The 144,179-nt window shown below is 37.7% G+C and overlaps 10 protein-coding genes, 1 long non-coding RNA gene and 2 other non-coding genes across 14 annotated transcripts; 5 read left to right on the forward strand and 8 right to left on the reverse strand.

Moving 5' to 3' along the window:
* The first annotated feature begins 18,644 nt into the window (after window positions 1-18,644).
* rpl10 (ribosomal protein L10) lies at window positions 18,645-20,702 on the forward strand. Its single transcript, XM_052092104.1, has 6 exons — window positions 18,645-18,753; window positions 19,237-19,295; window positions 19,489-19,596; window positions 19,761-19,899; window positions 20,140-20,302; window positions 20,470-20,702. The coding sequence occupies exons 1-6, from the start codon at window positions 18,731-18,733 to the stop codon at window positions 20,623-20,625; spliced, it is 648 nt and encodes a 215-aa protein (XP_051948064.1). The 5' UTR covers window positions 18,645-18,730; the 3' UTR covers window positions 20,626-20,702.
* Window positions 19,930-20,064, forward strand: LOC127619383 (small nucleolar RNA SNORA70). Its single transcript, XR_007967553.1, has one exon. It is a non-coding gene; the product is annotated as a small nucleolar RNA SNORA70 (small nucleolar RNA).
* A 582-nt stretch (window positions 20,703-21,284) lies between the features above and the next one.
* On the forward strand, window positions 21,285-21,420 carry LOC127619384 (small nucleolar RNA SNORA70). Its single transcript, XR_007967554.1, has one exon. It is a non-coding gene; the product is annotated as a small nucleolar RNA SNORA70 (small nucleolar RNA).
* A 1,822-nt stretch (window positions 21,421-23,242) lies between these two features.
* Window positions 23,243-30,286, reverse strand: dnase1l1 (deoxyribonuclease I-like 1). Its single transcript, XM_052091811.1, has 9 exons — window positions 30,150-30,286; window positions 28,780-28,936; window positions 28,578-28,666; window positions 28,047-28,136; window positions 26,603-26,715; window positions 24,879-24,991; window positions 24,619-24,776; window positions 24,400-24,496; window positions 23,243-24,127 (listed from the first exon to the last, which is right to left on the reverse strand). Exons 1-9 carry the CDS (start codon window positions 30,152-30,154, stop codon window positions 23,984-23,986), a joined length of 966 nt encoding a protein of 321 aa, XP_051947771.1. The 5' UTR covers window positions 30,155-30,286; the 3' UTR covers window positions 23,243-23,983.
* A 2,388-nt stretch (window positions 30,287-32,674) lies between these two features.
* On the forward strand, window positions 32,675-33,486 carry LOC127618425 (protein BTG1-like). Its single transcript, XM_052090860.1, has 2 exons — window positions 32,675-32,792; window positions 33,104-33,486. Exons 1-2 carry the CDS (start codon window positions 32,675-32,677, stop codon window positions 33,484-33,486), a joined length of 501 nt encoding a protein of 166 aa, XP_051946820.1.
* A 12,284-nt stretch (window positions 33,487-45,770) lies between these two features.
* Window positions 45,771-48,395, forward strand: ognb (osteoglycin, paralog b). The gene is made up of 6 exons (XM_052091888.1): window positions 45,771-46,021; window positions 46,453-46,537; window positions 46,644-46,808; window positions 47,729-47,931; window positions 48,028-48,120; window positions 48,225-48,395. Exons 1-6 carry the CDS (start codon window positions 45,827-45,829, stop codon window positions 48,393-48,395), a joined length of 912 nt encoding a protein of 303 aa, XP_051947848.1. The 5' UTR covers window positions 45,771-45,826.
* A 1,333-nt stretch (window positions 48,396-49,728) lies between these two features.
* Window positions 49,729-51,070, reverse strand: LOC127619125 (small integral membrane protein 4). Its single transcript, XM_052091890.1, has 2 exons — window positions 50,209-51,070; window positions 49,729-49,870 (listed from the first exon to the last, which is right to left on the reverse strand). Exons 1-2 carry the CDS (start codon window positions 50,360-50,362, stop codon window positions 49,779-49,781), a joined length of 246 nt encoding a protein of 81 aa, XP_051947850.1. The 5' UTR covers window positions 50,363-51,070; the 3' UTR covers window positions 49,729-49,778.
* Window positions 51,071-51,219: 149 nt separating this feature from the next.
* Window positions 51,220-59,409, reverse strand: kctd6b (potassium channel tetramerization domain containing 6b). Its single transcript, XM_052091889.1, has 3 exons — window positions 59,289-59,409; window positions 58,703-58,789; window positions 51,220-51,991 (listed from the first exon to the last, which is right to left on the reverse strand). Exons 2-3 carry the CDS (start codon window positions 58,727-58,729, stop codon window positions 51,305-51,307), a joined length of 714 nt encoding a protein of 237 aa, XP_051947849.1. The 5' UTR covers window positions 58,730-58,789; window positions 59,289-59,409; the 3' UTR covers window positions 51,220-51,304.
* Window positions 59,410-59,897: 488 nt separating this feature from the next.
* Window positions 59,898-62,830, reverse strand: abhd6b (abhydrolase domain containing 6, acylglycerol lipase b). The gene is made up of 8 exons (XM_052092103.1): window positions 62,703-62,830; window positions 62,271-62,427; window positions 61,862-61,975; window positions 61,213-61,345; window positions 60,947-61,104; window positions 60,796-60,850; window positions 60,558-60,658; window positions 59,898-60,446 (listed from the first exon to the last, which is right to left on the reverse strand). The coding sequence occupies exons 1-8, from the start codon at window positions 62,819-62,821 to the stop codon at window positions 60,264-60,266; spliced, it is 1,020 nt and encodes a 339-aa protein (XP_051948063.1). The 5' UTR covers window positions 62,822-62,830; the 3' UTR covers window positions 59,898-60,263.
* Window positions 62,831-68,548: 5,718 nt separating this feature from the next.
* flnb (filamin B, beta (actin binding protein 278)) lies at window positions 68,549-92,839 on the reverse strand. Its single transcript, XM_052090861.1, is given in 28 exon segments — window positions 68,549-68,615; window positions 68,617-68,704; window positions 68,707-68,733; window positions 68,969-69,157; window positions 69,253-69,373; window positions 69,464-69,585; window positions 70,053-70,175; window positions 71,973-72,037; window positions 72,039-72,082; window positions 72,084-72,133; window positions 75,754-75,897; window positions 81,061-81,242; window positions 81,759-81,800; window positions 81,802-81,918; window positions 82,083-82,215; window positions 82,332-82,386; window positions 82,388-82,832; window positions 82,834-82,887; window positions 82,971-83,085; window positions 83,309-83,387; window positions 83,868-84,011; window positions 84,122-84,228; window positions 84,316-84,504; window positions 87,818-87,954; window positions 88,034-88,157; window positions 88,627-88,719; window positions 90,938-91,188; window positions 92,691-92,839. Coding segments are annotated over 28 exon segments (3,456 nt in total).
* Window positions 92,840-95,599: 2,760 nt separating this feature from the next.
* Window positions 95,600-107,702, reverse strand: slmapb (sarcolemma associated protein b). 2 transcript variants are annotated; one of them, XM_052091814.1, is made up of 10 exons: window positions 107,510-107,700; window positions 107,113-107,175; window positions 104,745-104,870; window positions 104,072-104,146; window positions 103,242-103,547; window positions 101,169-101,364; window positions 99,370-99,541; window positions 99,054-99,188; window positions 98,123-98,210; window positions 95,601-97,379 (listed from the first exon to the last, which is right to left on the reverse strand). In XM_052091814.1, the coding sequence occupies exons 2-9, from the start codon at window positions 107,162-107,164 to the stop codon at window positions 98,127-98,129; spliced, it is 1,146 nt and encodes a 381-aa protein (XP_051947774.1). In that variant the 5' UTR covers window positions 107,165-107,175; window positions 107,510-107,700; the 3' UTR covers window positions 95,601-97,379; window positions 98,123-98,126. The 2 variants fall into 2 exon arrangements, with proteins under 2 accessions (XP_051947773.1, XP_051947774.1); XM_052091813.1 differs by lacking the exon at window positions 98,123-98,210 and having other exon boundaries at window positions 95,600-97,379; window positions 107,510-107,702.
* A 5,818-nt stretch (window positions 107,703-113,520) lies between these two features.
* atp6ap1lb (ATPase H+ transporting accessory protein 1 like b) lies at window positions 113,521-132,532 on the reverse strand. Its single transcript, XM_052091967.1, has 7 exons — window positions 132,403-132,532; window positions 129,894-129,934; window positions 127,925-128,010; window positions 127,452-127,693; window positions 125,918-125,968; window positions 125,570-125,813; window positions 113,521-114,587 (listed from the first exon to the last, which is right to left on the reverse strand). The coding sequence occupies exons 1-7, from the start codon at window positions 132,498-132,500 to the stop codon at window positions 114,351-114,353; spliced, it is 999 nt and encodes a 332-aa protein (XP_051947927.1). The 5' UTR covers window positions 132,501-132,532; the 3' UTR covers window positions 113,521-114,350.
* Window positions 117,852-119,952, reverse strand: LOC127619176 (uncharacterized). The gene is made up of 4 exons (XR_007967540.1): window positions 119,832-119,952; window positions 118,934-119,423; window positions 118,541-118,607; window positions 117,852-118,123 (listed from the first exon to the last, which is right to left on the reverse strand). It is a non-coding gene; the product is annotated as an uncharacterized LOC127619176 (long non-coding RNA).
* Window positions 132,533-144,179: the final 11,647 nt, after the last annotated feature.

Here is a 144,179-nt window from a genome sequence, read left to right on the forward strand (position 1 = left end):
TAAAGATTGACTGGGTAAAAACGGTGTAACAGTTTAAAGGACACCTCCTCAACCTTGTTGGTAATTAAATATGTATGAGGTAAAGACCATACGACCTGCGTCAGACATGCTTGTGTCGCGTCTCGGGTGTGTTGCTTCATAAAAGTAAAATGTTTAGGTCACTGTGTCAAGTTAAATATAGTTTAATACTCAATCTTTAAACACATCTTGAGATCCCTTAGTTCGCATTTGTGCTCCTTCAAGTGTTTTGAACGCAAGAACGTAACGCACGTTTGTGTTGTGTGTCTGCTGAAAGGTTGTGAATATTTTGTTCACTGTGATAAACTGTGTGTTGCTCAGACAGCTGAAATTTCACTTACTGCCCTCTGGAGTAAACAGGTGGTACTACAAGCTTGAATCTCTCAAGAAAGCATTGCGATTAAATAAGTTAATTTTTTTAACACGTTATTTTATGTAAAATTAATCACACGTTATTAACGTGTTAAACCGACAGCCCTAAAACAAACATTTCAAAAGTGTTGGTCACATTCAAAGATTTCCACCTAAAATACAATCTGCCACTTCTCGATTTTTTGCCCAATGTTTCAGGCTGTCTCAGATGAAGGCCACTCCTTTTCATGAATAGTTCTGAGGAAGAATCAGTTGTACAGCTCTTCATATCTAAAGACATTCTCTAATTATTGATGTCAAAGATGGATAATTAAAATAGTCCAATGCCTACTCCTAATTTTCTAAAGAACAACAATTATTTTAAAATATAAATACACATTCTCATTGTATTTTATCGTGAGTAACATTTATTTTTTATGACACTTTAAGCAACATTTTTTTACTCAGCAAGTAACAAATAGCAAGTTTCAATTTGATTTTTACTAATCTTTAATTAAAAAAGTGTTAATTGGCACTTAATCCATTTAAAATTATTGATTAGATTTTAATCAAAACATAAAATGGGTAATCTAAATGTAATCCAAAAAGATCAGATCACCTAAAAGTGTAATCTAACAGATTACGTAACAGATTACAATTTGTAATCTGCAAAATTGTGTAAATTGTAATTAGTACCCAATTAAATTTCAGAAGTAATCTACTCCGCACTCAGTATTAATTGTGTTTTATCTGATTTGCTGAAAGTTTGACATTAGTAAACAGGCACTAGCCATAGTACTGCCACGTGCGCTTTGCAGATACAGCTTTTTTAAGATGACACACTTACAATATTATTATTTCCTAAAAAGTTGAGACTTTTTTCAAGTCTCAAAAAGTGGGGGATAGTTGCTATGCCCATATTGGTACCATCTGTTACGGTTTGTGAGGATTTTTCAGCGGATTGAGTCAGAATCTAAAGCTCTAGAAGTGTGTAATAGGTGTCAGCACTTTATACGGCCTCTTTTTGCTCTCAACTTCACTGTACATCACAGAAACCAGAACAGCCTTCTGGTTCACTGACTGATGTACACAGACTCTCTCATTTCTCCCAGGCATACTCATAAACACACACACACACACACACACACACACACACTGCCCATTTAATCTCTCCTTCCACAGAGAGAACCATTGCCCAGAAACATTTTCTCAGATCAAGTATGGATTATAAACCTGTTTTAGATATTGTCTAATCTATATCTATATATTGTAATCGTATCAGCCACAGGGAAATGTGCAGGAGGGATCGTTATGCCCGGGGGACACCCCCGCAGAAGGGCACGGTCACCCTGGACAGAGGCGTGAATCCTAACCACCCAGATTGACCTTAATTCTCCCTCCAGTTTGACCGATGGGTGGACTCATGTGGCGAATGGTGCAAGCCCTTTTGGAGAAGACTCGGCATCTGCTTAAGCAAGCAAGCCCGGCTGAGGACAAAAAAGTGAGCCTACAATAAAAATGAACATGAATGGCTCATGCTGTGTTCGGACATTTATATTTATGCATTTGGCAGACGCTTTTATCCAAAGCGACTTACAGTGCAATTATTACAGGGACAATCCCCCCGGAACAACCTGGAGTTAAGTGCCTTGCTCAAGGACACAATGGTGGTGGCCGTGGGGTTAGAACCAGCAACCTTCTGATTAACAGCCCTGTGCTTTAGCCACTACGCCACCAACACTCCGGACAGGGAATCACTTACCACAGATCAAACATGGAGAGCCCTTTTCATGATTTTTTTGCAGGGATCTGCATTGTTCCACAACGGGGGTCAACCCTGTGATCTGACAGGATTGCTCCGAACAAAGGAGACCTGGTCCCCCCTGCAGATGCAATGTGGGGGCCCTCACTGCATCCAAAACAGGGGAGTCCTCATTTCGCTTCTAAGGGGGAGCCCATGATACAAATAACATGAGTTAGCTCACACGCATTCGAACAGGAGAACTCCCTGCTGCATTCCAGAAGGGAGAGCCCTTGAGTTTTTAGGCAGGCCCATCCAGCAATATGAGACAGGGGGGCTCCCGGGCTGGCCAGACAGGCCCCTGCAGTGCCTCAACTGTGGGGCCGGCCTAGTGATCTGACAAGGATAAAGCATGCGTCCACCTGATCCTGATTGTGAATGAATTGTGGTTAGCTAATGAGGGCTTGTTGAGCGTTTTTGATGTGAAGTCGGTTGGTACAAATGTAGCTAAGGTAAGTGTTGGATGACCAACGGCCTAGTAAACAAAATTTGATGCTCGGGCAGGCCTTTTTGAGCTGTGGTGGTTGCTGTGCTGATGAGTAAGGAATGGCTTGAAGGAATAGATTTTCTGAGATGCAGATTTTATCAGAATGGATTTTCGATGTTTTTGGACGAGAATTGGAAAACTGCTTGGTCATCTACAAAGAGTGGGTAGAGAGGGTTTTTGTATTGTTAACCTCTGTAGTGGAGGTGAAGTGTTAGTAATTGAAAGGGCTAGATGGGAGTGAGCAGGTTGAAAATGAAAATCTGAATTTGTTTGATAAGGTGTTTGATAAGGTATTTGATTATCTTGTGGTATATGATGTGGAGGTCTGAAATGGTGGGATGGATTCTTGGGTCAAATTTTTCCATGGTAGTTCTAAACATCAGGCGGGGATGAACATTGCGTCTAGTTTTTTAGGTGTTTGGAGATATGTAGCCCTGGCAGAAGGGTATTTGGACATTAGATGAGCAGGTCGATGGTGAGGTGTAGCCTAGGATCGTTTCTGGTGGGTTGGGGTTGTGAATGCCCTTGCCCTTGGCAATTTTTTCAAAAAATGCATTTGTGGAACAAATGGATGCCGCTTAGTTATCCTTTAATAGTACCAGGGTGGAGGTTTTTGGTTTTGTAGAGTTGTGAGGTGAAGGAGGATACAGAGAGAAGAGAAAGATTTAGTAATGGCAGATTGTATTTTAGGTGGAAATCTTTGAAGCATTTCCAAGCTGTCTGATATTTTTCTAGGGTTCAGGGGGAAATGGCTTGAAGAATGGGGTCCTGGAGGGCGTGGAGAGGGAGTTTGATAGGGTGATATATAGGAATTTCAGTTATGAACGGGGAGAAACTGGGGTTAGTTTCTGGTTCACTTCAAGGGCTAAGCCTCTGGATCTCTGAAAGAAAAAACAAGAAGAGTCAGCAATGTGGTTTTTGAGCCTGGAATGTGTTCTGCTTTAATTATGGTTAGGTGAGGAAAGATTTGTGATGAAGTTCGTTTGCGGAGGTGGCCTCGTATAGGGAATGGTTCTGGAGTAGGAAAGATTAAAATAGTAGAAGGGAGGGGGATAAATTGGAGAGGGGATTCTCCAGCAGAGGCAGCCTCACGTGGGAATCTGCTATAGTGCCCCATGGATAGGAAGGGGTAGAGGGATGGATGTTGGAAGAGAGAATATGTTGCGTGGAAAAACTGAGGCATCTGGAACAAATATGAAACAATGCCAGGATATGTGTTTGCATGTGCATTTATGATATGAACGGGCTGAATCCTCGGGCACGGGACCGCACAGTGTTCAGTGGGATAGCATACGATTTGTGTGAGAATGCTTATGCTAAATTTTACTGAGCTCACTCGAAGCTGCGAGCGGCTGAATCCGCAGGCATCGGCCTGCACAGCATTAGATAGTAGGATGAATGGGATGAATCCTCGAGTGCAGACTCATGCTGCGTTTAATAGGAAGAGTCCATGATTTCTTGTGAAAACATGGGCAAGACCTCACTCTGCTGTACGAATGGGTTGAGCACGGCATTCAACGTGAGGGTGTATGGTAGGCTATGTTTGAATGAAATTGATTGATGTGGAGATGCAGGTTTATGATGAACTGTTTAGGGAAGACCTGAAACAGGCCAATTGTTGTCAGTTGCTAGGTAGGTAACGGTTCGTTTGTTTGGTATGACTAACATAATATTGGTTACGGAGCCATGGTGGCAGAGACACATGGTCTGAAAGACGTGCCGTGGTCGTGGAACATGAACAGTCACGGCGCCTGGACGGTATGTTTGCGCTGTTTGCCGTGTTGTGAGAGTTTGTTGTATTTCCCTAAAGATGCCACGGTTGCAGAGATTGAACAGCGTATTAGCACTGTTGCAGTGCGGTAGGAGGTTTGGTCACATGGCCTAAAAGACGCCGCTGTTGCGGTGCTTGGACAGCGTATTGCACTGTTTGTGGTGTAGTGGGAGGTTTATTCATGCTGCCCTAAAGAAGCCACAGTTGTGGCACCTGGACAGCACATTTGTGCTGCTTAGAGATGTGGTTGGTTTTTCATGAAATTAGAAAGCAACAGAAACTGAGTGCCTGGTTGAATACCGTAGTTTGATGTTTGTTAACTTAAGCATGGTTTGGAGCTTGTAGATTGTTTCCGACATAATGCGAGTCATTTTATAACTCTATATTTTTAACACGGGGTGACTCGTCTCGTTTTGACAAGGCTGTATGAAATCATAGGTGTTTGTGCCTGAGAAATGGATTTAATAAGTACCGTTTGCAGTAGTGTGGTGAATAAAACGACTTGGTTATATAGATTGCTTCCTGCTATTGGGGCTGCGGGGCAAGGTGAGCTTGAATGCTGAGGAGGTGAGGCGAGGCGAGTTTGCAGAATGATTATGAATGAGATGGGATGCGGCACGTGATACGTCTCTTGAGGAGCTGAATTTGGCTCGTGTCTGCTCGGACAGAGGATATGTCTAAATGCGGTGTGCTGTGGAATGGTCAGAGCAGGTGCTGCGCTGCAACGGGCTTGGTTTGAAAAGTTGTAATTAGAGTATTGGTTCATTGGAAGGAGTTTGCTGTTGTATGATTGCCCCTGTGTTCTGAATGGAATAAATTGCACCCCGAAGGGCACTTTGAAGGGAGAACAATTGTGAACAATCATGACAGGAATCACCTGTGCAGAAGAACCAGACTGGAATGCTGGGGAGCATTGGAATGATGATTGAATTACATAGTTAATCTTTACATAGTTTCCCTTGTGTTCAAATTAAGCTGTGATAGAGCTCGAGTGACATGACCCGGAGCAGCTCCAGGTTAAAATTTAGATAGGAGGACATATGAGCAGTCGTAAAGAGCTGTTTCACATGTATACAGAGCCGAAGCAGCCAATTTGCGGAAGCAAATTCATGTAGTCGGCCGCTCCGGGTTGGAAAATAATTTAAATTGACTTAACTGGAATGCTTTTAGATCACAATAAATGCTGCATGTGCTACCCCACAGTCACTCAACAGTAAACAGTTAGTGAACTTCCCCATATCTTAACCAAATCTATGTCAGCTGAAATGATAGGATTTAATTATGTTTAGGAATAATAGAATCTATCCTACTTTCTCCATATTAATTACTGGGACTTGGTGGGCAAAATTGCTGGACACCAAATATGTGTCATTGTTTTTTTTAAGCTAATTTAAAAAAATTGTCTTTTTAGATTGGGGAGGGAGTTGTAAGTTCTAAAAGTTTATAAAGAGTATGTTTATGTAGTACATCAAAAACTTTTATTTCAAAAGATCAAGGAATCTTTGATTTAAGCCAATTAAAACCAAAATAAAAAACAGAGGGTGCAATCAAGTTTTGGTAGCATGATCTTTGTATATTTTTGATGAGTCTCATATATAAAGTTCTTTTTTTTTTATCTCTTCTTTGACAGCCTGCTGGCATGCAGCTCTTGGTTTAGTCACTGCCTGATGAAGATTCTGGGAGTGGAACAGATGTGGTATTGGGTCACATCAGAAGTTTCTTGAAAACATCAGAGAATTGGTCAGTTAACTGCTTGAGTTCCTGTTTATGGCAGAAAAGTCTATGACTCTTGGCAGTATCTTTTTGAAGGATTGGTTAAACCTCAATGAGTCTTTTTTGTGAACAGCAAATAAAAGCAGTGAGCACTGAAAGAATATAGTGATAATGGTATCGTGGCATTTTGGCTGTTTATGCCCAAACAACTGAAAGCTCTTCCTGCTGACTTTTTCTATATTTGTTACGTTTTTAATATTTATAAATATAAATTTTTTATTGTTATTTTGTATCCAAGAAGAGTGGTCTGCAACTACAATAACCATATAAAAACAGCAACAGTAGTAAGGACAGAACAATGGGTCCATCGTAACAATGAAACTTTGGGTTGAGGAATTATATGGCAAATGTAATACCTGGAGGGAGGGAGCATGGAAATTTGTCACTATCACGCATTTTTTCATCTGGACAACAAAATCTTGCCCACTGAGAAGTCACTGTTGTACATAAAGCTTGAGCATGGAATAATAATAAAAAAAAAAAAACATGAAACTGTTGGACTACATAATCTAGAGACCAAACCATCCTCAACAAAATCTGCCTTTTCAAGACATCATAATTGTCGATTATAGGTGGTAGGCAAAGAGTAATAAGAAAAACTGTATTTACCCCTACCAGATTGTGCACTATGATACATGCCCAATCTTGCCTCTGCCTATCCTTGCAAACATCTTAAAGAAAGAGATTGGCTTCCATTTAATCTTGTTTAAGATTTTAGTCAGCTAATGATTACCTATACTGATTCAACCTCAAATTTCTTTTAAAACTTTTATTTCTGTTAACAAAAATGCTATCATTTTATTTTATTTTATACTTAACTTTATTTTCTACCAAAAACACAAAATAACAACCTCATTCAGTGTGCCTCTATCAATTCTCCAGTGGAAAATAAACAAATTCACAGTGAATAATCAATTACCCCTGAGGGGTATATAGTTTATACAGAGGCAAGGAAAGTGAACATGATAGAGTTTAATGCTGTGGTGAAATCAAACATGGCTGTGCCAGGGTGTGGGTGGGGACAGGTTTATTCACTCTACAGTGAAGAGCAGACAGACAGACAGTAATTTCTTCACATAGTGATGCACTTGTTTGAGACCTTGATGCACATTTAGTTCCCTCTGTTGATGGCAGTTAATGAGAATCATCTGCATGTGATTATTCATCCCCTTCTTACAGGCCATGTGCATGTGTTTGTTTTGTTGCCAAGGGAGATGTCGAGACATGCTTAGAGAGTTTGCTTGCACAAGGGTCAGTGTAACATAATAATCTACAGAGCAGTGCTGATGTCTGAGAATCTCAATTAAAAAGAACCACACTGTGGAGTTACAGTGAATGAGACTGAATAAATAAGGATGTGTATAAAGTGGTGTTTATGTTCATGACAATGTAAATGATAATTATGTTAATTTGGAATCCTCTCTCTCAAGGTTCAGGGTGTGCTTTCTTTTGAGAGATCACCTTACTGTTCTTCATCATGCTCTCTCTCTCTCTCTCTCTCTCTCTCTCTCTCGCTCTCTCTTTCTCTCTCATTTGTTCAAACTTGGAAGTCTGACCATATTAAGAATCTTCTCAGATACAGGCATAGGCAAGCAAGTTTGACAAATCACATATTACGTCACACCCTGCCTTCCAGGGCAATTTGTGGAGATGTGCGCATGTAAAACAATGTGCTGGCAGTAGTTGGTCAACTTTAAGTCTTATTTGGTTAACTTGAGATGTTTCTGAGCTATATGTTTGTGTGAGTGTGTTGAGTCACAGAGTGGGAGTAATGTTGATCAAGTGAGTTGGAATTAAGAGTAATGTCTGGTGTCTGAAATTGTCATATAATTTCCTGCTTATGAGATATAGTTTGAGATCCTGAGTGTGCCACATTCTTTATGTTGCTGGATTAGTTGATTTATCATGTCTTTAAAAGGCAAGCCTACTAAAGTAAACTCTGAATCTGAGCCAAATATTCTCTCACCAATTATTGATCATAACTTTCTTACATTTCCTTAATGTGCTTAATGCACCCGCAAATCCACTTAAACAAAGAAATAATCAGATATACAGGCACATGACTGGAAAAAGTCACACAATTGTGAGGTTACAATTGGACGCAGAGACACACACTTGCCATTTTCCTCTCCACAAACACAGCCATATATGGTAAGCTTCAGAGGTAAGAGAGACAGAGAGGAGTGAGAGAAGAAGAGAGAGCTCTCACTGTGAACTAAACAACTCTCCATCAAGTAAAACTCATTGTGCTTAGATTATTTGAGTCATGCCTCAAAATCATCTTACTGTGTAAAGACTGTGTAAACATTATGACCAGTAGCTGTAAGTCTCTCCACTGGTGGACTGGCAGACTCCGTGTTACATCACTAATTTACACAACAATAAAGAATGATGATCCCTATCAAGGTGAGGCCTAGTGGGCTTAGTAAATCTGCAGTAAGGAAGAAGGAATTATGTTTACCGAAACATAATCCTATAGAAAAGGAATTTGGTTTGCACACTCACTAGCTGCTTTTATGGCAGGTTTCATTGCTTACTTCATCTGGTTGTACTGGGGATGCTGACACTAAGCAGTGATGTGTTATGGCTAGCAGGTATTTCCTGACAATGACTCGTAGAGGTTTGAAATTTGATATTGACACCTGCAAAGCTATTGTGAGAAGAATCTGCAGATCCATAGCATCACAATATTTTCAGAGACCATACAAGGTCTTAACATGAAAATCAAGAGAAGAACATTGAGACACATGCATACAGGGCCAGACTTAGGGGGGTTTTGGGCTCCTGGGCTGGATTCACTGTTGGGGTCCTACCTAAACCATATTGTGCTACTATTATGGAAAGATAAATTAAAGGTATTTCTGAGAGGACCATATGTAGCACTGAGTTACAAACATGGAGAGAACAGAAGCTGTGCATGTTAGTGGAGTGGTTTTCCCCTCCTCGCTCAAAGCAATCTGTAATCCCTGCTTGAACTCTGCTCTGAGTTTTACATACGCCGCACCTCACTATATTATTAAATGTAGTCTACGTACATAAATGGGATGACATACCTCCATATAATTATCAGGAAAAATAAATAAAAATAGACAAAAAAACTGATAAAAACAAACCATAGCTAGGTGCACTGAGGAACTAGATAGAACATTGGTAGCAGGTAAATAGCAACTATCTCTACAGTGTGTTTCTCAAAAGCATCATTATATCAATAGCACATAAACATTAGGACCACTTGTTAGTCCATTATGTGCAACTTTCTTTCTCTCATCTTTCACAGATTATAAAAGACAAACTAACATTTAATAAATTGTTTTCATATATTTAGATTCTTGGAAAGCTATTGTAGGATTATCACTGGTCTATAATCGATCAGTGCATTGTACACATTTTCAGAGGATAAAAATCAAGTTAAAAAGGACCGCATTTAAAACAGTCTCTGCATATGCAATGTTATGCTTTTATCTGCCACATAGGCCTACATCTAAAACCCTATCTAATCTTACCAAAGCCATCATTATTTATTTTAAGAAATGCATTAATATTTAAAAACTTTTGGCACCTTGATGAGATAACATATAATGTCCATGTTTGGCAGTGTTTTCCCGCAATATTTTCAATCCTGGACATATTGCAGAAAGTTTTGGCATTAGGCGTAGTCACATTTACGTTACCTAAATTCCATGGGTGAAATACAGTGAAATCTCAATTGAAATCCACATGATCATACATTTTGTGCGATAGACTTATGGTGGCGAAGAATTTCCCTTTCCGGATTTCGCATGGAGTTCAACTTTGGTGAAATCTGACCAATAGGAAGTTGCTTGGTTTGGCAGTGACCTCTGTGTGGACGGTGCTTCATACTACACTGAATATTCACAATGGACAAGGATATCATTTCAGTGACTAGATCTTTTTAACTTCACTCTCCCAGAGTATAAAATATAGCATTAAAAAGAAGCTGCTTGGCAATTCGTTTTCTGTTGTTTTCACATGCGCACAACGTCCGCCCATGCCTTCTCCGCCCACAGAATTTCGTTGTGCAAAGATAAATGTGACTGTGCCTTTAGTTCAGCACCTTTGGACCATACAGCTCCCGTATTAAAGAACTTATATGAAGAACAATTAAGGACCGATATACGTGCTCGTTTGGGAAGCAGGCAAAACCCCATCCTAAAATAATGTACAATGACATGAGCTTAAAACCGTTAGTTGCAAAGTTATAAGGAAACCCAGGCCATAATGTAAAATGTACAACTCTTTCTGAGTGAGAGTTAATAATTATTTGTAGTGCAATACCATCCCCCATGTCATTCACCCCACCTCCTACTTAACTGGCACAATTGAACAAATGTTCTGTAAAATATTCATTCCTTTTCGGTTTTTATCCACTGCAATGTTTCTAATCCTTGATTCAACATGATAACTTAATAGTTGGCGTTTAGGTTGTGCATTAAATCATAACAACCTATGATTTAATGTACTGTGAGAAAACATTTTTGAGCCATATTTGGAGGACCTATTAGTATTATGATATAATTTTTTGATTATAATAATTTTTAAATAGGTATCTAAAAGAGGAGAAAGAGTGAAAGAGGTGTAATCCACCTTCACCTTTTTTCTTCTGTGAACAGAGCACTTTATCATGCTTTAGCTCATGTGTCTTTTTAAAATCCATTGAATCTTTGCTTGTAATAATTACTTCCCCACTCTCACATAAATATTCACCAGTCTCTTTCTTGTAATATTGACAATCAATTTTTCTTTCTGACCGTTCAGTTAGTTAACACTCGTTATGTTCGTGATGGAGCGATGTTGGAGCATTCTTTGAGTGAGAGAAAAATGTTGGATGCTTTGACTTAAAAAAAAACCCCTCCTCCATTCAGGCAAATATCACACTCCCACTCTGCTCCACTTCCACTTCGAACTTCTCGTACAGAGCGTTTGGCACCACCATACAACTTGGGGCCCAGGGCTGCAGCACAGGTTAGCCCATGCGTGTGTCCGGCCCTGCATGTATATGCCATAAGTTTAGACAAATATATGGCTTTCTGATTTTTATGTCATGTTATTTAGAGAAAATTACTGAAAATCAAATTGTGAGTTAGACAGGGCTGTATCAATCATCAACTTTTAATACATTTCTAAAATATACAAATGTCCTATAGATAATCATTATTTTTAAATTATCAGTGCCTTCAGTCCAGGGACCCAAATGAAAATGTTGATGAAAAAAAGAAAGATAAAAGTTAACATTGTTCTTAGAAAATATTTTAACCCTAGATGCATATGCAACCTTACCCCAATTAAATGCATATGTGGGGAGAAAAAGACCAAGCTGAAATCTAGCTTATTCTTTATCAATCTACTTCACTGTAATGATAATTTTATTTAAAATGTAAATTTTTAAAAGGATGACACATATTTTATTAAATTCGAAGGAGTTGCACACATATTGAAAGTTAATTAGGAGTTTTGGTTGGCATTGTAAAAAAAAAAAGAGAGAGAGAGAGAGAGAACAGATGTATATGGGCAATTTGCATGGTTGGTCCAAACAAACACATACATATCAGTAGAATGAACTATGATGTACTCTATATAGCTGAGTGACATATATTTCTATAACACACTCTGAAGTGGTCTAGGATCTATAACAATTTGCTGAAGATGCTATATATATTTCATGGATACGCCCTTGCTGTGAACTAGGAATCTACTGTAAACTCTGGTTGCAAAAAGGCAACTGTCCTGTAATGGGTATAATGTTATGCACTTTGTATAAAAGCATCAGCTGAATGACAACTTAGTGTACTTGCATAAGACACATAAATATGAATATGGTATTTAACATTTACTGAGCACCTTATTAAGAAAACTATGATCCTAATAAAGTTCCAGACGTGGTCTGTTGTAGCCCATCCGCCTCAAGGTTTGACGTGTTGTGCTTTCTGAGATGCTATTCTGCTCATTACAATTGTACAGAGTGGTTATCTGAGTTACTGTAGCCTTTCTGTCAGCTCAAACCAGTCTGACCATTCTCTGTTGACTTCTCTCAAGGTGTTTCTGTCTGCAGAAAGACGCTCACTGTTTTTGTTTTTGCCACCATTCTGAGTAAACTGTTGAGATTGTTGTACATGAAAATCCCAGGAGATCAGCAGTTACAGAAATACTCAAACCAGCCCATCTGGCACCAACAATAATGCCAGGATCGAAATCACTAAGATAATTTTTTTCCTCATTCTGATGGTTGATGTGAACATTAACTGAAGCTCCTTGTGGCAGGGCGGAGGGCGGGGCCGGGTCGTGATCATACACACCCGGTCCAGTATCAGGCTAATCAAGCCTATGAGGTTTAAAGGCCGACTGCAGTGTATCGTGCGGGAGAGAGAGATCGTTAGCGGACATGTCCGTCATGTGTGTGCTTGTGTCTTCCTTTAAGTTTATCATTAAATTATTATTTATATTATCAAGCCGGTTCTCGCCGCCTCCTTTCCATTGAATACCATTACACTCCTATATCTGCATGATTTTATGCATTGCACTGCTGCCTCACGATTGGTTGGTTAGATAATTGCATGAATAAGTAGGTGTATTTAAAACAGGTGTACCTAATAAAGTGGTCAGTGAGTGTATTTTATGGAGTTATCCCTTACAAGGGTATCATCATATTTAGGGACCCTTGTCATCAAAATGTATGAAAACCATGGTTTTATGAGTCTACTCCACTTTTTAAATTGCTTTCACACCCCTGAAGTAAGACATAAAATGTGTAGAGACTACATTGTAAAGAATATTCATTCTAGATTCAGACAGGGCCTTAGTAAACTGTTGAGGCTTGCAAAGAAAATATAAGAGCCTTGAGACCCCCTCTGTATTCACTGTCTGTTCACATCATGCCTAAATAAGAATGCAAGGCCTCAGAGGAATAACAAAAATATCCTCCTTGTGCTGCATTGCTTGCATACACGCTCTCCTAATCAGAAACAGCATCAACACAACATCAACTGCAGCAACTACACAAATATACAATATACCCTAAGAACAGAGAGCTCAAAAGAATGAACACCAGACACAACCATTTAAAACCAGCATCTTTGTTAATGATTGTGAGACTTTCAGCTACTACTTGAACTGATAGAAGGGGAGTGAGAGAAGAGGAGTAAAATAATAAGAAAGAGAAGTACAGAGAGAGAGAGAGAGGGAGAGAGAGATGGAGTCAGCAACATGGGAGGAACATAGCGGCTATGAATGTCAGATCTCTCCCTCTTTCTGTCTCTTTTACTCTCATTGTGAGTATACAGTATGAGCAATCTCTTTTGAAAAATAAAAAAATACATAAATAAATATGCATTTAAAATCAAGATTTTGCAAAGGGAGTATTGGAATGCAATGATTCTGACTGCAGGCAACAATAGCATAACAATAAAATAACCTTATAGAATACATATGTGCACACATTGTCACACACACACACACACACACACACACACACACACACACACACACACACACACACACACACACACACACACACGTTGTGTTTCCATGTTTTATGGGGACTTTCCATAGACATAATGGTTTTTATACTGTACAAACTTTATATTCTATCCTCTAAACCTAACCCTACCCCTAAACCTAACCCTCACAGAAAACTTTCTGCATTTTTACATTTTCAAAAAACATAATTTAGTGTGATTTATAAGCTGTTTTCCTCATGGGGACCGACAAAATGTCCCCACAAGGTCAAAAATTTCGGGTTTTACTATCCTTATGGGGACATTTGGTCCCCACAAAGTGATAAATACACGCTCACACACACACACACACACACATACACACACACACACACACACACATGCATTCATGCTGTACCGAGTTGCATGAAGCAGAGACACCTTCTTTATACCTGCATGTGGACTGAATCACCAAAGCTGATGTTTAAGGCATAAATAATGATGTCACTCTTGAGTCAAAGATGGCAGTGCTCGCAGTGTGTGTTTTTCTGGTTCACCACATGTGGACCTCAGAGCAGATGACTGTCTGCCCCCCCATCAGCAGGGTCGGTCTGTGTTTGTGGATCAGGGTTTGTTGTGGGGACGAAATGTCCCCTCTAGTATAGTTAAACCTGGAATCACCTAATTTGTGGCGACAAGCCAAAGGTTGGGAATAAATTATGTTTTAATGAAAATCTAAGAATGCAAAAAGGTTTGTTTGAGAGTTAAGTTAAGGAGTAGGTTAGGGGGATAGATTAATATCATTAGCTTCAGCCTAAAAACAATATTCAACAGAAAGACCCTAATAGAAAAATAAACATATGTGTATGTAAGCGTTTGTAATTGAGAGAAGGATAGAAAGAGAAAGAGAGATGTCAACAAATTATAATTAAACACGAATCCAGACATTTTGTCCTCCAGGGCTGTAACATGTTATCTGTTATCCAAAGCGAGGACGAGATGTTGAAAAATGATGACCAGATAAGATATATACATGCATCATGCAGCTTTGACCTATTTCCTCACTACATAGTAAAGTAAAGCCAAGTGAAGACTGACTACAAGAAAGACACATCCTGTTTCCTGTGTCAAGTTATTGTGCAATGAGCCATAACACTTGGAACAGTTTTCGAAATTTCACAATTTCCAGATTATTCCTGATATCAAGAACAAATAATGAAGAACCATATCCATTTTATCAATTTTTTTAATTGAAAGATTAAACTAAGTATTGGTACTTGAAATTCATTCATCCATTTAAAATGTAAAAACTAGTGAAGGCAAAAACAGTGATTAAAAATTGTAAAAATGAAATGGTGACAGCAGCTAAAATGTACACTTTCCCTTATACATTCATTCATAGAAATGTTAACCTAGCCCCATAAGCAGCTTGACACCCTTTCATATGATTTAAACTGACCCTGGATGACATTGTATGATCTCATGACTATGGCATTTGACACTGCAGCCCAAACTTGTGCTGAAAAGTTACCCTGAGCACCCCTTTGCATATCAGTAGACTCAGAGAAAGTGGGGCAAGGAGAGTGCAGGGAATTGTTCTGTGTATGGAGATTTCTACAGAAAATATGCAGAAAAGTTTTTACGTGTCATCCTGAAACTGTAGGGTTTTCTGGCTTTTGTTGTTTACAAACTAGTGGTCATCACCATAGCAATGGATATATTTTCACTTCCTGTTTAAGGTGATGCCATGGTGCTGTATGCCAGCTCATCAAATTTCCTAGTGCCATTGTAAAACCCTTTTGGTAATTCAAAAGAATAGTAATAAGATTTGTTTAGAAATGGTATGTTGTTATGTTATGTTGTTTTATGTTGTGTGTTGTTTTGTTATGTTGTGTTGTATGTTATGTTATATGTTAACATCAGCTCTTTGTTTGAGATAAATAATTAGCTATTCCCCAGAATCTGTTATCTGTTGACATTTGTATATATTATGTTGTGTTGTATGTTGTGTTGTGTGTTTTATGTTATATTATGTTGACTGTTATGTCATGTTGTGTTGTGTGTTGTTTTGTTATGTTGTTAAAATCAGTTGAGATAAATAACCAGCCAATCCCCAGAATCTGTCATTGACATTGTTATGTTACTGTATATTATGATGTTGTGATGAGGAGGAGGGCATGGCCAGGCCGTGATGGAGCACGGCCGGCGCTGAATCAGCTGATCAGTGGGAGAGCGAGATAAGGGGCAGATAGAATGATTCCAAAAAATGATTCGGACATCACTAATATGGACTACAAGTATCCCATTGTAGGGTAAGTGGCCAGAGATGGACAAAGTAGTATAATTTTTACAAATACTCAATATAAATTACTCTCCCGATTATTGATTATTTTGTGAATTATGATATGAAAAGCCTGGAAATAATTGCATAAATGTGCCAATGCATTATGAAATAGTGGAAACTCAGTTTTCTTCCTTTTTTCCATTATGTTGTGTTGCATTGCATTATGTTATGTTGTTTTAAACTTCATTGGAGACAGGTTCACCGATTGCTTTAGTCATTTCAGTTCCTGTGAGAATTAGATTATGACTTTTCCACAAGGCTAAATGGTAAACTATCCAAGAATGAATCAAATGATTAACTGTGTCTTCATATGGATACAAACATAATGATATTTTAAGACGCACTGACTAATATCCAACCCAACCCCATTTTCTTTCCCTTTAGCTCTCTCTTTCCTCTTAGGAACTCCAATTTAATTATGGTTGTTACACCTCTAGTCTTAATTTTCTTCTTCGTACATTTTATATGCATTAATATACAGTTACACCATGCAACCCACCTGACATCACACACACAAGCACAGTTGCATAACAGCCTACAGATGCAAACCCTGTAGGACCTGTGCAAAGCCAAATTAGAATGGCATGTGAAAACCCATTCTCCTCTTCTTCTGAGCAAAAGCAGATATGTTGCATTGTGTGAGTCCATGCAACTCCTCTGCACACTTATGTGTGAAGGCATTGGGTGTGGTAACTGAAGCCCCACACCCAGTTTGTGGTTCTCTTGAGGAAGCAAGACCCTTTAGAGCTGTAAGTTTGCCATCACCATAACACGCTCACGCTGACCGTAGAATCTAGCATTTATAGTCATATACCAATGAGGAGAGGAAACGGAATTGAAAGATTCAATTGCTTGGGTTGTGTGAGAAAAACACAAAGCGTGGAGAATATAAAGTTTTGTTACACACATGATGGGTTACAATATATCATTCAGAATATATACATTTAAATAATTCTATAATGCATCATTATAGATGCACTAAGATTTTAAATACATAAAATATACTTTAGGCACTTATAAAAGGATTTTGGAACATCTCCAGGATTTTACTGACTCTGGAACTGTTATGTCAAATTAATAATTACAAATGGTAGCAAATCTGATTAGGCCTGACCTGTGCACAGCCCCATCTAAGGTAAGAATGTCTGCTTGCCCCAGTTAGTTGAGGAATGAGAGAGAGAGAGAGAGAGAGAGAGAGAGAGAGAGAGAGAGAGAGAGAGAGAGAGAGAGAGAGAGAGAGAGAGAGAGAGAGAGAGAGAGAGAGAGAGAGAGAGAGAGAGAGAGAGAGAGGTTGGGGTTGTAGTTAGCACTGTTTACAGAGCTTTGGTGTCAGTCTTTTTAAATCATGTTACAGCATTATATTTAAGATACGTTGAGGCCTGAGGTGAAAATATGTAATAATATAGAAATTGAACAGTGTACAACTGATGTTCTACCTCTCCATCAAATGGCAGAAACAATATTTTTGTTATATGTCGTTTTTTTTAACAACAAACATTTAAGGACAAACATTACTCATTCTAAGGGATCCAATGACCACCCCCAGCATTTGGTCCTCGTTATCCACAGTTCAGAGATATGAGGTCATTCCTCTCCAAAAAAAAATTAAGAGTTTGAGGAGGGATTTAATGACCAGATCCGAGGATTACGATCACAAAGCAACAGCGCTGTCACTCAGCAGAACATGAACAACCTTCAAATCGATCTACAGATGGTCTTTGTCGCCCTCCTGTGCATTCAAATATGCTCGTCGTGATTTCTGTTGAATCGCATACCGATTTTCAGTATTGTTTTTGTTGCAATTAATCAAAAATAATTTTGACCGTTTTCACATGATATATTTCATACCACAATTAAAGGAATATTCAGGATTCAATACAAAGATTTTTCGATTCGACCTCCTTTTCTTAAAAAAAACAAAAAGAAGTTGTAAAATGTGCTATAACTTTATAGAAAATGTTAGTAAGTGATTTTATCACACAAAAATCGCGTTAACACATTGTTTATGTCTTGTGGCTATACTTTCGACATTTACGGATTGGCCCATTCACTGCATTGTGCACACTGGAACCCACATTTTTGCCTTTTCTTAAAGAAAAGGAGGACGAAGTCAAAATAAATTTTGTGGGAATCAATATTATTCCACAAATGCTGTCGATTGAGCTCAAGTATTGAACCTGGAATATTCCTTTAACAACATCCAAAAATCGAGCTCAATAAGTTAATTTTAGGGAATCGGTTCGTTCAGATTATATGTTTCATAGATTGTGTCAAATGCAAGTGTTGTTTAGCCAATACTGTGATTTGCCAACGCTGTGTGAATCGGTTCAAATGAATGAAAAATTAAAAAGAATTCAAAAGAACGATTCGGACGTCACACATATAAGTATCCCACTTTAGGGTAACTGGCCAGAGATGGACCAAGTAGTATACATTCAAATACTCAATATAAATTACTCTCCTAATTATAATATGGAAAGTCTGGAAATAATCGTATAAATGTGCCAATGCTATAAATGTGCGCCAAGATTTAACCGGATGTAGTTGCACTCGATGCATTATGACGCAGCGGAAACTCAGTTTTCTTCCTTTCTTCCATTAGGTGCGTGCGTGGTTAGAGCGCGATGTGTCGCTCTCTTTAGATTTGTCGAAAAAACAAACATTATTTACTCGTTTATATATGCACATTTTCCTTTGTTAAATATTGTCATTGTCTGTATTACAGATCGCAACCATGGGTCGCCGTCCAGCACGTTGGTAAGTTCTGAATTTTGTATTTTAAGAATACTGGCCATACTGGAAATGGCAGGGGCCGCTAACCATGTGCTGAATACCGGCCTTGTTCCGCAGGAGAGTGTGACAGTACATCGACACGCCCTGCATTTGAGCTTTTAACACGGGTGTCTAGTAAATCACAATTTACGTCCAGGGAAATACATTAGGTGCATTTCCGATTGTCACGTACAACGTGAAATGCATGCTAACACATTAGCTTTCTAGTCAGACACTTTGTAGCTCTTGACGTTGACATTTTAGCTGCCTGGTTAGTTTTAAGTACATTTCATGATGAATTTGACGTTTTGCTTTGTGTAGTTTGCTTTTAGTTATAGATTGAAAGACTTCTCTATTGGCTAATAGTGGATCATCCGATTATAAATATTTTAGTTCTCTTCAGAGTCACCATTCTCTTGCACTTAATTTAGTTTTGAGTCTTATTAATTTGTCAGTCATCTTTTCCAGCTACAGATACTGTAAGAACAAACCTTACCCCAAGTCCCGTTTCTGTCGTGGTGTGCCTGGTAAGTAAATGTGATTAAGAAACCAAACTAATTTCCTTATTTTCATTATATTAAAACCGATCACAAAGTTCAGTATTATGTATGCAATGTCTGTTGTGTTTATTAGGACCGATAGGTTTAGAATGTGTAGGACAACAGCAACACTGTGTATGTACATGATTGCTGTGATTAAGCATCTCTCTTCTAAACCCAGATCCCAAGATCAGGATCTTCGACTTGGGCAGGAAGAAGGCTAAGGTGGATGAGTTTCCCCTGTGTGGTCACATGGTATCTGATGAATATGAGCAGCTGTCCAGTGAAGGTGAGATGTTTTCATCCTGTCTTCAAGTTCAATTTCAGACTTCTGTGCATAGTCATTTGACTTCTGTGCAATTGTGAATTTTTACTGTGGATATACTATACTAGTTCTTTTCTGACTTATATACATATATTTTTTTAAATGTATTTTGTAATTCATTTGTCTAGCTCTTGAGGCTGCCCGTATCTGTGCTAACAAGTACATGGTGAAGACCTGTGGTAAAGATGGTTTCCACATCCGTGTCCGTCTGCACCCCTTCCATGTCATTCGCATCAACAAAATGTTATCCTGTGCTGGAGCTGACAGGTGAGCTCATGATTGGTGTTCAAAGCTTATCTGCAGCTTATTAAGCCGACCAGTCAGGTTGTCCATACTTCCCTGGTGTGCAAAGGCTGCAGACAGTAATTCTTTGGTTGTGTATGAGCCTGGCTGTGTAGTGCCGGGCCCTTTTAAGGGACCATTGAGACAGATCATAGCTTAATTTTAATGGGAATTGTTCAACTAGTTTTAACTTTTAAAAAATTCAAATTCTGGTCTTCTCTCCAGGCTCCAGACTGGGATGCGTGGTGCTTTTGGAAAGCCCCAGGGTACAGTGGCTCGTGTGCGTATTGGCCAGGTGATCATGTCGGTGCGCACAAAGGCCCAGAACAAGGAACATGTGATTGAGGCTCTGAGGAGAGCCAAGTTCAAGTTCCCAGGGCGTCAGAAGGTACGTAAAAGGAAGATGAAAATTTGGTGTGAATTGTATAAGAAATTGCCTTGGTAACTGGATTTGATTGCTGCCCTGCTGTAAAACAAAATCTTCATAAAGCCATTTGGAGATTCCAGCAAAGAGCAGGGTGTACAGTCTAAACATTTGATATGTTCCCCTCTTAGATCCACATCTCTAAGAAGTATGGCTTCACAAAGTTCAATGCCACTGACTTCGATGCCATGCTGGCAGAGAAGCGTGTGGTCCCTGATGGCTGTGGGGTGAAATACATCCCTAGCCGTGGACCCCTGAGCCGCTGGAAGGCCCTGCATGCCAACTAAGGACCTTGCACTTAAATGCAACCTTTTGAACTAAGGATCCAGTGACCCCAAATAAAGTCCTTTTATTAGATTTACAATCTTGGTGCTTTTATTCATTTTGTAACTTGTGATGTGGTTGCAGCAGATAGAATGAGAAAGATGTTGAACTTCCAAATGTTAGTGGCTGAAGGAAGATTGTGGAATGCAAAAGTCCCCTTAAATATGAATTCATCACTAGAATTTTGAAGCATAAAAGTAATCTAAATCTCCAGTGGGTTAATCAATGTCTTCTGAAGAAATCTACATAGTTTTGGGTGAGAACAGATAAAAATGTGACTCCTTGTTCACTGTACATAAGTGAAGGTAAGATTTATTTTTTTTCCTTCTGACTTCAATCAGGACATTTAGTTCAGTTTTAGACCTGTGCATATTTATTGGTATTTTGTATAATTGTTCATTTTTACAGCGGATATACCAGGACTTTTATGCATATCGTTTTGATAATTACCCCACCCTCCAAAAATTTTGCAAGTAATTGTTCTAGCTTTTGATGCTGCCTTGGTCTGTGCTAACAAGTACATGGTAAAGATGGTTTCCAGATCCACGTCCGTCTGCACCCCTTCAATGTCATTCACAGCTGGAGCTGATAGGTGAGCACATGATTGGTGTTAAAAGCTTATCTGCAGCTTATTAAGCCGACCAGTCAGGTTGTCCGTACTTCCCTGGTGTGCAAAGGCTGCAGACAGTAATTCTTTGGTTGTGTATTAGCCTGGCTGTGTAGTGCCGGGCCCTTTTAAGGGACCATTTGAGACAGATCTAAATAACGAACTTCTCGGATCATTAGGATCAAGTCAGTTTGAGATGCATAGGTTTCACTCAAATCAAGGTGAGATGGTTTAGCTATTATGCCACCTGCAGCTGGAACCGGCTTCCCAGAAGAGTTCAGATGTGCTCCAACAGAAGCAATATGTATCTGTCCAAACTGGAATGAAATCCATTTAGCATTTATTCACTGCAACACTAATTTTATTACTTTTTACTCTTATTTCTTGTTTTTAAAGTATTTTTTTTTCTTTTCTTAATCATTTGTATGTAAAGCACTTTTAATTGCTGTTGTGTATGAATATACATATGCTGTATAAATAAACTTGCCATGCCTACATCTTGCAGTTGTAGCTTTAAGGCATGGTAATATTTTTAAGCTCTATTACACTTCCTATGTGCGTGTGATAGGAAGTGTAATCAAGCCTGAAATAATCACTATACATCAAGTTTAGTGAATGAGTTACATTTTGGTTTGTTCTCACCTGAAATCGATTGAATCTCTTTAGAAGATACCTAGATTATTTTTATTTGCTTTTTGTAGCTTCAAAGGTTTGGTGACCATTCACTTGCATTAGATATTCTTCTAAAAATAGTGTTCTGCAGAAGAAAGTCATACACATCTGGAATGGCATGAGAGTGGATAAACAATGAGAATTTAAATTTTGGGTGAAGTATTCCTTTAACGCCAGTGTAATGAGACCACAATTTTCTTCCAGATGTTTTTGGGTTTTGTCACTTTACTCAACTCCTGTCTTGACTATTTTGACTTTTGTATTAGTTATTGTGCAACAAGTAATTTAACATAGAATACAGTATATGTATTTTTAAAAAGTTTGCTTTGCAAAGGGGAATACTTCTCAGTTAAGTAATTCAGTGAACATTATTTAATTTGAAATAAACGTTAGCACAGGAAGTATCGAATTACTTTATTTTTAACAGAATTACTTTTAAAATGTGCTTTAATTTAACTGGAAAAACAGCAGAAATAATGAGGTTTCTCTTAATAAGGACTACAGTTTAGCGATGCGATTAAATGTATCTTTCCAGTTTTGTCGGAAAAGGGCTTTCTATTTTTTAAATGGGTTCTATTTCTGCGATGACGCACCAGGTAGCGCAGTCAACAAATGGGTCTAAAATGTCCTTATTGCAGTATATTAAAGTCGGCATCTCACTAGCAGGTTCACAACTAATTGACTTTGGCCGAGTGTCACACGTCTACCGAATGCTGTGAGGTCTCTTCAGTCGGAGTTCCGTCGCACGCACCGGTTCTGATTCAAAATGGTTGTGCAGAGACATCCCGGCTCCTTCCAAATGTATCTCCACTTTCCTGTTACGTGGCGATAGGCGTGAACACAAACGGTCACAACATACTGAAGCTGCGTTCACACTGCCAGCTAACAAAGTAGTTGCCAGTGGTTGGCAGTTAGGTCGCAAGTGGTGTGTATTGAGAGTCTTTACAATTAATATTATTATTAAAATATTAGGATCACGTGAGCTCTGCCATCTTCTCTCGTATTGGCTGTCGCTCTTCGTTTGCATAAAGTTAAACATTTCTCAACTTTTTCGCGTCGCTCTTGTTGCCGGATGTCGCCAGCTCATCGTAAATGATTGAGATGAGGCCATTTTGTCGCTGCGTGTCGCTTGCAGTGTGAACGCAGCTTAGGATGCAATTCATAAAGTAACTTTGGTCTGTGTGTATGATTGTGTATTGATCCCATCTGGGTTTGTCGTAGAAAGCGAATTCCCATATGTAGTTTCAGTGAGAAAATTAGTTGCATACAATAAACACACTGTTCCTGTGATTGCTCTGATTTCTGCTAGTTATTTTCAGTCATCGTCATTTTAGTGAGTGAATATCGATGAGAAGTGTTGCGTCTGGTGTGGACCAGCAGATAGCTTGTCGCTTGAATCTTATTACATTGGGTCTGATTAGGACGAGGTGTAAGGGTTCATTTTACCCTATATAGGCCCATAGTGTACACAGTGGCAGGTAAAATATATTTTCAAAATGTTAAGAAAATTTTACTATTTAAAAAAATTACAAAGTTATCAAGGATGAGAGAACATAATTTACACACAGTCATACCTCAAACATGAATTTTAAAGCTGTATTATGTATTACACGTTTGTAATTAATGTTGTAGAACAAAACGGCCATGTTTTGTCAAGTGATTACAAAAGACCTTATTTTACACAGAAGTTCAAAAATCCCATAGGCAAATCCTGAGGGAACCCATGGCAATTCTCTTCCAGTTCACCAACAAATTGATGTCAAGGCTTAACAGCTTTATATCCATGAAAAACACAAAAGAGAATAGGAAAACGCAACCTGAGGTGGCTTCACTAAATTAAGTGAAATTCTGAAATGATTATCTGAAATTCCTAATGATTATAATTATTTTGATTGCCTATTAAAAAATGAAGAATTGTCAGTCACAACTATCCATCACATTGTGTAGAAGCAGCTGTGGCTTGGTTTAAGATCAAGTACATGGCAGCTGTTTAACAGCAATGTAAAGTCTTCATCTAGGTGAAAACCAACTTCTGCTTGTGTTTATATTATCAGAAAGAGCAATACTATATTGAGGACAATGGCTGTAGGCAGAAGACGAGATGCTTTGTTGCTTGTGAAAATCCTTGACTCTTTAGTCTTCTTTAGTTCCACCTCAATGGGGTAGTGATCACTTACTTCTAGAGCCTGTTAAAGACAATCCACACAAAAGGAAATGTTAGGCAGAATGTCAACTTTACTTTCATTATATGGAAAAAGATGCAATTAAAGTGAATGTGACAGAGGCTAACATTCTGCCTAATATCTCTTTTCATGTTCCATAAAGAAAGTATGAATGATAGTTTGGGTGAACTATCCCTTAAAGTGATTTGAAACATGTGATAAAGTTCTAAACATCTGTTCCATAAAGTTGAGAAACAAGAGACATTATAATGTTCAGACTGGCATATTATTTTTACCTGAGCCTCTGTTAGATGTAATTCCTTGGCAAAATTGAATGGCTGTGCTGAAAATGGCTCAATTGCTCTAAGAAATGGCTCTCCATGCACAACAATTCTGTGGATTTAGAAATCAGACATAAAATTATTAAAAACATAACATTAAATATGTTGCACTTATGCAACGTTTACATGCAAACTGTAAATTCTTTTTGACATGTTTACTGTTTATTGCTGTACCTGTCATACGCACAGTCAGTCGACTGTTTCACTGTAGTGTCCACATTATCTTTAATGAGCCAAATGAAAGAGGTGTCAGAGAAAAGTCTGATGTTCTTCCAGTTCTTCTTAGCCACATAACCACAAGCTGCATTGAAGTCGCCAAGGAACATCACATTCTTTTGATAGCACAGACAGAAAAAAATGCTAGGTTCAGGATTTGATCTTAAGGTTATCAAGATTGAATCTATGGCAGTGACAGTGGGGAATCTCCATTATACCTTTATTTTCCAACGCTCACTAATATCCACAAAGACATCATAGAGTTCGTCAATCTCTTTGGTGGCATTTGAAGGAGTTGTGTGCTGTGGGATCAAGACAAACTCCTTGGCCACTGTTAACAGAGGGACATTAGAAGATCCCATTTTATTTCAAAATAAATAAATACAACAAACATCAAACCACACTTAAATGAACACAATGCTTATCACTGACCTGCCTTGGAACAGATTCAGTGCACAATCACTGAGTTTTCCTATTTAATACAGTATATATATATATATATATATATATATATATATATATATATATATATATATATATATATATACACACACACACACACACACACACACACACACACACACGTACATAAGTGAAAAGTTCTGATTCTATATAGGGTTGGGGAGTAACAGGATAATGTATTCCACTACAGTTACAATTTAAATAGTTGGTAATCAGACTACAGTTACATTCAAAAAGTATTTTGATTACTGAAGAGATTACTTTGCATTTTATTGTCATTTGTTTTATTTATTATTTAGTCTATTCAGTTGGAAAACATTTATCCATATAAATGAAGCAAGAAACGTTTGGACAGCAATGTGTTTTTTTCAATGCTAAGAATGCATTGTCGTTCTTGTGAAAATCAGTCTTGCCTTACTACCTTGAAAGAGAAAACTCAGAAGACATGACTATGTAAAACACACATCTATGAGAGTTTCGAGATGTGCTGCGATATGTAGATTTAACAACCTCCACTACTTTTTTTTTTTTTTTTTTTGGAGGTGGGTGATGACGTCAAACAAGAACATAAGAACGCTAAAGAACCAACATTGAGAAAGCCTTTCTTATAATGTGATACATTCATACGAGCAGACAAAGCTTTTACACTGTTATAAGTGAAAAGTTGGACATGACGCCATTGAGGATAAAGATGTGGTTATGTTCAAAAATATAAATAGTTATCCTTGTGTAAATTGTCATGTGAACATTTAGTTTTATGCCTAGATAAATTGCTATTTGTAGCCCTTTTACATGCACATGTTACTAGCCACAAATATATGTATATTTTTAATCAAGAAAATTCATGTTCGATCATACATATATTATTATTATTTTCTCTCTCTCTTTCTCTAGTAAGCCTAGGGCAAAGATATACTATACTTTTGATGAATTTTTTTTTCATTGTTTTCCAGTAAAAATGTATGAAAAAATGGTTGAAACAAGATACTTTTACTTTACATAAGATATTTAGGCTTTTTTCAGGAAATTTATTTTTAATATGTGTATTTGGTCTGACTGTACTGGCAAACTTGTTTATAGTCAAAACAAATGAAAATAGCTGTCCAGTGCTGAAGAAGTAATCCATTACGTTACTGACCTTAATACGTTACAAATAAAATTTTACAGCATGTATTCTGTTGTGGAATACTTTTTAAAAGAAACCCTCCCAACCTTGTATACAGTATGTATGTATATATCTCAGACACAACATTAAAACCACCTGCCTAATAGTAAAACACATCCAGTGAGCGGCAGTTCTGTGGATGAAAACACCTTGTTGATGAGAGGTCAATAGAGAATGGCCAGACTGGTTCGAACTGATAAGGTCTATGGTAACTCAAATAACCGCTCTGTACAATTGTGCTGAGAAGAAAAGAATCTCAGAATGCAACTCTGATATGCGGGTTGGCGCTGTTTTGGCAGCTGTATATATATTTACCTGTTTTAGGAGCCTCAAAATGTACCACAAAGGGTTCTCTGGAGAAAGCATCCACGTCCCCTTTCTGTGTGTCTGGATACTGATACTGATTTTTCAGCTTGGCTGTACTTTTCCTTTGTGAGAAAAAGAGGTATGAGGAAAACAGTGTAGTAAGGCTAAAAAATATATATATTTTAAGGCAAATATTAATATATAAGTATTAACCCTGGAATACCAAGTGTAGCAGAATTGTAATGTTTGTTTACAGAAATTAATAATACCTATTTTTTATTCTAATGGTTAAAAAAAAAAACGAAATACACAACAGTAGCAGACACTCTGAACTGTATCACAACAAGCTTTTTGGTGTAAAAATTGCAAGTAATGTGTCACAGCTTGCTAAAGTCACACTATAGTCACCTCAATAAAAGTTGAGTTCAATCTACAGCAATTGTGGCATATAATTAATTAGGCCTACCACAATAATAATAATAATGACTCATCCCTCATTATTTAATAATAATAAAAAAAGCTATATTTACAGTTACATGAAGGAACTTAAAATAGATGTGAATGGGGCCAGTAAAAAACAGGAAAATACACACTGTTTCAAAAGTATAATCACAAGATGTAAGCATTATGTTTTTAGTAACATGATTTTAGTGTGATAAAATTGCTTATTAACTTTTCTGTGTTAAGTTAGTTCCAATATTACAGTTGCGTAACCAGTAAACCCTGTAATCTGGTAAACACTGTCATGCCAGTAAATCCCTGATTTTGTGACACTAAAAAAAAATCATGTTAACATGTATACATCTTGTGGCTATAGTATTAAAACAGTTTGTATTTTAATATTTATGGACTGGCCCCATTCACTTCCATTGTAAGCACCTTGTGGTAATCCCACTATTTTTAAATAAATGGGAGACAAGTCAAAATTTTCTTTGTGGTAATCAACATTGTTAAAAATTGTGTTGATTCCCCTGGAGTCACAAGATCAAATCCAGGGTGTGCTGAGTGACTCCAGCCAGGTATCCTAAGCAACCAAATTGGTCTGGTTGCTAGGAAGGGTAGATTCACATGGGGTAACCATCTCGTGGTTGTGATTAGTGGTTCTCGCTCTCAATGGGGCATGTAGTAAATTGAGCATGGATCGCAGAGAGTAGCATGAGCCTCCACATGCAATGAGTCTTTGCGGTGTCATACACAATGAGCCATGTGATAAGATGCATAGATTGACTGTCTCAGAAGTGGAGGCAACTGAGACTTGTCCTCCACCACCCAGATTGAGGCAAGTAACCGTGCCACCACGAGGGTCTACCAAGTAGTGGGAATTGGGCATTCCAAAAAAAATTAATTTAAAAAAATGCTGTCGATTGAATTTAACTTTTATTTAACCTGTAAAATTCCTAATATTAACATGTTTATATATTGTTTTTAGCCTATAGAAGTGCTGAACATGTACCTGTAAACAAAAACGTATTGCTCCTGATAGGTTTGTGTTCTCCCGAGACGCCCACTTGCCACATAGTCATACTCACCAACTCTGGAAAGTCTGGAAACATTAATATACTGTTAGTGTTTACTTAATGTATAGCATGTTGATTTATTTAACTTGTAAAGGGTAAATTCACCCAATAATTAAAATTCTGTCATCAATTACTCACCCTTATGTTGTTTCAAACCAGTTTGCCTTACTTTCTTACATACATGGAACAAAAAGAAGATGTTTGGCAGAATGTAAACATCAGTCACTACTGACTTAAATTGTATGGAAAAAATATGCAATAAAAGTGAATAGTGACAAGGGGTAATATTCTGCCTAGCATCTTGTTTTCTGTTTTACAGAAGAAAGTAATACATGTTTGAAACAACATGAGGGTGAGTAAATGATGAAAACATTTAGATTTTTTTTATGAAATATCCCTTTAAATGTTATTGGCTACACTGTGATTTAAGATTTGTTGTTTTGTTTTTATATTTGCATATTGTCTACCCATTGAGTGCAGCAATCAGGCGGGGTATGGCTCTATTTTTCTGGTCTCTGACCTCCTGGAGCAAGCATATGTCACAACGAGCTACAATCTTCAAGAAAGGAGGGGGAGGAGGGTAAAGAAATATTTAAGCTCTAAGTTTATAAAAACAACATTTAGAATATTTGCAGGAATTAGAGAGCATTGCACTTTAAATGCCCTTACCCGTGATACAGAATTCATGATTTTGGGATCGCCTGATTTAGAGTCACCAAAACTTTGGACATTAAAGGCACAAATTTTGAAGCCATAGCAGGTGAGTGGGCCATTGAGGATGGAGATGGTAAGGAGGAGAAGTTTGAGATCAGCAGTCATTCTGTAGCTAAAGTGTGAATGATAGAGAGCGAGAGAGAGCTCTTTAGTTATAGATAAATTATTATTTGAGAGAGAGCGCACAGTGAGATGAACAACCAGAATTCAAAACCCGATTACAGTTATTGCACAAAATTGATCCTTAAACCAATACTTAAATAATATAATGGTGGTTTGTGTTATGTATGAAAAAGTTCAATTCGTCACAGAGAGTAAAGATATTTTTTGGAGATGTTGTGGTCAATAACTAACAAATTTTCCAAATCCTGCCCCAAAACTGACAACTAAAGTGAAATAAAGAAAAACAAGAACAATGACAATTCATCAGGTTTGAACATTTTTGGAGTGAAAGACTGATGAACAGAACTTTTAATCATGTTTGATTCAAGTTTTGAGTGCTTTCACATTTTAGAAGACCTGTGATCCGTAAACCAGTTAACACCTAATAATACAAGGACTGCTTTGAGGTTAGTCAACTACTGTGAAGGAAATAGCATATGTTCTTGCTGGAAGGAATCCAAACTCCATACATCATGTTAAAACATAGTCTGTGTCTGTGAAGGTTAAGTCAAGACAAGTCATTTTTATTTGTATAGCGCTTTACAACAAACATCGTTTCAAAGCAGCTTTACAGGAAATCATTAACAAAAATGTTTTACTGATCGTGTAGTTTGATTAACAATGATTGTAAAATGTGTAATGAAGTTAAATAATTAAATAATAATTGTATTTAGAACCTCTTTGAGCAAGTTGAAGATGACTGTGGCCAGTAACACAAAACTCCATAAGATGTTGGTTTATGGAGAAATTGAGAGGTTAGAGGTTTTTAATTGATTGTTTTCCCACCCTGCTTTAGATGCTGGTTTGCAGCACTGGTTGTTAGTAAACTGGTGTACACACCAGTCTTCTTAACTAACTTAACCAACAAGACTTCTTTGGTCAACCACGGACTAGCTAGACCAGGGCTGTGTTTGAAAGGCATATACTACCCATACAACTCTTACTACATCCATATCTTTATATGGCTGATATAGTACGAGAAGTATAGTATTGTTCTGAATTCTGCCCAGCACTAACCAGCCGGGTTCCGAACAGAAATTCATGCTAGTCTTTTCAGCAGGGCACTATCTCCATTTGGGCAAATCAACACTGAGAACGTAATAGTAGACTGAAACAATGTGGCAGAACCCAACACAAGTCATAAAAGTAAAAAATCTCCTTACCACATTTGAAATGTGTTCGATTTCACTTCAAAAATACTGGTCTCCCTTTCCTTTCTGCTCCAGAAGAGTTTTCCTCTGGTGTTGTACTATGGAAACATCCTCTACATTGCTATTTGAAGACAAAGGGAGGAGTTTAGCTTACAAATGCATGGAGGTTGGGGCTATCCACTCCCAGCAATAAAACAACACATGTGCAAAACTACCAAAATAATGCAGTGTATAATCACTTTAATCGCTAGTTATCTATCAGGTCTTTTCAGTTTAGGCTTTTATGGAACATCTGAGAACAGATTACTGTTGCTTTAAGTGTCTGCCACAACTTGAAGGACAACATTGTTTACAATCACTGAGATGAAAGGTCAGCCAGATTCCTGCAATCAGCTGATTAATTAGATATAGGAAAAAGCTAGTGAGACAAAAAAAAAAAAAAAAAGAACTGATTCTGATTTAGTTTGATGAGCATGCAGCGTTGTGAAACTTTTATAGGGGGAATTGAGTTTCCCTATGAAATATGCAGTTCCCTAAATGTAAAGTACTTTACCCATAAGGTAAAAACAAGAAACAGAATATTCAGTAACACTTTACAATTAGGTTCCATTCATTAACATTAGTTAACTAAACTAACAATGAACAATCATTTTACAGCATTTATTTATCTCTTTTAATGTTAGTTAATACAAATACAATTGTTCATTTTTAGTTCATGTTCGTTCAGAGTACATTATGTGACTAATATGAACATATACAACTTTTGGTTTAAAAAATGTATTACTATATGTTGTATTTAATATTAACAAAGATTATTCAATGATGTAAAAGTCTTGTTCATTGTTAGTTTGTATTAACTAATTTAAAAAACAATTAACCTTATTGTAAATTGTTATCAAATATTCAGTGTAATATTATGTATTTTCAGGAAAAGGACTGTGGAAGTTACTCCTCCTTAAAACAAACAAACAAAAAACTGATAAAACCTGTCTACACTGTTTGGCTAATCATAGCTGGTCAGTTGGCTGGTATTAGAGGGATTTGGACTAAACCAGCTCAGCACAGAGACAAGCAAACCAGTTTAGACAGATTTTTAGACAGATTTTTTTTTCAGCAGGGAACTGTGGTTGTAGATTCTTGAAATAAAAAAAGCACTGACTAAAAGCATTCATTTACATTAATTCATTTAGCAGACACTTTTATCCAAAGCAGCTTACAAATGAGGAATACAGCAAAAGCAAATCATCCTAAGAAGGCAATATTATGTGATATGCATTATGTAATATTAACTTTTCAGTCTTACTAAGAGAAGTTCAAGCAAAGAGGAAAGGGAGTGACGTTGGTAAAGAATGAAACAGATATTTTTTCTTTCTTTCTTTAAAGCTCAATTGACAGCATTTGTGGCATAATGTTGATTATCACAAAAATAATGTTGACTTGTCCCTCCTTTTCTTTAAAAGAAAAAGCAAAAATGGAGGTTACAGTGAGGCACTTACAATGGAAGTCAATAGGGCCAATTGTTGGAAGGTTTAAATGCAGAAATGTGAAGCTTATAATTTTATAAAAGCACTTACATTAATTCTTCTGTTAAAACTAATTTATTATTTGAGATGTAAAGTTGATTAAATTGTAATTTTAACAGTCATTTTAGGGTTTTAGGGTTTGTTGATTTTACATCGTCATGGTAACAAAGCTGTAATATTGTATATAACTTTACACAGAACATGTTAGTAAGTGATTTATCACACTAAAATTATGTTAACACATATATTGTTTATGTCTTGTGGCTATACTTTTGAAACGGTGAGTATTTTAATGTTTATGAATTGGCCTCATTAACTTCCATCGCAAGTGCCTCACTATAGGCCTACCCTTGATGTTTTATTTAATCTTTTTAAAGAAAAGGAGGGACAAGTCAAATGAAATTTTTGCAGTAATCAATTTTATGCCACAAAAGCTGTTGCTTGAGCTCTCAACTTGTATAGAACCCAGAATATTAATTTAAGAAATAAAACAGTGAGTGCCATTAGTAGGATTGAGTCAAGTGGCAAAGGAAGAGATTTGTTTTTAGATGGCAATACATTGAACTCATCATTGTTGTTTTATTATGTATAATATGATTTATAACTTTACTATTTAAGTTTAGAATCTATGCGGCAAGTTCATGATTGTTGATCTGACACGCGATGGCGCTCGAGAAGTGCTTTAGTTCTACTCTATGACGTCATTGTTTCGGAAGTTCTGCTTTGTGTCGCGCGGCAATGTTTAACCGTCCTGGAAAGGGTTAATGTACACTAAGGTTGAGGTTTCAAATGAAAACTTGTAGCCACCCTCTATAATATTGTAGTTGCAGTAGGTTATCTGGTTAGTCCCCTGGCTTTTGATTATACTAGACTTTATACTATAATTTTTATATTTACTTTGATTGAGAGAAATTATTACAGGTGAGCTAGAAAATTAAATAACTGTGCTTGCGGAGTTTTATGTATTTTGCACACCAGCCACTGGTTTTTAGTTTCAGCACTGATCAGATCAAGATGAAAACGGAGGTCTCAACCGCTGCCACTTTTATCAGCAGTTTACTGAGAACTAAAGGCTCTCTCACTGAAGATGAGTTGCATCTTTTCACTGAGACACTGTTCAGTGCTCTGCTAGGTGAGATAAGGCCAGAACATCTTTAGAAATTAGGCATTCATGCCTAATTAATTGATATTGTTTATCCGATTAATTTCATGAAATATACAGCTCTAAGATACCCAATATAATTTGATTGTATTTGTTGTAATATACTTCACTCTAATACTTGACTTCATTGGATACCTTAATAATAAGTTAATGATAATTGTAGGTGAAGAATTAATAACAAATTCCCATGAATACCCAATGAAGATGAATTTAAACTTTCATGCTTTGCTCAACAACCTCTTATATGAGTTGAGTTTCATCTTGATATTTCTCTCTTTTAGAGCACTATCACCACCATTGGTTTCCTCAAGCTCCCTGCAGAGGCTCTGGCTATAGATGTTTAAGGATCAACCACAAAATGGACCCACTCATAGGCAATGCAGGCTCTGCCGTTGGACTTACACAAGAGCAGCTTTTCTCATTGCTTCCAAAAGAGCTGACCTTGTGGGTGGACCCTTACGAAGTTTCCTATCGAATTGGCGAGGATGGATCCACATGTGTTCTCTACGAGTCCTCACCAGCACAGCCTAAATGTGCCACCTCAGCAGATACATCAGGCCACTACAAGGAGGAACAGATACTCAGACGATCAAATCGATCAAAAGGGTTCAGCATAATGGACGTGCTAAGTTTGAGAGGTTTTACACCAAAACCCACACTCTGATATATACTGTATTCTGTACTTGTCTAAAACATTAAAAGAATAACTGAATACAGAACAAAAATGCCGCAACAATGTTGCGTTCACTTCACTCTGAATATTTTACACAATTTAAGGTCATGCTGGAATTCTATTTTTGCAGTCAAACCCAATAACTTTAAATTAATTGACTTTTCCCCCTCTCTGGATAATAGTTATATTGATGGTAGTGCTTGAGGATGACAATTAGAGTTGGAATACAAAAATTGGTAACGAAGTACTTTATCTGATATTTAATAGACTATTAGCCCAATATGAGTAATTTTTAAAATTCAAGGCCACATAAAGTCTTGTCAACTCTACATGAAAGCTTGACAACTCTTCAAGGAAAGAATTCCAAAAGCATCATGATTATTTTATGTATGAATTATAGATTATTTTTAATCTGAAACTGAATTACTGTTTTATGATGAAGTATGGGTTCATAAAGATGTGTATTGACTAGGGATGCAATCGATATGAACATTTTTGGCCAATACCAATATTGATTTTAACAAAAACCTATATACCAACATTTTGCCACTTACTTTATTTTGTCATCTGATCACTGTTTTACTTAGGGATGGTTAAACATTTATAAAGAGGTACTTTTTTTTTTACTGTTCTAATAATAAATAATTTCCAATATATACACTGGCAGCCAAAAGTTTGGAATAATGTACAGATTTTGCTGTTTTGGAAGGAAATAGGTACGTTAATTCACCAAAGTGGCATTCAACTGATCACTAAGTATGCATCCCTGGCCAAAAGTATTGGCAGTGACATACATTTGTTGTTTTGCAAAGTTTTCTGCTTCAGTTGTTGTAGTGTTGATTCACATTGTGTCTAGATTATTGTGCAGAGTGATCAGATGCATGAAAAAAATTTACTTTATCACAAAAACCCAAATTTCACTGTTATTTGGCCCTGGCATAAAATGCCCAGCTAAAATCATTTCACTAATCATATCAGCAGCACCTGGGAAAGTGTGAACGAGTACTAGTCAGGTGAAATCATTCTGAGCAGACTGATTGCTATATAAGGAGGTGTTCTTGTTAGCAATAGTTACTTCTATAATATTGCACCTGAAAGAACCATTTACCGGATTATTAAGAACTTCAAGAAGAGAGGTTCAACTGCAGTCAACTGAGATTCTGCAGGAAGTACAAGGATTTGACAGCAGAAGACTGGTACAAAGTTATTTTTCTCTGATGAAGCCCCCTTCCATTTGGGACATCTGGAAAATAGATAGTCCGGAAAAGAAAAGGCGAACACTACCATGAGTCTTGTGTCGTGCCAACAGTGAAGCATCCCGAGACCATCCATGTGTGGGGTTGCTTTTCATCCAAGGGAGTGGGCTCTCTCACAATTCTACCCAAAAACACTGCCATGAATAAAGAATGGTATCAAAACGTCCTGCAAGAGCAACTTCTCCCACCGATCCTGGAGCAATTTTTCCAGCATGACGGAGCACCATGTCACAAGGCAAGAGTGATAATGAAGTGGCTCAGAGATCATTACATTTAAATTTTGTGACCAGGCAACTCCCCGGATCTTAATCCCATAGAGCACCTGTGGTCAATCCTCAAAAGGCGAGTGGACAAGCAGAAGCCCACAAATTGAGATCAACTCCGAGCACTAATATGGCAAGAATGGATCACCATCAATCAGGATTTGGCCCAGAAGCTGATATCCAGAATGCCAGAGTGAATTGCAGCGGTTATGAAGAACAAGGACAAGAACAACACTGTAAATATTGACTCTTTGCATGAATTGAATATTTTTACCAATAAAAGCCTTTAAAACTTATGAAATGCTTATCATTGTTTTCCGAAATGTATGTCACTGCCAATACTTTTGACCACGGTTGTAGTGCAAAAAAGAAACTCATCAGTCAATCATCGTTTTCAGGAATGTAAGCTATAAACTGCTTGAAACTGCCAAAAAAATTGAAGATTTCATACAAAGGTATACACTACAGTCTTCAAAGACAAAGGACAACTGGCTCTAACAAGGACAGAAAGAGATGTGGAAGGCCAGATGTACAACTAAACAAGAGGATAAGTACATAAGAGCCTCTAGTTTGAGAAATATCAGAAACATCTGAGAAATAGACACCTCACATGTCCTCAGATGACGGCTTCATTGAATTCTACCCGCTCAACATTGGACAACAAATAATTGGAAAAGAGTGTTATAGATCTTATCCCCATTGAGCTTTTGTGGGATCAGCTAGGCAAGACAACAGGAAGTGTGGGGTGAAATGTCACCTGAGTATCTGGACAAATTGACAGCTAGAATGCCAAAGATCTGCAAAGCTGTCATTGCTGCACGTGGAGGAATTTTTTACGAGAAATCTTTGAAGTACTTTAAGAAGTTCTGTAAAAAAAAATTTCAACTTGTAATAGTAATTTTCCATGTTATTAATGTCCTGACTATACATTGTGATCAGTGAATGCCACTTTGGTGAATAAAAGTACCTATTTCTTTCCATAAGAGCAAAATCTGTACATTATTCGAAACTTTTTTTAGTCACCAGTGAATATAACTTCTGATTAGGGATGCACCAATCCGATAACTGTATTGGTATCGGCTCCAATACTGATGTTTTTAAATGGATCGGGTATCGGTCCGACAAGCTCGATACAAATCTGATACTGTGTGTTAGTCATATTAGTTACTGTCAAGCTAAAAAAAATGACATAAAAGAACCATTAAAACACAATAAAAGTAGTTCATATGACTCGTGCATTTTATTCAAAGCCACTGGAAGATGTGCGATAGCTCTGTGAATCACAAAAGGCTGTGTTTTCTAAGTAAATATATAAAATGCATGTGCAGCTCCGGCACATCAGGAGAATGCCGCTGCTCTGTTTACACCCTAGTGTCTCCTTACTGGCCCACTCGGACCTCGTACTCCTCGCGGCAGCCCCTCCCTGGCGAATTTTCCTGAGGAAAGACCTTCTTTCTCAGGGAAGGGGCACGCTCTGGAATCCGCACCCAGACCTCTGGAACCTCCACGTTTGGCTCCTGGACAGGACGCGGAATATCTAGCTGTCTACCACCTGCTGTCGTAGACACGATCAGACAAGCCAGAGCCCCCTCTACCAGGCAACTTTACACCCTGAAGTGGCGCTTGTTCGCAAATTGGTGTTCTTCCCGGGCTGAAGACCCACAGAGGTGCGCAGTTAGGTCAGTGCTCCTATTCCTGCAGGAGAGGTTGGAGGGGAGACTGTCCCCTTCTACCTTGAAGGTGTATGTGGCTGCTATCGTGGCCCACAATGACGCATGGGTAAGCACGACTTAATCATCAGGTTCCTAAGAGGCGCCCAGAGGTTAAATCCTTCCCGGTCAAGCCTGTTCCCCTCCTGCGATCTCTCAGTGGTCCTCACGGGCCTTCAGAGACCCCCCTTAGAGCCGCTAGAATCAGTTGGACTCAGGGCCCTCTTTCTAAAGACTGCCCTGCCGATCGCGCTCACCTCCATCAAGAGGGACGGGAACCTGCAAGCGTTCTCTGTTAGCGACACTTGCCTGGAGTTCAGTCCGGCAGACACGCATTTGATCCTAAGACCGCGACCGGGCTACGTGCCCAAGGTTCCTACCACACCCTTCAGAGACCAGGTAGTGAACCTGCAAGTGCTCCCCCGGGAGGAGGCAGACCTAACCCCTTTGTTGCTGTGTCTGGTACGTGCTTTGCATACCTACTTGTACCACACGCAGAGCTTTAGACGTTCTGAGCAGCTCTTTGTCTGTTTTGGTGGACAGCAGAAAGGGAACGCTGTCTCCAAACAGAGGCTTTCACACTGGGTAGTGGACACCATTTCATTGGCCTATCACATCCAGGCCGTGCCCCCCCCTTGCAGGTCCGAGCACACTCAACAAGGAGTGTTGCGTCCTTGTGGGCACTGGCCAGGGGCTCCTCCCTGGCAGACATATGTAGAGCAGTGGGTTGGGCAACACCTAATACCTTTGCAAGATTTTACTGTCTCAGAGTTGAGTCAGTTTCATCCTGTGTTGTCTCAGGTCCGAGCTGGTAGAACTCGGTAACACGCTGATGGACTGGCCGGGTGGATCGCTTGCATCTAGCGCCCTCTCCCTTGGTCGAGGTAAAACTGTGCGCTTTCTCTCCCAGGAGATTCTGTACATTCGGATCCCTGGACGATTCTTCCCTAGCCCTGTGGGTCAGCAATTCGGCGGAGGAATTTGCTGACCCAATCCACTGCGGGTACTCAATCTACCCTGTACTGGAATAGGTGCTCCACAGGTCGGGACTCCTGCTTGGACTCCTCCTGTGTGTATTTTCCGTGGTACGGTCCCCTTGCAAGTGGACCCGCGTCTCGCTTGGGCAGTTCCAGCTGCCCCCCGGTTGCCGTGCTGTAGCAACTCCCCTCTCTTTGAGGCTGGATCTACCACCGCGCCATGTTTCCACATGTGACCTGAATGGCCATGTGATGTATTTGCCACTTACCTCCCCCTCTCTGGGCAGGTGTGGTTTCCGCAGGGTCTTTTCCCCCCTGAAAGAATAGGAAACTGGGTAAGACCCCCTTCCCACAATGCATGTAAGGGCCACAGCCGCTTTGGCTCTATGCGAGAAACATCGAGAGAAAAGAGGCTCGGCTAGGCTCGGCCCATTCCCAGATTTGCAAGCGTTGCCTTGTTCCCCTGCTTAGGGTAACCAAAATGGTTCTGCCGACTTTTTATGGGGCATTGGGGAAAGGTATGTGGAGTCTGACACAACTGGTCGCCTTTGCATGTAAATATACCTGCCCGCTCTTGTGTCAGCAGTACACGGCTCAGCGCATGGTGGGATTTGAATTGGACCCCTAGTGTCGCTTCTTCGACAAAACCTCTCATTCCCTCCATAAGGGAATGGAGTTTACATCCGTAACCTAGATGTTTTGAGAATTAACAAAACACTTCCAGAGTGTAGACCAAAGCAAGACATTTTAATTTAAGCTTGGCAACTTTCACAATACACATAATGCAAAAAAACTCAAATTCATGTTAAACATGAAATCTTGTTAACCTGTTGAGGCTCACTGTACCAAACTTTGTTTTTACATGTTTATATTTACTGCATACGTAATGTCTTGTATAATCTAGAAATCCATGGTATCTGTTAAATATAGTATGTTACCCATTCAACCACGAAGCCAGAGGCCACTGCAGCGCAGAAATGATCAAAATATGGACATTAAGAAAAAAGTGAATTATATCAGAGACCACATGAGCAGACTTCCTCATTCGGATCTATACGTATGAACACTGTGTGAACTGAAAAATTAATGTTTAGTCTGATGATAGATGTCATGAATATACAGAGATTTTGAAAATTTTTGGTTTGTCAATATTTTCCAAGCGATCGCTGGTATTTGTATAGGTTTATGGAACAATTCTGTAATTGGAACTGGACTCAGGCTGCATATTCTATAAATATTATGGTTTCTGCTTCATTCTATGAATGGAATCCACATGAAATCAGTAAAAGAAGCTGTTATAACAACTCGATGATAATTGAAAGTAAGATTTTTGCATTATATTATGTGTAATTTGTAATGTTTACATGCGCTACCACGCTAGCGCCTTTGCCATAGTATTGCACCTGTTACCCCAGTATACCAGCCTTTGCCACTGTTGAACCAGAAAATATTTATAATATCAGTTAACCTCATGTGCATTACATGCCACAACGCAATCTGCAGGTATTCACCTAAACAGCCTGATAGTGTATGACTCTGCGGCTCTGAAGATGAACACACACACATCAGTTTTTCTGCCATGTGATCACAGCTTGTTGATTATGAAAACAACAATTTATTTTTGAGAATTTGTATTTTATTTCAGTAAAGTTTTTATTATCTGCTGTTAGTTTCTTTTAGTTTTTAATTTATTTTGAAATATTTATTTCAGTTTACGAAAATGTTTTTTAATCAATTTTCGTTTTGTAAGGCTGACATCAAGAGGTCGTAAAAGTCAAAGAACACTGCGAGAACCAAGTCATAAAAACTCTCACACAGAAGAACATTTTCACCTGAGTCAACACATCCTACTGAGCAAGGACAATAAATCACAAATCTCACATCTGACCTCTATCTAACCTCAGGCCAATTTAGGCACAAACATCTGCCCCCCCTCCTTATCTACATGCAACAAAATATAATATGTGATGTATACAAATAATCTAACTAGTGGAACATGTTTGGTATCATTTAAAATGTCTCAGTGCGTCTGGTATAGTGCTCTTATTCCCAGGTTTGTAAAACTTAATGACAACAAAGTTATAAGGTCTTTGCCTAATGCTTTATAATTCTGGAGGTCTGTCCCCATCCCTGCTTGTATGTTAATGAAGTATGTCCCCAGGACTTCCAAACCTAACCACTCCCAAAATTCCCTTTGATCATGGTTTGGGTATTTAAGGAGATGTGACACATTGTTCATGGTTCTCTGTAGTCAGATGACCACACAGTTTACTGTGTGTAGTTTATATCGGGTAATGGCAATTTGAATTTCTTATGTTCTGATAAAATGTCTAAATTTGACTTATCACTGTCTAATTGGAATTTATTTATTGATTATGTTACCTGTTCAATAAATTGTTACCTTTGAGTTTATTTTGATTTACTCTTAAACTATTGTCTTTAGTAGATTATGTTAAGTCCTTGTTTCCGCAAATCTTCGACCAGGTTAACAGCGGACTAAAGCCGGTTGAGTGGAGCATGGGGCACACCAACTGAGACTTTAGAGCTCCCACTAACTAATAGGCATTATTTCTAGTGTACTTAGAGTGTACATTTCCGTTTAGTGTCAACCAAGCCTAAATAGGGTTAAGTTTAAACCTCTGATTATTGTAATATTTTCTAACTAAGTGTACATAGGAAACTATGGCATGATCATATAAAACTACTTTAACTTGGGTATGTTGGTCTATCTTTGTAAATGATAACCTCTGGGTAGAAATGTTACTCTAATTAAGTGTTTACTATCTAAGGGGACTAAACAAAATACTTGTAGATAAAAGGGCAAGCAGGAGCAGCCATCTAATTAGTATTTAGTCAATTACTGTTTTAATGACCAAAACTGGCATAGTTTCACGGCCGGCGCGAGACTCTCTAAGCGACAGGAATCCGAATGAACGAGCACAATATAAAATAGAGTTAAATATGATGATTCAATGTTAAATAAAATTTAATAATAATAACTAAGATTAGAATATTAATATATCCTTAGAAACTTTTATAATTGGAGTCAGATAAAATAAACGAGGATCTTAAAATGAATAATATAGTTATGTAATTGGAATTAAATAACTTAAACTGAACACGTACGATAAGACAGAACACGCAGGAGATCTTCATCCATGCTGTTGGAAGCCGCCATTGGACCAATAAGTGGACCCCCTTACAGTTTCAGTTTCAGTTTAGGAAAATAACCTTGACTCCAATCGATTCATGTAACCTTGTCAACTGAGTCACCCAATGCCAATAATACATATAGTAATTGAAATTACTTGCATTACATTGGAAAACAATCTACATAGCTCCAAACTATATTCTTAAGTTAAATAAACACCAGTCTATGGTATTCAGTTTCAGGTGCCTTCTAATTTCATGACAAACCACAATTTTAAATGACATGGCTTGTGTGGGATAATAGTGTGCCGTTGAATTTTTTAGTCATAAAAAGTGTTCTGTGGCAGAAAAAAGGTTGGGAAACACTGACCTAGAAAGTAGTCCATGCAGCACATAAGCACAGATGAAAACATTTCTCTTGGCTTTTCCGTTCTCCCCTAAGAGGGATGAGTCTGTGTGAATTACTATGCAAAAGTGTTTTTCTTACAAGAGGTTGTTGCATCCTTCAGTAGCAGTATCTACTCAACTTGTCAAATAACAATTGCAGTAACTTCTCTTCTATATGAACTGCATATATTGTCATGATCACTGTAACATTGATTTTTATAATTAAATCACATGTATTGTGATCAAAGAATCACACCTTTTTAAATACGTCTCACAATGTGAATATCCTCCTTTCTGCTATTATCTTCTTTCCAATCACTGTATAACTGAACATGTTTAGTTCAAACTTTTTTGATCCATTTAGAAAATAACTTACTCATAAGAAAAAGTTTTAAGTGCCTAACCAAAGAGAACACTAATCACCATAATCATGACTTATCATGACAAAAAAAAAGCTAAAACTCTATTAACTCCCAAAATTATGCACACAATTCTGTGTATTGTTACAGTTTATTATGCAATAAAGTACAGTCAATGCTTTAAATACTGGGCTATTTAGTTGACACAGCTCAAAAATGGCCAAATAGACATTCCAAGCTGAGAGCAGCAGGTTTTAAACAATACAAAATATATAACAAATACATTGTAATTTATCTCTGCCAATTTCAGAAGACTTAGAATAAGGAAGCAAATATACTTTAAAAGATTTGTTTTAATTTACTAAGAATTTTGACCACTATGTGGTACTGTCTCCAAACTGCTTAGGTACCTTCAGGACATGATGTCAAAGACATCACCCTTCCAATTTTCATTTAAATCGGATAAAGCGTTTAAAATATACATTACTTTTTCATAAAATTCGAAATGGCAGAGAGGTTATATGGCTGCTTTTGGAAACATTATAATGTTAAAATCCACATGACCTAAGGAATCCACAAACACCAATCCCATGATTTTAGGACTAACAGTTCAAAAGTTACAGGCACAAATAACCAATTTTGACATTTCTTGACTCATAGGTGGCGCTGTCACCAAACTTTGCATGTGCCATCAGGCCACGGTCCTCATGAGGCATACCAAGTTTCGTTTCAATAGAACACAGAGTTGTCAAGATACAGCCTCAAATCCTTTTTCACAGCCACCTCATTTAATGTGTTTGCATAACTTTTCAACAGTCAAATATAAAAATGCTGTATTACTGTTTATTCTGTTACCAAGATTAATACATGCTGTAAATATATATATATATATATAATTTGAATTGTTAATTCAAGATACTTAATGCCTTAACAAATACAACCCCAATTCCAAAAAAGCTGGGACAATATGAAAAATGCTAATAAAAACAAACATTTGTGATTTGTAAATTATATTCATGCTTTGCTATATTGAAAGCTCTACAACTACACATTATCTGATGTTTTACCCTGTGAAATTGTTTGTTTTTGAATTTACAGAAATTTCAAATCCGATGATTGCAACACACTCCAAAAAAGTTTGGACAGTTGAATGTTTACCACTGTGAAACATCACTATTTCTTCTAATAACACTGATTAAGCATTTGGACACTGAAGACACAAGTTTGTTAAATTTAGAAAGTGGAATTTTCCCCCATTTATCTATTATGTAGGTCTTTAGCTGCACAATTGTATGAGGTCTTTGTTGCTTCATAATGCACCACACATTCGTAATTGGAGATGGGGCCAAACTAGCAACAACACTCTCTGCTGCTTACACAGCCATGCACTTGTAATCTGGGCAGTTTGTGGTTTGATGCTGTCCTGATGGAAAATGCAGGGATGTCCCTGGAAAAGACGGTGCTGGATGACAGTATATGTTGCTCCAAATTGTTTACATATCTGTCTGCATTCATGGTGTTCTCAAAGATGTGTGAGTTACCCATGGGCACTGGCACACCCCTGGCCCATACAGACACTGGATTTTGGACCTGACGCTAATAACAGCTTGGATGGTCATTTTCCTCTTTGGCCTGGAGAACATGACAGCTGTTTTTCTCAAAAACTTTTTCAAATGTGGACTGTTCAGACCAAAAAACAGTTCCACTAATCTACTTTCCATCTAAGACGAGGCCAAGTCCAGAGAAGTCAGCAATACTTCTGGACAGGGTTGATTAAGGGCTTCTGCTTTACATTGTGAAGTCTTAACTTGCATCTGTGGATGAAGCGCTGAATGGTGTTGACTAAGAAAGGTTTACTAAAGTTATCCCAAGCTCATGTTCATGATATCTATTACAGATGAATTATGTTTATTAAGATAGTGATGTCTATCTTAAATAGATCAGAGATCACATGCATTCAGAAGTGTTTTTTTCTTGCCCTTTACGCACCGAGATTTGACCAGATTCCTTGAATCTTTGAACTATATTGTGCACTGTAGAGGGTGAAATGCCCAAAATCCTTCCAATTTGTCTTTGGGGAACATTGTTCTCAAAGTGCTGGATTATTTGCTGAAGCATCTGTAGGCAAATAGTCTTGAATGATCCTTGCTTTTTAAGGAATAGGCTGTTTTTGGAGGCTCTTTATGTGACAGGGCGGAGGGCGGAGCTGGGTCATGATTCTACACACCCGGCCCTTATCAGGCTAATCAAGCCTCCGAGAGGGATAAAGGCCGACTGCAGACGGTGGTGCGACAGAGATAGAGCGTTTACCGGCAGCTGTCTGACATCTTTGTGTGCTTGTGTCTTTTCGTTGAAGTTCTTTATTAAAAATGTAATTTATACTGTCAAGCCAGTTCTCGCCTCCTCCTTTCCATTAATCCCTTTACACTCAATTTCACATCACCTTGTTATTTCAACTCGTCAAATTGTTGTTTGTTTAAATTGCCCCTGTCCCAACTTTTTTTAGAATATGTTTTTATTCATCTGATTTGAAATTACTGTACATTAAAAAAAAAAAAAAAAAACGAATTCGCAAGGTAAAACATCAGATTATTTTAAGTTGTGGTGCTTTCAATATAGCAAAGGGTGAATATAATTAAAAAATCACTCCTTTTTGTTTTTATTAGCATTTCTCATACTTTCCCAACATTTTTAGAATTGGGGTTGTATTTCAAACCTAAATGCAGTGTATGGGGTTTCCTGGACCAGTCTTGCAAAACATTATCCCAAACATAATTTTCTTTATTTTGGGAAAAATCCTGGGATGTTGAATTCGAAATAAACTTGATGAAAACTGCAATTAAAACATGATCAACAGACTCTGCCCTATATAAGCTCAATCACCTCTCATTTACTCTCACATCTGTTTAGATGTTCATAATATATCAGAAGATGTGTATAGCTGCAGGCAACATACTGTGAAATTATCCAAAAGTTGCAGCAAAAACGGTTTGCCTGCATTAATAATTTGTGCCTTTCTAGCCCTTTCTTTTTCCTTGATTGTGAGACTGTCAAGTCTCTTTTGTTATTTTTTCCCCCTTATTGCAAATCCTAATAGGGAAGACATTATTTCAAGTGCTTTAGTAAATTACTTAGAATGAATTGTTTTGAAACAGATATCATCTATTGAATTGTTTCCAGGTCATCACATACCTCTAACTAGGCACTGAAAATGAGATTTCGAGATGTCATAACAAGTAGTATTTCAAAAGTGCTCAAAAGTAGAACTCAGTTTTAAGATGAAGTTCTCTGTTAAATCCATCAGATCTTTCTTGTCTAATCCATAGAGTTCAGTAAAGAGAGTGAAGATGTTTGGCAGTTTGAAATAAAGTTTTTTTTTGTGTTTTTTGTATTATCTATTTCACAGTGCTTTGTCATGCATTGCCTGTTTAAAGATTATATTATTTTCCTTGTCCAGGAATTCTCTAAGGCTTAATCAGAAACAGAAGAACATATTTTTTCTTCCTCTTCTCTCAATCCATCCCCTGATACCGACCAAACAATCTCTGCTGCATTTTTAACAAAAAAGATTTTGGACATCATATAGAGATAGTTTCATATTTTTCACTGCTGCAGAGGCAACTCAAATAACTTTAACTTCATAGATTTTTTTTTTTTTTTGAGTTTGCAAGTTTTAAAACTTCACCATATTCAAGCATGCTCTGTCCAAGATTCCTGAGCTAATAATAATTTCCTGTTGAACTTCATCCTTAATTTCCATGGCCAGCACTGTTCATTCTCCACTGTATTTTTATTTTTTTTATTTTTTCCAACTCCAAATCCAACTCAAATGTTCAACTTCATCATTACTAGGGAGAAACAAGTCTTAGCCTATACAGTACTTTTTAATGTCAGCTAATGCTTAGTCATGAAAAGCATGAAAAATATACAATATCTACACTATTCCTTCCAAACTTTCATTTCAAAGCACTTGAATTTTGAAGTCATTGAACGACTATTTGTTATGATATTGGCACATGAAGAGGATTCTTTATTATAGAAATTTGTTATAGTTTATATTCGGAGGGTATGTTGGCAAGTGTCCCATAAATAAACTTTAGACAGCACACAGTGGGTTAAGCCCAGTTTCATGAATTGTTTCTAATGGTACACAGGGAGTCACTAGAGAAACACGTTAAAGGTCTCAGTTTGCACAGAGGCACTAGAAGTACTGCACTTACTACAGTGATCATGGCAAGAACCATTTCTCCTCACAAGATGCTGGATTTGAGGATTTTACTCTTTTTCATGACTGTACCATGGATGTTTTGTGAAATGGCAAGAAATGATATACTGGTTCCTAGAAACAGAGGAATATCAAAAATAACAGATCATGAAGAATTAGACTCAGAGAGTTCAGTTTTCATGGAAGTCAAGATAGGAAAGGTACAGTATACTATTACGATTTAAGTGTGACAATGCTAATATTTTGTATTTAGTTGCTATATTTAGCTTGATATAATAATAGAGTTTCCTTTTCATATTAATTCATTTTTGGTTTTGATGAAAAAGAAAAGGAATATGTATTGAAAATTGAAATACATTGAAATATGTATTTTCGTAGAATAAGATTGCCAGATATCATAAATCTCATTCTAAGAATGTTATCCAATGGAAAATCTGTTAAATCCATAATGGGATTATGGCCAATGGAAAGAAGCACCACAAGCTCTGTTCAAGTTATCTGTATTTTTTCTTATGAGGTCCTTATCTAAAGGCAAAATAGCTTGTCAACAATTGAATTACATGTTGATTGTGAGATAAAAACAATATGAAAATGATATGGTACTGTGTGAATCTCTTCTGTTATACTATAGAAAAAGATCATTCCTATCCCAGACTATGATAGTCCAGTTGATGCAGATGACAAAAATCTGGGAGCAGACAATGAAGATAATAAGGGTATTTACTTATTTAGTTTTGCATTCAAATGTATTTTAGAGACACAGTGCCTTTTTTCTTTTGTATTTGCAGTCATTTGAGTTGATTTTATTTATTTATTTTTCAGAACTTCCTACTTGCTTGATGTGTGTGTGTCTTACTGGATCAGTGTATTGTGAGGAGGTTTCCCCTGACATGACAGCAGTTCCACCTCTGCCAAAGGAAACTGCTTTCCTCTATGCACGCTTCAACAAAATCACAAAAATAACCAGCAAAGACTTTGGTGATATTGGTGAGGAACACTAGAAAAATCTCTTTTAGGTGTGGCCACCATACACAACATTTTGTAATGTTTGGAACTGGATAAATGTAATCAAAGCCAACACGAGTGAAACTATCCTTAAAGGGATTGTTCACGCAAAAATGAAAATTCTCTAATCATTTAGTCACCCTCATTTTAGAAGAATATTTCAGCTCTGTAGGTTCCCACAATCCAAGAAAACAAAAAATTTCAAGCACCAAAAACCACATAAATGCAGCATAAGCCTCCAGTGGTTAAATCTATATCTCCAGAAGCGATATGATAGGTGTGGGTGAGAAACAGATAAATATTTGTTAATAATAGTACTTTTTTTTTTTTACTAGAAACTCTCCTCCCTGCCCAGTAGGTGGCAACATACACAAAGAATGAGAATTGCCCCCCAAAAAAAGAAGAAGAATGTGAAAGTAAAAAAGGATTTAAATATGTATCTGTTTCTCACCCACATCCTATCGCTTCAGAAGACATGGATTAAACCACTAGAGTCATATAGATTACTTTGCTGCTGTCTTTATGTGCTTTTTGGACCTTCAAAATACTGGCCACCATTCACTTGCATTGAAAGCAACTACAGAGCTGAGAGATTCTTCTAAAAATCTTAGTTTGTGTTCTGTAGAGGAAAGAAAGTCATACACATCTGGGATGGCATGAGGGTGAGTAAATAATGTAATATTTATTTTTATATTTGGGTGAACAATTCCTTTAAGGCTAAAACAGAGACAAGCTTAACAAAAAAAGTGTGTTTAGATACAAAATGGGAGACTTTCCAAACAATTCATGGAAAAAGAGGGGACTTTCGGCACATAAATAAATTTAATAGAGCTTCAAATTCAGAAGCAGTGTGGTGGTTAAATCCAAATCTGTAAATTTGTCTCCATATTCTGTTTTTTCAGCCACACTGAGAAAAATTGACCTGTCTGGTAACCTGATCTCTGAAATAGAGGATGGAGCCTTTTCAAAACTCAATCAGCTAGAGGAACTAACATTAGCTGAGAACAAGCTGGTCAAACTGCCAATGTTGCCTGCAAAACTCATGTCACTCAATGCCAATCACAACCTACTTAAAACAAAGGGAGTAAAAGCAAACATTTTCAAGGTAAAAAGCAATCAGATCAAAAATGGTTTGAACAAAGTTAGTGTTCTGTCGTTTCTTGTCTTGTCTTTCACAATGGATTTCCATCTTTGGGAATAGAAACTCCGCAAGCTGGCATACCTCTACCTTGGAGATAATCAACTGGAGGCTGTCCCAACCCTGCCTGAAAGTCTGCGTGTGGTTCATCTACATGTGTGTTCATCACTGATTACATTGTAGACTTATTAAACATATTTATATGGTATTCAGCGAATATATGTATAAATGCTCTATCAACTCTTGCTTATCTTTTTCAGAATAACAATATAACAACACTCACAGATGAGACTTTCTGCAAGGGAAATGACACACATTACATTAGATACAACATGCTGGAGGTTCGGCTTGATGGGAACCCATTAGTGCTGGCCCACCATCCCAACAGCTTCATCTGTCTGAGAGCTCTACCGATTGGACACTACAAGTGATCTGATAAGACAGGGAGACAATGTTCCTTAAGCCACTGTCCAACTGGCAACCTCTGTTATGATATTTTACTGTTATTTTAGTGCTAGACAGCACATTCAGAGCTTTAACAGCTTAATACAAAGTTTGCTTTTTTGAATGCATCAAGCATTAAAACAGTGTTTAAGATCACTTAAATAATATGTAATACACATAGGCAATAACAAATGTTTCCTTTACTATTGGTGTAATCATTTTGTTTTGTTTCATTAAAAGGGATAGATCACCAAAACATTTAATCCATGCCTTCTGGCACGATCCAATAATTTTTGGGTAAGAACAAACCAAAATGTAAAATGTAGGCTCTTTGTTGATCATGATTTCAAGCTCAATTAGACTTGCTATAGCGTCATCTAGTGCTTTGTACATGCGTCAAGCACTTGGAAGTGTAATCAAGTTTGTACAAAGAGAATGCAATGGAAAGATGTACAGTGAAAAAGGAGTTATATTTTGGTCTGCTCTCACCAAAAATGTTATATATATATCTTAAGAAGACATAGATTAAACAACTGGAGTTTTATGGATTACTTTTATGCTGCCTTTGAGTGCTTTTTGGAGCTTCAAAGTTCTGGCAATTATTCACTTGCATTATATGGACCTACAGATCTGAAATAGTCTTCTAAAAATCTTTGTTTGTGTTCAGCAGAAGAAAGAAAGTCATACACATCTGGGATGACATGAGGGTGAGTAAATTAGAGAATTTTCATTTATGGGTGAACTATCCCTTTAAAAAAATATTACAAAAGTAAAGATGCAGAAAAGGACTGGAGTAAAACCATGAAGCAGAAGATGTCTATAAAGTTGGAAAAAGACTTTCCTTTGAATTTCCTTTGTTAGTAAATAAGTACATCTTGGACAAACAGACTTTTGCTGCAATCTTTGATTTTAGGTACCTTAATAGATTTCTTTCTCTAAAGATTATTTTATTTGAGTGCATTAGCTTCTTAACTCATGCACAAATGGTATGCACAATAACTAACCTTTCCAACATTTTGGAAGAATATATATGTATTATTTAGAATAACAGACAAACAGTCATTTGTATTGCCAATCTCATTTAGAGAATACCAAACCTGGCACCTTCTTTATGAATATACGCATTTACAGTCCCTATTCATCTGCTCCAATTATGATGCAGTCCATTTCAGAAATGCCTTGCAATTGATGTATAATTTTCCAGTGTCACCATTTTACAGAATTACAAGTGTGTTTGTATAACAACATTAATATTAGAATAAATATAAATGTTAATCATAATTTGACCACAACAGCAGGTCCCAAATGAGTATTTGAATCAGTCTCTTCATCTTGATTATGCCGTCTTTTCTGATGAAGTCTCTTGATTTTCATTTGGTATCAGACTCTGTGAGGACAGTCAAGCCCTCGTCAACTTTCTGTTGATATTCCCTCTCCGATTGCTTTCTTCTGTAGACGTCATCTGTGGAGCCAGGCATCAATAACTTTATTCATAACAAAACATGTACGGATTTCTGAATACTGTACACATAAATATATGTTAACCAGGGTTTAAGAGCAATAATCTATCAAATAAAGATTGATTATACACTTTTTAAATAAAATCGGGATGACATATTTTTGTTTCACAGATTATAATATGTAAATAATGGTTCAGCAACTACATTGTCTGGATAAACACAAAAGAAAATCTGTGCTGTTAATAAGTGACCATACTGCGCAATGAGAACGCAAAATGATGCACAGAAACGCTTAAAAGAGAGGGGGCGTGGATATAATTATTCAACTTCTCATACTTACAAAATGTTTCTCTTCCTATCCTCACGTTAATCATGATCCACTCCATGACGCCTCCGATACAAAAGAACAAGGGCAAAAATCTGTATGTCCCAAATCGTCTTTTTCCAGGTACAAGACTTAATATATATTTTAGGTTCCGACTTTGTCGAAACATCTTTCCACTTTAAAAGGCTATTGACGTATAGACGCTTATACAATGTACTCACAATAATTGTCACTAATGGAAATGAGCTTTACACAACATTAGAACATTATGCCCTTCAATGCTGATCTATCACAAGTTGCGAAGAACAGAAAAATATGGCGGTGTAAACGTCATTGCTGGTGTGCTCTAATTGGTCCGCTGACAGGACTCTACCAAATCTGACAAGAGAGAGGGCATTTCTATGGGTGCTCAAATACTATGACTTTTGCTTTTCTGAGGGCCTATTTAGCAAAAGACAAATAATACGAAGTACCATGAAGAACACCACACCTCTTTGATTTAAAACATTTCATTTAAGAGATTAAATGGAACAATCTATGATTTAGACACTCAGTAATTTGCAGTGAAGATTTACCATGATGTTACCACTTGCTATAGTTAATTATTATTTAACTGTTCATATATAATTTTTTGTATAATGATACAATAAATCTGTGACATTAATTTCCATGGACACAACATGTTGGCATTTAATAATTAAAGAATGTGTTAGAAATACATGCAGACTATCTTATGTTGCAGATGGTGCACAATGTTGGACAGATTTCTGACCTGATGGAATGAATACCTGTAACAATTTCTGGTGATTCTAATTTTTCTACACAACTGTGGTAAAGGTGTTGAATACTTTACTGCAAGTTGGTTGGGTATCCTCTGTATATGTATTACAAATGTGTTCATATATTATCATAATCATGATGAATGTTAGAATTAAAAAATATTCAGCATTACATGAAGTAATCCTTTATTTTTAATTCTCTTTTCCTTTTCTCATCATAAATTAGATTGGTCCCAACTGACAGTGTCATTTATACAGATTAAAACATAGCATTGGAAACAGCAACGACAACATTTAAAATGGTAGTTTCACAGCACACATTCATGAATTGGTCAATCCTCTACTTTATAAGCTAGCCTGCAGAAAGTCCAATGATGCTCAACTGTGTTCTCATTGGCACGCTCACTCATGTGGTGCACTCGTGTGTTCCGAATAGTGAATCCCTGTTTAGTGATGTAGTCCATGAGGTGGACCCTTAGAGAGACCTCTTGATGGTGGTCACATGGTCCAAAGGTGAAAGACACCTGACAGTCTCTGGTGTCCATCATGTGTTTGTTCCATTTGGTGAAGTTGTTGGATATTCCCTCGAGCAGTGAGTGGACCTTGGTGGTTATGGTTAGTTGCGTAATAATAACTGCTACAGGGTTTGAGTACTTAGAGAGCTTGCGGGTGCTGGACAACTCCACCACCTGTTCAAAGGTGTCCAAAGGGTAGAGAGGCTTTGGGTCATTGAGGCATTGGATTAATGGCTCAATCTGATAGAAGTCAGCTTCTTTACGCAGAAGGTCCATCTCCATGAAGTCAACAGGAAGAGTGAGCTCGGATGTGCGTAGGAAGTTTAATATGTATCGGAAAAGCGTCCCATCCCGATCTATGAAGTAGTTGCCCTGAGTGTCCCGTGTGGTGGGGAAGTCGCCACGGAACATGGCCCCCAGCATGGAATCTGGGTAACGTTGTAGAGTGGAGATAGAGGTGGTGTAGAGTTGACCTCCAACATTTAAGGTGACTAGGTGAGCCAACTAAAGAAGATGGACATACACCAAAAGATCATGTTATGTTAACATCCCAACATACGCATAATATTGTAAAATACTGAAAGGAATAGTTCACCGAAAAATTATTTACTTACCCTTATGCCATCTCAAACTTGTATGACTTTCTTCATTAGAACACAAACAAATACATTTTGATGGCAATACGATGCGTTTATATTAGGGGTGTAAAATAATATTGTATCATACGATATGACGCGCACTATACAACACCATATGTTTTGTACGATACATAAAACACATTATAGTGTAATTAAAACCAGGCAGCGCAATATTGAGAGCTGCGGAACAGTCACCTCCCCAGAGAGGCGGCACTGAGCGCTCACAGGAAAACAGAGCAACACATTTACAGTACATACTGCGAAAAGATCGATGGCAAATGCCAAGTAGATTGTGCAGTAGAGGTACAGCTTTTCAAATTTGCCAAACAATAGTGTCATGTCCTGGAGCTACAGTACATCAAACATGTTGTTTTATTTACACTGACATCACCGCACAAATTGATGGATTTGTGAGGCAGAAACAGCAGCAGTAAATTTAACAGCCATCTCTCCCAGCCGACACAAAGCATGACATGCACAACAAGATGCTCTTAAATGAGGAGTCATAACCATCAAAAAACAGCTAATTCAAAAACAAACAATGTAAGAAACCCGCAATTACATGAGACTTATAATTAACTGCTTTTAACTTCTAAATGTAATCAGCTTTGAGAACAATACTTGCGCATGTTATAATAATGGTGGTAAAGTTTATGTGCAAAGTGAAACGGGAAGAGGGCAAAAAAAATTACGTGTATTGATAATTTTTTTCTCAAGCCGCTAAATAATATTGGAAGTGTAAGCTTCCCCTAACCATGTTTACCGGAAATTATCCCACAGTACCACCTAGCGTCCAACCAGCGGTAATACCGGTCGTTTTTTTATTTTCGACCAAAGTATCGAAAAAAGTATTGTTTAGGAACCAAGGTATCGGTATCAAAATATTTTGAATGATACCCAGCCCTATTAGTTGTCCGACCAACCAAGGTGAGATGGCAAGTAGAGAACAGGTCAGTCAAGAGCAGAGAGCCAATCATAACAGTGGGCGTTTGCTGTCAAGTTTTAAAGGAGAAGCAGCACCAAAACGGAGCGTTTCTGATAGAGGGTCACAGAATGAGGATGAAATGGAAATTCTTTTACAAATGTATGACTTTTTTGTGCTAAATTTTTTACTTAAGTAACCCTTGAGCAACAGATTAAAATAATAAAAAAAGCATGTCATGACCCCTTTAATATGCGTTACAAAGTGCTCTAAGTTTTTATATAATATTTTGTTTACAGTTGTCTCTGCATATTAAGTTGAGAATCAAGTATTTTAAAGCTATCCACAATATTCTCAGTGAGTCCACTGTATTTCGCTAAGCTGGCAGAATTTCCGGTTGGCAAATGAAAGTGCGATTGGTTGGCGTTTAGCATGCGTGTCATACTGTTAGATTCTTGCTTTTAAAATGTTGTAAGATGTATTCAAAATGTCCTGGACAATGTGTGCAGTTAATGGTTTCCTAATAATCAAGTGAAACTAAAGTTGAATCTAAAACAGCAATGTTAAGATTGGAAACCACTCTCAAAGCGCTCCAGTCCCAGATTCTGCTTCTTCCATCGGCTGCCTACAGAAGGATTGATTTAGGAACATCTGTTTGAAAAAGCTTGGAATAATTTGTTTTTGTGCTCTTTTAACTTAACTGGCAAGAAGTCAACAGCAGGGAATACTTTCAACTAGTGTTGTCAAAAATATCGATATTTCGATAAATATCGATACTGAAATATCTGAACGGTACCAATACTAATTTCCCTAAGTATCGATACTAGCCGAGCTGTCACTTTCACTTCTCTCCAAAGGCGCGTTGACAAACACCACACACACTCGCACTCCTCTCATTCGCTCTGGTTAAATAGCAAAAGTGAAGTGAATGTAAAGATGGCGAGTGCATGCAGCGCCCAGCGACCAGTTTTGTTTGATAAAGAACACAGCAGGAGTGCTATCTAGAAATATTTTTGATATGAAGCCAGACATCCCAAGTCTCCCGGAAGTTCCGGAGTCTCCCGCATATTGATAGCTTCTCCCTGATGCCCGCAATTTAGTTCAAATCTCCCGGAATCTATAGCGCACATGCGAGACATAACATACTGCACGCATAACATAGATAGCGCGCACACAACATACATAGCGCGTGCACGGCAGAGAGGAGAGAGCGAGAGACCTTATGAAAGCTAGTCAACCCCAACCCCCTTGACGTTTAAGTACCTTTTGTTGACATTGAGATTGATTTGATTTGACTTGGAAATACAAAAGATTGCACTTTTTATTTACTTGCACTTTATTGGTTTTTGAATGTATGGCAATCTGAGAGGCTTTTGAACAAGTGCAATACCTCAGGACATTTTGTTCATGTAAAACAAACATGTTCTAGACAGTTCTACCCTCTTAATATTGTAGCAGTTTTTTTCTCTGTGGTATCGAAAATGGTATCGAATATCGATATTTTTCAAGGTATCGTATCGAAGTTAGAAATTCTAGTATCGTGACAACACTACTTTCAACTGCTTTTATTTTCAGCAAACTTAACATGTGTAAATATTTGTATGAACATAAAAAGATTCAACAACTAAGACATAAACTGAACAAGTTTCACAGACCTGTGACTAACAGAAAATCAAAAGTAACAGACAGTATCTGTGTGGCCACCAGCTGCAATAAGCACTGCAGTGCATCTCCTCCTCATGAGCTGCAGCAGATTTGCCAGTTCTTTTCTGGGGGGAATGGCCCTTGCCCTAACCCTCCGATCCAAGTCCAGACCTCAATGTGATTGAGATCTGGGCTCTTCGCGGGCCATGGCAGAACACTGACACTCCTGTCTTGCAGGAAATCATGCACAGAACGAGCAGTATGGCTGGTGGCATTGTCATGCTGGAGGGTCATGTCAGGATGAACCTGCAGGAAGGGTACGATATGAGGGAGGAGGATGTCTTCCCTGTAACGCACAGCATTGAGATTGCCTGGAATGACAACAACCTCAGTCCGATGATGCTGTGACACACTGTCCCACACCATGACGAACCCTTCACCTCCAGAGTACAGGACTCGGGTGTAACACTCATTCCTTAGACAATAAACGCATGTCCATCCATCACCCCTGGTGAGACAAAACCGTGATTTGTCAGTGAAGAGGAGTTTTTGCCAGTCATGTCTGGTACAGTGAAGGTGGGTTTGTGCCCATAGGCGATGTTGTTGCCGGTGATGTCTGGTAAGGACCTGCCTTACAACAGGCCTACAAGCCCTCAGTCCAGCATCTCTCAGCCTATAGTGGACAGTCTGAGCAGTGATGGAGGGATTGTGCATTCCTGGTGTAACTCAGGCAGTTGTTGTTGTTGCCATCCAGTACCTGTCCCGCAGGTGTGATATTCAGATGTACCGATCCTGTGCAGGTGTTGTTACTCATGGTCTGCCACTGTGAGGATGTTCAGCAGTCCTTCCTGTCTCCCTGTAGCAATGTTTTAGGCATCTCACAGTACTGACATTGAGATTTATTGCCCTGGCCACACAGGCAGTCCTCATGCCTCCATGCAGCATGCCTAAGGCACGTTCATACAGATGAGCAGGGACCCTGGGCATCTTTCTTTTGGTGTTTTGAGTCAGTAGAAATGTCTCTTTAGTGTCCTAAGTTTTTATAATTATGACCTTAATCGCCTACCATCTGTAAGCTGTTACTGTCTTAACAACTATTCCACAGGTGCATGTTCATTAATTGTTTATGGTTCATTGAACAAGCATAGAAAACATTGTTTAAATCCTTTACAATAAAGATCTGTAAAGTTATTTGGATTTTTACAAAATTATCTTTAAATGATTTTCAGTGTCTTGAAAAAGGGACGTTTCTTTTTTTGCTGAGTGTATTATCTCCATTAAGGTCCGGCTATGATAGACGTCCAGAATTGTAGTTCAATGTATTACATGTAAACTATATCATTTAGTGAATGAAAGTTAATTTTACATTTTGAGAGTTTGTAAATTTCCATTCAGCGTTCGCCTTTGTGAATGCTTCACGTGTTTTATAATGGCATTATTACGGAGTATAAAAAGGAACTGTTTTTACTAAACTGTCTGTGAGTAGAGATGATGTTTTCAACTGTTTTCATGCTGTGATATTAAATGGATAAATTCTACAGTGGAAGACCATAATTATTATATGAGATATGTATAGTTGTGAGATGTTTTGTCGTGTTTGAAATTAATGGCATTATGATTTTCATCTTTCCTGCCTGCAATTCACTTTCTTTTGAGTGTCTTTGCTTAATGTGCAAGTCTTCACTTAAGGGGAAAAGGTGATTTGGAAAACAGTGTGGACATTAAATTAGTATCAATTAAATTTATTTGAACATTTCTTTTAATAATACATACTGTTTTATAGTTGCTTTACAATGTGTATAATGTTTGTCCAAACAAATATGTTTATTTCTATTACATGTAGTTCTTTTTGTACGGTTTATTGTGTGGCTACTAAGCCGTCACAATTTCCTACACAAGAACAATAAATAAAATCTATCAGCAGGATCAGTTGTTCAGTCAACACTAAAACATTTCATGTATGTTATAGCATTTAGATATGGAGGTTATGTATGTAAACTAACAATTATAAAGCTAGACTGAGCTTACTACATATTCATCTCTCACAAAATATTTGTATTTTATCCTATCAACAGCAGCATGACAGTATCATCACCTGAGTCCTGTAATACATGAGCATCCTGCTGTCTGGACCTCCCCTGTATATGCAGTAAGTACATAATCTCGGTACAACAAACTCTTCAGGTTCTGACTAGACTCAATATATGCTTTAAAATAAACATAATTATCTACATTTTTCAAAAATTTTCCAACTTTACAGATGTGAAGGCACTAATAGGCTACATAGCTTTTCAGGTTAGTCTGCTCCGGTTCTTCCATCGATGGAAGACTCAACAAAATAAATAAAATACTCCTATTTGTGATATCTGGCCATCATCCTCAGATCCATAATAATTAACAGATAGGTGGTCAAGAACAACATCGCCTCACTATAATTATGTGATAATTATACTGAAGTTTCTGTCATTTTCAGTGCTGTGTTAGGAAATGAACATAACGATGGTTTACAGTACACAAAATGTTTCACCCACTTCGCCCGCAGAGCATCATGGGACTCAAGAATATTGTGGATAATTTACCCAAATTTAAAATTCTCTCATCATTTACTAATTTAGATATTTAGAAGAATATCTCTGCTCTGTTCTCAGTGCGAGTAATGTATTGAGAGCTTACAAAATAGTGTCAAATTTATTTGTGCATTCGGTTATGAGCAATTGTGAGAATCTTTGATGCTGTTAACTGCATTATTAAAATAAATGTGTGACTGGATCAGATGTTGAGTTCACTTCCCCTTCTCCCTCACTCTGCTGCTGATCACGACCACTTTGAGTGCATCTTTTAAAAATATGGTGAGAGCTCCACTGTGCTGAAATGGGGGTGTTGCCACCCTAAGGCTGTGTGTCCACCAAAGCATTTTTTTTCCAGCTGAAAATGCCAGGTGCTCTTCTGAAAACGCCCTGCTGGGAGCGTATGAGAGCGCTTTGGAGGTGTAGTGTTTTTTCAGCTGACACTTTGGTTGATATGATACAGAATATCCATGGAAGTAATGTGTTGCAAGTACATAATTTCACAGATAGTTTGTGTTAAGTACTAAATATAAAAATGTCGGCACAAGGAAGAGTACTTGCTCTGGATCAAGGGAAGGCTAAAGCATTATTTTTCATATTAATATTGTGGCAGTCCGGGAATGTCATCTTTACAGATGAAATGAATACTCAAGAGACCAGCAAACTTCTCCATTGTTGTTCAGCTGTTGTACAAGTAGGATGTGACTGTTAGTCAGTGTGGTATTTGTCCCGCCCCTTCTCCACTGTGATTGGACAGGTGGGTAAAAAGTGACTGTGTTGAGCGCTGCGTTTTACCTAAAGTTGAAAAATGTTCAGCTCTTGGTATCCAGTAAAAAAATGGCTTTTTTAAATACACGGCGCTCCCATTGGAAGCAATTTTAAAAAATATGCTGGCCTCGGGAACACACACTTTGGTGGACACACGGCCTTAGTAATTTTTTATTATACATTCTCCTCCCTGCCCTGTAGGTGATGATATGCATGAAGAATGCGAATTGCCAAAAACAAAAGAATGTGAAAGTGGAAATTTATAGTAAAAAGGTACTTAAATATTGATCGGTTTCTTACCCACACCTATAATATTGCTTCTGGATATATGGATTTAACCACTGGTGTCTTATGGATTACTTTATGCTGCCTTTATGTGCTTTTTGGACCTTCAAAGTTCTGGCCACCCACCATTCACTTGCATTGAATGGACCTACAGAACTAAAATATTCTTCTAAAAGTATTTGTAAGAAATACTAATCCAGCATAAGTAAGAAAGTCATACACTTCTGGAATGGCATAAGGGTGAGTTAATAAATTTTTTGGATGAACTATCCCTTTAGCATCTACTTATATTTTATTCCACACTTCACTTTTAAGTAAATATACAAATGAGTTACATAAAGATTATAATAAACACTTAAGGTAACAATTAGGTTTGCTTCCACATACATACCCTATGCCCCCAGTCCCCATTATCCATTTGATAAGGATAGATAGACTGGTCTGATCTACAGGAGTTCAAATATTATTTTGATGAGACCTACAAAAGAAGGCAAAAATAAATCATTAATTTAGGGAACTTAAGTGTAATTTATCTGCAAACAGACTAACGTATTAAGTTTTAAAATCAGCGGAAATCATAATGAAGCTTAATACTAAGGAATCGTACCACAAGCATATGATGAAAATAATTTTAAATGCATTAATGTTTGCAAATAACCCAAATGAATTAGATACCCTTAGCATGCTAGCCGTTTTGGTAAAGCAGGTGAAATAATAAATAGACTTTCTTATTCGTTATTACTTGCTGTTAACCCTGAAATACGTTAAAAACGTCCCACGTTTGTATATGATTAAATCTAGCATTAAAAGCATTGGCACGTTGAAGGTCTTCCCTAGTTACACTTGCTAGCCAGCTACCACCAAGCTATAATGTGCAGCCAGCTAGCTACCTGCTAACTACTAATTAAATAAATAACCATATGAATAAAATATGCGTATTTTCTGGTAAAAAAAAAATTAGATAACCACATCCCTACCGATCTTTAGTGTTGTTTGTCTGTGTCGTCGGGTTTGATGATGCTGTGCAGCAGACAGACTGTTAGCTGATCAGAGCCGAGAACACGCAGGAGCTCCACTGTCACGTGATATACACTACCATACATAAAAAACAGCACATCTGCGCAAAAGAACAAGTAAACTCAGTGGCGAAGCTTGTGAAAATGTAAAAGGGAGTCAAAAGAACTGCCACATAAATAATGATTTATTTCAAATCAGGAGACAGGACACCTCTTACAACTGGGGATCGAAAATTGCTGTTGCCTTACACCAGGGACGGATTAGCGACCAGACACATGGGGCCAGTGCCCAGAGGCCCTTGACTACCGCTGGAAAACCCTTTTGGGTATGAATGAACAACGAACACCATACGAACCCCCCAGGGTCTTTGCAAGTCATAATCCATCCCTGCCTTACACAAATATCACATCACTACAAATAATAGTGATAAAGGCATAATTGCACTTAACAAAAAGCAACAAAAACGTTTTTGTTTTGGTAGGCTACATGGTAATATATTGGTTTTGAAGACACGTACCATGACAATGTTCTGGACATTTTCCTTGGTTTTACCATGTTTTACCAAGTAAATACCATGGCATATTAATATTCAGTTCTTTGTTATTTATAAAAGTCCCATGGTATTACCATCTGAAACCATCTCTCTCCACAATAATGTTTTGTTAGGGTGATCAGTTTTTGTAATTGATCATTAAGATCAATTGCTGATGAATATTGTTTTTCTAATATGAATCACTAAGTTTGACATATACTGTTGTATACGTATTATTGTGCAACCTTGTTTAATGTATGTCTTTACATTTTAACTAAATAGTGAATAATAAAAAACTAGGAAACAAAAAGCAATGTTGGTCTATATAGTGTGTAGACTATCATGACTTTAAGACTAGTGCTTTAAAGACAAATATCACACAATATACAACTCAATAGACATCTCAGGATTTCTTCTTGGTGCTTGCACTCGCTGTGCTCTGCTGTGAGATGATGAAATCTAAAATAAGTTTGGCTGTCTGACGTGGTCGCTCCATAACCACAGAATGGCCACAGTTCTCCAGTAAATCAACACGACAGCCTGGAAGAGCCTCCGCAAGTAAAGCTGCTCCAGACACATCCACTACCTGACAATAAAGACAGGAAAATGTATGAATTTTTATATATGAGAACTGTATTCATGTGTGGGTAATCTCTTTATAGGTTATAGATATGCATGCTTTCAATGCATAGCCTACCTGGTCCTGTTTGCCCCAGATGATTTGCAAAGGCGTAGTTATTTGCTGTATATGCTCATGTAAGGCATATTTAGAATGTTCTCTCATAATTTCCATAAACACTATGGAGACGTTCAGAGAGAAGTTACTTATAATTATGCAAAACAACAGAAAGTCTAACAATTTTATATCACTTTGTAATATTTTATTGTTAAGCAAAGTGTAATAATGTAATTTCAGCAAGTATACTTATGCTGACCCTCATGATAAAAGTCATTGTGTGGAAGCTGTACATCCAGCAGTCCTTGGATAATCTGCAATCATAGGTAACTGTCACTCACACTGTGTAAAGCTGGGTCAAAAATACAGAGTCCTGGGATACTGAACACGGAGTACTACGTGTCTCTCACCTGTTGAGGTACTCTGAAGCGCACATGAGAGCAGAGTTTCAGCATTTCCTCCATCTCCTCTGGGGTGGAGGGAATAAGTGGAATGTTCATCCTGTACTGGCTGTTCTCCACATCATGCATCTGACTGTCAAACTTGCTCTCATTTTGGTTCTTCAGACCTTCACAAAATATACAGGAAAGATTTTAGGTAGCAACTGTTATATTTTCCGCTTGCTCAATATTTGGCAAGATTCATGTTAAGTCAATGACAAAATATTTTGACTGACCGGCTGGACAGATTAGGGTGATACTGCAAAGATCTGAAGGATAGCAGGCTGCATACACGCCTGCTACTGTCCCACCCATTGAAGCGCCCACCAGATGGAAGGGTTTTCGGTTAAGTTTAATGGCCACTACAAACTTAAAAAAAGTGGTTTAAAAATGATTCGCATTTCACAAAGGTTACTATGGAGGTGAGGATGTGGTCGAGTGCCGGTCTGGGGGGAGAGAAAGCGGTAAGTAGATGAATTGCTCCTAATTAAGATTTCTCTGTTGACAGTGAGAGACAGGGGAGATAAAAAAGGGTCCAGGATGGGGAAAGAGAGAAACAGTCCAGAGACTACATGTCTGCTACCAGAGTGTTTCATATAGAGTGTTGCGCTGAAAAGTGGACCTATCTTATCTTTTATGCTGCTAAGCAGACTTTTGGTTTTGAGTGTGAAGCTGCAAAGTGATCTTCTATTATTTTGTTAATAAAACTCTAAATCTCATGGACTGTGAAAACCGGCTCCCACTTCCTCCTTTGATCCAAATACAAACATGTAAGATGCTTTTCAAAAATAATAGTGTCATTTCAAGTCTAAGAAGTTTTTTTGGAAATATGTACATGTAATTATGTAAATATGTAATTATACTGTGTATCCAGCCAGCCATTACCTGTTGTATTCTCTTGGCCTGGCCCTGGATTGAATAGTCATCTGTGTTGGAACGTGTTGTACCCTCATGTCCTGGCATGTCAACACACAGCAGGTGAAGATGTTTGGGAAGGTACTGTTTAGAATCAAGACACAAACCCTGTGTTTTGAAATGCTGTAATACGGAACAACATCCACTGTATTTTTTCCTCAATATACATAGGGGTTAATAGATGCTAGGGGAATGGCGTTCACGTTCACCTTTGAGTCAAAAACAAAACCAAGCAAAACTAAAAATATAAATAAAAAAAAAGAACAACAAAATCAAAACAGATTTCCAGTTTGCTTGACAATCCATTCCATTTCAGTCAACACCAGAGGGGTTCCCTCATCACCCATGCTTATACCGAAGCCCAGTAAGCATACTATACCTTCACCATCGGGAGCCATGTGTCCTTGTGAGCAGAGAAGCCATGCAGCATGAGTATAGAGGGCCTGAGGCCTGGTTTTCCCCGGTATGAGTAACAGAAGCGATAACCCCCACAGTCTGCATAGCGCACCTGTAGACCCAGTGTTCGCCTCCAGTACCTCCAAAGCGCAGGTGTGTTTATAGGTCAAAATTATGACACAGAAAATAGTTCATTCATATCATTTGGTAGGCTTTTGTATTGTAAACCTATTGGTACGAAAACAACAACAACTGCAACAACTAATAGACACAAATGTGTACAGTTATAAAATGTTGTATGCCTATTTCTTTTATATAAATGAAAGATTAATTCATAATTCTAAAGATTGATATTTTTATATGATTATAAACTATAGTAGCTAGTATTTATATAGTATCTTAAAGTGGTATTTACCAGTAATAGAATTTGATGAGTGATGATGGCCACAGCATGAAGGAGGCCATGAATAGAAGGAGAGGGATCGCAAGAGTCCCTGCAGCAATCGCAAACATATTCACCATATCCATATCCATGGCAACCCTCTGAATTTACCTAGAGCTGAAAAATTGTCTTGTATTAAAAATGACAGGGAAAGATGTAAAACCCTAAAATGCCTTTGCTGTTCTGCTATGGTAAGTCACCATATGCATTGGTCAGATTAATAGAGAATGAATGGTGGGGGAGGGTTTAGCAAGATCTGTTTGTGTCTAATCAATATATGTAACCCAGATATCTGACCATGCGCTTAAAATATTTACATTTCCATGATTTCATCCCTTCGTTCTAACATCACTGCATAAAATTTATATGCATGCATATTTTTTCACATTCACAGAAGCATTTTAGAATTTTGAGTACATGTATCATTACAATAGCTTGCCAAAATATTGAGACAGCTTAACCTCTAGGATACAATTTAGGTTAAATGTCTAAATCGTTAAAACTGGCTTATGATTCATTTCATTACTTCACAAACAGATCATTTGTATAATTTTGGAACAATTTAAAATTAATTCATAAGGTTACACCAACATGAAGGCAATTTAGTGAAGTCAATGTTATAATAAAAAGCAGTATCAAATAGCATATATCCCAAAAAACGTTATTTACAATTCAGATAATATGGCTTGTCGGTGTATCTGTCCTTATAAGTTTATCAGTGCTTGTTTTGCCCAATTAGCACAGAGATGGCATCCAGAGAAAACAGCATGTGTGGTGATCCCGTGGTTTCAACCATTCATCAATTGTGGTGACAAAAAAAATGGCAGAACAGAATAAGTACTTTCTACATTGAAGTCAGTTTAAGCGAGAACATGAAAATATTAAGTAAATTCTAAATTCAAACATGTAAAAATTATTGTTCTAGATTAGAAGTAATTTAACTGGAAAATACAAGTACATTTTCCTTAATTTTTCGAAGCTGGTGTTCCCAGCATGCAATGTGCTTAATTAATAAGCTTGCATAGCTTCACTGTTTGCAAGTTTATTATAAGTTTTTATTGTTAATTTTGCAGTTGCATTTGGCAACTTCTTATTTTGTGCAGTCTAAAGTTCATTTTCTACTCAAAATTACATATTCATTATCAAAAAAAAATATCTGTTGATTGTTACAGTCATCGTGTTTTGTGCACCAAGTGTTGAGGTTTATATTCTCTGTATCTTGTTCTTATTGCCAGTAATACATGTGGCAGGGCGGAGGGCGGGGCCATGTCATGATTATTATATATATATATATTGATATATTATCAAGTCTGTTCTTGCCTCCTCCTTTCCATTAATCCCTTTACAACTACATAGCATGCATTAAGGAGTCTTTCTCTTGTCATATCAGAATCAGAATTAGAATCAGCTTTATTGCCAAACACATACAAGGAATTTGTCTAGGTGACAGGAGCTTCCAGTCAACAACAATACAAACAATACCAAAAACAGCAGCAAGACATAGGTAATTAAAAACAAAAAAGAACACAAAATAAATAATTATACATATACGTACATACACTCACCTTCATACATACCCACATACACACACGTAGTGCAAATCTAATACAATCTGTTATATAAAGAACAAAAACCTGTATATTATGTACAGAGCAATGTAAGTAATGGCAGAAGTGGATATGTTGGATAATATAAATTAAAATTAAAATTAACTGTGTATTGCACATAATTATTGCTCAATGGGGCAATTTAATTGTTCATTAGATGGATGGCCTGAGGGAAAAAACTGTTCCTGTGTCTGACGGTTCTGGTGCTCAGTGCTCTGAAGCGCCGGCCAGAAGGCAACAGTTCAAAAAGGTAGTGGGCTGGGTGAGTGGGGTCCAGAGTGATTTTACCAGCCTTTTTCCTCAATCTGGAAGTGTATAGTTCTTGAAGGGGGCAGGGGGCAACCAATAATCCTCTCAGCAGACCGAACTGTCCTTTGTAGTCTTCTGATGTCTGATTACATAGCTGCACCAAACCAGACAGTTATTGAAGTGCAGAGGACAGACTCAATGACTGCTGAGTAGAACTGTTTCAGCAGCACTGGTGGCAGGTTGAACTTCCTCAGCTGGCAAAGGAAGTACAACCTCTGCTGGGCCTTTTTCACAATGGAGTCGATGTGTATCTCCCACTTCAGGTCCTGTGAGATTGTAGTGCCCAGGAACCTGAATGACTCCACTGCTGCCACAGTGCTGTTTAGAATGGTGAGGGGGGACAATGTTGGGGTGTTCCTCCTAAAGTCCACAATCATCTCCACTGTTTTGAGCGTGTTCAGCTCAAGGTTGTTTTGACTGCTCCAGAAAGCCAGCCGTTCAACCTCCTTTCTATATGCAGACTCATCATCATCTCGGATGAGGCCGATGACAGTGGTGTCGTCTGCAAACTTCAGGAGCCTGACAGAGGGGTCCTTGGTGGTGCAGTCATTGGTGTACAGGGAGAAGAGTAGTGGGGAGGGCACACATCCCTGGGGGGCACCAGTGCTGATGGTACAGGTGGTGGAAGTGAATTTTCCCTGCCTCACAAGCTGCTGCCTGTCCGTCAGAAAGCTGGTAATCCACCGACAGGTAGAGGTGGGAACAGGGAGTTGGTTTAACTTAGTCCGGAGTATATCTGGTATGATTGTGTTGAAAGCCGAGCTGAAGTCCACTAAAAGGATCCTTGTGTATGTCCCCAGTCTGTCCAGATGTTGCAGGATATGATGCAAACCCATGTTGACTGCATCATCCACAGACCTGTTTGCTCGATAAGCAAATTGAAGGGGGTCCAGAAAGGGTCCAGTGATGTCCTTCAGGTGGGCCAACACCAGTCTCTCAAATGACTTCATGACCACAGATGTCAGGGCGACAGGTCTGTAGTCATTAAGTCTTGTGATTTTTGGTATCTTAGGGACAGGGATAATGATTGAGCGTTTGAAGCAGAATGGGACTTCACACTGCTCCAGTGATTTATTGAAGATCTGTGTGAATATGGAGGCCAGTTGGTTAGCACAGGAACGAAGGCAAGCTGGTGAGATGCCATCTGGTCCTGGAGCCTTCCTTGTCCTTTGCTTCCGAAAGACATGGCACACATCGTCCTCACAGATCTTGAGTGCAGGTAGTGTAGCAGGAGGGGGGAGGAGGGGGGTTGCAGGAGGTGTTAATGGTTGTGTGAAATGAAGGTCCGAGTGCATGTTGGGTGTGAAATCGGGCCTTTCAAATCTGCAGTAAAACACATTCAGGTCGTCAGCCAGTCGTTGGTCCGCCACAGGGTTGGGGGTATGAGTCCTGTAATTGGTAAGTTGTTTCAGGCCACTCCACACTGATGCAGGTTCGTTAGCTGAAAACTTTCTTTTCAGCTTCTCAGAGTAGCTTCTTTTAGCCACTCTGATTTCCTTATTCAGTGTGTTCCTGGCCTGATTATACAAGACTCTATCCCCACCCCTGTAAGCCTCCTCTTTGGCATGACGAAGCTGTCTGAGTTTCCCTGTGAACCATGGTTTATCATTGTTGAATGACAAAAATGTCCTAGTAGGGATGCACATATCCTCACAGAAACTGATGTATGATGTAACAGTATCTGTGAGCTCGTCCAGGTCTGTAGCTGCAGCTGCAAAAACACTCCAATCAGTGTAGTCAAAGCAGGCTTGTAGTTCCAGGTCTGCTTCAATAGTCCAGTTCCTTATAGTCCTTACAAATGGCTTTGTTGATTTTAATTTCTGCCTGTAGGTCGGGAGAAGATGAACCAGACAGTGATCAGAGAGTCCCAAAGCTGCACGTGGGACAGAGCGATATGCATCCTTTAATGTTGTATAGCAGTGATCCAATATATTCCTGTCTCTGGTGGGGCATGTAATGTGCTGTCTGTATTTGGGCAGTTCGTGTGTGAGATTTGTTTTGTTAAAATAGTACATGACTAAACATGCATTTGTAAGGAAAATTCGAAATGTGACATGTTGCAATTGTATGTTCATTTAAAATTTCTGTAACTGCTGATCTCCTGGGATTTTCACACACAACAGTCTCTAGAATTTACACAGAATGGTGCCATAAACATCCAGATGGCGTCAGTTCTGTGGACGGAAATGTCTTGTTGATGAGAGAGGTCACCAGAGAATGGCCAGACTGCTTCAAATTGACAAAGTCTATGGTTACTCAGATAACCATTCTGTACAATTGTGGTGAGAAGAATATAATCTCGGAATGCTATTATGAGATGCGGATTAGCGCTGTTTTGGCAGCATGGGGACCTACACAATATTAGGCAGGAGGTTTTAACCTTGTGGCTGATTGGTGTGTGTGTGTGTGTGTGTGTGTGTGTGTGTGTATATATATATATATCTATATATATACACACACACTATCTATATATATATATATATATATATATATATATATATATATATATATATATATATATATATATATTGTATATATATAACATGTATAAATATACACTGCTAGCTAAAAGTTTGAAATAATGTACAGATTTTGCTCTTATGGAAAGAAATTGGTACTTTTATTCACCAAAGTGGCATTCAATGTATAGTGAGGACATAAATAACTTGAAAAATTACTATTACAATTTGAATTATTTTTCTTAAACTACAAAGAGTAGTTATAAGGAACAACATGTAGCAATGACAGTTTTGCTGATCTTTGGCATTCTAGCTGTCAGTTTGTCCAGATACTCTTCCTGTTGCACTTGCCATAGATGTGGCTGTCTTGTCGGGAACTTCTCACTCACCTTACAATCTAGCTGATCCCACAAAACCTCAATGGGGTTAAGATCTATAACACTCTTTTCTAATGATCTGTTGTCCAATGTCTGTGTTTCTTTGCCCACTCTAACATTTTATTTTTTTATTTGTTTCAAAAGTGGCTTTTTCTTTGCAATTCTTCCCATAAGGCCTGCACCCCTGAGTCTTCTCTTTACTGTTGTACATGAAACTGTTGTTGAGCGGGTAGAATTCAATGAAGCTGTCAGCTGAGGACATGTGAGGCGTCTATTTCTCAAACTAGAGACTCTGATGTACTTATCCTCTTGTTTAGTTGTACATCTGGTCAATCCACATCTCTTTCTGTCCTTGTTAGAGCCAGTTGTCCTTCGTCTTTGAAGACTGTTGTGTACACCTTTGTATGAAACATTTTTTGGGCAATTTTAAGTATTGTATAGCCTTCATTCCTCAAAACAATGATTGACTGAAGAGTTTATAGAGAAAGTTGTTTCTTTTTTTGCCATTTTTTATACTGACCTTAAGACATACCAAGTCTATTGCATACTGTGGCAACTCAAAAACAAACACAAAGACAATGTTAAGCTTTATTTAATGAACCAAATAGCTTTCAACTGTGTTTAATATAATGGCAAGTGATTTTCTAGAACCAAATTAGCATTTTACTCATGGATAAGTTGTTGGAGTGATGGCTGCTGGAAATGTCTAGATTTGATCAAAAATGACTTTTTTCAAATAGTGATGGTGCTGTTTTTTACATCAGTAATGTCCTGACTATACTTTGTGATCAGTTGAATGCCACTTTGGTGAATTAAAGTACCAATTTCCTTCCGATACAGAAAAATCTGTACATTATTCCAAACGTTTGGCCGCCAGTGTATATATACACACACACTATATATATATATATATATATATATATATATATATATATATATATATATATATATATATATATTCAATTATACCAAAGAACCCGAATTACAGAATATCTGTATTAAAATAACAATGTCTAAAATCATCAAGTCTTCTCACAAGGATTTTCACATCCAGGGTATATTGATTTTCATATAACTGTGATATGGAAAGGAGATCCTGGGATATGCTCATCCCCCCACTTCACTGCTAATATGACGTACTCTTTTCTTGACAGCATGGTTGATCCTGTATTGATGTTCACCCATGTGAATCACTGACACCCGCTCACAGAGCACCATGGGGTCTGCGTGCCAACAAAGAGAAGATTTCTTCCTACAACATAAAATGCAGTTACACTCAGTTCTGTCTCAACATTTGAATTGGATGTCTAGCTGGCATGGCATTTGAAAATTAATTGTAGTGTTAGAAAATTTACCCACTATATATTTTGTACATAATTTTTTACCTTATTTAGGGACACAATAATTTGTAAAACTAAATATCATGCACACATAATACTTAATAGTAAGTACATTACAGGTATTGATATCAGTCCAAATGCACTTACCAGCTTTACTGCAGCCCACATAAAATTTGTTTTTCTGTCCTAGAAAGCCCTTACTCAGGCCTGGGCCATGGCTGATAATTTTACTAGCATGAGACAGAAAGACTGGGTCAGCACTGCTGTCAGATGTTAAGTTTATTTCCATCCCTGGCTGCGAGGGCTCCCTATTACCATTACTCATCACATTATGACCTATGGGCACCACAAAATACACAAATATCAGACATTATCTACTCCAATATATTCCATGCATGGAAATAGTCTTAAAAGACATTGTTAATTCTTACAAGTGACACTTTGTTCCATTTGTCCCAGTGTGAGATTCTCATCTGTAATGGCACTGACTGACATGTGGAAAGGGCTTTCTGATACATGCTCCTCATTATACATGATTGACACCTCAGTTACCTGCAAGAAAACAAAATCTGTAAACATTTCTCTAAATATGCCATTCTCTTCCCCAGAGAATGTGTAATCAGTCTGCATTGTGGATAGAGCATCTTTACCAGGTTCTTGAGCTGTGTAGGACACAATGCAAGAACCAACCAGCTCAGTCTTTCCAGGGCCTTTCAGTGAGACAGACAGAGCACCAGCTCCACATGTCCATATATTAAAGACACCTGAAAAATGAAATCAATACATACTTTTGTTACGCTGTAAAAACTTTCAGCCCATTAAAATTGATACATACAACTTAAGTTTAATTGCTGCCTTAGCTGCTACCCTTTATAAGTAAAGATTTGAACAGATTGTTACAGAGAAAAAACCTGTAGAGAAAAGTGTATTGCACTTTTTTGACCACTTTGTATTTCATTACCGATTAATTAAATTGAGTTGAATCTAGAATGAATGTGAAAAAATGTATTGGGAACAGATGGAATTAAAGTTGGGTCACACTTTATGACTTCCAGTAGCAACGATCCTGGCGTCCCCTAGAGTTCCTGATGGAGCAATCACCCTAACCATACAGGTTCTCAGCGTCAATCCCTTTAATGACAATTTGTTCGCTGCACTATGAATTAAATAATTCTTTGAGAAATAATCTAAAATATCAGGGTGTTTGTGATGTTGCCATACAACTCTCTACCTGTGATTTTGAAGGCTAAGCTGCATTCACTCCCAATACTGGAAATGGTGGCTGGTTTCTGGCTGTACGTGACATTTTCTCTTATCAACCCACTGTCCGTTACCACAGCTGTGAACGGACTCTCTGGGAAAGATGGATTCAATATTTATCTCCAAATTACAGTTTATCACTTTAAAGGTGTCATGTCATGAGGAATCCAATTTGATTTGATCTTTTGACATATAAGAGTTTATTCTACTATAAAAACATTCAAGTTTCAGAATTCAAAACTTCGTCCCTTGTCCAAAAAAGTATTTGCTGACACCAAGCTGCAAAAACAGATCGTTCTCTACTTTCGTGACTTCTCTACATCACTTGGGGGCCTTTAATGCATGACCACCTCCATAGCATGGGATCAACGCCTCAAGAGAGAGCAGGACAGGAACAGCCATTCTTACACACCTGGAGAGGGAATATTTCTGTAGTTATTTAACAAACTAAGAGATTGTGATGTTGGGGAAGATTTGCAAACATTGTGCCATACCTGACTGTGAAAATCCAGCATCTCTGCATAGCCTTCTGAAGGATGACAACATTAGGAAAGAGTGGCTGAAGTTTATCTTTAACAGTTCCTGATAGCATATGTGGGAATATATGTTTTGTTTGGAACATTCCACTAAGGATTCTTTTGAGAACTATGATTAAGACGTTGCAAAGAAACGTATTGAAAGATGGAGCAGTGCCAGCTATATTGGGCACAACAGTAATGCCGATGAGTAACAAATTTAATACTATCGTTTCTGTCTGTGTTTGTTTAATATGTAAGGAATTGTATAGACAGTCAATGTTATCATAGAATAAACCATGATCAGGACTCTATGAGATTATTTTATTATGTAAGAAGAAATAAAAGGCGATGGTATAGTGTAAGCTAGTAGTTGCCGTCTCATCTGTCTTGTATTAGCGAGAACGACCTGTATTTTTGCCAAAATGAATGCATCGGGACACCCATTATCCTATCTATAAGCAGCGAAACAGTTGAATGTTGTCCCCCAGTGAACATCCCGTATTTCCCATTACACAGGATACATATTGACAGCGAACAACCGGGTTGACTGTCTATTACAGCTGGATACATATTACCTTCATATTCACAGCTTGTGTAAGACTGGACTTCTTTTTCACAGTTCTCAGCTTTATATAGCATTACTGTGGGAAAAAGGAGCTCTTAATGCAATTTCTTTGACAAAACAAGCCTAGATGGAACTTGTGACAGAATTTTTTAGTTTAAAGTGTTTTTAGTTTAAGTAATTCACATTTTAATTAACACAGAAGCACAGCAAGTCTTAACCATTACCAAAATGCAGAATGAGCCATTTTTGTCTGCAAGTGCTTTTCATGTGGAGTTCAAAGTGGTGCATGACACTGGCGCTGACGTGAATCATGAACACAGCTTCACGATTACTGTAACAAAGCAGATAGCCACTATCTGCCGGCTGATTAATATTGTGGTTTCAATTAGTCAAACTCCCACTTAAACTGTCCTTAAATTGGTGCTTTTTTTAGTGCATTTCTATCTATATAGTGTGGAAGTTTATGTTTGGAAAATGCTGCTAAAATATTATTACTTATTGTTTGGTTTCATTTCCTAAGGAATTCAATGCATTTTAACAGGAAAATAAGTATATTTAAAGACACATTTCTGCACTTTTAAAATCTGATTAATCACAATTAACCACGAAAAAAGGAAGTTTATTTAATCAATTAAAAAAATGCATGACATGACATCTTTAAATGTAAAGTAAAACACACATTAAACTTACGTTCAAAAGAAATGGAAAATATTAAATTGGCCACTGCACAGCTAGCATGAACAAGATTATCTATTAATAATCTTTTAATGTATTATGTGATTAACTTAAATGGAGATTGTGTAGAAAGTGTGCCCTGTATGTAAACCTGGTCCAGAGGCTTTCACCTTGCTGGTATCTCTCATCTCTGACTGATAGAGAGCCAGAGATAGGGCTGTTGCTCACATGCTCTCAATCCTTAAATGATACTGACCAGGTGCTCTCCTGCCTCTCTGGGGAAGAATGATATACCTGCATAAAAGAAAATGCAAACCTCTGATAAAGTTCGACTTGGGAAGGCCATTCCACCAACGTGGTAAAGTGAAACCGAATGTCTGGAAAAGTGTTTTGGTGCCTCTGTGTTGGTACAACATTGCGCTGCTCATTAGCCGACTGCAGGCTTCTGGTGGGAACATAGCTCTGCAGAAATGATTTTAGGTATGCTGGAGCAGACCCAGTGACTGTTCTGTATGCCAGAACCAGAACCTTGAATTTGATACGTGCATCAACCGGCAGCCAGTGAAGAGAGACACAGTGTGGTGTAACACGCGCTCTCTTTGGTTTATTACAGACCAGACGTGCTGCTGCATTCTGGATCATTTGCAGGGGCCTAATTGGTCATGCAGGGAGGCCTGCAAAGAGCGCATTATAGTAGTCCACTCGAGTTATGACAACTGACCTAACAAGAAGTTGTGTGGCATGTTCAGACAGGAAGGGTCTTATTTTAAATTTTATTTTGATATTGTGGTGTAAATATACGTGATTATGCTGTCTTTGAGATATGGTCTGTGAAACTGAGTTGGTTATCGATGGCTGTAAGGTGTAAGTTGAACCCAGCTGAATGGTGATGTATTCAGTAGCAGGGTTAGCTGGAAAGACAAGGAGCTCAGTCTTCGCTGGGTTTAGTTGCAGGCGATGTTCCCTGGTGTCGTTGGGCTGGAAAGACAAGTAGAGCTGTGTCATCAGCGTGGCAGTGAAAAAAGAAACAATTTTCTTGAATGATGGGTCCCAGTGATGTTGTGTATATAGAGAAGAGAATTGTCCCAAGCACTGAGCCCTGAGGTACCAAATTAAGTAGCTGATGTGACTTGGACACCTCACCTCTCCAGGCTACCTTGAAGGACTTACCTGAGAGATGGGAATTACACCAGTCAAGCACAGTTTCTGTGATGCCCAGAGTAGAGAGGGCAAAATGTAATGATTTAAAAAAATATTTTTTACTCTATGAAAATTTGAGGAAAAAAATATATTGAAAAAGACATTAACGGTGCAATAATGTTTCCAAAAAGATTAATCAAGAAAGAATGTATTAAATAATCCAGGCATAGTGCTTGGATTTCCCCGCTTGAGCTGCGTGAATAGCCTGTCTAAAACACAGAAAATGAATGGTCCCAAAAACAATACTTCTAAAATGATTAAACCACTGGAGTCTAATGGATAACTTTTATGCTGTCTTAGTGCTTTTTGGAGCTTCAAAGGTCTGGTCACCATTAATTTCCATTGTACAGACCTAAGATATTCTTCTAAAAGTCATACACATCTGAGATGGCATGAGGGTAAATGACAGAAATTTTAATTTTGGGTGAACTATCCCTTAAACATATACCTCACTAACATTTGTTAGATTTCCCTGAAAACAAGACTTGACAGCTTACTTCATTTTGCTTCTCAAGTAAATGTATCTTGTTTTAAGGTTGCCAAGATCATTTTTAATTAAAAAAGACAAAACGGAGTAAGAAAATTATTATTTTTTAGCAGTGTCTGATATTAGGGGTAGTTAATGGCTATGGTTAGAGTAAGGGTAGGGATTAGAATGTTGTTCCAGAACTAACAAAATCTATTGATCCAGGAACACACGTTACTTGGGAAAACCACAGTTATCAATTGAAGAGTGGTATTAAATTGGCCACTGCACAGCTAGCATGAACAAGATTATCTATTAATAATCTTTTAATGTATTATGTGATTAACTTAAATGGAGATTGTGTAGAAAGTGTGCCCTGTATGTAAACCTGGTCCAGAGGCTTTCACCTTGCTGGTATCTCTCATCTCTGACTGATAGAGAGCCAGAGATAGGGCTGTTGCTCACATGCTCTCAATCCTTAAATGATACTGACCAGGTGCTCTCCTGCCTCTCTGGGGAAGAATGATATACCTGCATAAAAGAAAATGCAAACCTCTGATAAAGTTCGACTTGGGAAGGCCATTCCACCAACGTGGTAAAGTGAAACCGAATGTCTGGAAAAGTGTTTTGGTGCCTCTGTGTTGGTACAACATTGCGCTGCTCATTAGCCGACTGCAGGCTTCTGGTGGGAACATAGCTCTGCAGAAATGATTTTAGGTATGCTGGAGCAGACCCAGTGACTGTTCTGTATGCCAGAACCAGAACCTTGAATTTGATACGTGCATCAACCGGCAGCCAGTGAAGAGAGACACAGTGTGGTGTAACACGCGCTCTCTTTGGTTTATTACAGACCAGACGTGCTGCTGCATTCTGGATCATTTGCAGGGGCCTAATTGGTCATGCAGGGAGGCCTGCAAAGAGCGCATTATAGTAGTCCACTCGAGTTATGACAACTGACCTAACAAGAAGTTGTGTGGCATGTTCAGACAGGAAGGGTCTTATTTTAAATTTTATTTTGATATTGTGGTGTAAATATACATGATTATGCTGTCTTTGAGATATGGTCTGTGAAACTGAGTTGGTTATCGATGGCTGTAAGGTGTAAGTTGAACCCAGCTGAATGGTGATGTATTCAGTAGCAGGGTTAGCTGGAAAGACAAGGAGCTCAGTCTTCGCTGGGTTTAGTTGCAGGCGATGTTCCCTGGTGTCGTTGGGCTGGAAAGACAAGTAGAGCTGTGTCATCAGCGTGGCAGTGAAAAAAGAAACAATTTTCTTGAATGATGGGTCCCAGTGATGTTGTGTATATAGAGAAGAGAATTGTCCCAAGCACTGAGCCCTGAGGTACCAAATTAAGTAGCTGATGTGACTTGGACACCTCACCTCTCCAGGCTACCTTGAAGGACTTACCTGAGAGATGGGAATTACACCAGTCAAGCACAGTTTCTGTGATGCCCAGAGTAGAGAGGGCAAAATGTAATGATTTAAAAAAATATTTTTTACTCTATGAAAATTTGAGGAAAAAAAATATATTGAAAAAGACATTAACGGTGCAATAATGTTTCCAAAAAGATTAATCAAGAAAGAATGTATTAAATAATCCAGGCATAGTGCTTGGATTTCCCCGCTTGAGCTGCGTGGAATAGCCTGTCTAAAACACAGAAAATGAATGGTCCCAAAAACAATACTTCTAAAATGATTAAACCACTGGAGTCTAATGGATAACTTTTATGCTGTCTTAGTGCTTTTGGAGCTTCAAAGGTCTGGTCACCATTAATTTCCATTGTACAGACCTAAGATATTCTTCTAAAAGTCATACACATCTGAGATGGCATGAGGGTAAATGACAGAAATTTTAATTTTGGGTGAACTATCCCTTAAACATATACCTCACTAACATTTGTTAGATTTCCCTGAAAACAAGACTTGACAGCTTACTTCATTTTGCTTCTCAAGTAAATGTATCTTGTTTTAAGGTTGCCAAGATCATTTTTAATTAAAAAAGACAAAACGGAGTAAGAAAATTATTATTTTTTAGCAGTGTCTGATATTAGGGGTAGTTAATGGCTATGGTTAGAGTAAGGGTAGGGATTAGAATGTTGTTCCAGAACTAACAAAATCTATTGATCCAGGAACACACGTTACTTGGGAAAACCACAGTTATCAATTGAAGAGTGGATAGAAAAACAAACTACATTTCATACTTTCTTGAGACATGTCAATGTTTTTCAGAGTGTGGATGTGGACTAACCTGTTAACAAATTATTATTTACAGTAGATTTAATGAGTAAATGAAGACCTTCCTCTGAAGGATCAAACTTAAAAATGATGGCCCCATCTCTTTGATCAATAATCTCAGCCTCTACTGTCTTTTCATATGGTGTGATCACCTCATCTACAGTATGAAGGCCATTCAAATAATTGTGAGGCTGCAATCATAAAAATCAATCCATGGCAAAGGCTCACCTGTAATTTAACTTTTGCATAAGTCTGACGGCATGACTATGTATAATAGAATATAAACCCTGTATGAGTAATCACACCAAAAAGAATTACATTTCTGCCCACATCCTGATGAGAAACAAAGAAGGTATTGGAAAGTCATTCAAGGTACGAGACGTGTCAAGGACTTCAATTTAGACATTATTAAAAGGTTTGAAATTAACCTTGAACAAACTTCACAAATTCTTACTATGTTTCCAAGACTTCTATGATCACTTGAATCTTGCAACTTAAAACAAGCGCGTACATTTTTCCTTTTAACCATCCTTGTATCTATGGCTTCAGTCAGTCATTGAGAGCTGTATCTCTCTCTCTCTCTGCTCGAAAAAAAAATAATAGAAAGAGAGCAAGAGGGGACAGTCACGTGACACCATGCAAGTTTGGTACGTGTGAGCAGCGAGATTCAATACACCCTGTTCCAAATCTGTTCTAGGAAGAAAAAATATGTCAAAGAATTCAAAATCCTCAGGCTCTGGAGACATTAAAAGTCACTTACGTTCTCAAGCTGACACCATCAATGTCAAATGTTAATATGAGAGTGTTGTCTCTCTCCACGTGGAATGTGAATGGGTTGGGGCACCTCATAAAAGGAAGGTTATTTCTCTTTTTAAAAGTAAGAAATATGATATAGTGTTTCTTCAAGAAACACATCTTTCCCTGAAATGTTTTTGGAAGATATGTGGTGGACATGTTTTCTTTAGTGCTGGCTCAAGTAAGAGCAGGGGAGTCATTACACTGATAATTAAGCATCTACAATTAAAATGTCTCAAACAGATAAAAAATAAATTGGGAAGAGTCATTATTGTTTTAGCAGAAATTCAGGTCAAAGTCTTATTTTGGCTAATATTTACACACCTAACACTGATGATCAGGGCTTTTTATAAATCTTGAAAGAATGTTGCAAGCCGCTGGCACCCCTCATTCTATAATTTTGGGAGGAGACTTTATTATCAAGGACTTAGTCCATCAATAGATTAGAGAAGAAAAAGTGTGTAAGCCCCCTAGAGCCATATTGACGCTTCACAGGATGTGTAAAAATCTTGGTCTTTCAGATATTTGGACTTTTTAACCCATCTGGTAGGGACTATACATTTTCTTCATCAGTCCATAAGATTTATTCCAGAATAGATTTTTTTATTATATTGAAGTCCCTCATTTCATCTGTTGTTGATTGCTCAATTGGAAACATCTTAGTCTCAGATCATGACCTGGTGAGATTAGAGGTATTGCCAAATACGGAGAAAAATAAATCATATAGTTGGCGCTTTAATGTATCCCTTTTGCAAAATCCTTAATTCCAAGAAATGTTAAAGGCTAAAATCAATGTTTATATGGAAACCAACTGTCCTCAGTATCCTCTGTGGGTGTGGCTTGGGAGGCACTTAGGTTATGCCTCATTCTCCTAAAAATCCAAAGCACGAGAACTCGTGGAGTTGGAAGGGAATATTAAAAGTGCTGAGACAGAGCTGAAGCGCCAAATGTCGTCTGATGGCCTCAGAGAATTGACTGGTTGAAATACACATAATACTCTTTTGTCACGGAAGGTGGAGTTTTGGCTATTCAGAGTAAGATACTGTACTTTGAGTCGGGGGACAAAGCAGGGAAGCATTTGACTAGATATAATCTATATAGCAGAGAGAGTCTTTTTCTACCCTCAGTGAAATTTGCTGGTGGTGAAATATTTTCCTCTGCCATTAATATTAATAATGATTTTAAAGAATTGTATCTTGATCTCTATAGTTCCATATTTTCAAATCAAATCACTTTATTGTCACACTACCATGTACACAAGTGCAACAGTAGGTGAAATTCTTGTGTGCAGTTCCGAGCAACATAGCGGTCATGACAGTGACGAGACATATACCGATTTACAATAAACAACATACTTACACAACACAATTTACATATCAAATGTACACATACTTACACAAAACAATAATTATGTACAATACACACAATATAGAAAACACAATATACAATACAATAAGTAAGGAGTATATGAAATATATATATGTATATGAAGTAGTATATTGAGGAGAATATGTTGACAGTCCAGTGTGAGATTATAGATTAATAAAGTGCAGTGCTAATTATTGATCCTGATAGATCAAGTGTTCAACAGTCTGATTGCTTGGGGGAAAAAGCTATCATGTTTTTCTGATTTTTTCGGATGAGGATATTAGAAACTTTGTGGAACCATTAGAGCTTCCTAAACTGATGACTGAGCAAAAAAATTATCTTGATTCTGAAATAACCTTGGAGGAGCTTGGTGAGGTAATTAAAGCCTTGCCTTTGCCCTGGAATCATTAGCAGCCACAATAAGGAAGGAAGATGATTTTCCAGGGGTGGTGGCAGCAGGTATGACACATAAGCTTTTGCTTTACACAGATGATATTTATTATTTGTCTCCGACCGCACTAGATCTATCCCTTGCCTCCACAGCATTGGTTCAGCCCACTCCTGTATTCCCTATACACACATGACTGTGTGGCAACACATAGCTCTTATTAGATAGATTTTATTCCCAGCAAATTTGTTTGAGTTCATTTTGACCCCTTAATAAAAAGAAATTTGAGCAATGTGGGCAGGTGGGCTTCATTACATTTATCTATGATTGGGGAGGTTAATGTTATGAAAATGAATTGTATTCCAAAATGTAACTACCTGCTACAATCTCTCCCTGTAGATGTCCCCCTCTCTCATTTCAAGCAATTTGATAGCATAGCAAAGTACATCATTTGGAATGATTAACATCCCAGATTAATCAATATGTTCAATAAGTTAAATAGGCTGATTGACAAAGGTGGGCTAGGCCTACCCAAGATTTTGTTTTATTATTATGAAATTGATCTCAGAAATTTGGCTCATTAGTCGCTTCCACCTGAGAGAGCCCCTCCCTGGTTTTGTATTGAACAGGAAGTTCTTGCCCCTATTTTGCCAATGCAAAGTCTTTCTATCAAACTAACCGAAGTTAAGATACACCCTGTTATCTCGCATTTGCACTCTGTATGGACAAGTGTCCAGAGAGTTTAATTTGGACATTTATTTAAATGTTGCCTCAAGCATATGGCTGAACCCAAAATTATGTATTAATAAGCCCCCTTTCTGTTGGTCAGAGTGGATTGTGAGGGCGGTTAAGTGTAGTGGAGAGGGATTTGTAGTTTTAAATGTGTAATGGCATTCTTATTGTTTTTTGAAAGTATACTTTTATTTAAAAAAAGAAATTATGTTCTTATTATTTATGACCACTGTAGTGCGTGTTTGTGTTGGGTGGGTGTTCAGGGGGAGGGGCTTAATGTACATAATTTGATTTAGTATTTCATGTTATGTTTATTTATTTTATGAATAAATAAAAATTGTTAATAACAAAAAAAAGAAAGAGAGCAAGAGTGTGCGCTCTCATGCAACTGACTAATAGTGATAAAATTGCTCTTAATACAACGTTTCTTTTTTTTTTTTCATTTTCAACAACGCAATCATGTTTTAAACGTATCCTTCATTACCCTGACATTATTTGACCTATAGTACTGAGGTGACAGCTGCACCTTCTTGGCCTGCACTGTTTCCGCTTGTGCGCTGGTTCTGTTCACTGCCAAACGGACTGGTTGAAGTAGGCTTTTGATGGCACTTAAAGGTGTCGATTAGGCGCCCGCCAATATTTTATTTCACAGCTGCCAAAACTGTAAATATAGGCTAATGTATAATTCCCTTAAAAATATATAGGTTTCATTTCATAAAAATATTTTTAGAAGAGGACATGACCCCCACCCCAGATTACAATAGTTGCTACAGCCCTGGCTCTGTTACTTCAATGAAAATACTTTATTTTATTTTTTTTACTACTGTGAATGTAGTGCAATCTCTGATTGGAATAGGAATTAATTAAATTAAATAGAGTGTATACATTTTATAAGAATTATTGTTATCATTGGACTTTGCCAATAGAGTACTTGAAACGTCTTTTATTTACTGATGGAGTTGCTATAAAAACGAGCTAGTAGCAGTCTCTTGTAAGCCTGTTTACTAAAAAATATACAAGGGCAAAATTAACTGAACAAAAAACATTTACAACACAAATTTAGCACATATTCCCTGTTTGTGTGTGTTTATGTGTGTGTACAAATACATTAATGTATTTCAGCAATGCAAATAAATTTAGGTAACATTTACGTTTACATTTATGCATTTGGCAGACGCTTTTATCCAAAGCAACTTACAGTGCACTTATTACAGGAACAATCCCCCCGGAGCAACCTGAAGTTAAGTGCCTTGCTCAAGGACACAATGGTGGTGGCTGTGGGGATCGAACCAGCGACCTTCTGATTACAAGTTATACGCTTAGCCCACTATGCCACCACCACTGCAGGTAAGGGCTAGTAAGCAAAATAAATCTTTGATAATATCATGTCTCAAGTATTAAAAACCTCATTACTGTATTTCACAGTTAATAAATGACAACCGTCCGTGGTTTGCAAATAGACAGCACTTAACTCCAGGAGCTCCATGGTACCTGTAGTATAATCAATTCTATTACAAAAACTTCTCAAACATAGTGATTTTTCGCAAGTACAGCAAAAATACACTGACTGAGCACAGTAGAAACACTATGGTCCTAATAAAGTGCCATAAGTGGTCTTCTGCTGTTGTAGCACATACGCCTCCCGGTTCGACATGTTGTGCATTCCGAGATGCTATTCTGCTCACTACAATTGTACAGAGTAGTTATCCGAGATACCATAGCATTTCTTTCAGTTCAAACCAGTCTGGTCATTCTCCATTGGCCTCTTTCATCAACAAGGCATTTCTGTCCTTTCAGCCTATCTGACACCAACAATCATGCCACGGTCGAAATCACCAAGATCAATTGTTTTTCCCCATTCTGATGGTTGATGTGAACCTTAACTGAAGCTACTGATCCATATCTGCATGCTTTTATGCATTGCACTGCTGCTATACAATTAGCTGATTAGATTGTTGCATGAATAAACAGGTGTACCTTATGAAGTACTCTGACTGAGTGATTTGAATAATGAATAATTTGCCATTTTGTGCTCACCATCAGGTTTCACCAAAGCAAAAGTCTCTGGTGATTCTCCATTACTACTGCAGCCTATAATGAAAGTTTTCTGAGTTTTAGGACAGATAAAATATATAATAATCTCTGCCATATTCAAACCATGAGTTGAGGCAGGCTTTCTAATACCTTCACAATTAGGCAGCGCTTGGAACTGTATGGGACTGCAATCAAGGAACAGAAAAATCTATTAGTACAAAGTTACTCTGCATGCACTTTCAAATCATTTGAAAACTTTGAGCAGAGCTTGTATAACCTTCTGTTTGCACAGGGTCTCTTAGGCTTCCATTGATGAAGGGGATCTCACTGTGTAAATCCCATTTCCATTATTGTTTTCCCTGATGCTTCAGTTATACATACAGCAATTCAAATAATGTGCAGATGTGACTTTTTAACACATCGAATCTGAGTCACATACTGTATTTGATTACAAGCAAAATTACAATTGATCTACCCTGAGGAGTAAAATGTTTTGTATCTTCTGGAATTTGGCCACAAATACCTGACTGTGATTAGACTCCAGATGTTCCTGTGTCTGCAGTAATTAAAATGTCCTTCACTGATGCAATAAATGGACTCCCTGTTGGATGGAGAAGCAGGGGTGTAGAATCATTATCACTTAAGTCAAATTCAATCTTCTAAAAGGGAAGTTATAATGTTTGTGTTCTTTTGAAGCATACGTACATGGTATACTTTTCCCTCCACAGGTAATGGTAATTGCATTGACCAGGCACTGAAGGAGTATATTCCACATTATACATCCCTTCACTGTTGTCTTTGCAAGTTACTCTGGACTCAGACAGACCCTCCACTGTCATTTCAAGATCAATGTAAACTACTCTGCAAAGGGAAATATTATAACCAAGATTTATTATGTTGGCTAGACAAATAACTTTATTCGTTTCAAAATCTCTAAACAAAAACCAAAACTTTACCACTAACTCCTGCTAAAGATTTCAAGCTACATCCACCAAACCTGGTACAGACCTTCAGACTGTTCTGACTTAGTGTGCTTCAGTGTCTTTTTGAACTTACGATTTTCACATAGCAGACCCATAGACTTGCATTGCTTGTTGGTTACAAAGCAGGTTGGTTGGTTGGTCTTAGCTGGGCTCACAATCTGGTATAGCTGGTTTGCTGAATGGCACTTCTTAAATGGTCAGGCAGTTTAAACCAGCAATCCATCATAGGATGGTTTAAGCTGTTTTTTTAAGCAAGGATAAACCATGTCAAAACACTAGGGATCTTTTCACCTCGCTTTATCACTTTAACTTGGCTTTTGTAGACCTTTGGATACATGGTAACTTTAACAGGGAGACTTGGGCACTACCTTGCCTCCATTTTTCAGAAGCGTATACACGCCAGCAATCAGAGGTACTTAAACAACAGTGTTGGTGCCATTTCTATTCTCTTTCACTTCAGTTTGGACAACAGCTCCGGAGTCATAGACAGCCAGCACAGAAAGATCTCCAGATCCTGCCATTGCACAGTCTATATTAACTTTGCAAGTATCACTAACTTTCCCCTGAATCAAACCAGGACCCGATGCAAACACTTTAGATGGGTTGAGCGGCCTTTGTATAACAGTTTTGAATGGGGAGCCAACAATGTGAGAGTTGTCAAAAAGGATGCTCATTTTGTAGGCCCCATCCACTGCGGGAATGTAAAGAGAACAAGTGCCATATTGATTGTCCTAACATCGTAGTGTAACTTTACAGGGTCCATCCACACTTATGAAAGGCTTCCACTGCCTGCACAAACTCTGCCTGTTCTCAAACCAATACTTATTTTAGGCCTGGACCATGAGCCCTTACCTGAGGAAAATACAACATCAGACTACAATGCTCTAATTAAAGGTGTCACTTAATTTGAACAACATAAATATCAATAACTTTGTGGCATCAGCAGGCAAGTTTAAAGGGCTGACTACATTCATATCCAGCCCTTCATGTCCATCAGGACGAATGTTATCAGGAAAGTCTTGATCAAAGTATATATTATCATCATCTGCACACCACATAAACACAACAGATTTTAATATTTCTATACCACATTTTCCTCTATAGTTCAGTTAATCCAAAATATCTGGCCATACAGATTCTAAAATGTAAATTATACAATATTAATATTAATTACACTCACAATTGTACTTTTAAACTGAATATCAGCAAGGTTTTGATGTGAAATCAGAAATCTTGCTTGTACCACACTCTGAATTAATGAAACTCACCAGAGCAATAGATTTCCAATACATCTGGTTTAAACCAGACTGGACTGCATGGTGAAAGCTTAATCCTGCAAGGTATTACCTGAAACAGTAAGTGGAATAGCATGGCGCTCAGATGCTTCAACAGAAATGAAAAACACAGCGAAATATGTAGATGCACACAAGATCAGTTTTGAATTCATGTGTGATTTCAATAAGCATAATTTAATTCCCTCTTGACAGAAGGAAAGTAAAGTACAAACAGTCTAATAAACATCCTATTACATTCCTCTGAGCAAGAGCTACTACACTTAGCAGGAGTACATCATCACCAGACAGCTTTATAGACTTTCTGTGAGATGAAATGGAATTTCAATACAGCAGCAGAAGTTAGAACATTAATGGGATAACTGGAACGATGCAAACCAAATTGGAGAAAATTATGTTTCTTAAACTTAGACTGTGAAAATTAAATGCATGAAAATAAACATTAGTTACTGCAGTGTATGAGATTCTCATAGCTGTAGAATAGCTCTGAATAATCCCCATACATTGTAATACCAATTTCAATGTATACACTCACAATGAAAGGGCAGCCAGAGACCATGACCCCTCCCCAAGTCACAGCAATGGTGTGATTGAAGAGAGATGAAGGGGTGTAGGAGCAGATAAAGATGCCAAATTCTTCAGATGCAACAGTAAGATTTACACTCTCTCCATCGACACTCTGTGAATAATCTGGTTTATGATGGAATAAGTCAAATCTTTCTGAAAATTCAACAACACACCAATGTTTTCATAAAGGGTTCATTTGAAAATAAAAGAGTAGTCTAGTACCTGGGCATACATTTTGAGTCCTCCACCAGCTTGGCTGGTATCTGTAGTGAATTTGGTTTGGGGATTCATTATGCAGCTAGTTTGGGCAACACCTGGGTCATGTACTTAAACATGAAACCCAGCATAAATTACTCAAAACTGCTATTGATTCACCTTCCACATCAAATAAAAACATTATGCTTATGTTAAATGAATTGCCTTTTCTGGGTGGAAGTTTTTCCTCTTGGGTTTAATGGAGGCCATGAAGGGACTGTTCTGGATCTCTTCATCATCACACAACACATGTACAGCATACTCACCTGCCTCAGTTGGCCAGAACTGCACCAGACAGGATCCATCATTCGATCTTTGCCTGAGATATACAGTAACCTCAATAGCAAATCCTTGGAAAGAAAATCATAGGAAGCAGACATAAAGCAGAACACAGAGACGTCTTCTAAACTGGGGGGGAAATTAAAAAAAATGTGCTTCATGTGGCCTCTTTATTTAACTGGTTTGATTCAAGTAAAAAAAATATTAATTAACATCACTGATTCAATCTGAAAACATTAGGTTATACACCCAGAACTAATTTCCTCCTTAGCTCATTATTGTAATGTTTGCAGGTTACACATTTTTACAATGTATACAGTATAAAACATTGGTGTGCTCCTATATGGTATTTTGCAGAGGTTTTATCAAAAAAACTGAAAGCTTTTATTCTCTCTCTTCCAAATACATGTTTTCAATGTTTAATGTGCACTTCTCCCACTTTTTTTACATGACAAACTCGTAAAATTGCCCCTCTGTGACGCTTTCTACAACTCTTGTCATGTGGAGGGCAATGCGGCGCTTGATACTGGGTTCAGCCTCCAGAACCAAATTAAAACTGCCACGAGAAGTCGTCTGTCCGAGGCAAAGACGCAAAATCTAATGACAATTACCTCAGCATCAATCTCCCTTGATACGTTTGATTACACACAGGCGAGTTTAAGTCGATGCAGACCAGGACGAAGATTTGAGTTGTCGATTGAGTTCTGTTCAATTCATTTTTTACGTGTTTTGTTCATATTTTAATCGGTTTTGTTTTTTGTAATATTGCGTTGTTCATATGTCGTGTTTTAGTGGCCTCCGCTGTCACTACGGGGGAAAAAAACATTCATCTGATTTGTGCCTCTGTTGTTCATCTGCAATGCAGGCTCCTCCTGTAAATTCATGATTAAGAATGAAAATGTGAATGAAAATAAAAGCTATTAAATAACTTATCATTAAAATATGACAATTAAAATGACGGGTGATAAATTATGACGGAATTTTTACGACCCTGAGAAAGTCTAATACAAGCATTGTATGTGTCTTTATTTACATTTTTTTGCATAGCCGAATTTCAAACATTACAAGTAAACACGCTACTAAGACGGACAGAAAACATGGACAAGTTCTTGAAAGGGAAAAACATTGATGATGGTTAGCCTATGTGGGATAGTGGTGTGCCCTAGAATTTTTTAGTCGTAAAAAGTGTGCAATGGAAGAAAAAAGATTGGTAAACACTGGCTTAAGAAGCCTAAAATCTCCAAAATAGCTCTTATTCAATTGAGATATCGTTAGTAGCCTGTGGCTGTAAATGAACATGTTTCCAGTTGAGTTATTTGACCGTCGAGGGTTATCTGTTCAGTGATCAGAAAATAGAGCTGTCCATCATGCTGATCTTGTTATATGTCTGATTTTGTTGGCTCTTTGATTATTGGGCTGTTGAGAATACTTTGTTTAGTTTTTGACTGTGGAGGATTCTGTTCAGAAGGCTAATTTTAACAGTTTCCCAATTGCTTGAATGTGGTAAAAATGTGTTGCAAAGTGTGTTCACAATATATTTGAAAAAGAAAGACAGAAGTGTTTAAAATGTTTTGAAAACTAGATTCATATGGAAAAATCAGAAACCTAGGGTCAGACTTAAAACACTACAATTATCAAAGGAGAAAGGAGGACTGTCTCTTCCCTGTTTGGAAGATTACTACAAAGCGGCACAGCTGAAATATCTAGTTTGTTGGTGTAATAATGAGTATGAAGCAAGATGGAAAGAATTAGAATTTAGCCAGCTGGGCATTCCCCTCCCCTCCTTATTGGGGGATAAAACCACTAAGACTAAATACTCTAATGAACTGAGTCCTTGGACGATGGTTCCTCTCAATATCTGGTTCAAGGAATGTAAAAATTTCAAGCTCGAGAAGCAAGCACGGTTGTTAAGATGGGTGGCCTATGACAATGATTTTAAACCTGCACAGTTAGATTCAAGGTTTAAACAATGGTCGTTGAATGGCATTACATCATATTGTACAGTCTCAACCAACACAGGTTTAAAGAGCTTCCAACATCTTACTGACACCTACATTTTAGAAAAACAAGATTTCTTTAGATATTTACAACTTAGGAACCATTATAATAAAAATATAAAAAAATACGATAAAATTGAAAAGAATATGATCAATATTTTTATTGATGCGTATAAGAATGGAACTCACAAGAAACTGATATCAAGAATATACTCAAGTATACAATCTTCTAAAAATCACTCTACAGTATATGTGAAAGATAAATGGGAGAAGGAAGCGAACATAACTTTATCCGATGAAGAGTGGATAAACATTTGCAAAACACAGTATACTACCACCAGTTCAGGTCAATGGAGAGAATTCTCATGGAAGAATATCACAAGATTCTTTATTACTCCCAAGAGAAAATATTTACAGAATGGTAAACCAGATTCTGCATTCTGTTGGAGACAATGTAATACCTCTATGGCAGATTACTTTCACATATTCTGGAAATGTCCAACGATTCAGCCTTTTTGGTTAGAGATAAAATAAAATCGCTGAATTAAAATTGATACTGGGATTCGAGACGGAGTACAGTTTCAGTACTATATATTTAGGAAATATACCAACTAATCTTACTCAAGACAAATACCTACTTAATGTATTATTAGTTGCGAGTAAAAAAACAATAACTAAGAAATGGCTGCATGAGAGTCCACCAACAAAAGATCAGTGGATAGTGATTGTAAGTCATTTATATGATATGGAAAAGCTGACCTTCTCTTTACGATTAAACATGGACAAATTCTACAAGTACTGGTCAAAATGGCTAATGTATAGAAGCAGGGAGTGAATATAAGGAGATATTGTGAGTGTAATGCAAATTATTATTATTTTTATTTTATTTATTCTTTTCTCATTCAAATACTTATCCAATGAAAACATGCTGGAACTGAATGTTGTATGATGGGACCTTGAACCTTTTATTGACTTGAAGGGACAATTACAATTATTCTCCTGATATTATTATAAAGGAAGGAAGAGAGGGGGAAAAAGGAAAAGGAAAAGTTCTTTCTCACTCCTCTGAGACTATTGGGAAAGTAACCCCTGATTTGACATTAACAGTTTATGAACAACATAATTGTATGTTATACCCCTAGTGACCTGTTTGTTCTGTTCTTTTGTGTTCTACTAAAAACCATATAAAACAATACAAAAATAAATGTAAAAAAAAAAAAAATGTTTTGAAAAAATATAACCCATTTCAAAATGAAACTGAATTTCAAATGGAATGGGCACAGCTGTCTTCAAGTTCTCTAGGGGGCGGCTCACTTTCACCCAATTTGAAAACCCCTGGTATATTGCTTAGCTATAGCAATTTGCAAGTACTACAATATCTACTTACCTAGCATACCAGAATCTGCACCCACAGATTTCACCAAGAAATCAGCTCACAAGCCCACAGTCCCTCACTCCAGTCCTGGTCCCCATGCTCGGATCTTCTGTGGACCAGCTTCTGGACCATCATAGATCTTACATGGGCTGTAACAACAATAAAATGCTTTTCATGTTACTTTTCATGTGCCAATATAATTTTTAAATTGTGCAAATGAGAACTAACATCTTGGCAATGTGCTGATTAACCCAGGTGATGTCCACTGTATGTTCACCTTCAACATTGGGTTTGTACTCAAAAGGTGTATAGTACTCCATGTTTGTCTTTTTGTGTGACAGATGCATCATTGCTACCTGAAATAAAAAGATAGCGCACCATTTAGACCACTAACCTAACATCTTTGGCCAAATCATTATGTATTCTCTTTAACGTGATAGTTCCCCAAAAAAGACAATTCTGTCATCATTTAGTCACCCTCATGTTGTCCCAAACACTTATTTGTTTTGTTCTTGGGACACAAAAGGAGATGTACAGTAAGGTAGAATGCTAATCTCAGTCACTATTTTTTTTTTTCCCCCATACAATGAAAGTGAATGACTGAAACTAACATTCTACCAAATATCTCCTTTTGTGTTCCATGGAAGAAAGTCATTAATATGGTTTGGAACAAATACAGTAAATAATGACAGAATTTCAATTTTGGGGTGAACTATCCCTTTAAAGTAGAAGTGCTGTATGTTAGAGGCAACAGAGGTATGATTTAAACTGGGAAACTATTATGAAGAGAAAGACTAAGAGATTGACTTTCGCTTACTCACTGATATGGACATCCAGATTTCCAGGCCCAGCCTTGCAGGTGTCCACCTTAAATTCAGCCAGCTGACCTACCCTTAAACCATTAGACAGCAGTCCTCATCCTGTGGCATGACAGGCTTTGGGTTTAATCACTTAAATAGAAGAAATGACTAAATGGATTTAAAAATGAGGGGGTGATGCAAAATTTGGATAGCATTCTTAAAGGTAATTGATCACCCAAAAAATGAAAACTCTTATTATTTACTCAGCATGCATCAATTTATTTTCTGCTGAACACAAAGATTTTTAGAAGAATAATTAAACTCTGTAGATCCACACAATGTAAGTGAATGGTGACCAGACCTTTGAAGCTCCAAAAACCACATAAAGGCCACATAAAAGTAATCCATATGACTCCAGTGGTTACACTCATGTATTCAGACATGATATGATAGGTGTGGCGAGAAACAAACCAATATTCAAGTAATTTTTACTACAAATATCCACTGTCACGTTCACATTCTGAAAGTGAAAGTGAAAGTGAAGATTTATAGTGAAAAGAACTTTAATCTGTTTCTCACCCAAAGTGATTGTGTTGCTTCATAAGATACATATAAATTCAGCACAAAAAAAAAGACATTTCCCTTTTTCAATAAACTGTATTTTAAAGATTTTGTAAAAATCCAAATAACTTTACAGATCTTTATTGTAAAGGATTTAAACAATGTTTTCCATGCTTGTTCAATGAACCATAAACAATTAATGAACATGCACCTGTGGAATAGTTGTTAAGACACTAACAGCTTACAGATGGTAGGCGATTAAGGTCAAATTTTAAAAACTTAGGACACAAAAGAGACCTCATAACCTCAAAACACCAAAAGAAAGATGCCCAGGGTCCCTGCTCATCTGCGTGAACGTGCCTTAGGCGTGCCTGTGTGGCCAGGGCAATAAATTGCAATGTCCGTACTGTGAGACACCTAAGAGAGCGCTACAGGGAGACAGGAAGGAACAGGGAGACAGGAAGGCCAGCAAAGAGCCCGTATCTCAATCCCATTGAGCACGTCTGGAACCTGTTGGATCGGAGGGTGAGGGCTAGGGCCCCCATAAATGTCTGGTAACTTGCAAGTGCCTTGGTTGAAGAGTGGGGTAACATCACACAGCAAGAAGCCTACACAGCCTTCTTCTTGCAAGAGCCAATCGGTTATATGAGGTTATCAGGCAGCAAAATAGCAGCAGGCTGCACTGTAAAAACAGCACCCACAAATCTTTCGGCCACCGCAACTTCATAGTAACACATTCGAAGGCAACAAAATACTAGTCGACATTGGCTTCTCTAAACAACCTTAAGGTGCTTGCCAACATCAAAATCTTTGCCCATGATGACATCATTAGAACTTTGAGGCATGGTAGTAATTGTGTAATGGTGTAATTTAACGTCTCTATCCGCTTCCGCTTCAACAAAATGAAGCCTCATTAACAACTTCTTATGCTCTTGTATCTTATGCTTTATTAGGAGTTCTAACTCCTTCAGTCTGAGAACTAGCATAGGATCACCAGAAGACTCAGCCACTGGAGTGTCAAGAAGAACCACTCTTGCGACAGCGTCAGCTCCAGGCTGTTCTTCCACATCAGTGGCAGAATTCTCAGGAAAAATCCCAGCCTCAACAAGCTTTCCTAAAGTTGCTTATCAACTTTAGTCGCTGGTCTCGGAACCTCAATGTTAAAAAAGTAAAAATAAAAAAATAAAAAAAATCTTCTTTTCTACAGTGGTCAGAAACCTCTATGGTGGGAAAGAGAGTGAATAAGATTAAATCAACTCCATATTTCTCACTACTACAGCTTTTTTCCTCACCAAAAAAGAAAACAACCAAACAGGAAGAGAGAAAATAAATTACTAACCCCACACGTCGATATATGCAACAGAATGCTTGCCGTTTATACAATTAACCAAACACCAATTGTCATGAGTAGATGAGCTTCCGATTGTTACATAACAGCGATGAATGAGCCCTCAATTGTTATGTAAAAATAATCCCGGACCAGCCCCCAATTGTTACGATCTCCTCCCTTTTCAGTCTAGAGGCTGGAGATGAGGAGTTTCCTGGGTTCTCTCTCCACTTTTTGTTATCTCTGTCCTTAACCCCTAGACTAAAAAGGGAGCAGATCGTAACAATTGTAAGGAGCTGAGATATTCTTTGTTTGTATTCTGCAAAAGAGAAAATGGCATGAGGGCGAGTAAATTATGAGAATTTTCAATTTTGGGTGAACTATACTTTTAAGTGTATAATTTCTCTGCCACAAGAATCACAAAATTGTTTAGTTTTAGTTTACCTGGTGCTAGTCCATCCACTAGTGCACCCAGTGCCTTGCCATCCTGTCAGTCTTAGCTGAAGTTAGTGATCGGCAGCTCAGGGACTTTGTTTTGGATCCATCCCAGAAACCTCATCTCTGGCATCAGTTTGGATACAGAATAGTTGGCCTCATCCTGCCACACTGGTGTGGAGATGGAGTAATGCTGTGTCAGGGTCCACACTAGACCCAGGATTAGCTTCATATTCCCCTCCACTATGGCCTTACTGTCTGTATGGGGACAGTGAAAGCATGTCGTCACAAGGGAGTTTAGAGAGTATGTGGCCCGGTCAAATATATTAAGGAACAAAGTTTATATTAGCTAATTTACATTTAAATTAAACTTGAAGGATTTTCAGTATTTGTACACTAAATGTCTTTTAGCCATTACTCCAGACCTCATTCTAATGCTAAGCAGTCAACAAAAGGGTCCAGCTGGGAACTGACTCTTACAAATTCTCTGAAAGAAAAGACTCTGAAGATTGATTTACTCACAAATCAGGGGATACATTTTTAACCCTTTACAGATTTATGCAAAGTGACAGTTCTTGATCATAAGTCTTCTGATATCTCTTTTTGCAATGGATGATTAACATCATCAGATGCTTCTTATAAAAAGCACTTAAACATTCTGAGTTTGCTATACACAATTCAAAGTAGCTTAAACCCACACCTCCAATCTTGTTTAATTAATTAGATGCTAGGTTTGCCAACTCCTGTCTGTAATGAGCTTTTGTTGATGTCATTAGCCTAGGGGTTCACATACTTTTTCCAACCTATACTGTACATTTTTGAATGATGTATTCAGTATGTACAAGAACAATAAAATAATGTGTGTTATTAGTTAAAACAGATTGTGTTTGTTTATTATTGTAACTTAGATGTAGATCAAACCAGATTTTAAGATAAATTTATACATAAATGCAGGTAATTCCATGGGGTTCACATACTTTTTTCTTGCCACTGTATACACACACACACACACACACACACACACTATTGGTCAAACGTTTTGAAACACATGACTGAAATTTTTCTCATGATCTTAAATATCTTTAGATCTGAAGGCGTATGCTAAAATGTTTGAAATTTGTTTTGTAGACAAAAATATAATTGTGCCACCATATTAATTTATTTCTTTATAAAACTAAATTTAATAATAAAAAATGTTTTTGAAATTGATGACTTGGGACCAAATAATAAAGAAAAGCAGCCAATAAGTGCCCAAAATAGATGGGAACTCCTTCAATACAGTTTAAAAATCGTCCCAGTGTGATATCTCAAGAAGTTGGTTGAGAAAATGTCAAGAGATTTGAAAAGAAATTATGATCCGACGTGAATTTTCTTGATAAAAAATATGATCGTGCATGGTAAATGCGTAGGTAAAGTGGATAGAAATAGCATTTTAGAGTAGCGTAAAACTGACAATTTACACAAGGTTTATTTCTATTTCTTGTGCTCCAAACTTAATTCAAACTTACGTTAAACTGACTTCTCTGTCTGCTCGTATGAATGTAACACATCATAAGAAAGTGTTTCACCGCTGTTCAAATACACTTTGGATCTCATCATATATATGCATAAATATTTTGTATCTGAAAGGACTAAAATTTAAATGAAACAAATTACAATAAAATGCAAAGTAATCTCTTCAGTAATCAAAATACTTTTTGAATGTAACTGTATTATAAATACCAATTATTAATTGTAACTGTAGTGGAATACAGTTACTCATATTTGTATTTTAAATACGTAATCCCATTACATGTATTCTGTTACTCCCCAAACCTGCACTTTGACTGACTTGAGCTGTCTGAAAGTGGGTCGCGAGTGATACTTTATTAACATCCTTTTATGGCTCAGAGTCTCCAGAAGTGAGATCATAGACCTTTTTCACACTCCGGGTTTTGAAATGCTGAAGTAAACGTTTGCAGGTTAAGCTTAGACAGTAGTGAATGGGAGATCAGAGCAAATATTATTTTAACTTACTCATTTACTCCAAGACCAAAAGAAAAAATCCACTATAGCATTTCAATGACTTTCCAGAAGAGGAAGAATAATAGAGTGTGGTGGATTAAGCAAGTCAGATGGAAGAACATGATTTACTGTCATTGTCTAAGCAGCTGTAATTAAAACCCCCTTGCAGCTGTGCTTTTTTTTTTTACAAATTCCAGGGTAATAGAACAACAATCATAATGTAAAAAACATACACTCAATTAAAAATAAAAATTACCATATAAAAATGCAGAGAGTTACACTGATACACAAGTCTGAAACGAGTCATCACAGTCTGTGAAAAAGGTCTATTGATCTGCATATCTTCTGTATCTTCTTCATCATCTGCCAGGTTGATTTCAGCTGCTGTAACTACTTTTAAAGTCAGCCATATCTCTTTAAATTTCACAAATATGATCAGGGTTATCTTGGTGTATCAGACTATACCAAATTGAGTGCAATCTGAGAGCACTCAAGCTTTGCTGATGGTGGGAGTTTCCTACCCTCCCCACTCAAATTTATGATCTTACAATACCATTGAGAGCTCTGTTTTGACTCTGACATTAACAGTGTCATCATCATGCAGTCCCACATTGTGCAAAGGAATAATAAAAACAGAGCATCTAATTACATCAGTGTGTGGAGTGTGTATTTACAAGGAATATGGAGGTCAGAAACCGGATCCTCGTGCCAGAGTTCCTGCAGCCCGATGAAGGCCTGACATCAACGTTGCTGATAATCTTCTCTCAGATGACGTTATTCTTCCTTTACTCCAGAATAAACTGAACATATTATTGCAAGAGCTCTTTTGATCGATGCATGGCCTCATATTTCCCGTGCGGTACAGAGGAGGAGGGATGACTCATTACTGCATTACACCATGAAAGTGTTTCTTTGGCTCCAGGTTTCTGACAAATTTGGAATGTGAATATTGATAAGTAGGGGTCTACTACTTGCATGATTTTTCATTGCTCTGTTCTGTTTCATAACTTATATAATTGTTATAACTTACATAATTTCACGTTTCATAATTTACGAGTCAACAAAATCAGCAAATCCACAAACATAATTTGTTTTAGATGACACTGAATTTTTAACATTAAATACAGTTGGGTTCAAAAGAAACAGTGCACACAGAAAATCTGTGACTCAAAATCTAATTTTAACTATGTAAAGGTCACTGTTTAAAGGATAGTTCACCCAGAAATGAAAATTCTCATAATATTCTCACCCTAATGCCATCCAAGATGTGTATGACATTATTTGGTCTGCAGAACACAAATAAATAATTTTAGAAGAATATCTCAGCTCTGTAGGTCCTTACAATGCAAGTGAATGTTTATACATACAATTTTTATTTAATTACTTATTTTTAAACACAATTCACTATCGTATTTCATCAAACTACACAATGATGACTCCAAGACATAATAGATATTACAGTTTTATCTTCCGTTAATGCCTGATCTTCTGTAAAGCTGAATGCCTTGTCTTGTATTGGCGTAAGTACATTCCTGGGTCGCAAGCGGTCTTCATATTGTGCTGAGGTTCAGTCACTTTGGTCTGATGTGTCGGGTTTGTGTGTGGCCGAACTCTCGCAGGTGTCCTGTCTCGTTTTGATGCCTGTTGCATGCACTGCTTGCCGTCTGTCTCACGATGTACGCTCAGGCTTTGGTTAGTGTGGGAAAGTGTGGCATCGCTTTGTTTGGCGTTTCTATGCACTTTCTCAACTTGTCTGTCGGCACGAGGGTATATTGCCTTATTGTCTTGGCGATGTGCGCTCATGCCATTCTGGTGTTTGTTGTCTTGTGAGAGGACGTGGTTTTTTATACCCCACCTCCTTGTTTGCCAATATTCGTTTATTAGTCACACCTGCCCTGTCTGTTAACCTGTTTGTTTTCTCTTCCTATTTTAATCTCCTTGTGTGTGCTGTCCAGTGCCAGTTTTTGGTCCTGTTTATGTTGGTCCTGTTATTTCTCCCATGCCGGTTCGTCGGTCCTGTGTCTAGTTACGTTCTGCTCCAGCCTGGATTATATTATTCCCCTTCAGTGTAGTTTATGTTAATGTTTCCCTTTTTTTATTAATAAATTCCCCTTTTTTTAACTCTTTTTTGGGACCTGAGCCTTCTCTCACGACTGGAGTCTTTTTAATTACTTTTATGTGATTTTTGGAGCTTCAAAGTTCTGGTCACCATTCAGTTGCATTGTATGGACCGACAGAGCTGAAATATTCCTAAAATCTTTGTTTGAGTTCAGCAAAAGAAAAAGTAATACACATCCAACATGGCATGAGGGTGAGTAATTTATGAGAGAATTTTCATTTTTAGGTGAACTATCCCTTTAAAGATTTGTGACATTGACCATGTTAACTCTTTTGTACAAAAGTTAGATTTCAAAAGATGCTCTTTGAAATATTCTTAAATTATATTGGGACAACATGGATCATCAGGTTTTGCTCAAACTTGTGGAGTCCATACCAGCTCCAGTGCAAGCTGTCATCAAAACAAAAGAGGGACACACCAAGTAATAAGAAATTTAAGTAATTTTTTCAATTCAACATTTACCTCAAATTGTTCTATTGACAATGTTATTTGTATTAGGTGGAACATTTTCACAAGTGTACTATTGAAGTCCCTCTGTATGTATTAAGCCAGTATAAAAACAGGGACGTAATGCGTTTGAACTCCAGGTTAGTATATTTATTGCAATAAGCACGTAATTAGGCATTTTCCTTAGATCTCTGTACACGTAATAAACATAATAAACCATAAACACTCTATTATAGGTCTCTTTATGACAGATTAGTGCTCTAATGCCTTAAGTGAGAAGTAGCATTTTTAATCTGTCAAATCTTTACTAAAATAAAGTACAGTGCATAGACATATTTCTAATCACTAATGGTTTCATACAAGGTGAACTTCTGCCATGACATACACATTATATGGTGACGAATTTAGGCCTTTACGCCACAGAATGTGTGAACATGTTAAAACTTAAATGGAGGACATACATGTCATGAATGCATTATTGCAGTTGGCTCCAGGTGGCAGCTTATGGAAAGTGTTTGTTAAGGGAGGTATAAAGATAAAAGATTCTGTCATTTACTCGCCCTTATGTTGTTTTAAACCCATATGACTTCCTTTCTTCCACGGAACACTAAAGGAGATGTTATATTAGGGACTGACAGCCTCATTTAAAAAAAAATTTCCCATACAATGAAAGTGAACGGTGACTGAGCCTAACATTCGATAAAATATCTCATTTTGTAAGAAGAAAGTCATACGGGATTGGAACGACATGAAAGTGAGTAAATAATGACTTATTTTTATTATTATTTTTGGGTGAACTATCTCTTTGAAACAATATTCCAGGTATAATACAAGTTACGCTCAATTGACAGAATTTGTGGCATAATACTTATCACCACAAAAACTTATTTGGACTTTCCCCACCTTTTAAAAAAAACAAAAAAAAAAACACAAATCTGGTTTACAGTGATTGGAAATGAATGGGGCCAATCCATAAACGTTAAAATATCACTATTTTAAAAGTATAGACATAAGAAATAAACAATATGCACATGATTTAACATGATTTTTGTGTGATAAAATTGCTTGCTAACCTTTTTTGTATAAAGTTAAAGCCAATTTTACAACTTTGTTGCCATGACGATGTAATGTCAACAACCCCTAAAACAACTGTAAAAATTATGACTGATGACAACTTTACATCTCAAATAATCGATGAGTTTTAACAGAACAATTAATGTACTGTAAGTGCTTTTATAAAATGATAAGCTTCACATTTCTCTGTAAACCCTCCAAAAATTGGCCCCATTCACTTCCATTGAAAGTGCCTCACCATAACCTCGATTACTGCTTCTTTTTTTAAGAAAAGGAGGGATGGGTCAATAATCTTTTGTGGTAATCAACATTATAACAGAAAAGCTGTCGATTGAGCTTAACTTTTATTGAACCTGGAATATTCCTTTAAGTATGTTTACTATTAAGTATATTTATCTTAGTAAGGTTATGTCATATAAGGCAGCTGAAGTTTGTGAGTGTTTTTTTGGCAAAGCAACAGTGTTCAGTAAAATACCTGTAACTAACAAGAATGTGTAGTTAAAATACATCTATATGATATATGGTGCAAATGAGGGGATACTATGATCTTGAAATGACACATTATTATGCTAAGGCCTTCAATATTTGAGTAACCAATCACATTTAAACACTTGTTACTCAAACTAACACCATATAGACTAAAAGGACACAGTGTCTACACGTTTGAGAAACGATTACTAGGTATGGATGTACATCAATGTGTGTATTCGTTACTGTTGCTCATTTTGAGGTCTTAGAAAGCAAATACGAAGTCACTGCAACAGTCACGGCTCCAGCGGCGATGGGCATCCACCTGATCCACTTCCCCTGCAAAAACAAACAAGACATCGCCTGTCAGCGTCGCTTCAGCCATCACAACAAATTAATGGGCTATTTCAACCAAAAATACAAACTGTCTCATTTACTGACCCTCTTGCAGTTCCAACCCCATATGACTTTCTATCTTTGGTGGAACACAAAGTATGTGGATAGGCAGAATGTGAGCTTCAGTCACCATTCACTTGAACTGCATTTTTTCCATACAATTAAAGTGAATGGTGACTGAAACGAAAATTCTGCCTAATTTCTCCTATTGTGCTCCATGGAGGTAAGTTGTTCCATAAAGGTTTGGAACAACATGATGGTGAGCAAATGAAAGAAATTTCATTTTTTGGCTGAACTATCCCTATAACAATCAAGGATGCACATGAGCCGAGACAAGGTCATAAGCCACAAGGACCGCAAAGAGAGAAATAGGTCGGGACACACAAGACGAGGACAGTAAAAGACACAAAGTGGAGGACAACGAGCCGGGATGCCTCAGAGCTAAGCTGGAAAACTACAACCTACAAAATGGACTTGAATGGTTAGAGACACTTGTTAGTGTGTGCTACAAAACTGGCATCTTAGAATATGAAGCAGACCTGTAGTAGGAAAACAGAAGCATTTGGCGAATGACTGAACAGTATTTAATAGCTTAAGTGGAGAGAATCGTTTAGTGGTCATGCATAGCGCTGAGGGATGATGGATGCTTAAGCAGAGGAATGAAACGGGACAGGAGCACTGTGTACCTTTCTACCACAATGGGCCCAAGCACCAATACAGCAAAGCCAGGACAAGGCCGATGGCTACGGCTAGGATGGGCTGCAATAAAGACAGCTAAAGGAGGGAAGGGAGGGATATTACGGAGATCAATATCTGGGACTTTGAATATATGTGGCCTGTTATCGGACTGATAAATTATGCTATCATCAAGACATGGATATTAAAAACATGGATATTAAAGGTGATGTGTGTAATTTTTTCAATGCTGAAATACTTCCTTCTATCCCATCTTAATATGCAGAGATAACTAAACTAAACTACATAGTCAAAAGTATTTTTGTGCACCGTTATGATGAAACAAAAAAGATCCGCCCTATTCTTCAACAAATGTTTAAAGAGATTGTATAGCTGTATGCTATTTTATGCAAATGCTAGTAATGCATACTAGCTACAACAGGCAACTCTGTTAAATAGAAAGGGATTGTCCACATACTTTTGGCCAAGTAGTGTCTCAATAAGCCATTTGTAAGTTGACATCCCATGGAGTGCAAAAATTTTGGCTGCTGTTTGTTTAAACTCAACATGTCACTATTGGCTAAACCAATGGCGTGAGTTTGGGGCAAGGATGCCATTTTGCCTGAACAACAACAGGAAGGGCCTAGATGGAAGAGGTGCTAGGAGTATTTGGGGAAACCTGTATGGAAGGTTATGTCTTTATTTTTGCAATTTAATTTGGTCCTGCTATTTGAGCCGAAATTACACACTTCATCTTTAACCTATGCAAAAAGTCTACACAAACTCTGAAAATCAAAAAAGTGCAATGTAAAACATAATGGTGTCTTTCAGAACTGATTTCAAGAGCAAAAATAATAATATTTTCACTGTCTCCTCTTGAACTGTCCCTATTGTCAGTGCCCCTATTGTTTCACATTAGTGTTAAGTTGGTTTGGCACTCACATGGTTTTCTTTTTCCTGCAGAACCCTCAGGTGTTCTTGGCTCTGCTGTAGCTCCAGACTGGTGGAATGTTTCTCCTCCTCTGCATTCTCATACTTCTCCCTGAGGCCCGAAAGCTCTGCCTGGATCTCCTCGTACTGAGAGCGAAGGAGAGAAAGTGTGAGTCAGAACCTTTCAAAAAGAGCCTAGTCAATAATACACACACATGCTCTCTGTGTCCTTTGACCAGTTCTTTATTTAGGTGCAAATGCATTTTTTGTGACATGCCTGCTAATGAGTCTCAGCTCTACTTGCTTTCTCAACTACTGTGGGAATAACCTCTTTCTGCAGCTCTTTGATCCTGCTATTGCTTTGCTCCAGCTGAATGTTGAACTGGCTGGTGTCTTTCTGATGTTCCTCCTGCAAGGTGCTCAGTCGTTTCTCCAGGTCTGCCTGGGTCTTCTCCAGGTTTTTGACCATGTTGCTCAGGCTTGTGCTCTGTTTCTTGGAGCTGTGTGAAGTCAGAATGCAGGTTCAGTTTCCAGAGGGAATTGCATAATTACTACATCATGAGTTTGCAAAAACACACTTAACCTCTAAGAACCCCCAGAGCATTTTCTTGATTTAGACATCATTACTTGAAATCAAAAGTGACACTATTCATTTTCATAAAATTTCTTTAATTTTTTTTTCTTCTCAGAATTTGAAATGACTTTTGTGGACATAATCTGTAGGTCAAGGTTTGGTATTTTAGCTGCTGCTGGTAGATGCGGTAACTACATTCTGCAGGCAAAAAGGATCTCCACTGATGGCTATTCAAAAGTAGTCATAAATATTTTTTATTAAGTATTACAAATAAATGTCAAATATTTAATTGTATTATAGTTAATGTTTTACCAGTGGCCATTTTTTTATGGAGGTAATCCATATGACTCTTTGAAAGCTGCAAAAATCATATAATGGCAGCATAAAAGTAATCCATATGCCTCGAGTAGTTCAATCTATTTCTTTAGAAGCGATATGATAGATGCGGGTGAGAAACAGATCAACATTTAAGTCCTTTTTTACTATAAATCTCCACTTTCACTTGACATTTTGAAAGTGAAAATAGAGATTTATAGTAAAAAAAGGATTGAAACAGTAATCTGTTGGTGGTGGTGTAGTGGTCTAAACCACATAACTGGTAAACTGGTAATCAGAAGGATGCTGGTTCGATCCCCACAACCACCACCATTGTGTCCTTGAGCAAGGCACTTAACTCCAGGTTGCTCCGGGGGGATTGTCCCTGTACGAAGGGCTCTGTAAGTCGTTTTGGATAAAAGCGTCTGCCAAATGCATAAATGTAAATGTACTCGAGGCATATGGATTACTTTTATGCTGCCATTATATGACTTTTGCAGCTTTCAAAGATCTCATCACCATTCACTTGCATTGGATGGACAAACAAAGCTGAAATATTCTTCTAAAACACAAAACTTTGTGTTCAGCAGAAGAAATTAAGTGATGCACATCTGGTATGGAATGAAAGTGAGTAAATTATGAGAGAATTTTCACTTTTAGGTGAACTAACCCTTTAAAGCTGTCAAATAGACTTTTTTTCATGTCTGCTGAAGGGTTCGGGACTGTGCACATTCTTGTGGTTCCATAAGCCAATTTGTATTATCAATACATAATTTCATGCGGCTTCAGAGTAATTAGCTCAGGTGATTAGCCTGATTAGATTAGGTGATTAAAAAATAAATAATTTAATATTCTAAATGAATTAATGAAAAATTAAGACAAGTGCCATGGAGCAAGGATGGCCGCAAACAGGTTGTGTACTTTCAAAGTTGTGCAGGCAAGGGAAAATTATTTTAATCAATAGTATTACAGCATTACTATCCAATTAAATACTGATGGACAGAATCAAGTCCCTCCCTAGATTACGTCCTGCTTAATATTCAGTTTCTCTAATAACTACATAAACACCAAGAGTTAAATGCATTGTGAAAGCTTTTTCATTTTGTGAAGAGTTTTAGACTGGAACTAAGCCATTCGAACAAAATCATATCTATTGTTTTACTTTTGGTAGCGAAACATACTGATTATGTTTTTTCTTGATCTTAGAGATACAGAAGTTGATACAGTATAGGACAGACCTGTCCAGCTCTCTCTCCAGGTGTTGTTGCTTCTTCAGTAGCTGTTCTTTCTCCGAGCGCAGGGTGCTGCTCTCACTCTGCAGACTGAGCTTCTCTTTCTGCTGTTTAACAGCCAGCTGTTCTCTGTCTGACCTCAGAGACGCACACTCCTTCCTCATGCTCTCACAGTCCTTCTGCAGCCTCTCTATCTCACTCGCTGCATTACACACACACACACACACACACACACACACACACACACACACACACACACACAAACAAATAAAAATATACCAACAGACACAAACAAAAAAAAAAAAAAATATACCAACAGACACAAACTGACTCAAGATGCTACTCAGTTACATAACTGTGGAAGTAATGGGAAAAATGGGAGTCATCTTTTGACTATCTGTCAAATTACTGCAAACATTGCTCTATGTGGTTTGATGTACACAGGGTTTGACGTGTAACCTTTACAAACACAAACCAAATAGGTGTGCAGAACACATTAAACACTCTACAATTTGTGTATGTGATCCACAAAATCAATGTCAGCAATTTAGCCTGCCATATTTATAAACCAACTCACACAAGGACTGCTAGGACTGTGTTTGCTACAAATATTCACGTTTACGATTACTGTGTAGTGTAAATGTAGACGGATTTGGCAAGCTTAGATATTCTAAATCCAATAGACCGATTAAAAATAACAAACTCTGTGGTGTATTTTGGTTTAGCAGAATCTATGAATGAGAAATGTATGGCTTCTCATGTGATTTCATACCATCCTTTTACAAACCAAGAAAAGCGGTTTTAATATTTTACATACACTGCAAAAAATATTTTATTTTCTGTATTTTTGTCTTATTTTCCAGTAAAATTTCATAATACATTAAGATAAATTTAATTGAAAAATTTATAAATAATAAGTTGGCACTTTAATTCACCAAAGTGGCATTCAACTGATCACAAAGTATAGTCAGGACATTACTGATGTAAAAAACAGCACCTTCACTATTTGAAAAAAGTCATTTTTGATCAAATCTAGACAGACCCCATTTCCAGCAGCCATCTCTCCAACACCTTATTCTTGAGTAATCATGCTAAATTGATAATTTGGTAATAGAAAATCACTTGCCATTGTATTAAACACAGTTGAAAGCTATTTGGTTCATTTAATGAAGCTTAACATTGTCTCTGTGTTTGTTTTGATTTGCCACAGTATGCAATAGACTTGCATGTCTTAAGGTCAAAAATGGCAAAAAAGAGACAGCTTTCTCTAGAAACTCATCAGTCAATCATTATTTTGAGGAACGAAAGCTATTTGGCAGTCGCTTTTATCCAAAGCGACTTACAGTGCACTTATTACAGGAACAATCCCCCCAGAGCAACCTGGAGTTAAGTGCCTTGCTCAAGGACACAATGGTGGTGGCTGTGGGGATCGAACCAGCGACCTTCTGATTACCAGTTATGTGCTTTAGCCCACTACGCCACTACCACCGCTGCAGTGCTGTGATCTTATGTTACGTTAAATGAGATCAAACGACTATTCGACAATTAACATTTTTGTTACAATTGTTTTATTGTGGACGTTGTAGATAACTTCAACTAATTGTTTCAGCCCTACACACAATTGCAATCAAAACTGTTCAAACCCCAAGATGGTTTAAATTTACAAATGTTAGCTTTTCTGATGACCCAGAATTTTTAAGCATTTCATCAATATCAGTTGAGTGATATTCAAAGTGATAATGTGAATAAATAAGCTAATATTTCTGAGTAGCATGATTTGTATTTTAAATACAGCCATTGATTTTGTTTTGTTTTAAACAAAACTTTATATAAGCTTACATCAAACAAACTTTAGTGAGGTTTATGTTTGGAAAAATAAATAATTTGCCAAAGGGGTAAGAAAAATATACTTTACTCAAGATATAATCCCTGCAAACAAACTATATTATCTTTAAGAAATTGCTTATAAAGTAGCTTTACCATGTTTTAAGTATTTTGGGATTTTGGAAGACAAAATGGTGATTAAGAATGATTTAGTAATTATTTTTAGACTTGCACATTCTGTGTGATTATGAGTACCTTGTTGTTTGGAAGCTTTGTCTCTCTGCTGGTTCTGCTGCTGCTGATTGGCCTGTAGACTACTAAGCTCACTTTCATACTTGTTTGCAGACAACTGCCATTTTTCCAGCTCAGAAGTTAGCGTTGCCAGGTTCCCTTTCAGAGCGCTGACCTCATGCTCTCGCTCAGCCGCCATTTTCTCCATAGTGCGGCGCAACACCTGCACTTCCTCCTGAGCTGCATGCGCCTCCTGTCGCATGCTGAAGACCGCACTGTCCTTCTGATCCCTGAGATTCTCCATTTCTTCCTGAAGCTTCTTATGCTGAGCTGGATACACATGTACAGATGCACAGAAGATTTACAGTGGCCCCTAAAGGTATTTGGACACTTTAAATGTATGAATGTCACTGTATTAGAATGTAATTTCACTTTTCTGATCCATTATTGCTATTATTTTTAACCATCGTCTCCTGGTCATTTTTAGTAGATGTATGAAGTCAGTTTCACACAGGTGTCTTAGCAGAATAACCACAGATGACATTCATCACATTAACTATGGACATTTTCCACTAACACTTGACAACCAGAAAGTGTCCAAAATTAAGTGTTCTTAATTTTGAAAAGCATATTTAATGTTTTTTATTAAAACCTAAAAAAAATATATATATACATATATTTTTTATATTTTGCTTAAAGTGTGTTTGTGCTATATTTCTTTAAAATAAAAGACATTCGTTTATACATTTTTAAGTGTGGCTTAAATGTCCAATTATTATTGGATCCACTGTAGATCATACTGTCTTTAATAAATAAATAAGTTTACGAAGACAGATACAGCCTACTTTACTTACTCTGCAAGACCTTGGTCTGTTTTGCAGACTCCTCTGCTTGCTGCTTATTGGCTCTTTTCTCCTCCTCTAGGAGACCTGTAATACACATCACAGTCCATCAGAGTGGGCTGTTGAGCATTGAAAAAACTATTCAACTATACAGGTTTATAACTTTAATAAATTTACTACATATGCACAAAAATGTTCAAAGACTAATAGAATAATGCTGGCAACACCCCCTGCAAATATTAAAAGGATAGTAAACCCAAAAATGTAATTCTCTCTGTATTTACTCTACTCGCATGATGTTCCGAACCCACATTACTTACTCATCCATGTGACACAAAAGGAGATGTTAGACAGAATGTTAAGGACTCACGCCCTCAGTCACTATCTATTTTTTCCATGCAATGAAAGTGAATGGTGACTGAGCCAATCAGTGGCTAATATTTGTATTTTTGTATGAACTAACACTTTAATAAACAAGTAGTTGAGACTGCTGATCTAGGATCGGTTCTGCCTGTCATATCATAAATATTAGGATAAGGCGAAAAGGGAAAACCTGATCCTAGATCAACACTATACTGTATCTCTAAAACACTACATGCATCGAAGCACAAATGGAACCGACATTAATGCATTACAAAATCAATATGAGCCATTTCTGTGAGCTTAAAGTAGCTTCTCCCTTTACCTAGAAGCTCGACACATTTGTGTTTGCCTGAGTTGGCCTGTTCATGGGCCTCCTGCAGTTCCTGATTGAGCCGCTGGATGACCTTCTCAGATTCACTGGCCTCCACGCTGCTCCTGCTCAACTCATCTGGAGAAATGATTACACAGTCACCACTGATAACATCTAATAATGGGAACTATTACATGCACAATTAGATACTATTATGGTGCTGCTGTGCTGTCAAAGAATCAGTCTTTCATCAACAGTTAATGGGTAATCTGTGTGCAAATCTCTGCATTAGCATCAGTTTGTTGCATTTCAACTTCACCAGATTGTTCTGCCCTCCTCTATAGTTCAAACCCTGTCTTTAAAGGTTAATTAAATCAGAATGAATTGCATGATAATTTCCCTTGAGGTAAAAAAAATGGGCCTATTTAATGAATTAATAACTTGACTAGAATAGATCTATCCTAAATGCATAATGCCATCAGTACGGTTTAATCTAGGATCATCAACTCATAAAAGGATGGCCAGGCTTTTGATAAAGCTGCCATCTGATTTGAAGTCTTAAAAGGTGCTAATGTTATACAGTACAATGCCATCTCAGATTGAATATAGGAAAGTAGTTAATACTTAACTATGTAATTTTTTCAATGTACAATTCTTTACACAATCCACTTTTAATATGCAGAGACATGTAAGATATTCGTGGGTTGATTTCTCCACAAAGTGTAAACCTTGTGGCGGGAATTCCCAAAGCATGAATAGTGTACGGTAAATGGGCTATTTATTAGCATGTCTCTCTACGCTGGTTTAGTGCCCCATTCACTTAAGTATTTGTGTAGTATAATGCAATTTGCATGCACAATTCTGATCTTGCAGGGCAATACTGAGCTCTACATAGAGAAGGATGCAGCAGACCACCGTGAAATGATACACATTGACAGGAATGAACAGCATCACTGTACTACTTTGGTTTCATTTGGCGATAATAGCGCAACGTAAATTGCGACAGTCAATTTTTGAGAATGAAGCACAATCTACAATGAGCCTAATTTACATAGATATTACTTCATTTAAATTCTCAAGACACTAAATTGCGCTAAAATACCATGTGCAAACATGGTGCATTCCCTCCTTTGTGGAGCTATCAAAACATTGCTCTGTTTGTTTGAGCATCCTGACCAGCTCAACATTCAATCATTTGCTCAACCAGTGGCGTAAGTTTGGGGCAGAACTATCTGTTTGTTTATTTTTTTGACTAATGGCAGATGAGGGAGTGTTCAGGAAACCGTGATTAGTATTCTGTTTGTGGGTGCAGAAATTACAACTTCATATTTAAACAGATCGCACTAAAAGGTAGATCCATACCGGTGATGGACAGTTCTCAGTAGCACAAATGTGCTCCTTTCCCTCTAAATATGGGTTGCTGTAAACCAGGCCATCTCATCAAGTGCTGCAAAAAGATATGACCTCAACTCAACAACTCAAGGGTGTTCACCATAAATGGTTATATCAGGGACACATTAATGCAATCAGCGACACGTATTTCTAAAAACTTTACATGCCTTGAATGACTAGGCTAAAATACCAGGGCCCATAGTGCAGGCCAAAATGCACTTCTGCCAGAGGACGAAAGCATTAAGGTTTCATGAGGTCTTGCGGTGGGTAACGCTTATTTGTGCCATTCTGCATCAAGAACTCAATCTCTCAGCAGAGTATGAAGACACAGGAACACTCTGGCCTAATTTATATTTAAATGTGAGTATGTGTGTGAACAGGAGAGATAAAGAGAGATGATGATGTACAGTCAGATGAACAAACAGCTAATATCTTCTGCTAGAACTAGAGGTGGTGAAAGTACCAGAAGAGGCTCAACAAACAAGAAAACATACATCAAATGACGGCAGAACTCTGCCATGCATGATAACATTTAGCCAATTAAAAAGTGATATTGTAACTGTGCATGTTCATAACAAATGGTTTTATTCATTACAATAAAACATCTGACAAGCACCCCAAGGCATTACACCATATCAAATGCATTTGACTAGAAATATCACATTAAACAAGCCCACATTTCATTCCTTACTCTATTCGTCTGTGTTTCATGTCAGACTTAATTGCTGTAGCTCCACTTTTCCAAAGACATCAATAAGGAGTACATAAAGAGTCTGTTTCATCACATAAAGTAAATGTATCAATGCTCATTTTAGACCTTGACAAAGGTAGGTCTACTTTAAAGGCTAGGTTAAATGAAGCATGCTGTAAGCTTTAATATCCTCTTAAATTAATGCTTAATTGGACAGTAAATCACAAGAGGCTAGTTCAAAACACTAAACAGCAAACTACAACAGAAACTGCAGAAGACACACGAGCTAATGTTTACCTTTGATCAAAGACACTTTGTCAAGAGGATCTTTAAGCTTCTGCTCCTCCATTATTTTCCACACTGTGACAGAGGACAAAACCAATTATTTTCATGTTACTTCAAAATATTAACTTCATCTAACATTATTTGGATAGATATGGTGATTTGGCTGAAAGCAAAGGAAATTAAGATGCATTTTCAGGTGTTCGTTTTAGCCTTTTAATCAGGCGAATATCTAAAATGATAATCACAATTATCCAAGATGACAACACAGCTTTAAAACGTCAAATTGTAGCTCAAATCCAAATGATAACGTAATGGCAATTACATAATACAGCGTATCGTCATTGCATCTATTAAGGAGACGGTAACCTCATCACCATCACTTGAGAGAAATGAAATTAGTTGACATTACCTGAAGAATAGTGATGTCACTTCAGTCGGTGCTGAAACAGAGAAGCTGCAATTTACAGCCTTCTTTAACTATCGATTTGATCCGGTGATGAGAACTGGAAGAATCCATTCATGTGCGAAGGGGAACACCGACTTATCCACATGTTTTTTCTGAGCGTTTCCTTGAGAGAACAAGGCAGGAAACGCCAATGTGGATAAGACAACTGTATGCTAGATGTGCTGATGTATTATGTACAGGGTGTGTCCGTTTATCTTTTGGAATTCACTTGGTATGCGTCGTCATGGAACGCCCCTCTCGAGGTGATGGTGTGAAGGTCTCGGTTTGCTCACATGGGCATGCCTGTCCCGAGGCATCTAAAAGAGGCTGCAGCTGCATGGTAGAATACACTCAGGCCCATTGTTTCACTCGTCAGTTCGTCTCTTATGTAAAACCCTTTAACAATAGTGGCCATTTGTGCTTGTACCAATTCCAACCAAAGCACTGTAATTTCGATAAATTAAATTATTAGTTCAGTGGCAAGATGCCAGTGACCATTTGACTGGCAAAGTGTTTCTATCTAGTTGTGCTTGGTGTGCTTGCTGCTGTAGCTAGTGTCAAATATGTTAAAGGATAGTTCACCTAAACACTTTCTTTCTTCTGCAGAACACAAACTAATATTTTTAGAAGAATTTTTCAGCTCTGTATGTCCATACAATGCAAGTGGATGGTGACCAGACATGTCAAGATCCAAAAATCACATAAAGGCAGCATAGAAGTAATCCGTATAACTCCTGAGCTTAAATCTATATCTTCATAAGCAATTCAATAGGTGTGGGTGAAAAACAGATCAATATGTAAGTCCTTTTTTTTTTATTACAATTACAATTTCACTTTCACTTCTGTGAACACTTGATCTGTTTCTCAGTCAAAGTGATTGCTTTATTTCAGAAGACATATTAAACCACTGGAGTCTTATGGGTTACTTTCATGCTGCCTTTATGTGATATTTGGAGCTTCAAAAGTCTGGTCACCATCCACTTGCATTCTATGGTCCTACAGAGTTGAGATATTATTCTAAAAATCTTTGTGTGTGTTCTGCAGAAGAAAGTCATCTGGGATGGCATGAGAGTAGTAAATAATCAGAGAATTTTAATTTTAGGGTGAATTATACATTTTACTGTCATGTTCATGCGAGACCTCTAGTTGTTTTTTAGCGCTACATAAAGCAAGTTGTGAACAAGGTTTTCTCATATACCGCTACTGAACATGCAGCAGACATCAAGATTTTCACTCAAAAGTGAAAGGACTAGGACATTTGCAAGTTGATTTGACCAAAATCTATTCTAATAAATCTAATTCTATTATTTGAACTTTGTGCGCTTACATTTTAAGCGAGAGATGCATCCCAGATTGCACACATACACACACACACACACACACACACACACGTTTGTGTTTCCATGTTTTATGGGGACTTTCCATAGACATAATGGTTTTTATACTGTACAAACTTTATATTCTATCCCTAAACCTAACCCTCACAGAAAACCTTCTGCATTTTTAAATTTTCAAAAAACATAATTTAGTATGATTTATAAGCTGTTTTCCTCATGGGGACCGACAAAATGTCCCCACAAGGTCAAAAATTTCAGGTTTTACTATCCTTATGGGGACATTTGGTCCCCACAAAGTGATAAATACACGCTCACACACACACACACACACACACACACACACACACACACACACACACATCTCTGAGATATCTGTTTAAAAGAGTTTAATCTGGAAAGCATTGCATCCTATAATTAACATCTGATTAACATCTTAAAGGTACACTCAGTAATGATTTCCTCATTAAAAACGTTTATCTCTTAAAGACATGAATTTTAATTGTAATTTTGCAATATATGTAGGAAATCACGAGCACTCACATTAAAATGAAGACTCCAGTCATATCAGTAACCTTATAAAAAAAGCTGTTTTATTCTACATGGAGAGTGTTCGCACATGGGGGCTGCCATGTTAGAATCACACGACCAGCCGAATACTACTCACTTAATCTCGGTAACTGTCCTGTTATTTGACACTTTCACTCATTCATTAAAGTAATCATGGCTGACTGTGAAAACGAAATTTCTATGATGGCATCTGAAACTGAAAACTGTTGATTTTAAATGATGCTGCATCCAAACCACTAGGTGTCAGTGTAAGTCCAAGATGACACAAGTTACTGAGAGCACCTTTAAAAAAGCAGATTTACATATATTTTAAATTTATAAATGTCTAAAAGAAATGTGATGAATATTCTTTTGACATCCAAGACGAAACTTCTTATTGACAAATTTCAGATGAGCAAACAATCTAAAAAATACATCTCCCAGATGTAAACACACATCAAATAGACGTCTGGGAGATGTACAGTACTGTGCAAAAGTTTTAGGCACTTGTCAAAAATGTTTCATAGTGAGGATGTCTTAAAAATTAATGACATAAATAGCTTTAATTTATCACTTAATGTCATAAAAGTCCAGTTAAAATAAAAAAGCTAAATCAATATTCAGTGTGACCACCTTTGCATTTAAAACAGCACCAATTCTCCTAGGTACACCTGGACACTGGAGTATTCACTACAGTTCTTCTATATATATAGGATGTCTCAATTGCATCTCTCAATTTATTAAATCTCAGACTGACTCAATGTTAAGTGGGGGCTCTGTGGGGGCCATGCCATCTGTTGCAGGGTTCCCTGTTCTTCTATTCTACCTTTTTCTATTGTAAAATTCATGTTTGGGAGTCTAACATTTATATTTCTTATTGACACACTAAAGCTGAAGATATAAATATCCATCTTAAGACAAATGCTTTCGTGAAACATCTTAAGTGCCTAAGACTTTTGCACAGTACTGTATGTGTGCTACCAGTGATTTGCCCACAGTTTGCTCAGAATAAACGGAAACTTACCTGAGTAGCCACATAAACCAGCTTTGTGAGATAGGCATCAGCCTGACTCTGCAACATTGGCTCAACCAATTGTATGAGTTCTTGATAATGCATGGGCAGAGCTATATGTGTTCTGAGCAACTGACAATGGAAATAGTGTTTGGGAAAACCCTGTTTGAAAAGTCATTATATTTGTAGTATGGTTGGTGATGATAGTGACACAAATTACACGCTTCAGCTGTAATCTGATCACTATATCATACATATTTGTTTACTTTATCATATTGCTGTTTACATACATACGAATTTGAGCAGCCTTGTGTTGCTTTTTCTTCTTCTTTTTTTAATGAGCAGAACCCTCAATGTGGGTGTCTAACTATACAACACTAGAAAGATCATCTTTAAAATGTGTTTTATTATCTGAGTTAAAGTGTGGTTTTTATGCAGTATACTTCTAAATCTTTGACCAACCAAAGCAACTGATGTGAAATTAAGAGAGTTTCCATGCTCAGAGGAAGACTGATATGGTTTATATGGATCTTTCCTTTGTTGTCATGGTGACAGAGCAAACCGGTCTCATTCATAGTTCCTGCCCACGTAAGGGCTGACTGCACAAGAAAGGCATTGGCGAACAATCAGGGAGAAAAATCAGACCCAATAACCAGAGAGGAGTATCACTCAGCTTGAGTTGACCTTGTCCTCTGCCATCAATGTATTCTTAAATCCTTTAAAGGGATGAGTCATGGTCATAAATATCAGCAATGCATCTGAAGCTGAACAAAATGAAGCTGCTTTTGTTTATCAATTTGGATGTAAATATGGGAGTTAAGTGCCCAGAATAATTCAGTATTTTAGAAGATTAGATTATTTGTCTCTCTCTCTCTCTCTCTCTCTCTCTCTCTCTCTATCTCTCTCTCTCTCTTATTCTCTGACTGTTATATAATATGCACAATAAATTTTTTTATTTTTTTGCTGTCCATGAAATCATACAACCTTTGAGTTGTCTTTTCATGCAGTGAGATATTTAAGGAATTCACCCAAAAATTACCATAATTTTCCATTCTTCATTTAAGTTGTTGCAAACCTGTATTATTTTCTTTCTGCTGTGGAGCACAAAAGGCAAATTTCTGAAGAATATATGCAACTGGCTGCTCTTTTCCATATAATGAAAGTGAATGGAGACCGGAGGCGTCAAATGTAAAACAAACAAACAAAAGTAGCATAAACAAAGGCTTTATATGAGGAAAAGACCAAAATTTACGTTGTTATTGACTGATAATCTTCACCTGCACCGATGCTCTTAAGCAGACAAAAAAGTCACATGGGAGTACAATAAAAGCTTGTCAGGGTCGTTTGAGATAATTTGAGGTGTAAATCTTTGGGTTCACCATTCACAGCAAATCGATTTGATTCACAATTCATTGGTTTTCCAATCAGTTCAAAAACCTTTTTTGCAAATTCTGAGAAATTAGAGTTCAGATTAGATTCAATACAAATATCATTTCAATCTACATGATTTGAGTATTTTTTTAATTATTTAATAGGATTTATACTGAATATATTTATTGTAATACTTAATTACAAATAGTAGTCCTAATGTATTTTAGACAAGAAAAAGTAGATAAACTACTAGACTGTATATTGCACCGAAAGCTTGAAAGAATGGTAAATTCAGTTGATTTGAGTATTTTAAATCATTGATTGGGAAGCACAAAAAATTACACAAATCTATCATATGGCTTTAGAAGTGTGCATAAGTCATATGGACTACTTTTATTGTTTTGTTTTATTTTTTTCATTTTGGAGATTGACAGCTCCAATCCCCATTCACTTCAATTATAAGGAAAACAGTAGGCAGGATATTCTTAAATTCTTCTTTTGTATTCCCTGTAAAAAAAGAAAGAAATAGGCTAAAGAAATTGAAAAAATATTCCTGCTTTCATTTAACGAAATAGTTCACTCAAAAATGAAAATGATCCTTCTATGTCTGTATTTTTTTCCTACCCTGTATGACTTTCTTATGCAGAACACAAAAGGTGATGTTTTGTTTAACATGATAAACATCTCCATTTGTGTTCCATATTAAAAAGAACTCATACAAATTTGGAACATCATGAGGGTGAGTAAATTATGACAAAACTTTCATTTTTGGGTAAACTATTCCTTTAAATAAAACCACAAACAAAAACTATGGAGAAAACAATAAGGAAGCACCACTCCACCATGACTGACCCTTTAACCAACATGACTTTGTTTGTACCTGCATCACAAAAGCCAGATTATAGCCAGCTGTTAGAGCCTGCAGGAGAACACACTCACAATGACTGTTGAGAGTCAGAGACACAGAGTGTAGGTGTACGTGTGAGTAAAGTCCTTTTTGAAAGCAGACAGGTAAACTGTCAAAAGCAGCTCCGCAGGCTCCTGCCGAGAAGTGTGAGAGGACAGCAGATGGCAGAAAGGGCTGGAAAAAAACAGACATAGGAGGATAATGCTGCTTTTGCTCCATAGTAGACAGTGGTGTTCCCAACAGTAGCAACTATTGTTTGGTCTCAACATTTTTGAGTGGGCATGACAAAGGTATGCACACAACATTTTGATCTGATCACCATTTATTGTTCAGACAACTGATTTAATTGGCTGATGTTCAGGAAACGTGGTGCACTTCAGTGTGAATGCTATCATTCAATCCAAACGAATACATTACACATTGCTACTTCCAGTATCAGATGTGCCATGGTAGAGTTTTATCACTAGTCATTGTCATGCTGCAGGTTACTGTGATAACGAGTTACTGATGTTTTCATTGTAGATACAGAGGAATTATGATGATTACTGATTATGATACTGAGGGTATTAAACACTTATATGAATAATTGTACAGCATTCTGTCAGCATCAGCATTACCTGACTTTAGTTATACTGTACATAGTATAAATTCACAGGTGGTGCTAATTTTATCTAGCGGTCCGAATATATTCCGCCTGAAAAGAACTGTAAATAGATCTAGCAATTAGGAGCTCATATATATATATATATATATATATATATATATATATATATATATATATATATATAAAAATGGTGCAATACATCAGATACTCCTGAAGCTTAAAAAAGATCAGCTACATGTTTTATGCACTTTTTACTATTTAGTGATTTTGAAGGTGCTTAATACGGGAAGTTTGTTAGTTACTAAAATAGCAGTTATGGATCAAGATTTATATTAATATCTAGCTGATAATTTAAAGTCAGTGATTATATTGATGGGGTTCCTGAATCTACTTTGTATAGTACTGCAAAACTTAAATTCAATACAGCAGAATATTAAGCACTGTTCATTTACAATTTGTTTAGTACTTTTCATATTCACATTCTGTCAGTTCTGCATCAAGGCTGACAAACATTTTTGCACCACTTTGGCAGTCATAAAGCAGTTCTAGTAATTGGCAGATCAGCAACCCCCATAGTCTACAGACACCAGATGAATGATATGGTGATTTTTGGAGAAGTGTAAAAAAAGAAGACTTCCATAACAGACCATATCACTGTCATTTCACAGCTTGTCCTTTGTCTTCTGTCATCACCCAGTCAATTCTGACCTCAGTACTTGTATTCAGTCAGTGAAGTGCTTTGCAAAACCCGCCAGAATGGTGGTTTATTAAAAGGCAATCTCATTAAACATAGGCTTCCCAGTCCTGGTCCTGGAGAGCCGTTTTATGTCCAGGTTTTGGCTCCGGCCTGGGTTTCATTTGGATTCATCAAGGTAATCGCATCTTCTGCAATGAAAGGAGTTTGGTTGTTCAAGATTTCATACCAGGCAGGAGGAAGACCAAGAGGACAATGCAGCCATCCAGAATCAGAAATAGTAATCCTTTCGTCCTAAGTCCACACTGGTCTTTTGCATGACTGGCACCACTCCTTATACACTGTTCTTGTCTGGGAGCTCGGCCTCAGGGGTGCGGGGGAAGTAGACAGTAGTCTTGTGCTCTTCATAACGGTCAATGTGCTTGAGGTGGACAACCATGTGCAGGGCATAGGCCAACACCAGCAGCAGGATCAGAGAGGTGATGAGGCCCATCAAGATAGCTGGAGTGAAGAAGGTTGCACAGTCGCTAGCTGAAGCAAATTTGTTGGACTGGACATTGAAGGCCTGGATCTGAAAACAAAGTACAAGGTAAAAGCGATGATGATAAACTCCTATAACTAATTTTCTGCCTGTTCAACTTACAAATAGCAAATACACTGCATACCCAATTATTAGGCAAGTGAGTATTCTGATCTTATCATTATTTCCATGCACATTTTCCAACTCCAAACCATATAAACTTGAATGCTTATTGGATTCAATAATTTTCAGGTGATATGTATTTGTGTAATGATGGTGTGGCGAAAGTGACTAACACTTTAATTCAAGGTGTGCATAATTATTAGGCAGCTTCTTTACCTCAGGTAAAATGGGACATAAAAAAGATTTAACTGACACTGAAAAGTCAAATATTGTAAAATGACTTTCAGACAGACGCAACACTCTTGAAATATCTAAACTATTGAGGCGTGACCATCGGGCGGACAATGAAACGTTTTGTTGCTTTGAATAGTCAACTGGGGAGCAAAATACGCATGGAGAAGAAAAGGTGCAAATTAACTGCAAAAGACTTGAGACGAATTAAACCTGAAGCTACCAGGAACCCATTATCCTCCAGTGCCTCCATATTCTAGAATTGCAACCTACCTGGAGTGTCCAGAAGTACAAGGTGCCAAGTGCTCAGAGACATGGCCAAGGTCAAGAAGGCTGAAACACGACCACCACTGAATATATTCACAAGTTGAAGCGTCAAGATTGGGCAAAGACATACATGAAGACAGATTTTTCATGGGCAGATGGATGGTCCCGTGTCTGGATCACTAATGGACACAGGGTACCACTTCGAGTCAGGTGCCAGCAAGGTGGAGGAGGGGTACTGGTATGGGCTGCTATAATTAAGGATGAGGTAGTTGGACCTTTTCGAGTTGAAGATGGAATGAAACTCAAGTCTCAAAACTACTGCCAGTTTCTGGAAATGTAAGTGCAGCGTAGTTCTAGCGGGAAGACTAACAGGTGCACATCATTACACCATTAGCTAGGTAACCCCTAGCCAATCACATGTAAGCCATTGTTTTATACGTCTGCTCACAATCTATCACATTGCTGTTTCAGTGTGCTAACACGGCAACCTCCACCACCAGTTGAGTCCCATCCAGTATGGAGGTAGTCTCCTTGCCCCTGCCTCCTATCTTCGGCAGGATATGACAGTTCCGAGTACTACAACTTCGGACTTCTGTTTTATATTCATCAAATAAATGTCATCTTATTTCACTCAGTCTGTGGGACTTCATGATAGAAAGTACTTTCTTCAAGCAGTGGTACAGGAAGAAGTCCTTAGCATTCAAGAAGGCCATGATCTTGATGCAGGACAATGCTCCATCACATGCATCCAAGTTCTCCACTGCTTGGCTAGCCAGCAAGGGCCTCAAAGACAAATTAATCCTGAGGTATACCATTTGCCAAATAATTTGGCATGCAGTGTAAATAACTTTTTCACATTATATTGTTTTGTTGAGCAATAGAAGTGTTCAGTCTTGATGTGAAATTGAAATTTTTGGAATTTGGGAAATAATTTGCCTTGAGGAATTTCCTGTACGTTTTGCAACCTGGTCTCATAGAATCACATTGTCATACCTAATTTTTAGCAAAATGATTTTCACGTGGCTCGTTGTACATATCGCAGAAGTTTCCAGGTGAAATAGACACTACAGGCGCTACAACAACAATTACTTTTATTCACATTCATGCAAATCACAAGTAAAATGGCAGATTATCGGTTCATAAACACATACTTTATGCCTGGTTCTTCACACAGTGATATCTTATGACATCCAAACACATTTTCTATTGCACATGACTTGTAAGGCAAAAGGTGCTATATGTAAGATTGACAACAAGCGTTTGAAATGGTTACTGTGGTCCAAATTCAAAATATTGGAGAGTTGTCTGCCCCACCCGAGACTCGAAGCTCATGTGGGTTGCCAGAATATTGACATGCAAATTAGCCAACTCAGCCTCCATTTTAAAGGATTTCTGGGCTTTAAGCTGTCTCCATCTTCCAAAGGCATCTCCAATATTTATCCTTGTTTTACTACGCCACTGGTCATGGTGGTTTTTAGACGGATGACAAGGCTTTTAAGGTCGGGTGGAATCTCTTATCTCCATGGCTGCAGCACACAGTGTTGTTAGCTTGCAAACTTTTTCAAATCTGGCAACCTGGAGGTGTCAAAATACTATTGGTGAGTGGGCAGTGGGTGGGATCTCACAGGCCAAGACATAAAAAGAAAACTTCATTTCAACTTCAAAGTTGAAAATACTGGATGTAGCATTGTTATCGGAGAAGCCAGTATTTCAACTTAGCATGTTTCCTAATTCTCTAATGACATGTTATGGTCATTTTATGATTTAGTACAGTAAAAACAAGGGTGTAACTTTGGTTTGAGAAGTGGGGGGGACACAATGATGTTCTCCATCGAAAAATGTTTTCTATTTGAATCCCATTTCCTCCATTTACATATAGGCTACATTTAGGGACTATGGCGATACAAAATCCAGGAAATGGATAAAAAGTTGTTTATAATGATAAATTTTGCCAAAAAGAATAATAGGCTACTAAACTATATATAAGAAAAATATGTCTTACCTTATTTATTGTTTAATAGCCAAGACTTGAGAGAATCATTTTATAAAGTAAATAAATTTCACAAAACAAACTTTTATTTCAAACTAACCGTTTAATCTGACATTAGTCAGAGACACATCCACCAAACCGCAGGTACACAAGATTATTTGTTACACAAGATGCAAAATTGAAATACAATCTCACAAACATAAAAACAAACATTTAACTTTAATATAAAGAGATTTTTTAGTGTCCTCCATCTATCAATTCAATCCCATCTCTCCATATACTAACTATAATTTCTGTGTGCTGCGCTCATTTGTTTTCATTTCTCCTCAGGGCCGTGCAGAGACCTTTGGAGGGGCAGGTGCTCAAAGTATAAAAGGGGCACATGGAACAAGGCTTTAAATAGCGTGGTGCTCAAAATATCAATACAGTAATATATCGTGACACATTCCTTGCTGATTCGCAGTATCGATCACGGATGATTCTGTATTGATACGGCAGCAAATGCTGTGATGCAGTTTTGGAAAAGAAACAGAACAGAAAAGACAATTTTAAGTTTAAAAGTTAAAAAATATTTTCTGTCCAGAATAATTAGAAACTGAAGTGTCTTAAGTTGTACCAACCTGATGGCTTTTTCTTCTCTGTTATACAGAATAATTAAGAACAGCCGTTATAGTAAAATCAACGTGGCCCATGTTTCAGTACAGTAGAGTATAGTTTTATTTAATGCCATGTCAGCATTTGTGGCTATTTTGATGGCAAAAACTGAATTACAAAAATACAAGAGTTCCATTAATATAATAAAAACAAAAACAAAGCAAACAGAAAAAATACAGCAATTTTATTTTACAGCAAATACAACAGATTTTGTACATTAATGTGATACCTGTTCTGGTAAAATCTTACTAAATTCCTTGAGTGAGTATGCTGCCTTTGCTGTTGTTGTTGCTGCTGCTAATACTGGAGTTGATCTGAGAGACTGTAGACATTAAAACAACAAACATATAGGAGATATATTAGCTGATTAAACAATTGTTATGTTACCATGACAAGATGTAGTAGTAGTAGTAGTATGTTTTATTTAATGCCATGTCAGCGATCAAAGCTATTTTCATGGCAAGAATTCAATTACAAAAAACAAATATCATATAAATACAATAAAAACAAAACAAATATAAATAGCAAGTCATATTATACAATATTTTTTTAAGATTAATATATGATAAGAAATCCAAAACCTTTTCAGGCACAATCTCATTAAATAAGTCCTTTAACGAGGTAACTTCATAAAAGAGCATTCTACTTGTGTTAAGACCAGGACAATCTAGTAAAATATGTTTGACAGATATGACAAGATGTAAAGATTGCTGAGAGTGTTTGGAACTGGCTCACTGACCTGCCAAGGCTGACTGCTCCAAGAAAATAAGAGGGAGATGCTCACAGAGGCTGCTGCACACCAAGAGCTGCAGGTAGAGAAAATAAGATACCAGATTCAAAAAGTAAAATTATCTGAGAAAAAAAAAAACATTAATGGGGGATAGGATGATGGTGGCCATGGCAGGGGTGAGAGTGAGACACAAACATCTATATAGACAGAGGTGTGTGTGCTTGTCTGTCTACAGTACACAATACTGTGATCATGATTTCAAGTTGCATTGTGACTCTGAGATGTAGTTGGATTTTGATTGATTATGTCTAATCAAAAATATAAATAAAGAAACTAAAATGTGTATGTGTGTGTTCATTCTGTTGGCACCTACTAAAAATCACAGTGTAGCATTAATCTTACCAATAAGTGTTGATGAGTTGTTGTAGACTTTTATAACAGAAATTTCCTGTTGGCCATGTCCCTAAAAATGTTAATGACATTATTGTCATTTATTGGAATGTCCTTCTCAATGGCCAACAGAAGAAGGTCAGACAATCTCTCCTCTTTGCAAAGGCTGTGGACACCGGAAGTGTGCCATATGTCTTCAGCAGCAGAGTCATGTTGGGGAAAACTAGATGTGCATTGGTTTCCTTGACCACTGACAGAATAGAGGACACATTGGCTGGTGGTGGGCATGAGTATGACGTATGGAAGACCTTCAATTCTGTCTGCAATTTGTCTTCATCTTCAATATTGTAGAACTGGCACAGTTTCTTCACAGCTTGGAGTGCAGCTGTTGGAATGCTAGCTGTTTTCCAGTTCTCTGGGACTGTCAGGCAATGGAAGGCATGCAATATTTCCCATTTGGAATTATCTCCTCCTTTAAAGCATCTCTGAATAGTGGTCTTTGCTGTTGTAGAAAGAAAATATTTTTGTCATTTAAAATATAATTATATTTTAATCCTGTTCTGAATTGTTTTATTTTTATAATGATAATTCAGAGAATGAGAAAATCAGTATAAGCCTTATCAGTGTTGTTGTGATAATTATTTTAAGGCACTCTACATTTTTTTTTAAATAAATACTGAAATAATAATAATATAGTTTAATTTAGTCAAAAGGCATAAAAAGACAAGACCCCTCGACGCCTGTGAGTGAAACTTTTCTCCCTCAAACAGCAAGCTAACGTAACGTTACTTCTACAGGCTACACACAGCAATATTTACAACATATCTGCATGCTCTCTTCACGTCGTTCTTGTAAAATAATAAGTAAATAAACATCAAAATCACTTCACTGGGAATGAATCCCCACTTACCAGCTGCCGCGGTCGCGGTGTTGAAGATATCTTCCGGTAATTAAAAAATGCGCGTGCTGCGGCCGTGCGGCGTGAGGAATAGTCCCGGATGAGGTCGTCGTCAGGTGAAAGGTCATCATCTGGATCATTTTATTTAAGGCTAAATTATTAATCATACATTTTACTAATATTTAGATTTGGCATAGGCAGGCATTCACAAAGGGCCTTTAATAAATAAAAAAAATGAGAGGAATTTTTATTTGACAAAGGGCACTTTGGGCACCAAGGGGCAAGGGGCAGGTGCTCAAGCACCCAACGCCCCCCTCTGCACGTGCCTGTTTCTCCTCATGAGGCGGGATCCTAAACAGCACAACCTTGTTACCGTCGGACAGTCAGCGGCTGTTTGCTACGGAAGCGTATTGCATTCACTTGAGAAAAAAAATCTACTCTGTTTTTCTGAATTAACGACTTAATTATCTCAGAATTATGAGATCATTTTTCATTAAAAAAATATTTTGTTCTGTTTTTCTGAATTAATGAGATCCCTCAAAATCCTGCCAGGAGCTCTATGGGAGCTAATGTGAAAATGTATTAGTTCATCGACAACCACAGAACTTGCTATTATATTAATTACAGATACAAATTTGATTATTTATATTAAATTATTCTCTTTGTAAAATAAAAACAAATCAATACAATAGCTTATAAAAACATCACCAAAGTGTATTTCAATGCATAGTAAAAACCTTAGACATGTATGAAACACATATAGGCCAAACCCAAAATGGCCAAAGCGGTTAATAAAGAATATGAACATTCAGCTAAACTGTGGGAAAACTGATTTAGAAAGCAATATTTGTTTTACTGTGAGCAAAAATATCATGCTGTAAAACTATAATGAAAATAATATGCTATAAAATCATTATGAACGAATTCTCCTAAAAGTGGGCTCACTTGAACAAAAAAGGGGGCCCCTTTTAGGAGAATAATTTAATATAAATAATCAAATTTGTATCTGTAATTAGCTACAATAGCAAGTTCTGTGGTTGTCGATGAACTATTACATTTTCACATTCATTAGAATTAAAATTTCGTGTCCTGGTGTTTATTATTAATATAACAGATTCATTTATTCATGGATTTTGATTCCAGTGGCGGCTACATATGGATTATTTCCAATTTCCAATAACTCCAGAGCGTTGTAAAGTCCAAAAGTCAACATGTTTTGAAAAAGGATAGATGTAATAATTTCCAAAATTCACAACATGTTTTTATCTAACTGAAATATTCCTACTCAATCCATGTTTGTTGGCGTTTAGACTTTCAAAACCATTTTCACTGTGGTGGAAAAAACTTGCTGTATACACAAAGCTGAGGCACGCACCTTCCGGGGCAGTCTAGCTAATATATAATATATATAGGCCTATGTATTTATATAGTCTAGCACTATTATATATTACAAAAAAGATCAGTATAATGTAGGACTATCTCATGTTCAGCTAGGCTCCATTTGATCCATATTATTCTATTTTATTCAATACATTTTTAGGGTGATGACGCCATAAAATATGACGACAGACATTAGAAGCTTCATTCTAAAACCTCAATAGAAGTTTCGAATGTAAATATGACGTGACATTTGGTACAGTCTAGTATGAACGGTCAGAATGACCGCTATGGCCATTCTAGTAGTTCTAGAATTCCAGTTCTCGTGTTCAATGCAAGTACAAGTCTATTGCTTGATTAGTGTCCTTTGGAAGATCAAAGCGTGTCTCAGCCATGACAGTATTACAAATGTCATAGACAGTAATGTCTTTGTATTGAAGGCCAAGTTTAAAATATATCTCTATAAATTCATACGCATCCAAGTCTCAGACGACTCAAAGTAAAATAAAACCGGATTAAACTTGAAAGGCGGGACATGTTTACTTCCATGCAATCAAGCTAAAATAGAGCTCCTGGCAGGATTTTGAGGGATCTCATTAATTCAGAAAAACAGAACAAAATATTTTTTTAATGAAAAATTATCTCGTAATTCTGAGATAATTAAGTCGTTAATTCAGAAAAACAGAGTAGATTTTCTTTCTCTCAAGTGAATGCAATACGCTTCCGTAGTTTGTGGATTGCGTAATGTCGGCAGATATTTTTTAAAATTAACTTACATTTTAAATGAACAAATATTGTAAGTGAACAACAATAGCTCAAGTTTAGAAAAACATTTATTATTAAGACTTTAAAAAATATTTCTGCATCTGAGTATGAGTTGAGTTGAGAATAACAATAAACTAGCAGCCAGAGTCTGCTTGTCATACATTGCTGACAGAAAACGCTGCGGTTTAAAGTGGACTCATTTTCATGGTACACAGAATGTTCTAGGGCTAGGCAACATTAAATGTTTAGCTAACAGTTTGAAGTTACCTAGCAACAATGTATGTTAACGTTAGCTCAGTCAATGTTAGTATCAACAGGTGTAGACAAAATAAAAATTACCCTGACCTGATCTAATTTACTGAATCAACCAACTCACATCTCCTTTCTTTTTTTCATCCATGAAGATATTAAAACCTGTTGCTGGCGTTTCATGACTGACTACTGCGATACCGGCTGCTCAGTAGAACTTTCAGTGCGCTTACAGTTACACTATTAAGAGTGTGCACGAGACGTTCCTGCCTGTCTCTGTCAATGCGCGCGTCCACGTACAGGCACGCAGACGCCGCGCACTGACAGAGACAGGCAGGATGTCTGTATTCTGCTCGGTCCTGCTCATCCGTGGCGATGACGGCGCGCGGTTAAAAAAAATAATAACAAACGAATTTGAAAGTGGGGGGGACACGAACAGGATTTTGAAAAGTGGGGGGGACATGTCCCCCCTGTCCCCATAGGAAATTACGCCCGTGAGTAAAAATATTACATATAGCACCTTTAACATTTTAATTACATAACCAACCAATTGTGCGGTAGCTCAACTGATAGAGCGTTTTACTTGTGCTGCAAAGTACGGAAGCCCGTTTGGCCAATGGTTTATACATTTTTTCTGTCTTGTTTTCTCAACAAAACAAAAGTTGTTTTCTCAAGATCACGATTTCAGTGTAAATCACTGCAGAATCATTCCAGAGATTTCATTCAGTGTGGCAGGGCGGAGGGCGGGGCCGGGTCGTGATCCTACACACCCGGTCCCGTATTAGGCTAATCAAGCCTTCGAGAGGGATAAAGGTCGACTGCAGAGGATCGTGTGGGGGAGAGAGATCGTTTACGGACATGTCCATTGTGTGTGTTTGTCTTTTGTTTAAGTTTTATATTAAACTATTATTTATATTGACAAGCCGGTTCTCGCCTCCTCCTTTCCATTGATCACTTTACACTGGTGCCGGAAACCCGGGAAGGAGGAGGGATACGCCGTAGTAGAGTTCCCGCCACTACCGTCCACCCCAACGGAGCAGCCGCGGCCATCTGCCGGGGGACGAGGAGCCTAGCCGCCTGGAAGAGGACGATGGCCGCCAACCGCAAGTGGAGAAGGGGCTCCTAACCAACCGCCTGGAGCGGTCAGGGCCGCTGCCAGGGGCGGAGGAGTCCCCTACCGGCCACTGAAACGCGGCATGCTTTGAGACCGCCGACCGTGAGCGGGGACGGGCTCTCTGCCGACCGCCTGGAGCGGGAGAACCGCTGCCAGGGGCGGGGGAGGCGCCTTCTGTTCCGCCAGGGGCTGGAGGTCTGCCTCCGATCCGCCCGGAGAGGTGCGGCTGTCATCCGATAGAGGGTGGAGGAGTGGCCAAGGAACAAGCTGCGGCGTATCGGAGAACTGGCGAGTTAGAGTTTTTCTTTTTTTTTCATCTCTCTCTCTCTCTCTCTCCTCTCTCTCTCTCTCACTGCCGCTCTGCGTTGGCCTTTTCCCTCTCTTTTAAATTTTAGTGTTTTTTTGGGGGGTACTACACTGTTACAGGAAGTACCCCCCCCAGTTTAATTATTTCTGTTTCCCTTCCCTTGTCCCCTCCCTCGTCCAGGTATAGACGGGGATGACCTGCCAGCAGACGGGGCTTAGGGCACGCCCTCCCCCAGGGAAAGAGGGGGGGATGTACGTCATGCTGGGGGCTCCTGAGAGAACGAGGGAGGAATGTGGCAGAGCGGAGGGCGGGGCCGGGTCGTGATCCTACACACCCGGTCCCGTATTAGGCTAATCAAGCCTTCGAGAGGGATAAAGGTCGACTGCAGAGGATCGTGCGGGAGAGAGAGATCGTTTATTGTGTCCGTCATGTGTGTTTGTCTGTTAAAGTTTCAGTTTATTGTTAAACCATTATTTATATTGTCAAGCCGGTTCTCGCCTCCTCCTTCGAATTGATCACTTTACAACCACATGACTGATTCAGTATCTGGTATAAGTTTGAAACCAATACAGTCACATAAGCACATTTCACTCCTATTTTTTATAAAATGTTACAGCCCATCCCACAAGCATATTTATTTTCCAATCTACGTGTTAATAATCATTTATTAATTTACTCTCATACAATGTTAAAATTTTTTACAGAACACAGTAACTTCTTAACTCATATATGAAGCCTTTGATCCTTCACATTTATTTATAAACAATTTAGTTAACAAAAGATGAAAACAACATAATAGCGTTGATTATTTATTGCTAGTTGTGCTTCATTTTTGACCACCAGATGGAAGTCAGTTGAACCGTGTACAGAAGTTGAGTAAGGAACCCAATTTCAATAAGTTTGTTATGAAAGCCCAACCGCTTCTGAAAGCTTAATTTTCACATCATTACTCTATGGTTACACGATTATGACTGAGAAATGCAGCTCGGCAGGCTTGCGAGTCACTTGATAAAACTGAGATAAAAGTTTAAAAAATCTCCTTGACCTACAGAGAAGCCCTGTTGTGATAAACTGCAAATAAAGATGCTGTGCCTGTGACGTTATGCTGCTCCAGGTGCCAAAAGATGTTTTCTTTTGAAAAGGTGAAGTCAAAATCACGAGAACAAAAGAGAAAATTAATTTGTGATCACGAGAAAACAAGACAGAAAAAAGTGATAAACCATGGCCAAAATGGGCTTCCATAGCAATGTGGGTATGAGGGTTTAAGGTTTAGGGTAGGGAGGTAGGTTTTGTTGATGTAAAACTCGATAGAGCATTAACCTTAAAATCCTCATCTGTTTGGTAGAACAATTACTACTTGTACCGCCACACAGTGGACATTTCATATTTGGAAAAATGTTGCCACAGTCACATCATTTTCCAGTCTTCGATTACTGAAGAAAGTAAGATAAGGTCTGTGGTTAACGTTGCTTGAGGAGACATTCGTGTTTTGTTCTAGAACATAAATGACATACTATCATACCTCAAATGTGAATTTTAAAAATTGCTACATAAAGACTATGGCTGTTTTCAACAGATTTGCCAAGGAAGTAATCTCACATCCTTCTTGTAGTTGCAGTCCTGATTTACCAACTTGTTAGCAACTTATTTTTAAAGTTATGCTGTAGAAATAACATGAAAGTCTCCACCAATAATGTTAACCACAGACCTTATTTTACTCCAAAATTGTAAACAGCAATTCTAAAAACCCACTTTAAATTAAAATTGGTACCCATGGCTCAAAAATGCTTATCCTCCTCTGGGATTTATGACTACAACCTGAACATGAGCATTTCTATAAACTTATAATAATTTCCAAATATGACCATAAAAGAGTCTCAGAAATAGTAAACTTCCATAAACTGTTGATTACACTAAAGATGATATCATGGCAGTTACCTGAAAATCTGTGAAAGTGATGTGCCAGTTTGCAGAGCTGTCAGTGTGGGAGCTGGGCACCAGTAGGGTGTCATATTTCTGTAAGCTGCTGACATGCTGGCAGTGGTAAGAATAGGTAGCAGGAGCATAGACCTCCGTGGCATTGAACGTGGCCTCATGAGTCCAGTTGTAGTGGATGTGAACACTGTCCAAGGTAAACCAGTTTTGGGCAACTGATTCGTAGAATGTGTTGGACATCTGAAGCCTTCAGTGCACAAGACAGACAATAGGAAGTAATTGTAGACTGTGTTATTTTGCACATGATTCTGTCAGATTTGTTAAGATGAGTGCAAGGAAAGAAGTGTTTACCTGATGACAAGACTCCTGATGTCTTCCACATCGCCCAAATGCAAAGAGAGCCTATAAGAATGTCATTAGGATACACAATTACAAAACAGTATCTATGACAATATATACAATGGGGTCAAAAATCCTGTGACCACATTGAAAATCTGGGATTCAAAATCTGATTGAAACCTGGAAATCAACATAAAGCTTTAGGATTTTGAATGTGTTTTTTTTTATATATATATTTTTTTTAATTAAAAAGAATTGTAAAATGACAAAATGAAGAAGAAATATTGAAGTCTCTGCACTATTTCTAGGCCACTAATCAAATGTAAACAAATCTGTGACATGGACACTAAAAACCCTAATACTGTAAGTTGACTTAACTTAAATTGAATTGAGTAATGGCATCTCCAAAACTTGAGTAATTAAGTTCAATTAACTTGGTGAACATAGAATGAATTTAACTATTTAAGTTAAGGTAAGGTATTGTTGCTACAAAACAACAATAATAAAAAAAGAGTTCAAATCTCTATGAATTCTTAATGGAATATTCTGGGTTCAGTTCAAGTTTAGCTCATTGACAACATTTGTGGCATAATGTTGATTACCACAAAAATACATTTTGACTCGTTCGTCCTTTTGTTTAAAAAAAACAAAACAAAAAAAAAAAAGCAAAAATCTTAGTTACAGTGAGGGATTCAACACAGAAATGTGAAGCATTAATTCTTCTGTTAAATCATTATTAACTTATTATACTTAATTATTTGAGCTTTAAAGTTGTTTAAATTTAAATTTTTACAGTCGTTTGATGGTTTTAGGGTTTCTTGACATTAAATTGCAATGGAAACTAAGATGTAAAATTGGTTATAACTTTACATTAAAGGTTTGTAAGTGATTTTATCACACTAAAATCATGTTTACACCCATATCCTAAACTTTTGAAACCGTGAGTATTTTAACATTTAAAAAGTGGCACCCATTCACTTCCACTGTAAGTGCCTCACTAGAACCCAGATTTCTGCTTTTTTTTTTTTTTCAAGTAAAAAAGAAACAGGTCAAAATAATTTTTTGTGGTCAATCAACATTACGCCACAAATACAGTCCATTGTGCTTAACTTGTATTGAACCCAGAACATTCCTTTAATAACAACTATTAAAATGCCCCCATATGTTCTATTTGACCAAGTAAACATAATGAAATAATTCAAGCACAAGTGCATGAGGGGTACATCAAATACAAAGAATGAATAGTGTGAGCATGAAGAAAGTTTCAAATTTATATTCATATTTTTACTCAAATATTTTATGTGTTATGCTAACAACAACCAAATTAATAGTAAAAAAAACAAAAAAAAAAACAAAGCTAAATAAAAGCATTTTCACTTGTGGTCTCAGACTTTTTAACCTTTATATGTGTCTGTACTACAATCAACAAAAATGACTTAGCCACTAACATAAAACAAAACACCGGCTTTAAAGGATTTTGGGTCTGGGCAACTGAGATTTGACAAGCTACACAGTACGGAAGGTAGAGATTTGTAAGTAGACATACATGGCCTTCTCCTTGGTACAAACAGAGCCTTTGGTGTCCACTAGTGCATTGGTTCCAAACACCCTCTCTGTGAGGTCCAGAAAAGTGTTGTTCCTGTATCGAATAGCCAGTCTCTTAGCTTTGAAAAGGATGCATATCTTGCCATTGTAAGCCACAGTCAGTGGGGAGTAGGGTCCCGAGCTGGTAGACTGTAGTAGCTTCCGCTTGGTTCTGGGTTGGGCATGCAGATGCCACCCGTAAGGCTGTATGAAAATGATAACAGGACAAACTGAGCGATGATTTAAGGTAATGCCATCAGACAGCAGAAATAGAGATCACACAGACCCCCTGCTCCACACAGACATATTTTCTACATTTAATGATGTTTTAAATGTGTTATGTCTGTCTTATGAGTCTTGTAAAATGCTGGATGAATTGAGGCAGAGATGTTATGGAAGCCAAGGTCACAGTGACTATCAGAGAAAATGCAATACCTGCAGTATTCTTCTGAGTGGATTTTCAGCTGCAGGCGAGTAACTCTCCTCATGTGAGGCACTTGGACTCTCAACATGTTCTCCATCTGCATCACAAAATGTTCAAATGGGGAAAAGGAGAGATGAGTGAGTTAAGCACACCTTATTTTAAAACATGTAAGGAAAAAATAGCTGTCTTTTCTGACGTAAGGAAGGAAGTTTCAAAAAGATGAATACAAATCTGAGCGATAAAGGGAGATCAGCAACACTAAAAAACACTTGTCTTAAGCTTTGTGATAACAAAATTGTATACAAGGTTTATGCTTAAAACAAGAAGAAACTGTTTGCCCATGGGTACAGTAGGAACAGTACATATTCTCTGAAAACAAATCGTATTATCATGCACGAGTTTGCTTCTCAAGTAAATTTATCCAATATTAAAGATATTCAAATATATTTCCTGGAAAACAAGACAAAAATACTGATTAAGAATTATTGTTTTACAATGAATATACTGTGCAGTACTGTGTATAAACAAATCTGAAAATTATATAACATTTATTTTGCATCAGCTGTTTCCCTACAGAACTTTTGCTTCATCTGTCCATGTAAAATTATTTTGTTATGCATAAAAACCCACTGCCATTGAACCAAATGAAAGAGTAAAATGTTTTCGCAGAATCTACACGAATCAGAACATGATAAAATTGCATGATGCTCCATTATAATGCATAGAAATAAATGAACCACACAAGTATTACCTTATGATATAATGCACAAATTTAACAAATATGATATAAACACCATAAGAACTGTATCACAAAAGAAATCGACTAGATTTAAAAGAAGCCCTAGAAAAATATAACACTGAAAAATACAGAAGTAATGCAACCAGTGCACAAGTAGGGTGAATACAGGTAAAACCCTAATGCTCAAAATAATTAATTGTTTTGAGTAGAGAAACATTTAATCTTACAAATTAGTTCAAATAAAATAAACCTTGATGAATATTTAGAACTTTCTCGTTCTTTTGAGTTCACAAAACTGACACATTTTAAGTAACCTGAATTGTTTTGATTGCCAGATGCTGTGTGCACATTGTGCTTTGTGTTGATTATTTACTGAACGATTGCATTATGTGTGGGCTCGTTTGAAAGATAATCGCCTCCTCTAAGTAATGGTATGTGATATGTTATGCTCTATTTAATTTTCGTAAAGTTGAAAGGGGAAATGCGGTATATAAGCAACACTTGTTAACATGAAACATGTATGTCAAAGACATATACTTAGCTATAACTCACTATATTTTTGTTTGTGAGTAAAACAAATAGACTGGTTGTATTCTTTTGCTTCCACCACCATATGACACATGGCTATTTGATGAATTTGATCTTTTCACTGCTAGCAATAATATGTACAGTGCAAATTATTAAAACAATTATCAAAATGGGACACTTCTGATTTGTCTACAAATTTCTAAGCACTTGTTCAGTTTTGATCATAATGCCTACATGCATTGTAAAGTACAGCTTCTAAGCTTTCAAACTATGACTATGTTGTATTGGTTTCAGTTCAGCCAAAGAGTTCAAGTTAAGTGCCATTGAAATGTATAGTAAGTTTACTCAGCTCATTTCAAATTAAGAGCAATTAAGATGAATGTGTAAAACAAAATTAAAAATCCAAGTTATTTTAACTTAAACTTGGGAGTTTATTCATTAAAAAAAATATGTAACTGATTGACTTAATTTTGACTTTTTTTGGGTGCTGCCATTTTATTATGGTTTACAGTGAGTATCCATCATTATGTTCATATTCTTCCATTACTTTAATAAATCAGCATCAAGTAAGATCATCCTAGTATGGGATAACATTGATATAGCCATTTAGCTCATATAAAAAAAAACACTCCAATGCATAATGATCAGAAAGTGTGCCACTCTATCTGTATACATTTCTACACATAACTGCCATTTAAGTAAGAGCTACTGACCTGTTTTAATTCTCACAGCTTGGTATGGGGGGACCTCCGAGCTGTAATGGGGGAAAAAAACACAACAAAAGAGGGGGTTGATCACTTTGAGTCACACTGTGGCCTACTTATAAATGTCTTAGACAGATTTCCCATAGATCCACTCAGCTTGATCCAGCAGTGATGCATGACCACAAGTCTGACATCTTCAGTCCAGATTAATGTCTCAGGAGAAGACAAGACATTTAGTCAAATGTCATCATTCTTGAAATGTGCTTAGCACCTTTAGTCCATCAACAAAGTGGCTTATTGGCACCTTGCATATATATTTGCACATGTATATTTGTCTCATGTCACCCTGTCCCTTGATGACTGCTTTAAAAAGGAATTTTATGCACTGGAATTTGATGGATTATCCCTAGATGAACAATTTATACATCTAAACACAGAGATAATGAGCTTGGCGGACGATCTCCTAAAACCCTATTAAGAATCCTATCACCCTATCAGGCAGATTGTTTCCTACTATGTGAATGTGTTGAAGGGGTAGATTGAGGCCTGTTCACCGGAAGCAAAGTCAGTAGGGTATGTGTGTGTGAATGAATTCAACACAAAATCAGATTGTGGGGAAAATAAACAGATTAATGCAGCAAGAATTTAAGTTAATTCAGTTCCTAAGAGGGAAATGAGCATTGCATCAATTATAATCCAATCAAGGTGGCAATACGGCACATGGCTCTGCACATGTAGGTAAAAAAAAGGAAAAATATGTAAAAAGCACTAAAACTACTTCCACTTGAGCTGTTTTTTTTTATACATTCTACTTTCCTGGTGGCTCTGCTAAAAAAATAGACAACATAACACTGTATGCAAAGCAAATATGGTCTTTAGAGCCTGGCTCAAGAGTGTTTGTGCACGAGGAGTGTCTCTCGCTTTTGTTCTAATGCAAGTTTACCGAGGTCAGCAGCTGAGGACACAGTAGGCAAAGTGCTGAATTGGGCTTTTATATAATGAAAAGCAGAGCTCACACTATGTCTTCACCTAACGGCCACTGTCAGAGCTTGATATCATCTTTTTGCACATTTAGATAATAGATTTTGCATACAGATTAAATGTTACTGCATACTGATACACTAGCACAGTACTCTACCTACACAAAGATGCTTAAAAATAGATTTGATCTGTAAACGGTAATACGATTACAGAGTTTGGTTCAATTCTACTTGCTGCCATTCTTGTGCGTCTGTTTTGGGCTACTGACCCTGAGAAACTTGAGGAGGGTTGTGAACCTCTGAACACTTTTTTTTACTAGTAAGACCCATTTCTGGACTAACAAGATCCCCAATTCAACAGCCTGCAATGCTGCTCTTATCGCTTACATTATAAATCCTCAGCTTTAGATCTATTGAGGGATGAGTTAGTTGTTTACCATAGCTGCGGTGTACAGAAATGAATGAAGATGTAGGTTATCTCTAGATTTTACTCATAAAAACATGGATGGACTAAGAAAAAATTGTTCTGTAATAAGATTAAATAGGGCAAAACCTAAACCTTGATCCTGATTCATTTCAAACAAAACCTCAACCTTGATCCAAATGAATTTCAATCAATTATAATATACATTCCATAAAACCGCACAAATACAAAACAAAATACATCTGAAGACAAGGCAGACACTGTCCAGAGAAATAAAAGTTACCCTACTGAATAAAGCCAATTTAAAAATAAGCAAGTTTGCTGATGTATATCTAAAACTTTGCAGCACCTTGACAGAAATAGCACACTGTATTAAAAATAAATAAATAAAAACACAAGACAAGTCAAGTACATATGATACTGTATATTTGTAGTGAATGTCACATATAATATATACAAAAATAATATTTAACACTATAAATTAAGAAATAGCCATGAAAAGCTTGTAAACTTCAAACTTCTTTGAAACTAAATGTATTTTGTGTCTGTATGAGCAATAGATTACTCAGAACTCATAGCATAGATGTAACCACTGAGCCAATCAAATGAGGTAATCATACATTTGTTAAAAAAAAAACAGGCAACATCTATACTGTGTTCCAGGTCTGTTCTGTGTAAAGGAATTCAAGTTCTGGAAAAGTGAGCAAAAATCTTACTGTAAGTAATCAGTAAATTCAAAGATGTCTGTTTTGACCAAGCCCTTGGAATCTCACTTCTTTCTTTTCATGAATACAGTGGAGAAGCATCTGTAAACCAACTCCTACAGACATAACACTGGATGGGGTCTGCCTGCTGTCCCATTGTCATAGCCATGTTTGAATATCTTACAGAGACAAGAAAAACTGCATCAAAAACACAAGATCCTCTAAACCTAGAGCCCACACACAGGAAATTAAACTATGTGCTCCACAAATGCTGCTTCAACATTTTCTTATAAGAGGCTTAATTTCTTGGTGCCTTCTGCTCACTGTAAAGACCAAGACAGTGCATCAGCTGCACAGCATCACTGCCCCATTCCCCCTCCCCACACTGGAGCTGAAAGCGCAACCCTTACCTTCTGTCCAGGATCGCGTGCACTTGATCGAAGGGCAAAGACAGAGAGATAAACACACACAACAGAAAGAAAAGAAGGAAAAGCTTGTGTTTAGCCATTGAGACAATCTGACGAGACTGCCAGAGATGAGGTCTGCTTCATAATCTGCTTTGAAAGCACATCCCTAAACCTGAGCTCTCTGACAGGCGGCCTAGGCAACCAATGAGGGGGCAGGAGGCAGATAATCGTGCGTCATTCGCCTCACAGCCTTCATTCTTGCAGCCTTTCTCTCCCCCTCCACACCCTCTTGCTTGCTTTCTCACACACTCCTCTACCCCTCCCCTTTGCTCTTTCTCTTCATCTCTCTCACATACAAGCATAGCTGCTAGACAGCCCAAAGCAAAGGGACTTATATGTTTCAACTCCTGTCCAAAGAGCCTTGTTTTATTAGCATTTGAAATCTGTCAATGCTAAAAATTTGTTTCGAAGGTGAACTCAAGGATTAGAGGTCATGACAACATGACCTAGATTTACACAGTACTGACTTTTCATCAGAAACTAGGAACGCCCCAAACCCTCCACCCAACAGCATAGTAATCTATATTATATTATATATATTCTAATGAAAATACGATACACTTGATCTATCTATCTATCTATCTATCTATCTATCTATCGATCTATCGATCTATCGATCTATCTATCTATCTATCTATCTATCTATCTATCTATCTATCTGTCAGTTGTCTAATGTGACTCTAATGTGTACTCACCCTCATGCCATCCCTGATGTGTATGACTTTCTTCTGCTGAACACAAACAAAGTTTTTATAATAATATTTCAGCCCTGTATGTCGATACAGTGCAAGTGAATGGGGTCCAAATTTTTTAATCTCTATAAAACACATAAAGGCAGCATAAATGTAATCCATAAAACTCACTGACAGTGGTTTAATCCATGTCTTCTGAAGATATCTAATCGGTTTTGGGTAAAACTAGAGGTGTAATCGAGCTTGAAATCATGATGACCAAGGTGTCAAGATTTATAGTGAAAACGGTGTTACATTTTGGTCTGCTTTCACCCAAAACCAATTGAATTGCTTCAGAAGACATGGATTAAGCCACTGGAGTTTTATAGATTACTTTTATAATGCCTTTATGTGTTTCACTTGCATTGTGAGGACCTACAGAGCTGAGATATTCTTCTAAAAATCTTTGTTTGTGTTCAACAGAAGAAAGAAAGCTATACATGTCTGTGATGACATGAGGGTGAGTAAATGATGAGAGAATTTTCATTTTTGAGTGAATTATCCCTTTAAATCTAATTTAATCTACCATGCTTTAAAGAAGCAATAATTTATGCATTTATAAAGATAGACTGAGCTAAAGAGAGTGTTGTTTACAGTAAAAATCTTGTTATCTAGGTTTAGTTTCTGTAAACGAATGCCAGCAGAGTGAATTTAGTGAGCCAAGTGGGTCATTTGCCCCTTGTCTGAAATGTGCTTACAGCATGATTGATGAGCAGAGTGACAACTCTCTGTCATCATCATTAGGTAAGACAGAACTACTTCAATGTTGCCTTCACACTTGTCTTGTTGCGGTGAAATGCAGCGTAGACAAAATGTTGATGCCATGGGCTGTCCACCATGTGTTCTACTACTTTCACTCATTATGGCTGACTCATAATGGAGTAAAAAACATAAAAAGTGTTCATAGCTTCACTTATTGCTCTGGCAACAATAATAATCTAATGATTTAGCTCACAGATTACACTGCAAAAAATGATTTTCTTGACAAGTATTTTTGTCTTGTATTCCTGTCAAATTATCTAAACTTTCTTAAAACACAATTTATTTACTTGTCAAGCAAAATGGGATAAGATATTAAGTCTTGTTTTAAGATAAATCTGACTAAATTTAGTGAACTTTAGACTCAAAACAAGAAAAAAATCTGCCAATGTGGTAAGCAAAATAAACTTAATTTAAAAGGAAAACAAGTTTATTTTGCTTATCCCATTGGCAGATTTTTTTTCTTGTTTTGAGTCTAAAGTTCACTAAATTTAGTTAGATTTATCTTAAAACAAGACTTAATATCTTATCCCATTTTGCTTGACAAGTAAATAAATCGTGTTTTAAGAAAGTTTAGATAATTTGACAGGAATACAAGACAAAAATACTTGTCTAGAAAATCATTTTTTGCAGTGTAGTAGCCAAATTGAGAATTAAACTATCAATGTTTTTGTAAACTGATATCTAGGGATGCCGACACTCACTCAGCCTCGTCATCAGATTACAACGAAGAGTCATTCAGGGCAAGGAACTGAACTGGATCACAATGGTAACAAAGTATTCGCTGTTCCACACCCAGACAGACCGCTAATTAAACTACAGGCGATACAGCAGACATTTTCACGTTCACTATGTGTGTCAGATTGTAAACACTTTAATATAGCCTAATTATGTATTTAACCCATATACTAATGGTTACAAATTAATTACAATGTCAGGATGTAGATCTATGTCAGGATGTCTCTTTCGCGAGACGCATTGAGACGCTAAAAAATAGTTGGACGCGGCGCAAGACGTCCGTCTAAACTGAGCGTGTTTACGTAGAAAAACAAAACGAAAGAACGCAAAAATGTGTTCGGTGTGAACAGCCCCTAATGGATATCCCAATCCCACTGCTGTCATCAAATGCGTTCTCTGATATGTGTAGGCTACATGACACTTCCGTTTATGCTTCTATGACAACCAAATTGTAAAAAAAATAGTACTAATTTATAATTAAAATAATATAACTACTTCAAAGAGTTCTCATAAAAAATTACTCCACGTGCAGCAATGACAGCTTTGCAGATCTTTGGCATTCTAGCTGTCAGTTTGTCCAGATACTCAGGTGACATTTCACCCTCTTCCTGTTGCACTTGCCATAGATGTGGCTGTCTTGTCGGGCACTTCTCACCTTACAGTCTAGCTGATCCCACAAAACCTCAATGGGGTTAAGATCCATAACACTCTTTTCTAATGATCTGTTGTCCAATGTCTGTGTTTCTTTGCCCACTCTAAACTTTTCTTTTTGATTTATTTTTGTCTTCTCTTTACTGCTGTACATGAAACTGGTGTTGAGCGGGTATAATTAAATGCAGCTGTCAGCTGAGGACACTTGAGGCATCTATCTGTTTAGTTGTACATCTGGCCTTCTACATCTCTTTCTGTCCTTGTTAGAGCCAGATGTCCTTTGTCTTTGAAGACTGTAGGATACACCTTTGTATGAAATCTTCAGTGTTTTAGCCATTTCAAGCATTGTATAGCCTTCATTCCTCAAAAGCTGTTTCTTTTTTGCCATTTTTGACCTTAAGACATGCCAATTGCATACTGTGGCAACTCAAAAACAAACACAAAGACAATGTTAATCTTCATTTAAAGAAACAAATACCTTTCAACTGTGTTTAATATAATGGCAAGTGATTTTCTATTACCACATTAGCAATTTAACATGATCAAAAATGACTTTTTTCAAATAGTGATGGTGCTGTTTTTTTACATCAGTAATGTCCTGACTATACTTTGTGATCAGCTGAATGCTACTTTGGTGAATTAAAGTACCAATTTCCTCCCGAAACAGCAAAATCTGTACATTATTCCAAACTTTTGGCTGCCAGTTTATATACAGTATAATCATAAAATCTCCATGTTCTGTATGATAATTACTACATATGACATTTCAAAGGTTACTTTTGGGTGCACAACTACACAAAAACTTGCTTAAGCTAATTGGATGTTTTTCACATTACTTCAACAAATGCCAACAAACACCAAGTGTGAAAATGACAGGTACTGTATGTTTCTCAACATTTTCAATCTAACAGCCACCTTTCATTTTTTTTAAATGTTTGAGTTTGTTGTCATTTGTCAAGGCTGCACGAACAAGCCAATATTATATAATATAGGACAATATTGTAATGGAGATGTCTGGAATTTTGTTAGAGTTGACAGGGCAATGAAGGCTTATGTGCAGGCCAAGGAAGCAGGACTGGCATCTCCTCCACTTCCTGAATCAGAGGTTCCTTCAACAGTATGAATCCTTTCCTTGACACAACACAGTATTTGATTTCACAAATACTGTCTCATAGAGAACAATTTTGTTGAATTTGTTTATCTATTTCTTCTAAATGATAAGTGATGAGAGGAAAAGCTATGTATGTTATTTTTTCCCTCATTACTTTTTACCTAAAAGATATTTGATTATCTTTGTGCTTCACACTTTTCCCATGTTATCCTTTTAGACTAACTAGTTCCTGAAAGAGTGCGTTGAGCAAAGTCCTGTTGCACCTTTTCGGAACAGTGGCTGGATGTCCCCTCAGATTTGCAAGGATGTCAGTGAGAACTAAACGAGAATCATGCTCAAGCAGAGAGATGAGTCCAAATCCTGTTCTAGCATTACAGTATTCATTCAAAATCACTCCTATCCTGCTTATTTTCCTTAAAAACATAATAATTGTTTATTTTCCAGTGATTAATGTGAACATTTTCAGAAATGACCATAGGGCAACAGAAAATACTACATATACTAGATTTCAGCTTTAAATATAGACATTTGCATTTTTTATTTATTTATTGCAGTTTTTGTTTGTTTTCATATGACAACTTCATCAAAAAACTTGTAAGATTTAAAACTGTATTATGATTTAATTGGGTTGCTATCTATATGTTTCCTAGTAAACACTATACTGAAAGGTCCACTATCAGCAGACAGTTCACAGAGATGCATCTGCTGAGTAAGTGTGCTGGTTCCTATAAATGAAAAAACTTTTTACATAATAATTTGGCTTTGGAAGGGGCAACAGGGCAATACTTGTGATCTTGGTTTTGCTTTGTCAGGATTCTAGATGTCTCCTGTCCATGGCGTGACAGCTTTGTGAAGTGTCGAAAGGAGATAAAGAAGAATCTACACATACCTGTATTACATCCAGTCAGGAAAATCATCCTTGATATTTGCTACAGCACATTCTCCCACCTGCTCCTCTTTGATCTCTCTGATTGCAGGTTCTGTAAATAATGAATAGTCTAATTACCAGTACATGCTATAAATTGTTTACTTATGAAAAGTCATATCTTAAATGAAAAGGAATCCTTGATAGCTTATGCTATAGATTTATATGGATTGAACAGGAACTAGTCATGATTAATTACAAATAAGCACCAGTCTTCAGTGTTTACCTGTTTACACTAATGCGTTGAATCCTTAAATTGGATTGAAACTGTTGTAAAGGTCCACAGGGCATGTAGATTGTGAGAGTCTGAAAAAAAGTAGCTGTGGCGAGTGAGAGAGTTGAGGATAGATTCATGAAAGCCTGGTTTCCTAAAGTCATTCACCTGCTCACCAGCAAAGACATTCTGTAGAGAGTCAAACCTAGAAACCTTGACTCCTTTTACAACTGCGCCTCAACACTCATGTCCAGTCAGGTGAGTTGAGCCATAAACTTGAAGCAATTGTGACATACTCTGATCTAAGTTTCAATGAGAAAGAAGGATGGTAATTTAACTTCCAAAATCCACTTTTTTTAATTCTCCAAATAAAGAAAAGTATCTCGCAAAATTGGCAACCCTGGTAAAAAATTATAATAATGCATACTTTATGTTTTGGATACTGGTCCCCAGCATGACATGTTGGTATGCTGTTGGCTTACCTTAATGTAATATTCCTGGTTCAATACAAGTTAAGCTTAATCGATACCATTTGTGGCATAATATTGATTACCACAAAAAAAAAACAAAATAGTCTTGTTCCTCCTTTTCTCTAAAAAAAAAAAAAATGGTTAGGGTTAAAGATTACAGTGAGGCACTTACAATGGAAGTGAATGGGGCCAATTGTTGGAAGGTTTAAATGCAGTAACGTGAAGCTTATAATTTAATAAAAGTACTGGCATTCATTCTTCTGTTAAAACTTGTGTATTATTTGAACCATAATGTTTTTTAAATAATAATTTTACAATCAGTTTAAGGTTTTAGTGTTTACGGCGTGATGTTGTCATGGCAACAAAGTTGTAAAATTGGATATTACTTTACGCTTTACACAGAAAAGCAATGTAGTCACAGTATGGTCATGTTAACACACATATTGTTTATGTGTTTTTGCTATAATTTTGAAACTGAGTATTTTAACATTTACGGATTGGTACCAAGCACTTCCATTGTAAGTGCTTCACTGTAACCCACACACTTTTATTTGTATTTTTTTTAAAGGAAAGGAGGGACAGGTCTAAATAAATTTTTGTGGGAATCAAAATTATGTCACAAATGTTGTCGATTGAGCTTAACTTGTATTAAACCTGGAATATTCCTTGAACTAGCATAACCGGCAAGACTTCCTTGGTCAACCTGCTTCATCTGAAAAAACATGCTGGCCAACCAGCTTCGCCAGCTATGTTTTGGATGGCTATGCTGCTTCACCTGCAAGACCACCACCAAATCACCACTAACCATCAATAACCACCCTAGATGCATTGAAATTCATGTTGGTCTTAGTCTGTCTTTTCAGCAGAAAGCTATTGATATTTTTGTTGACTGACAATAATTGATAACTTGAAAGAAACTAATTTTATTTACTTTGTTTTTCTTCTAGCTAAAGGCACTAGTTAACAGGCGTATGGTGGCGTTTGTCAACCTGTTTGATACCTCCAACAACAGCAAGCTCCCCCTATTCAAGTTGCACTTGATATTTGATGACGAGAAGATGGATTTTTACCCTAGCTAGAAATTCTAAACCTGACCACTAATACCATGCAGGTTGGGCAATATATCATCATAGAGAAATGACTGATATTTGTATTGACGTGAAAATAGTGTTGGATACTGTATGAATCAGATCTACTATCTCATTTCTGATATACAAGTCTTATCTGTTTCACAAAGTGCAGACAGTACATTCATGGCTAGCAGAGGCCAATGTATTTGTAGTGGATGCCAAGCTCACAGATCATGTTCAGATGTGGGTGCAGGCCACTCTTAGGAACACTGTAAGGAAAATCTTGGATGAGCCCACCAAACACTTCCAGAACTATTTTTGCCAAATATCTCTTTTTGTGTTCCACAGAAGAAATTAAGTCAAACGGGTTTAGAAATACATTATATAACTTTCATTTTTGTGTGAACTGTCCCATTAATAGAATTTTGAATATATGTATTCATTGTATGCTGTTTAAGTCTGTTTAATATTTAATGTTTAATCTGGTTTGCATCACATCTCTGTGTTTTTATGTCTAGTTGATACATATCAGCAAGTGAAACGCTTTTAGGCATTGTCACAAGAGATATCTCGTGTTCCCTCTTTGATACATTTTGACATGGTACGACTGGACTGTGAGTAGCTCAAGCAAGGGCTTGCAAAGAAAGCGAATGCCTTTTGCCAAATCCTTGTGGGGAAGCTTGTCAGCTCGCACCATCAGTGCAGTCTATAGTAAGACGTGCCAATTTGTTAACTGCTTTCTCTTTAGATCTGTGGAGTATATACAGTGAATATACATATTTTGTGAAGCTAAAGCATGATTCTGTATTTTTCTTATTTTATCTGTAATGAGTGTTAGACCATTCAAGACAGGGCTTTGAAAGGCCCTGAGACAACAGAGGACATGATGGAAATGACAGCTTATATTGAACATGTAAAAACTAAGGGAATAGAGGAGCTTAACAACAAGATTATGGCAAGTACCTCAGGATCACACATACACAAACATGGTTATTTCTTCCTATTTACTTCTATACTGTATGTTCTTACTGTGAATGGCAATTGTGAAATACAACTTTCATATAAAAAAATGTGTTATTTTATTTACTGTTTCTAGGAAACATAGCAAAGGCTGAATTATTTGTTGGATGAGCAAATTCTTTTACAGAACACCTTGAATTAAATGCCACATTGCTGCTCTGGCCACAAAACATCAAGTGATGAGGTGATATTTTTTATGAAGATATCCAGATATTTTGCATGGATGTAAAACAATGAACCAAATATACAAACTTTTCTTTATTATAAGCACTTTACACACTATGTTGTTGCAGGTGATTGAGAAGGCCATGCTGAAGGGACAACAGAAACTTATGGGTCGGAGAGAAAAGCTGTTGCTAGAATTTGAAAAAGTAGGCCACAGAATGGAGGAATATGCAGAGTGCTCTAAACTCGATGTGATGCAACAGCTATATTAAAAACTGAAATTATGAAACTAACTGAAACTATGCTTGGTTTATCTGTCCAGTCGAACTAAATCAATGATTATTTCATTTCATAAAGACCCTGATTATTTATATTGTTTTTTGTGTTATTTTATCTCACCTTTCCAGTATGCTTCTGATGTAAGAACTGTTTCAGGACATTGAGGAATTCATTTTCTTGATCAACAAAGAGGAATCACTTTACAAATGGGAACAAACATTTTACACAGAGGTGGAGGTGATGAAGGAAACTATTGACCCTTATCAGAAGCTCTTCAGCTTGGTTCAGAAATGGCAGCGTACTAAGAAGAGGTTTTGTGGAATCAATTTGTCTGAATTATGATACTGTGGTTGCTTATTAAAGAAACTGTTCTCCCCATCAATGAAAATTCTGTCATTATTAATTCACCCTCATGTTGTTTCAAACCTGTATTTGTTTCTTTCTTCCGTGGAACACAAAAGAAGACTTTTTATGTGAAGGATGGAATTTTTGCTCATTTTGATGTGATTACAATGAATGGGGTGCAGAGCTATCAAGCTTGAAAAGGAGAAAACATTGAGCAGAATTTGTTTTCAAAATATCTATGTAACGATCTCCTCCAAGGGATGACACTTGACGCAGTGGCTCAAAGGTGAGGGTCTTTATTACTAACAATAATAATTACAATAACAACGTGCAAGGAGCACTCTTTAAACAGCCAGCTTAATGACACAACACAGTAACTCTCATGTCACTCTCTCCCCTGGAGGCCCTCTGGCTGCCTTTTATGCCGCTCTCCCCGTGCTCACTGAAATTAGAGACAGGTGTTAGACATAATTTAGCTCAGGTGCAAGCGCCCTTACCGCTTTTCTCTCCCGGACGGGCGCTTGACCACGCCCCCGCTGCCACATACCCCCACCGCCCGACTCAGGCCGGGGCGTCATCCGGCCTGTCTACCACCCCCCCACAGCACCCCCGGTCTGTGGACCATCTTGAATTTAAAAGGCTGGAGGGCCAGATACCAGTGGGTGATCCGGGCGTTAGTATCTTTCATGCGATGGAGCCACTGCAGTGGGGCGTGATCCGAGCAGAGGGTGAAGGCCCGCCCCAACAGGTAGTAACAGAGGGTGAGGGCCGCCCACTTGATGGCCAAACACTCCTTTTCCATGGTGCTGTAAATAGTCTCCCTTAAGGAGAGCTTACGGCTAATGTACAGCACCGGGCGCTCCTCCCCCTCCACCACCTGCGAGAGTACGGCCCCCAGCCCTCTGTTTGAAGCGTCCGTCTGCAATACAAAAGGGAGAGAGAAGTCAGGTGCATGAAGAAGCAGCCCCCCACAAAGTGCGGTTTTAATCTGCATAAACGCCTGTTGGCACTGCTCCGACCATTGGACTGGATCTGGAGCCCCCTTTTTAGTGAGGTCAGTCAGCGGGCTGGTGACGTCCGAATAATTAGGCACAAACCTCCTATAATATCCAGCCAGCCCCAGGAATTGCCTCACCCCCTTTTTGGTCTTGGGTCTAGGGCAAGTCGCAATCACCGCGGTTTTGTCAATTTGGGGACGCACCTGGCCATGACCCAAGTGGAACCCCAGATACCGTACCTCCACACGCCCAGTCGCGCACTTCTTAGGGTTTGCCGTGAGCCCCGCCCGCCGCAGTGATCTCAGGATGGCCCTCAGATGTTGCATGTGCCGCTGCCAATCATTGCTATAAATGATAATATCATCTAAATAGGCAGCGGCGTATGCGGTGTGTGGTCTGAGGATCCTATCCATGAGACGCTGAAACGTGGCTGGTGCTCCAAACAAACCGAAAGGAAGCGTCACAAATTGGTGTAATCCAAACGGCGTAGTGAAGGCTGTTTTCTCACGGGACATTGGTGTCAAGGGGATCTGCCAATAACCCTTTGTTAAATCCAAGGTCAAATAAAATCGAGCAGTACCTAACCGATCGAGCAGTTCATCAACACAGGCATTGGGTACGCGTCAAATTTAGACACCGCGTTGACTTTTCTGTAATCCACACAGAATCGAACAGACCCGTCGCTCTTGGGAACAAGAACAACCGGGCTGGACCAATCACTGTGGGATTCCTCTATTACGGCCATATAAAGCATCGCATATAATTCCTCCCGTACTATTTTCTTTTTATGTTCGGGTAAGCGATAGGGGCGGCAACGCACCACCATGCCCGGCTCGGTCTCGATGTGGTGCTGTATGATATATGTATGACCCGGTAGAGGGGAAAACACATCTGCAAATTGCTTTTGTAATTCGGAAACCTCTGTGAGTTGACGCGGTGAGAGGTGGCCTCCACAAGTAACTGGAGTGTTAAGATTGCAGTTTTTGTTTACCTCTGGTCCGAGCTCCGCTCTCTCCGGAACTACCGTGGCCAACGTCACAGAGGCCGCCTCCTCCCTCCACAATTTCAGGAGGTTGAGGTGATAAATTTGACATGCGCCCCCTCTATCGGCACGTTTAACTTCATAATCGAGATCCCCTACTCGTCGTGTGACCTCAAAGGGTCCTTGCCACTTGGCGAGTAATTTAGAGCTCGATGTTGGGAGTAATACGAGTACCTTATCTCCCGGTGCAAATTCCCGTAGCCGAGCACCTCTGTCATACAGCCGGCGTTGGCGTTCTTGAGCTTGGAGCAAATTCTCCTGTGTTAGTCGCCCCAGTGTGTGGAGATTTGCTCTAAGATCGAGAACGAACTGAATTTCATTTTTGCTATTAGAAGGTCCCTCCTCCCAAGCTTCGCGGATGACGTCAAGGACACCGCATGGGCGTCGCCCGTACAGCACCTCAAACGGGGAGAACCCTGTGGAGGCTTGTGGGACCTCTCGTACTGCAAACAACAGGGGGTCTAACCACTTATCCCAATTTCTAGCGTCATCCTGTACGAATTTACGAATCATGTTCTTGAGCGTTTTATTAAATCGTTCCACTAGGCCATCAGTCTGCGGATGGTAAACGCTAGTGCGAATCGATTTAATGCCCAAGAGCTCATAAAGTTTGCGACGTGTACGTGACATAAAAGTCGTGCCTTGATCGGTGAGGATTTCTTTCGGAATCCCCACCCGGGAGATTATCTTTAAGAGTGCCCCTGCAACACTACGTGCGGAGATGTTGCTCAGAGGCACTGCTTCCGGATATCGCGTCGCGTAATCCACTAGGACTAACACGAAGCGATGTCCGCGTGCTGACCGTTCTAATGGCCCGACGAGGTCCATCCCAATTCTTTCGAAGGGGGAGGTCCATCCCAATTCTTTCCCCAATTCCTCGATCAATGGTAGAGGGCGCAATGGCGCTTTTGGGGTGGCCGGTGGGTTTACCAGCTGACATTCACAGCACGCCGCACACCACCTGCGGACGTCACCGCCAATGCCCGGCCAATAGAAATGGGCTATTAGACGGAGAAGTGTTTTCCGTTCCCCTAGGTGACCGGCCATAGGATTATAGTGAGCCGCCTGGAAAACCATTTCCCGGCGGCTCCGTGGAATCAATAATTGTGTCACTTCCTCCTTTGTTTGAGCGTCCTGCATCACTCTATATAACGGATCTCTAATCATGGCAAAATATGGGTATGAGATGGCGATGCCCGGCC

Source organism: Xyrauchen texanus, chromosome 25 (genome assembly GCF_025860055.1).
Source record: "Xyrauchen texanus isolate HMW12.3.18 chromosome 25, RBS_HiC_50CHRs, whole genome shotgun sequence".
Taxonomy (NCBI): Eukaryota; Metazoa; Chordata; class Actinopteri; order Cypriniformes; family Catostomidae; genus Xyrauchen; species Xyrauchen texanus.

Coding starts and splice junctions, on each gene's coding strand:
- rpl10 (XM_052092104.1), top strand. CDS start 18,731: ATGGGTCGCCGTCCAGCACGTTG. Junction 19,296..19,488: donor TTTCTGTCGTGGTGTGCCTG/GTAAGTAAATGT, acceptor TTCTAAACCCAG/ATCCCAAGATCAGGATCTTC. Junction 19,900..20,139: donor TCCTGTGCTGGAGCTGACAG/GTGAGCTCATGA, acceptor TCTTCTCTCCAG/GCTCCAGACTGGGATGCGTG.
- dnase1l1 (XM_052091811.1), bottom strand. Junction 24,777..24,878: donor GTGAGCGTTGGAAAATAAAG/GTATAATGGAGA, acceptor TGCTATCAAAAG/AATGTGATGTTCCTTGGCGA. Junction 24,128..24,399: donor TACATCTAACAGAGGCTCAG/GTAAAAATAATA, acceptor TGTCTTTAACAG/GCTCTAGAAGTAAGTGATCA.
- LOC127618425 (XM_052090860.1), top strand. CDS start 32,675: ATGAAAACGGAGGTCTCAACCGCTGCCACTTTTATCAGCAGTTTACTG. Junction 32,793..33,103: donor ACTGTTCAGTGCTCTGCTAG/GTGAGATAAGGC, acceptor TCTCTCTTTTAG/AGCACTATCACCACCATTGG.
- ognb (XM_052091888.1), top strand. CDS start 45,827: ATGGCAAGAACCATTTCTCCTCACAAGATGCTGGATTTGAGGATTTTA. Junction 46,538..46,643: donor AGACAATGAAGATAATAAGG/GTATTTACTTAT, acceptor TTTATTTTTCAG/AACTTCCTACTTGCTTGATG. Junction 47,932..48,027: donor TAAAAGCAAACATTTTCAAG/GTAAAAAGCAAT, acceptor CTTTGGGAATAG/AAACTCCGCAAGCTGGCATA.
- LOC127619125 (XM_052091890.1), bottom strand. CDS start 50,362: ATGTTTCGACAAAGTCGGAACCTAAAATATATATTAAGTCTTGTACCT. Junction 49,871..50,208: donor GATAGGAAGAGAAACATTTT/GTAAGTATGAGA, acceptor CTGGCTCCACAG/ATGACGTCTACAGAAGAAAG.
- kctd6b (XM_052091889.1), bottom strand. CDS start 58,729: ATGGATAATGGGGACTGGGGGCATAGG. Junction 51,992..58,702: donor ATGGGGACTGGGGGCATAGG/GTATGTATGTGG, acceptor CATCTTCTTTAG/TTGGCTCACCTAGTCACCTT.
- abhd6b (XM_052092103.1), bottom strand. CDS start 62,821: ATGGATATGGATATGGTGAATATGTTTGCGATTGCTGCAGGGACTCTT. Junction 61,105..61,212: donor CACCCTAATCTGTCCAGCCG/GTCAGTCAAAAT, acceptor TATTTTGTGAAG/GTCTGAAGAACCAAAATGAG. Junction 60,659..60,795: donor CAATGACTTTTATCATGAGG/GTCAGCATAAGT, acceptor ACGTCTCCATAG/TGTTTATGGAAATTATGAGA.
- slmapb (XM_052091813.1), bottom strand. CDS start 107,164: ATGGAGGAGCAGAAGCTTAAAGATCCTCTTGACAAAGTGTCTTTGATC. Junction 104,147..104,744: donor CAAATGTGTCGAGCTTCTAG/GTAAAGGGAGAA, acceptor TGTGTATTACAG/GTCTCCTAGAGGAGGAGAAA. Junction 97,380..99,053: donor TGCAGGAAAAAGAAAACCAT/GTGAGTGCCAAA, acceptor TTGTTTTTGCAG/GGGAAGTGGATCAGGTGGAT.
- atp6ap1lb (XM_052091967.1), bottom strand. CDS start 132,500: ATGGCTAAACACAAGCTTTTCCTTCTTTTCTTTCTGTTGTGTGTGTTT. Junction 128,011..129,893: donor AGCTGTGAGAATTAAAACAG/GTCAGTAGCTCT, acceptor TTTGTGATGCAG/ATGGAGAACATGTTGAGAGT. Junction 125,969..127,451: donor TGTACCAAGGAGAAGGCCAT/GTATGTCTACTT, acceptor ACATTCTTATAG/GCTCTCTTTGCATTTGGGCG.